Source organism: Delphinapterus leucas, chromosome 2 (genome assembly GCF_059928025.1).
Source record: "Delphinapterus leucas isolate spDelLeu-1000000601 "Yukka" chromosome 2, BTC_Dleu_Yukka2, whole genome shotgun sequence".
Lineage (NCBI taxonomy): Eukaryota > Metazoa > Chordata > Mammalia > Artiodactyla > Monodontidae > Delphinapterus > Delphinapterus leucas.
Genome location: NC_143130.1, coordinates 12,966,780 through 13,110,958, shown reverse-complemented (window position 1 = coordinate 13,110,958; position 144,179 = coordinate 12,966,780). Strand labels below are relative to the sequence as shown.

Genomic DNA, 144,179 nt, shown 5'->3' with positions numbered 1-144,179 from the left:
TTTATAAAACAAAATATGTATCTCTTTATTGACACCACTGGTCTTATAAAACAATTCTTCCTTTCAATTCACAAATATTTTAATTCAATTACCATTTTTAACAAAAACAAGTTTTCTTAACTCTCTACTACTCACCTATATACTGTAGTCGGGCCTCACTAAAAATCTTCTGTCACCTTCAGATTTTAAGAAAAGCATATGAAAATTCAGAGTTTCCTTAGGCCTCATTTGCCCATGTATTACCATCTACATTATTATTCTTTACCAAATTTCTCCTCATTTCTCAGTCTATAATTTATAGAGCACTGCAAGTCAAATAAAAGTTGCCAATTATCTGATTAATTTTGATTTAGAATACTGTTGCTCCAAATGATCCAGGACTATTTACTTTAGCACAAAATAAAAAGTTGAGTAATTACCCAGATACTAGTAACTCAAGTCCAAGTTTCTAATAACATGGACTAAATTGTCCATATTAATATAACTCTCCCTTTCACCCTGTTGCCAGTCATTATTTTCTTGGTATTTTATGACATTAAAATGATTTTATAAATCTTGCTCCCCATTCCTTTCCATAAAGTACAGATTAGAATGCTTACAAAAAGGAATGTAATTTTGAAAATTACACTTGAAAGAGTTAGAACAACTGTGGTTATTTATGTTTTAAACTTAATGAAAATAATCAAACACTTAGGGAGAAAAAAATGGAAATTTTCATCTATTTCATAGGCACCTGTTTTCACAACAGTCTATAAAATTACTTTCTGAGCATTTACCATGGTGTAAAAATCAGTTATGTATAAACCATTTATTTTCTTACCAGAGGCGAGGGGGTTGTAGGGGGATGAATGCAACAGGTGAGGGAGATTAAGAGATACAAACTGCCAGTTATAAAATAAACGAATCACCAGGATGTAAGGTACAGCATAGGAAATATAGTCAATAATATTGTAATAACTTTGTATGGGGACAGATGGTAACAAGAGTTATCATGGTGATCATTTTATAATGTATAAAAATATCGAATCACTATGCTGTACACCTGAAACTAATATAATATTGTAAGTCAATTATACTTTAATTAAAAATAAAGTATTTTCTGAATAGTTCTATATATGCAAAAAATATGTGAGAGAATTGAACACAATTATTCTAAGGATTTTTTTAAAGTATTGTTAGACTGAACTTTGCATAAAATTGTTTCAAGTCTATGTTTTATTTTGACAAGGGACATAAAAATATGTATTCTCTTGAAAACATCATTCAAAACAACCATAATTAAAATGTTAAATTCTTAACCAGTATTATTTAAAATATCATGTGTTTCAAAATATTAAAACTTTCACCTAAGCCTTTCTTTACAAAGTAATCTCTCTTAATATATTAATTTTGGTTTAAATGTTTACTTTAAATGAGTTAAAAGCACATTTTGTATAGTTTCTTTAGTGTTGGCAATGTATTTAATTCAAATCATGCATTCTTATATATATAACTTCTCTTCTGAAATAATTCATTTGATAAATGATGGTCAAATCTTTCATTTTATAAGCAAGTATAGATTATTGTTACCTGAGTTTAGTATATAAAATACTTTTATTTTTTGTTTCCTCTTTTTTTAAATTATACTCCTTTAAACAAAATAAATATGAATACTTATACATTACTTAAATTTCAAATTTTAATATATAAAAAGCATGCTCTCAAAATACAAACTTTTAAAAAATGTTGGCTTTAGACAATAATATTCCATTGACTAGGCCCATTTGTTCCTTTTTGTTGTTGTTGTTGGAATTCATGGATCTGGTCAAAACTTCAGTTTCTAAGGTATGAGAAAATACAGTGTTAGAATAGATTCCAAAACCAGGACCAAAAAGGAAGGGAATCTCTTAGATATTTTCTGTTGTTACAGTCTAAATGTAAGCCATGTTAAAACTGGTTAGGTTCTGGACATGACAGATGATCTTCTAGTCCATTTTGAGCATGACTGTGAGGCTTAGTTAAATTCAGTGGAGCTAAGAGAATCTTGGTGTAATGGACTGTGTCAGAGAAAATAAACAGTAAATAAGTTTTCTGTAACATTTCTTCTCTGGAAGGGAAAAACTTTCCTCCCTCCCTCTCTCCTTTCCTTCCTTCCTTCAAAAAATATTCAATCTCTCTCTCTCCCTCTCTCTCTAAAAATGTAAAATAACAATTTAAAGGACAGTCTGCATGCATATGGAAGAATTAATCAGATATATTCATCAAAGTAAACTTGTTTCAACATGTCCATGCTTCACTTTCATTCTCTTCTAGCTAACCCATGGGTCATTCTGGCTGATCCCAGATCAATGAAGTAGGAAGGTGATCTTTATAAGTGAAGTAGAGAATAAAACCAACCTGTTGTTGAGGGGAAAACTGTTTATTATCTAAATTCTCTATTTGACAGACTTTATTGGATGGTTGGCCAGCTCCTAATTTTCATATCACTTCACTGGTGACTTAAGGAGTAAACTTACTTTTTATAATCCATACAAAAGATAAGTACATTGTAATAATTTAAAAGTAAATCATTAGTTTTCATTTGTCCATGTAGAGAAATTCTAAGACACACAATTCAACCTGTTCTTTTCTCATTAAATATACTGTGGAGTATGATTGCCTTCCTTGTTTCTAATTTCTTTACCTTTAAATTAAAATTTGCCTTCATCTCTTGCCAAACTGCATGTTAAAAATTTTATTTCCTTTTAAGAAACCAATTCCTCATTTCTTCCTAGCTGAAGACTTCACAATTTTAGTCAGTACTACTCAGATATTCCCATGTGACATTAGTTGCTTGGCTTCAAAATAAGGGATCAAACTTCCTAAAGGAAGCCCTGAAGAGCAGACATGACTTTTCCAGTATGCAGAAAATCCTTTCAAACCCATAGACTGCTTAGATACAAAGATTTAATATTAAAAATTATCATTTGATACTTATGTACATTCTTTTAATATTACAGAATTATTTCATTCTGACTCAAGTAGCTAACAAAATCAAGGCAGGACACTCTTGATGATAGCTCCCAAATCTCACTTTAAAAATTCGAGAGTATTCTCCTTTTTAAACATCTTGGCTATAGAATTTCCTATTTGCAAAGTTTGACAAAATTATAGTTTCTTAATTTCAAAGGACATGCTTTGATATTTATCTTTTTAAGAAACTCAGTTTCTTAGTAGCATGATAATTAACCTGTTACAACTTAGATTTGAAATATTTATCATATACCACATTTTGAAGTTTTTATATTTGATATTTTCCTGATGCAACTATCTGAAAAATGAAATTTAAAAAATAGTACTAAATGATGAAACTATTACTTAAATAGAAGTTGTGCTAATTAGTCTAAATGTCTTGAATAAAAGTTTTTGGGGAAAAATTCAAAACGCTTGTGCAAAACCATAAGCATGAATTTTGTAGTATTTTAGAGAACATTGTATCATTGATTTTCATTCCTATGGTTCCAACTTCTTTAATGTGACTAGCATTTCACTTTCTCTCACATATTAAGGCACTAGCTCCATTGAAATAAATTTGAGTTTTATCAAAAAATCCTCATATACAAGATAGGCTATATGAATAAGGGAGGGAAAAGGCTGTATTTGCCTATATTAATTACTGTAGCAATGACCATTTATAAATTATTAGAGATTGGACTAAATACTTAATTTGAAAATTAAACCTTTGTTGTTCCCTCTGAATGCTTGATGTGGTCTTTTGAAAACATGTGACACAAGACTCAATTTGAAACCACTGAACTCTGTAGTCATAAATGTGCAAAAACTTGACCATTCAAATTCCAAGACCCAATCTATGCCTTGCCAAGTTAAGATATTTAATAAAAGAATGTGTATAGATTTTATAAACTTCACTGAAATAGTTTTGACCTATACTTTCAAATACCGTATGTTAACTCAGTTAAGCATTCCTCCCAACTGTCCATTTGTGGTTAAAGTAGCTTTAAAATAATAAATTCTATTTTTATTAATATTTATCTCAAGGCTTTAAGATCACTAACCACCAAAGAATCCCTGTGAGGGGGCAGAGAGAAGATGCTTAGGTAATATTTAAGCATTTTAAACTTTCTTCTTTCTGGAAAGTGAGCAGGTATTCCACGTGCAGGGGTGGAATAGAACCCTGCAAGAACATAGTATGTATGCCAGTAAAAACTTTTGGATGCATGGGCATTTAAGCATATTGGCTTTTTTTTTTTTTCCTCCCCATGGATATTCAAGGAACTCTTCAATCTAAAGTAATACTTTCCCTCAGCTTCCTCGGCACAAAAGCAAAAGTACTTATACAGTCTAAAAAATAAATACCAGAAATTGTTTTTTGCAACCAACAAATGTACCAATGAGGCCTTTGGGAAAAGCTGACCACATAGATCCTGTAAATGCCCCAGCACATTTAAATTGTACTCATGGTGCAGAGGCCAATATTAAATTGTTTTCTAAAAAAGAAAAAGTTAACTAACCAGCTCAAAGGATACAATGTATTTTAAAACATTCTAAAAACATTTAAAAATACTTTCTCATCCTTTGAATAATTTGTACATTCTCAAAAAGAAAAACAAATTTAGCAGCATTATCTATCTTAAATTTGCAGTTTAAAAGGAAAAATACATTATTAACATGAAGATCATTGAACATCTATTTTGCTGTTTTCAGCTGCACATAATTGTTATTTTAAAAGGCTCTTTCAGGGCAAATTTAGTCGATTGGCTTTAAGGCTGCAGAATTGTTTTAAGTCTAGTGAAAGTTCCAATGCTGTTTTCAGTGATCAAAGCAAAAATTTTTAATAGGTTTTCCCCCATAGTTTCAGAATGTTTTCATACCTAGTTTTTCTAATAATATAGAATATATTGATTTTATTGCTGCAACAGAGTCTACATCTGTGTAATCATGCCTTTTAATAATTATACTTCAATGTATTTCAATGGCTTACTTGTCAAAGAAATACATGTATTATCTACATTTAAACAAATACTTAATCCTGTGCCTCCTTCAAAGGGAGTTGAAATAAATGTAGCTACAGGAGAAAAATTCAGTTTTTCTACTATCAGAAAACATTATGGTGAAAATTTTTGTGTGAACTGGAAATATACCCATCACTTGGGCCTAACACGTAAACATATTTAGGTAGAAAACGACAAATGCCTTGTAAGAGAAAGGACTTACATATGTACAGGAGAGTAACATGACAGCTATTACAGAAACAATTCTTGTGAATTTCCTAACTTTTACACCCAGGAACTCACATTTAATTGAATTACTTTCCTCTTTTAAAACAGCATTTAAAAATCTATGCTCAAGCATTATTGCTTTCCTTTTTGACACTAAATTGAGTATGATTACAGTTATCAACTCAAATTCTATTAGAGTATTAACAATCAATATTATGCAAGGTCATAAAATATGTAACAAATGTAATGAGCTTGGGTGTTGTTAATATTGTTTAACTTTTACACAACTCTGCCCTGTAAAATATCCCTTATGCAAATCAGATATCTGGACATTTTTCAACTGACGTTTTACTACTGAGGAGAAACAAGGAGTTTAGAAAGAAAATGAGAGATGGGAAGAAAAGATGAACATGATTAATAGGTGTTTGTTTCATAAAGACTCTAGGGAGACTTTTAAATCCTTCACTGCTCCTATATGCTCACCGAAGTGGAGAGCTGGTTCACATGCCTTTCAAAGCCTTCAAAGGAGAACTTGAGTAGTTACTCAATCTTTACTGATGCTAAATTATTCCATTTGCGTCCTGTTGTTGTGAAATCAGGTGCTCTTTATGCATTGGTGCAAGGTTAAATGTTGACTGTATTCGTTAGAAACTTTTTTTTCAAATAAACACCTAAATTATGCCTCAAAAAGTGTTTCATGGTGAGTCTGTTTCAAATAATGCCTCCTAAGAGGCATTATTTGAAAGACTAAAACATCTTTCTGGTTCTTTATTCCTCCCCTCCACCCGGAAAGAACTGCACTTTGAGTTTCCTTTTTAAGTTCTTTTGATCAAAAAATGCATAATCTACTTTGATGCAGTTTTTTGTTTTGTTTTAAGAATCACTCTTGTTTTCCAAATTCGTATAACTATAAAGGGGAAGTTAAACTTTACACAATATTAGAACCTTTAAAATGATGGGTATTCACTTGATAAAGATTTTGCCATTCTTAACTATTTACTAAGTTTTTAGTAAATAGTTTTTAGTTTTGCCATTTTACTAAGATAACTATTTGATAAAAATATGATAGCTTAACTAATTAAAACAGGACCCATAGATGCTGTGAGCACAGTAGCACAAAATTTTTATCAGTTTGCTTTTGAAAGGTGTTTATTTGTAGCTGCATCTAAAATTTTTAATAATTCTGTCCAATATGTTCGTGAATAAGATATTAATCCCTTAATTGTCGAAGTACAGCACCTACACACGCGCACTATATGTATACATGTGTATACACACACACACACACACACACACACACACCACGCAGGAAGGAATCAGTTGCCGTATTCCAGGAATGACAATGAAAGAGGAAAAATAAGCAAGAATTATAATTAGACGTCTACAGTCTCATTCACAGAAGGGCAGTGCTTGGGGGTTAAGCTGTTGAGTTAAAAAAAAGCCCCCAACCAAAAACCAACCAGTTGCCTCCGATTGGAGCTTCCCGCAGGCTTTCGCGCTGAGCGAGGAGCGGGGAAGGCGTAGTTTTTGGGGCCGGTGGGGGCCGGGATCCCGTCACCGTCACCACCTCCCGAGGGGTCTTTCGGGAGCGCTCCCGCGGGCCCCGCAGGAGCCGGTGACAGTCCTAGGTGAGCGCCGAGAGCAGAGAAAGCGCCGAGCGCGTCCACAAAGCGCCCGGGCCGCCCCTCGCGCTAAGGCGCGGCGGCCCTAGCGGCGGGCGCAGAAGGAAGGACTGGACGGAAGCGGCGGCGGCGGCGGCGGCTGGCGGGGGGCCGGGGTCGCGGGCCGGGGCGCGGCCCGGGAGGCCGGCGGGGAGCCCACGGGTTGGGAGGCCCGCAGCCCGCAGCCCGCAGCCGCCGCCGCCGCCGCCGCCGCCGCCGCCCCAGCCGCGTGCGCGCGCGGCCGCATCAGCTGAGCGCGCGGCGCGTGTCACGTGGTGCGCGTGTCGAAGGTCACGGCGCGCTCACAATGGAGCTCTCGGAGTATGTGCAGAAAGGCTTCCAGATGCTGGCCGATCCCGGCTCCTTCGACTCCAACGCCTTCACGCTTCTCCTCCGGGCGGCTTTCCAGAGCCTGCTGGACGCCCAGGCGGACGAGGCCGTGTTAGGTAAGCCGCTGGGGTCTGAGCTGGATCGGCCTGGGTGGAGGGGCGCTCGGAGAAGAGGAACGAGATGGAGCGAGAAGGGGAAAGCCCCGGGAAGAGGAAGTCTCCGGGGTTTGCCCTTCGCTCCGGACGGAGTGTGGGGATGTGGCTCTGCCAGAACCCACATCGGACCCTGAGCATTGTTCTCTCCCCAGTTGGCACCTGCACACAGCCAGCTACACGTTCCTGGCCTGATTTCCCCTCCCAGGCTCTTTGTTCCTTTGTAAAGCCGGTGTTCAAGTCTTGTTTGTGGCCTAAACATCTAAGGTTTTCAGCCTGGTCTGGGGCAAAGGCTGTTTGACACTTGGACTTCATCAGGGCAGCTCCCTGCAATTCAAGCTTTCAGTGCTAGGTTGACGAAGGTTTTAAAGGGTCTGCTTCCAAAGTAATTACTACGTCAAATAGTGTTGACATTTTTCAGCTTAGAGAATACCTCAAGTTCCTCTGATCATTCCAACACTCTAGTTCAATATGTTTTGCACAGGTTCCACGCCTAGATCCTTAAAATACGGTGCATAATGTTTTGTTCTGCACTAGTTATCAGGAGGCGAGTCTCTTATAAGTGGTCGGGTCAGTGATTGCGGAGTGCGGTGTCAGTATGGATGGAGGCATATTTTAAGACAGATCGCTATTACATGATTTTCTTAAATATAAATATCTCAACAATTCAAATTTTTTTCCTGTAGTTTCACGAGCTAAACACGTGTACAAAAAGTATGAAAGTGGAAGTTCTTTAAACGAAAATAGTAACCGCCACCTGGTTAATCTCAAAAAAAAAAAAAAAAAAGAAAGGATGGCTGTCGAAACCTGAAAATATTTTGAAAATTGTATTTTATATTCTGAACTCGTTCCCTCTCCCCTACCTCCATGTGTTAATGTCCATGGAGCCAGTTAGCATAAAATTAATCTTTAGAAGGAAAGTTTATTCATTCTTAAATTTACACCATATGAAATATCTTCTTATTTTCCTCGGAATTTACTCCATCTTTAGAGTGACCACTGTATATTTTACTCTAGGACTATGTTTTTTAATAAATAAGAGTATTAAGGTAAAGTAAAAGAAGGTAATTTGACCAGGTAATTGCATAATTATTGATGTGTGATCTTTACTGTTTTGCCATTGACCATGTTGCACATCTCATTTACTTATAATTTCCAGTCCTTATAGTTGAATTCTTCTTGTTATCTTGTTAGAGAGGGTTCTTTACCCAAATTAAAATCCTTTTTTAGAAACAAGACTATAAAGAATTTATTGTCACAGGCATCACTGGCAATTAATTTATTTTAGATCACCCAGACTTGAAACATATCGATCCAGTGGTTTTAAAACATTGTCATGCAGCAGCTGCAACTTACATACTGGAGGCTGGAAAGCAAAGAGCTGACAAATCAACTCTAAGGTACAGGATTTATTTAAATATCCATTTGTTTTCAAATAGTACCTTTATGATTCCAATTTCAGTTTTTAAAATGCAGACTAAACTTAGGCTTTTTTTTTTCTTTAGCACTTATCTAGAAGACTGTAAATTTGATAGCGAGAGAATAGAATTGTTTTGCACGGAATATCAGGTTACTTACTTAAATTTTTTAAAATTAACAATTACTATTTTTCTTCCACTCTGTTTGCAAAGACATATTTTCTTTCTTTTTTTTCCTCCCAGAATAATAGGAATTCCCTAGAAATCCTACTGGGAAGGTAGGTCCTGTATAAGGTGTCAAGCTGAGCTACTTTTTACTTGCAGGTATGAATGGAGAGTGTTGGTGTGAAACAAAACAGGACAAAAAAACGGGATCTAGACAAAAAGAAAAGGGGCTAAAGGGCAAGTGAAACAATTGCAGTTAAGCTAATGTTTTTAAAGATAAAGTTTATGGAGATAATTTTTAAAATGCTCTTTACTCTTCAGAACTTGAAAATAAAGTTTAACAATGTTCTAAATTCAGAATAGATTAAAATAGTGTGTGTGGTGGGGAGGTGGTAGACACCATTGTTGGTGAAGATAAATACTAAAAGTTTTCCTGTAGCTATTATGTACAAAATTATCATTGTATCTTTCAGTATAGGCAGATCTTTCCCTCATATAACTGATGTTTCTTGGCATTTGGAATATCAGATAAAGGTAAAGTTTAACAAACTGTTCTCTAGGGGAACTTAGGGAACTTTTTTAAAAAAATAAGAGTTAAAGACTGAAATCAATGTGTTGTGTTGTTTTAGACCAATCAACTTGATAAGATGTACAGACCTGCATATTTGGTGACCTTAAATGTAGAGGTATTTATACATAAGCCCTGTCTAAAAATTAAATGTGTAATGAAATTTAAAATTTCCTTGATTTAAATAAACAGCATTTTTTTCTTCCCTAGAACACTGATTCCCGATCCCACCCAGAGATTAGGTTTAGTTGCAACATGGAACAATTACAGGTACAGTATTAGGATCTGTGAATATGCCTACCTTTTTACAGATTTTTAATTGAGAATTATGCCTATGTAAAGTTCAAAAGAAAATTAACCATCTGTCAGTAGATAATGAAGGTTGGTTAAGGATTTAATGGTGAGGGGGCTTCAAAAGCAATATTTTAACGTAGGCTTCGCTTTTGAAATTACGATGTTACTAACAGAGAATTGGTCTGCATTTGCTGTTCCCTCCAATTAAAATAAACTTGTGTAGTGTTGAGTGTAAATTCCTTCTATTTGTGATAAGTGTGAGCCAATAGGACAAAGCAAAAGGAAGAGCTTGGCTTTGAAAATGTCTTCTTTGCTTTCAGAAATTGAATTAAACTCTCAAAACATGATTTTTAAACAACAGTTGTAAATGACTTTTTATAAAGGAGCAAGTATACAAAAATTCTAAAACTGTTTATATTGCCAGTGTAAGACTGGGGAAATTAAAAATTACATTGATTAATGGACATGACAACGAATTTATTTCTTACCACTTAAAAAAATGAAGGTCATTGCTTGAAATTTTGATGAGATTGAATTTTTCAAAAGGGATCTCCTGCAGAGTCGTTTTAATGTAACCATTAATCAAACTTTAAACTTTCAAAAGATGTGAATACAGCATAATATTTGTTAGATAACTTGAGAAATTTTAATTTTGATATACTTTGCCTGTTCAGAGGATTCAGTTAGAAACTATATCTCACATCTGAGGGCAAGCAGCCCATTTGAAGATGAGATATTTTAGAGGAAAACCTTCTATTGACCTTCTTTTAATTTTTTACATCTTTTATATTTTAGAGGAAAACCTTCTTTTGATAGTGGTTTGTCAAAGGTTTAAAATCTTTGTGAATTTTAAACTTGTTTAGAAAGTGTCCCCCGACTCTTTTCTTGCATCTTTCTCAAAGTTGGATACTTCTTTCTTGTGTTTTTATCCTAAAAACGATCCATCATATACATCTTCAGGACTTAGTAGGGAAACTTAAAGATGCTTCGAAAAGCCTGGAAAGAGCAACTCAGTTGTAACTTGGGGAAGTTAACGATCTGCCCTGGTCTAGAGGAAGACCAGGAACGCCTTGCCGTCCGCCGAACCATCGTTTCTGCGACCTGGATGTCTTCCTTTTCAGGAGAACAAATTTTTTCTTTTGGATTTCTGTCACTCATCAATTTTGACACTTTTTTTTTTTACACTTGTGAAAGGGTTAACAGGGAAAGTCTGCCTAAGTATTTGAATCATCTTTAGTATTATCCGTACACTGATCATATTTGATCTTTTCCAAGTCTTCCAGAAGGAAGCAGACAGTATTATATTCTGAATAAATAAGTTGTTCCCACTAAAGAGTGCTGAGAGTTTGTTTGGATTTGAGTTTGTTAATTATTACTTTGAAAACGCAGACACGATTGGCGTTAACTTTTAACGATCGCCTCTTCTCAGGATTAAAGTTAAGCGTAGTGGGAAAGGATGCGATCTTCGGGGTTGCCTGAAGACCCCAGCTTCGGGACGTGGGGAAAGGGCGCGGTCGCCCCGCGCCGGGAGCTGGCCCGTCCCGTTACCTGTGCCCGAGAGCTCGCCTGCAGCCCGACCCTCGCCCGTGGGGCTCCGGAGGCCCGGCCCGGCCGGCCGGCCCCGCGCGGAGCCCCTACCCGGAGCGAGCGGCTGCCCGCGCGCGCCCCGCCTCGGCCACTGGCGGGCGGGGAAGGGGGCCGGCGCGGCCGCGGGAAGACTGGGGCGGGCGCTGTTGTTTCCGCGAGCCCAACTCGGTCGCAGGTTCCGCGCCGCGGCGCCGGAGTCTGGGCCGCAGCCCGTGGGGCCGAGCGGGGGGCGGCGGCCGGGCGATCTCCTCGGCTGGAGCCCGCGGACGTGTGCACCGCGGGCGGAGGCGGGCGGCGGCAAGAAAGAAATAACGGGGGGTGGGGTGGGCTGAACTGCTTGCGGGGCCCGAGCGATGCCCGCGCCGAGAGCAGGGTGGCGCGTGTGGCGCTGTGGAGAAATGTCTCCGCAGCCGCGCCAGCGCCGCCGCCGCGCCGAGCGAGGGGGAGGGGGCCGGGTCGCGCTGCTCCGAGGGGAGGGGGCGGCCGCGGGCCCGACTACACCGACACTAATTCCCAGGCCGCCCTTAAGGAATGAGGGGAGCACGTGACCCGGTGGGGGGGCGGCGGGGGGAGGGGGCGGGCGGACTCTGAGCCATTTTGGAGCCGGTGTCAGTTTCCACTCTGCCTTCAGCGGTGCTTTTTTTTTTTTTCCACCCTCCCCTCCCCCCTCCTCAGCCTTCCTCCCCTCCCCCCGCCTCTCCGCACGCACACACACGGCGCCCCCCACCCCCCCTCCTCCCCCCACGGCAACTATGAAATAATAATCGTAGTATTAAAGGCAGAGATCGGGGCGAGACAATGGGGATGTTGGCGAGGGAGCCCCGATCCGGATTAGAAACACCTCCCAGCCCCGCAGAATAATACTGATCGCGCCCCCTCCGCGCGCTCCCTCCCCCGAGTGCCGAGCGGGAGGAGGCGGCGGCGGTCGAGGAGGAGGAGGAGGAGGCCCAGGAGGAGGAGGCGTTGGAGGCCGAGGAGGAGGAGGAGGAGGCCGCGGAGGAGGAGGCCGAGGCGGAGGAGGAGGAGGAGGCCGGGCTCGGGAGGCAGCATGAGCCGAGCGCGGCGGCCGCGGCTCCTCTCGGCTGCGCTCGTTGCCCATTGACAGCAGCGTCTGCAGCTCGCTTCAAGATGGCCGCTTGGCTCACATTCATTTTCTGCTGAACGACTTTTAACTTTCATTGTCTTTTCCGCCCGCTGCGATCGCTTCTCACCGGCTGCTTTTTCCGGGTACGTAGGAGGCGAGGCGCCTCCGGGACGGGGCCTGGGGGCGGCGGGGGTCGCGCCGGGCTCGGACCGACCGCCGGTGGACTGGGAGCGGCCCCCCCGCGCCTCGCCCGCGCCGGCCGGGAGGGCGCTGACAGCGTGGGCGCCGAGCCCCGCGCCGCCGCCGCCCGCCGCCCGCCGGCCCCGCGCGCCGCCCGGCCCCGCGCGCCGCCCGCGCCCGCGAGCGCGCGCCCGCCGCCGCCCGCCGACTCCCGCGGCGCCGGGACCGACCCGCAGCCCGCGCCGCCGCCGCCAGCCGGCCTCGGCGCCGCTCCAGCCGACGCCCGCTCCAGCCCGGACGCGCCGCGCGCGGCCCCACGTTTTAGTTCCTTTCTCCCCCGAGCGCCCCTCTACACCCTCGCGACGCACATGGCCCCCGAGAAGAACACTTCTATTTGCAGCTTCTGCGGCTCTCCCGGCCACGGCGCCTTTTGTTGAGAGGTAGATTTTGATGAAACGGGGACGGGTGCCTGAAATCGGGAGCTGCTTGGGTCAAGTGGCTTCCCTCCTCTCCCGAAGAAAGGGTTTTGGAGGGGTTTAAACAGCCAGAGAACGCCCCCATTTTATAGGGACGGGTTGCGTGGGGGGCAGCGATCCCGCCAAGGTGGATGTTAGGCTGGTGAGAGCCCGAACAAAAATGTTATTAACTTAAGTTGGAGGGACACTTGTGAGAAATTGGATGGCTTGTAAGATGGCGGTTCCCAGTTGTTTCCAAGGTCTCCTGCGTTTGTGTTTAAAATGGTAAAGTTTTCAAGGTGTTATTTGTTGGGAGTCTTGGATAAGTTCTTCAAACATTACTTGGGACGTGCTCACTGGGAAGTGGGCATTTCAAATTTGGAGCTTTTTTTGGAGTGATGATGGTGAGTGGACGTTAGTCTTGCAAGAGGTTTCCTCTCTTTCTTTCTTTTTTCCTCTTTTTGTTTTTTTCTCTCTCAGAGACTACAGTTTTTCTCTCAACCTCTAGTATGGGATGCACTTAGAACCATGACTCAAGTCCACAACGTTTTACAGGTTTTGCTAAATGTCAGCTTAGGTCATGTGGTGAGGAGATGCTTTGGAAAACGAGCACTAAAAAGTTGATGGCATATGTTTACGCAGTCTTTTGGGTTTGACAGCCGTATAGCATGATCTTTTTCCCAAAGATTTACAGTTAATAATTGGAAGTAAACAAGTATAGAGACTTTGATCATTCCCAACTGCAATAAAAGGATTTAGTGGGCTTAGTGGTCACGGTTCAGTATTTGAAATACAAGCATGTATTAACCCCTTCCCTTAAAGTAGGCAAAATTCTGGGCATATTTATTCAAATACAAGTGTAGGTTGGTGATGCCTAGAATGTTATGAGTAGTTCAACCTATATTTTATAGGAAGCTTAACCCCCAAGTTCTGGAAACATATTATATGCCACGCTAAAGTCTTGAAACTTAAGGATGCCAATTGTTAACAGCATATGCTAACTTATGAGACTATATTAACATTTGAGTTTTATTTTAAGTAGAATCCCTTAGAGGTTGATTTTGTGGGCAAACATATTTTTTTTAAATATTTGAGTTCATTCCCATACATCTGCCCCAAAGTGCAAAGGTGTTTGAAATAACCTACTTGTGTAAATTTACACCTAGTATCTTTAAAGCCATATAAGTCACTGTGTATGCATGTGTATGTATACACACACATATACACACGCTTCTGTAAGAAAAGTGAGCATTTAGTTGTACTTGAAAAATCCATCAGTGTTCTACCATCAAGTCCTTGGATGTGCATTAAGTGCCCCCAAAGGTAAAATTCTCCCTAGAAGTCAAGTTAACCCCAACTCTACCCATACTTGTATTGGCCTGGGAGCCCCAACTGGGGTTATGGAGTTCATTTGCATTTGTTAGATTGCAATAGTCAAGCTGATTGTTAACATAAGAACTTGCTTCTGTTTTCCTTCATTTTGACATTACTGGTGTTAGGCCTCCAACTAAAGTGACAGCCCCAACTGAGTATGTTATAATGGCAAGTTTAAACTATTGAGTATTTTTTCCATTGTATGTTTGGTGCATTTTTGCTTGCTTAACTGGCAGTTCTGTGGTGGAACCTAGAAGGTTTTCCTTTCTAAGGTGCAAGAGATTGTTTCTGAAACCTTATCAAGCATGTCAGATGTTTTGGAAGTCTTCATTAGGTTCCCAGTACTTTCAAGTGGTATAAAAAGATAAAGAACTGATTCTTATACAAGTAACAAAGTGGTATTTACTAGCATTATAAATGGTTATAGGCTTGTGGTCAAATTCTTATGAATTGAAGTAGAGGAGTTGTGTGAATTAAGACTTAAAATGAATTTGAAAGGGTTTTGGTCAAGTACATGAGACTTAAACGTTCAAAGCCAACCAGTAGATAACCTTTCACTGAGGTCTGATTGTTCTGTGTGTTAATATTTTGTTTGTCTGGTGTTGATTTTATGTAAAGTAGAGGAGAAATAAAGGCAGCTGTTTTTATTGATGCCCCTTCCTGAACTTCATGATCGGAGGCATTAGTGTGATGTGCTTTTGCAAGGGGACAGAAGTATCACCTTGCTAACTATCTTTCTAGTAAAGGTCCTGCTGTTTCATAAGGAGAGTTTTCTTTGAGAACCAAGAAGGCTTGTCTTTAATCACCAAGTACAATAGAATTAAATGTTGCTACTCTTTAGGGACACTGCTCCATCCACAACTCCTCTGTGATCCCACTTAGATTTATATTAACAATATGTTGACAATATTCCTCTAAACAAGTCATCCAAAGATAACTGAGGAGTCACACATGACGTTTTCTGGTTGAAGTCACTGGTTGCCACTGTGGTCACTTTTCATAAAAGAGGCTTTGTTTTGTTTTTACCGTTTTTTTTTTTGTTGTGTGTGTGTGTTTTTTTAGTACTCTAAAACTTTTAGTTTCAGCCATTGAGCTGTGTTGATTAGTATTTCCCTCTTCTGCATTAAAATTCCCTGAGAATTAAAACCTCAGATGCATCTTCAAGTTTCACAAGTTCCTAGATTTCTGTTCAGGGCAGCTTTGAGAATGTGCTTCAGATAAGTCTGGAAGCTTAGTCTTATTTCAGATTCTGAAATGAATGAAGTGGGAGTAAGAAATGCATTTTTCAAGCATACTGCACGAAGTAATTGACTTCCCTGATTGTCCGCTATTGTATTGTTGCTGACAGTTCCCCACCGTGACTTTTCTGTAACATACGGTATCTGTTGGGAATAGCATTTCATTGTGTGGGGTTTGCATGGAGGTGAGGCTGAGAAAATGACATTTGTTTTTCTCTGCTCTCGGTGCTCTGGGTTGACAAGGTGTTGATTTAGCGTTGGGAATGGGCTGGTCACATGGTTCTTTACTTATTGTCCCTGCCATCGATTCAGGTAGTTTTTCTTGCCTCTATCCAGCATAGCTCAGGTAAAACACAAGGCTTTGCCCACTCCTTGTCTGCTGTGAAACAGATTTCAGTTTTCAGCCTTTCCAAAACTTTGTATCGCTCATCCTAATCTACAGAAGAACTTCCTATTAGAGAAGAAAGCTTTAAAGAGTTTCAGTTCAATAAACATCTCTGCAATTTGAGCCCTGACGGTTTCGGGCTAAGTGCACAGTTGGCAATTCTCAAAAGATCCCTTCATGAAATTTTTGACCTAGTGATTGCTAACAGGAGAGACCGAAAGAGTCAAGATCTGAAAGAAGCTCTTCGCGCCGAGTCGACGTGGAAAGAGGCCCCCAAGAGTGTCCGAAATGGCCGGAGTGCGGTTTGCATTTTCCTTTACCACTGCACGCTCCGGGGTCCCCCAGGCTGTCTGCCGGGTCGCCTCGGGCCAGGATCCTACTCCCCAGCGCGGCGGGCCTCGTGGGGCCGCCCCACCCCCGCGCTGCGCGCCCGCACCCCACCCCGCCCCCGCGCGGCCCCGCCCCCGCGCCGTGCCGGCCCCTCCCCCGCGCCCGCCGCTGCCGCCGCCCGGCAGCCCCGCACGCCCGCCGAAGCTACGGGCTCGGCCCGGCTCCGCGCGGAGTTGCAGCGGTGGCCGGATGCCAAGTGTAAGTGTAAGTTGCTATGGAAACCCCGACAGAGGCGAGTTCCGAATCCGGAGCGAGACGGAGCCCCGGGCGCCGCCGGATCCGCCCCTCCGCATCCCGGCCCCCCGGCCCCCGGGCGTCCGCGCGCTCAGGCCCCAGCCCGAGGCCGACTCGAGGTGCTTCTCCTGCGGCCCCAGCACCCAGCTCCGGAAATGCCAGGGATGCAGATAGAGCAGAATTTGCTTTCCCTTTGTATCGCGTCAAAACGTGCCAGGTTCTGGTTGCTGGAACCGCTTAAAACAACCAGAACCCCTGGGAAGCCAGGGCATGCTCCTGGATTTTCGATCGAAGACCCATAAGGAAGTTTTACCCTAAATTTGGAGTCCTGGAACAAGCCCTAGCGGTTGGTAAATATCTGCGGGGAGCGTGTAGCGTCTGCAGCAGCCGTGGGGCTGCTGGGCTGGAGGACAAATGGAAGAAAGAGACCCGAATGCTCTCAGCTCCCAGCCCCCACCCCAGACCTTTTCTTCTCCCTCCTGGAATGACCTGGGGAACCAGAGATTACTTTTCTTGGATCCTTTTTCACCTTTTCAGTAGAATTGATTGAGGTCTGATCAGTGAATTCTTTCTGTAGAAGCCGTTGGGACAGTCCAGCTGCACAGTGTTAAACGAGTTTTATGAACTCCTTCAGCATTTCAGAGCATATAGTTACTGGGAGTTGGAGATAATCTCGATTCTCTTTCTGTGAATTATGGCCAATATTTCTTTGTCTTGCAGGATCTTTTATCAAGCAGAAATGCATCGAACAACCAGAATCAAGATCACTGAGCTAAATCCCCACCTAATGTGTGTGCTTTGTGGAGGGTACTTCATTGATGCCACAACCATAATAGAATGTCTACATTCCTGTAAGTACACAGTTTTAGACCTTTTCTTGTGTCGTGTATATTTAACATCTTGTCCTGAAATTTGAAAACTAACAATTCCCACTGTCCTTAAGAATGTTGGTACAAAATGAAGAAGTTGTTTTCCGCTCTTGCATTTAGTGACTTTTTGTTAATGCATATTTAATAAAATATTGTATAAATATAAATTGTATAAGTGTTCTCAGGATATTAACTGAGTTTGTTCATTTAATTAGAAATGCCTTTTGGTATTTACCATTTTGTTACTACTAGTTCTGTATTTCTGACACTAATTTTATTGCTTAGCATCTACTTCCTGAACTTTAAAATATTTGTGTTTTTATTTCTAGTCTGTAAAACGTGTATTGTGCGTTACCTGGAGACCAGCAAGTATTGTCCTATCTGTGATGTCCAAGTTCACAAGACCAGACCACTACTGAATATAAGGTAGAAAAATGTTTAAAAACATTGTTTGGAATTGTTATTGGAATTGCATAATTATTGAATTTAGTGTTTATTTCTTCACACAGAATTTACCCTTCAGTCACCATCTAATGCGTGTTCTTTGTAGAGGAGGATAGCCCTTAATTTCTTGGCCATTTTAATGATGACTAACTTTAAACAGAGTTCAGTATTATTCAAGGGATTTTAAGATTTTTTTAAATCATTTTTAAAAATGGAATTAGTTCTCCATTTTTGCATTGCTTTATTGACCTTGTGACAGGCAAGAGTGCATGTGTTTAAACTGCTTCTATTCTCTCCTCTTTGTTCTCTTTCATATTAGCTACTTCAGTAATTTGGAAGGCACACTTTTCTTGACTTAGTGAAATGTGAAGAATTTATTAGTGAATATAAAATAGAGTATTCTACTAATTAAAAAACAGTGCTACTACATAAAGAAGTTTTATCACAATTATCATGTTGATGTAGTTATAGACAGTGTTACAATCAAGTAAAATACTATATCAGAAAACAAAGAATGTTTAAAAACTTAATGAACATTTTTAGTTTTTGCCATATTAGTTGATAGTTTATTTTCTAAATTATTCTTTTTCAGGTCAGATAAAACTCTTCAAGATATTGTATACAAATTAGTTCCAGGGCTTTTCAAAAGTGAGTAACTTGCTTAAAAATGAATTTTTAAAAAGTATTTATCAGTTTTACCTGCTATGTTTAAGTCTTTTTTTTCCTCCTCTTTAGATGAAATGAAGAGAAGAAGGGATTTTTATGCAGCTCATCCTTCAGCTGATGGTAACCTCTTTAGAGGGGGAAAGACATTTTATTTGGAGGGAGAACTTATCCAGTAATTTATTAAAATTAAGCTTAAAAGTACCAATTCCATTCTTCTATATGTATAATATTTAATTAAATATTTAATTCTTAAAAATTGAATTTAAAAATGTCTTTATAGCTGCCAATGGCTCTAATGAAGATAGAGGAGAAGTTGCAGATGAAGATAAGAGAATTATAACTGATGATGAAATAATAAGTTTATCCATTGAATTCTTTGACCAGAACAGGTAAATTCTTTAGGAAATGCGTTTTATGCTAATATATTTATTAGATACATTATTTGCCTAATAAATTATCTGTTTCTTAGATTGGATCGGAAAGTAAATAAAGACAAGGAGAAATCTAAGGAGGAGGTATGTTCCATCATACAAAAACACATAGAAGATGCATTGTTTGGATTCTAGATTTTATGAGGGTATATGTTGCCCTTTAGCATATCCTAGGGTCAGATGTTGCTATCAAGTAGAAGAAAATCATCATGTTTGTTGTTTAAGTGTGATCTGTATTCAATAGTTACTAGATAGAATTTATCTTATATATGATTACTATTCTTACAAAATATTTTTAGTAATTAATGTTTAATGCTTTGATGTACTGAAGGAATCTGTTCATTTAGTATTTATAATAATAGCAAACTCAAAGTATAGCTGAGAACTTAGTCAAATCTCAGCTTTGGTATTCGTACCTTTTGTCATACTCAGACATCTGTCTATTTTTTTTGACTTTAAAAAAAATCTTAAAGTTAGGAATTTTAAAAAATTATTTTTCTTAAATATGCTCTTAGGTGAATGATAAAAGGTATTTACGATGCCCAGCAGCAATGACTGTGATGCACCTAAGAAAGTTTCTCAGAAGTAAAATGGACATACCTAATACTTTCCAGGTATCTACTTTATAGTCTTCATGCATTCTATGTAAATCTTTAAAAAAAATTTTCAATGACATTTTTCTTTTTGGATTCTAAACCCAAAAAAGCAACGGTATTTTTTTTTAATTTAGTACTTTATTTGGAAATAGCTCTTAAAATATTTGGTATGGATTCTGTTTTATGTTGTGAAAACAAATCCCTTAATAATTTCAAGAAATGTTTTCCCTCATTTGAAGTTTCCAGAGGGATTCTTTCTTTGTCCAAATGTTTGGAGAAAATGTTTTTTAAAAGCGTTTTTGGATTCTATTTAGATGGCCAAAAAAATCTAGATTTACCATCATTCTTTGTGACGCTTAATAATTGAAGTGTTGTTTTTCAACAGATTGATGTCATGTATGAAGAGGAACCTTTAAAGGATTACTATACACTAATGGACATTGCCTACATTTATACCTGGAGAAGGGTGAGTAGCGTACCTGATGCTCGCAGGTTATTTTTGTAGACTGTACTTAAAGATGTAAGACTGATTTTTCTTTTCCTCTTAATTTTATAGAATGGTCCGCTTCCTTTGAAATACAGAGTTCGACCTACTTGTAAAAGAATGAAGATCAGTCATCAGAGAGATGGACTGACAAACGCTGGAGAACTGGAAAGTGACTCTGGGAGTGACAAGGCCAACAGCCCAGCAGGAGGTATTCCCTCCACCTCTTCTTGTTTGCCCAGCCCCGGCACTCCAGTCCAGTCTCCTCATCCTCAGTTTCCTCACATTTCCAGCACTATGAATGGAACCAGCAGCAGCCCCAGCGGTAACCACCAATCTTCTTTTGCCAATAGACCTCGAAAATCGTCAGTAAATGGGTCGTCAGCAACTTCATCTGGTTGATACCTGAGACTGTTGAGGAAAAAAATTTTAAACCCCTGATTTATATAGATATCTTCATGCCATTACAGCTTTATAGATGCTAATACATGTGACTATCGTCCAATTTGCTTTCTTTTGTAGTGACGTTAAATTTGGCTATAAAAGATGGACTAGATGTGATATTCATATGGACGTTAATTGAAAAGAAAGATTATTTCTCGAAAGAATTGATTTCTGAGAAAGCAGGCAAGATGTTTTTCTGTGTGTTAGGACAGATGTGAAATGGTTTCTGTAACCATTGTTTGGATTTGAAAATCTTCTGCAGTGGATATAAACATTGGGCCATAGTTTGTTAATCTCAACTAACGCCTACATTACATCCTCCCTGATTGTTCTTGTTATTATGCTGTTTTGTGAACCTGTAGAAAACAAGTGCTTTTTATCTTGAAATTCAACAAATGGAAAGAATATGCATAGAATAATGCATTCTATGTAGCCATGTCACTGTGAATAACAATTTCTTGCATATTTAGCCATTTTGATTCCTGTTTGATTTTTACTTCTCTGTTGCTGCGCGAAACCGATCAAAGGAAAGTAAACTTCAGTTTTACAATCTGTAAGCCTAAAAGCGGGCACTACCGTTTATTTTACTGACTTGTTTAAATGATTCGCTTTTGTATGAATCAGATGGCATTATGCTTATTGTACAATGCCATATTGGTATACGACATAACAGGAAACAGTATTGTATGATATATTTATAAATACTATAAAGAAAATATTGTGTTTCATGCATTCAGAGATGGTTGTTAAAGTTCTCCCAACTGGTTCGACCTTTGCAGATACCTATGTTTGAGCCTTATCACCATAGGATATTTTTAATGTGGATATTTAATTCTAAATTTTGTTCCATTGGAAGCGATTGGCATATCGTAATACTGACTTTTCTCTAGTAATACCTGTTTACTTTTAAAATTAATAGTTGCATTAAAGAAAAACTTTTCACTAAGGAAATTGGAAATGCTTTCTTCATTTCCCATTGCTTATGATGGAATTAATGTGTTTTTAAAATGCATATTGATCGCTGTAATTCTAAAACAAGTATTTTAAATAAACCAGCAAATTGCTGGAAGAAGGCATTTTATCTAAAATTATTTTAATATGTGGCATAGTGGAAATTTCAAACTTAAGAATTGCTTTTACAGTTATAAACAGTGGAATATGCCCTCTCTGTAACGTCTGGAAATAGAAGCAATTTATTGTGAGCTTCTACAGGTATTAGTTTTTAAATACAGTGAGCATGTTGAATTTAAAGTATGAATATCCCCAACAATTTTCAGTTTGTGTTTTGCTTTGGTCGAACTTGTTCATCACCCATCAGTTATTTGTGAGGGTGTTTATTCTCTATGAATATTGTTTCATGTTTGTATGGGGAAATTGTAGTTAAACATTTCATTGTCCCCCGTCTGCAAAAGAAGCACAATTCTATTGCTCTGTCTTGCTTATAGTCATTAAATCATTACTTTTACATATATTGCTGTTACTTCTGCTTTCTTTAAAGATACAGTAAATGAAGTTTTATGAAACCACAAAATACATATATTTTTATTTTGACCTAAATTTGTACAGCCCCATTGTAAGTGTTGTTTCTAATGATAGATGTAAAATTAAATTTCATTTGTAATTGGAAAAATCCAATAAAAAGGATATTCATTTAGAAAATAGCTAAGACTTTAATAAAAATTTGATATGAAAAGCACAATGTGCAGAAGTTTTGGAAACCCTATTGTGGATTACAACAGGTAAAAGCTGAAGAACATCCATTGCTGTCTTAGTGATGTTGCTGAGAGTACATGCTTTGTTGTATAATTGCTTGAAAGCCCAATTGAAAGATGTATCTGTTTATTTACTCTACAATCTTTGAAGTAAAAGTTACCCATGTTTGCCAATTTTGGTGAATTTAACTTATTTTTCTAGGCTTTTCTTCTCAAGTTGTTCATGATGTTATCTAAGACAAAAAAAGTTAATGGAAGTTTCAAGTGATGTTTTTATTTTGGATATGACTGTGTATATAAAAAATGCAAAAATATTTTTCAAAGGCTAAAAACTTAAAGTGCTAGTGGATTGTCATTTGACTTACACAAAACCAAGTCATAGGATCAACACAGAACTCAAAGATTTTACATCTCAACCTTTTTATGGACTTATTTTTGAAATTACTTAGTAAAGTATCAGATATTGCATTTATGGCTTACCTAACACGATTTCACCATATTTGAAAACATGTCCATTTATTTTGTTTGAAAGAGGAATTTCCCCCCTACTCAATTTGAAAATTGCTTAAGCTTTAAAGGCTATTTCAGCTAAAATTTGTCTTTTAATAAAACGAGAGTATAATGTTTTGTATTTTATAAGCAGCCATCACGGGTTTGACAATTAGGCTTTAAAACTTTTGCTGAACTACCACTTAAAATTTCAATGTTACAAAAACCCATATCAAAGCTGCTAACTTTGTAACTCTTAGAAGTCAAGGCAGGGTGCGTGAAAAGTCGGCTTTAAGTTTGGCTTTTGCTTCTGAACAGTATTCTGGGATTCTATACCACAAAGTTAGAGCTAAAAATATTCCACAGAAAATGCCTAAATTGATTTCACAGATTTTAGCTTAAATGCAAAAAAAGAATGAGGCTGGTTGCTGTTGTATAAATAGTGATCTATCTTGCTTTACACACGCATACCACTTTACAAATACCTTTTTGCTTTTAAAATTGCCGGCCGTTAATTGCTCTGAGTTGAAAAAAAAAGTTGCCCTTCAGTTGACTTAACCTACCAACCATATTGCTTTGTTTCCTTATCCATATGTGCAAATGTTAGGACCTTTGGAGGTACAATGCAACAGGCAGAGTAAGCTGATAGGGGCTTTCCTTCATCCTTCCTCTTATTCTTTTCCCAATATTGGAGTTGCAGTTCATTTGTGAAGTCTTTCTGTACACTCGTTGTATAGGCCTATCAAAAAGTTTTGTTATGAAACCTTAATAGCAATGTAAAAGGAATCCATGTGAAATACTACTTGCACTGGCCAAGAAGAAATGAAAATGTTTGGTTTTTGAAAAATAGCTTAATGGTAATCTTTGGAGGAGATGGGATTTTAATTTTAGAAACAATTTGCACATGGAACCTAGTCTCCTTTAGAATCCTGAGGTGAAGGAAGTGTTATTTTTGTTCATTTCTCTTTATATTTTAAAGGTTTTAAAGATATATCTTTTCCTTCTGACATTACCCTGGAATGACAGTTGGAAATTCTGATTCAGTTTGGTGCTCCATGAAATGGAGGCTCCATGTTATTTTGAAATACAATGATTGTTTCTTCCATACAGTTTTACTCGCCTTTTATCCAAAACAAAAGGTCTTGATGAAATTACATTTTAAAGGATCCTTAAAAAAAAAGTATATACCTTTAAGACTTCTAAGTTTCAAAGAGCACAGAACGCAGCTCCAACATAAGGCTCTTGGGTTAGATAAGGTCACTTCGCTTGAGGATGTTTCTTCAAGTAAAAAATGAACAGTACAACAGGTGATTATTTCTAAGGTCGCTTAAAAAAAAATCCGGATTCCTCCAAAATAAAACCTTGAATTAAACTGGGACCACAGAATTCAGATAGATGGGTTCTTTACAAGGAAGAGAAAGTATCACATATTAGAGCCTCCCAGTAGATCAGACTTGGGAAATGCCACCGCGAAGCCTGTCCATCTCCTTACAAATCTCAAGATCTCCCAGTTTTGATTATGAAAGTCTCCGAAAATGTTTACACAGTCGAGTGTTTCCTGTTTCCGCACTTAATTTTTTTTAACGTTTTTTCTTCTTTTGGTTCTTGAAACGGATTTCCTTTATTTGCACCAGTTTCTTTTTCTGAGTGTGCAATTTTTAGAGGTCTCACATGAAGACTTCACCATCAACTTTTTGTCTTCATCAAGTCGACGACATCAACAGTTATTCATCACTGGAAAGGCTACTCCAGGATCCTTATGAGTTTTCTGAAGAAGTTCAAGTGCCTGTGGAAAACTCACCCGAAGTCTCATTTAACCCCCTAAATGAATAGTAAGCACTCAATAAAACTTCCAATGGATGAGTTAAATTACCCCCATTCTTCTGTTTTCTTAAAATATCCCTTCCAGAGGCTATTAGAAGGGAATTTCCCAAAATAGCAAGTGATGTTCCCTCAGAGTCACCTACATTTCAGTTAAAAAAAAAAAAGTTACTTCTTGCTCTGATTGTTGGGTGGTCATCAACTCCAAACTTCAAAGTGAACGTGATTTCAAGTTCCGTGCGGATTCGGCGCTCTTCAACTCTGTCCTTCTAAGTTAGCTAGAACCCAACAGACCCTCGGAAGGCTGCGGACTAGGGTACTCGGGAAACGCGTCGAAAATTGGGATGGAAGGAATGAGAACGTTACAGAGACGGATAAAGAAGTTACTGGAGACAGCGAAGCCTGTCCAGGAGCTCCAGTCTTAGGTCTAAGTGCCCCCACGAGTGGAAATATTCAAAGAAAGCCGAAGACAGGAGCGCAGTGCGCGGCTTGCAAGATAAAGCGGGGGCGAGGGTAATTAGAGTGGAAAGAGCAGCGGCTTAAAAAAAAAGAGAGAAAGAAAGGCTTCCTATGTTCGGGTGCCCGGTGGAAAGGGCACAGGACGCCCGGCTGGAGAAAATGACCTTCGTTTCCCGGCAGCGCTGCCTTCCCGATTAGGGAGCCTTTACCAAAAGGACCGGTTACAGAGAAAACGGCCCTTCTCCCTGTTTTGTTTTTTAACTAGCAGCTCTCCGAGAACCGCAAAGAGCGACAGCCCAGACCTCCGCCCCCGATTGCGCCGCGAGGTTCGGCCCGGCCCAACGCTCGAGCCCAGGCCGCGGGGCACCGGGAGGCCATCTTGCGCGTGCGCGGCGCGCCACCCTCGGCTCGGCGGACTCGGATCCCGCCAATTTTGAAAGCGAGATTCCCAGGCCTCGGCAGGCTGGGGAGGCGGGAAAACGAAGTCGTGTCTCCAAGGCCGGACCCGGTGGCGAGCGGCGGCGACAGCCGGGTGCGCGTGATCTCACAAGGCGGCCCCCGTCCTGCCGAAAGCCTCACCGCCCGGCGGGACACCGAGGCGCGGCAACCGGCCCCTGGGCCGCGAGAGCTCAGCGCGGGCAGGAAAGTGTCCCACGTCCCGGGAGGCGGCGGCGTCGCCTGCAAAGCCCTCAGAAGAGATTCCTTGCGGGGCCATTCCAGATTATCGCCTCGCTTTGCCCTCCTCCCTCCGGCTGCTTCAAATCCTGTGCCCTTTCTCCTTCAATAACAAGGTGTCCTTGGAGTTTAGGGTTTTGTTGGAAAGACTGTAAGCCAAATTATTAACAAAATATAAAACTGCCATTTGAGGCTTCCCGAAGGCTGAGCTTCAGCCTACCCGAAGGGTCCTCCAGTTGGACTTGTTTAATGGGTAGAACGGGCTCTAATCCCCTGGGAAGAAAACCTGTCGAGGAAGGGGTGGCTGCGCGATAGGCATCTTAAGATCTGGGCAAAGGACCACACTTTGGGACCCAAATGCGAAGCCTGGGGCTCCGGGCAGGGCGAATCTGGAAGGTCCGGTGCTCTCGCACTCCGGCGCCATTGAGACCCCGGCGGGGCAGAGGATCGGGCGGTTGGAGGTTGGGATATCGCCTCTGAAAGCCGCCGGGACACAGCGGTTTCCAGCAGAGTCCGCGCCTGCCTGATCCCCGGGGCAGAAAAGCTTCTCTGACCCAGGAGTCCCACGTGCGCCCAAAAACGGGGAGAGGAAGGGACGGCTTGGGAAGGTGACCGGGGTAACAGCAGAGAAATGAAAGCGGCCTAAAATGGGCGACGCCCGGCGAGTCCTCTTTATCGGCGCGGCAGACTGCAGGAGCCGCCATTTGGTGGCGGATTTCGGTATTTCAGTAGCACGTTGTGCTGAACGTCACAACTGGCTTGTCTACGTGGCAAGGTCGTTTCGGAACCGCCGTTTTTAAAAATGCAAATTTCCCGCTGGCCTCCCCCCTTCCCCGGAGCACCGACCCCTCCCCCACTCGCGGTGGAGGGCGCCGCGTCTCAGCTCCCCCTCGACCCGGGGCGGGGACCTCGGGGCTGCACTGGGCTCCACCCGCGCCCAAGGGCTAGTGTGATGCGGGGTGGAGCCCAGCGCAGGACTAACGGGTGTTTTTCTCCCCGTTTTTCCCAGATTGCGAGCCCGCAGCTTTCCTCTCCCCTGCGGAGAATCTCATTTCCTTGGGGCGGTGACGGGCATTGTCTTTTGCGGGGGTCGCGTGCCAGCCCTGGCCTCCCGCCTCACACCTCTCGGAAGCAAGGAAGAGAAAGGCGGGCCAGGCCTGGCGGAAAGGGACCCACCCGACGAGACGCGGCTCCTCGGGTAGTGTCGGGTTAGCATCCCGGACTGGCGCTTTCAGCTCGCTCCGGAGCCCTTGGGAGACCCGGGGAGCTACACACCTCTGGGGAGTGCCAGGACGTCGGCGTCCCACCCGGGGTCACCCTTCTTACACGGTCTCCATTAAAAGCCCCCGAAACGCGAGGTGCCTATCGAGAGAAGAACAAAGGGCCGAGGGGCGAGTGCAAGGCGAGTCGGCGCGCGCGGCTGCCCTTAGCTAGGGCCGACTCGCGGCCGGGAAGGGAGGCGGCGAGCGCGCAGCGGAGTCCGCAGCCCCCGCCTCCCCGGCGGACTGAAAGAGTCGTCTTTGAACCAGAGCTGCCATGTTGCATTCGCGGAGGACGCCAGTAATTTGACGCTCCCGAAGCAGCGACACCCCTAACCCGAGAGCCTTTCGGGGCCCTACGTGCCGCACAGCAGTGGTCACAGCCCGAAGGGGCCGCGGGGCGCGGGCGGGAGCGCGAGCCCTGCGGGCGGCCGAGCCGAGGCGGCCGCGGCGCCGCCGCTTCCCCTCGCCACCTTCCTTCCAGGGGCTGCGGGGCTGCGCGCTCTGCACAGGCTCGGTTGCCAGTAGCAACCACACGACGGCGATTTGCAGCCAGGGCTGCAGCCGCGGGTACCGCCGCCGCTTCGTACATCTCGGTGTCTAGCGTTTAGAACTCTAGGGGTTGCCCTCGTTGACATCTCTCGCCTCCACCCCTCCGTGTCCTCATCCTCCGAGACCCTCAGCTCCACTCAAAAGCTAGTTCCCCCGGCTCGGCCCTGCCCCCATGGCAGACAATAGATAAATAGGCTCCAAGCGCACGCTGCCGCGCAGGCACCTGAGCCCCCGAGATCCCGGCGCTCGACTTCGTCCCAGCCCCAGGTGCCCTCGTCTCCAACTTGAGCCGAAATTCTTTGTCAATGGCCAGTCCATTAAAAAGCTTTTCTAGATATCAGCAATAAGGATGGTGGTAAAGAAAGAAGTCAAGATGCCCACTCCCTCTCTAGTAACATCGACACAAAGAGCTTAGGGTTGTGTCTGCCCTTGGTAAAGGTGGCTTTCCTCTGGGTTATCACAGGCAAACGCTACAGCCTTCCCTCTTCTTTGTCTACCACGAATATTTTGCACGAAATTCATAATATAACTGCTTGTGTAGCTCAAACATTACCTCCAGATACTTGTTCTTATACATAAGTGGATGGAGCACTTTTTTCTCCCTCATCTCATGTGATAAACCACACCAGACCTCAGCAGTAGGGATGCATAAAGAAAATGATTGACATTAACCCTTAGGAATCTTTCTGCCTTTTCTAATGTCTGTGGCTCTAGGACGTTGATTTAATTTTTAACAGAACTCTTGTTAATGTTTTAAACAAGTTTTTATTGAAGAAAAATCTTAAAAGTATCCAGCAAAATATTTTGATTAGCTAGTAGGATAACCCCGGGAAATACATGCATTGCCAAGTTTCATCGCTCTTAACAACTGACCCGGTTTTAAACAGCTATTAAGTTAGTGGAGTGTTCTTCCTAGATTGACATTTAATGTAAATCACAGATGTGCTGAAATTTTTAAGTTTAAAACTCCTTGAGGACAAGCACCTGTCTTATTTATCTTTGTATGCTCCGGAGTCCCTTTAACATAACTCAACAAATATTTGTTGAATTTCCAGAGGATTCCAGAAGTTCAACAGCCCTTATGAGAAATAAAACTTACTAATAACTACTATAAAGCTTGGATATCTTTAATGAACTCAATGAAAAGGTAAAGATTTTCCAAGCCAGTGGCACTAATCAGATATCCTCATTCGTGCATATTTTTACCTAATTATATTTCGAATGTGGTGACTGTACTAAAAAATATCTGACAGATGTTTCCAGAATTCTAAGAATAAGAACTTGTAACTTTGTTATTTTCCCACCAAAGGTGTCTGGAAATTGGTTAAATAGGCATAAGATGATATTTTAAAGTGACTTTCATACAGCACAGGCAGGGTGTTAACTGTCTTCACAGTTCAACAGGAACTCTTAAGGAACTACTATTGGATACTGCAAATCTAAGACAATGCAGCTTGAAATATCCTATTTAATTTAATCTTTAAAACATACTGAAAATAGTTAATATGTCTTAATCATATCTGATGGTAAACTCAAATCAACATGCCTCCTAAAATGCTTCTTAGGTATGATGTTATGAAAGGGGTTCACCTTTAAGCTTCACAAAACGTCAAGTTCATTAAATAAGACAGTTTACTTCAAAGAAGAAAGTTAGCACTACTTGGTTCCTGGGGGCAACATAATGACCTGTAGCTTGCCCCACACTCCCCACCTCCACCTGAAAAACACGAAAGCAAGGCTTTAGTGAAAAGTTCCTTTCTATGGTCTTTCAGGAAAGAAAAGCTCCAACAACTTGCTTTGGACCAAGTTAAAGAGATTATCTCCCTTTTTCATTACGACTGTGTCTTTCAATGAATTGAAGGATAAGATCAAAGTGCATTCATATTCATGTGAATTATCGCTATTGACTTGAATAATGATGGATTTCATTGTTTTATTTAAACTGAAACCAGAAATGCTGCTGCTTTTGAGTCTACACCCCTAAGGCTGTAGAATTTCTTCTGAGGACTCAAAAGCCAAGCAATTAGGTCTGACAACCACGTCATTTCCATAATGTACTTCCATACAAAGGACTTTTTACTGGAATTGGTTACATTTCTATAGAATCTTACCATGCAATTTTTGACTCCTTTCCAACCTTCTGAACAAGACTCCTAAGTTCAATAAACACTCATCCAAAATACTTAAGTATAAATGATACTGGGAAAATGGAGTGCTGTTTAGAAAGCATCTAGCTGTTCATGAATCAGAAAATTAATGTTACCAGTAGTTAACTCAGAAGAGTGTTTTTCCTTTGAACATGATATATTACAGTTTGTTTTCTAGTGTAACTGAAGAAGTCAGTAAGGGTAAGCTTGGGAAAATGTGTTTACCAGCTGTTTCTTTCTAAATATGCCTCATGACAATTATCTTAAAATATATTCATTTGGGTTCTCTTCAAACTATGCCATCATTTTCTAATGAGAAAGAGGTTATGGGATCTGAAGGACTCCACTCACTTTTACTAAATAATCATTCTGCTCAAATTATTCACCAATTAAAATTATCACTTTGGAGACCACTTCTAAGGAAATTCATTAGAATAAAGTAAGTTTACAACAGAATGATATAAGCAACCTTTAAAATAGGCTTAAGGAAATCCTTTTTCATGAACTTAATATACACAATTCGTATAGGTTCTCTAAACTTAAAGACAGACCTTAGTGCAACCAAGTCTATTATATTATCATGGTCTGCATTGGGTTCTGAGAATACACTTTCCAAGAAAGATAACTGATATCTTAATTGGTATCAGTCTTAGATGTTTGCCATACGTTTAAAGCATTATGCATAAGCATCATATTTTTAAAAATCAAGGTTTTTCTATCCAATTGTGCTACAAGAAGTCTCTATCTTAATTGTCCCCATTTGGTGTCCTTAGTATTGCAAGGCAATCTTTAAGCCAAAAGTTTTTTAGTAAGTTTGGTTCTCTGGGATTTGACCATAAATATACTGACATTACTTGTATACATCTAATTTTATCTGTAAACTTCCAAGATCTTTACCCTTGACTTATAATCAGAATGATAAGCAATTACGTATTATTTCACCGGGAAAAATAAAGCAGTCCTAGAATAAAAAGCATTTCTTTACTATTCATTTCCTGTTTTATTAATGGGAAAGGCATTAGTATCTTCTTCATATTGGTAGTCATTAATCTTATGTTGTCTTTCTTATGTTGTCCATATGAAAACCTTTATTCTTCGCTTTAAAAAATAAATATGAGGTAACACTGGAGTAGGACGTAAAGTAGTTCAGCTTTAGCAATATTCAGATGTTTCCTCAGAAATACCAAAAAAAAAAAAAAAGGCAGGAGTTGTGTTGTATAGCTTACTTGGACTAAGGAGGATGCAAATCATAGCGCAAGTTATCTCCACTTAAAAAATGGGAAGCTGTGCCACTGAGTCTTCCAAGTCTAGCCTACGTTTTAGCGGAGCTCTCTCTCGGCTCTGATAATCTGTGGGGGGAACCGACGTGCAGGGTGGATAGACAGCCTGTGCTATTTTTGTGAAAGCAGAAACCTTGAACACTCTCTGTACTTTTGCAGTATCTCCTAGGAGTCAGAGCATACAGTCAATTATTTTTCAGAGTAATCAATGAGCAAGAAGTTTTGGCTTGAGATTTGATGTAGCAAAATGACGTCAAAAATTAAAAAAAAAAAACAAACCAAAAACACGAGGCTCGCACATGCGCAGTGACATGCAGCTTTTTTTTCTTTCCTTTTTTTAAAGTAAGCTTTGGGCTCCTCACTCAGCCTTTGGGATCCGGCCTGCGCCGCCGGGGTCTAGGGAGCTGGCTGATGTAAGGTGGTGTAGGATTCCCACACCCCACTCCCGGCCAAGAGAGTCTGATCCCCCTCCCCCGCTAACGGGGCTCTCTTTTTTTAAGTCCCTGGAGGAGCAAGTCAAGGGAAGCAGGGCCGAACGGAGCGGCCGCCGCGAGCTTTTCTGGCTGCGCAACGCTGCGGGGCCTTTGCTCCCGGGGTTCCAGCTTCCGCCCGCTCCGGGCTCGCCCCTGCGAGTTGGCCACACCATTCCCGGGCCCACGGGTCAGCCGCGCCGCGGGGAGGCTCGGGCCGGGACCCGTCCGCGAGAGCTCGCGCGGCGGTGCGGTGCTTGCTGGAGGCCTGGCCGGGGGAAGCAAAGCGAAAGGACAGAGGCCTTCTTCATCTTGCAACCCGCCCCCAGCAGACGCCGGCTTGCGGCATCTGCGGCCCCTTCCCTCCTGATCCCCAGGCCGGCGGCCCGCAGGGCTACGAGCAAGCCGAAGCTGGGACCTCCCCCCTCGCTCACACCCGCAGGCCCGCGGCCGCCCCCGGAGGGCCCTCTGGAGGGGGGCCGCCCGCGCGTAGCCTGCGCCACGCTTCCGCACTCTACCCCTCGGGCCGCGCGCCCCCGCCTCTTCCTCCAGCCGGCGCTCCCGGCGCTGCCGCCCCCGCGCCCCCTTTTCGGCCCAGCCCGGCGACCCACGGCGGGGGCTTAGAGGCTTTCTGATTCGAACGATGGCCTGACCCCAACCCCAACAGATTCCCGCGCCCCCTCCCCGCTGAGAACTGCGCGGAGTGCGCGGGGGTGCCCGCTGGAGTCTGAGAAACTCTGGCCTAAAGGAAAAGCCGAGGACATCGGAGGAGCATCGTGTTCTTCCTTTTTCCTGCGGCTCCGACACCCCGTCCACATTGAACGCAGTTGCCTGCCCCGCGGCTAGCGCCGTCGAGCCGGGGACCCCGTGCCCATTGCGCGCGCGGAGACCCGCCTACGTCTAGCTTCGCAGCGTCGGCCCAGAACCTTCCGCTTGCGGCGGGCGGGGTCGCCGCGCAGCCCTGGCAGGACCCGCACATGGGGGATGCGTGAGCCGCGTCCTCCTGGGTCTTGGCCTAGATGCGCGCTTGGTGGGCTCCGGGTTTTTTTCCTATGTGGCACCTTCCATCTTTTGTCTCTTGCGTCCAGTACTAATAAAAACGCGGGAAAGGAATAGCACCGACCTTGTCTCAGAGAAGTCCAAGGCCAAGATTTTAAAGGGGTGGGGGACCTGGGGAGCGCTGAGAAGGAGTTGCTGACAGACTTCTATGGCAGGGTGCCTAGAGGGTATCTGGTGGTGCGGGGTTTGGGTACAGTCTTAAAGGAATACTCACATAAGTCTTTAAAAAGAAGATATTCACATAACACACACGCACACCAAGCAGCAATAAATTGGTCTTTATGCATGTCCCACTGCCTTCGAAAATGTTATGCTGTATTTCAGACATTAGAATCATCAATTTTTAGTTATCAATCACTTTGTGCTATATGGTGGCTTTGGAGGTGAACTTATTCGTGTGTGGAATCCCCCTAATCACGGTTTACTTTGGAAGTGGAAAGGATGAGTTCAATCTATGCATCCACTGAATTCCTGGAAAAGGAAGCCATGTACAGGCGTATCTTTAGAACTTTGGGGCCAGCAAAATCACTGTCATTTAAACATTTTATTGGCCTTAACACAAAGAAACGTAAACACTTTAAAGTCTGAAATATAAGGAGTTGAATTTAAAAGGCTTGAAAAGCAAAGAATAGGAAACAAGACACAAACACAACATCAGCATAGAAATGTTAATCTTCTCTTTCTGGATGGAAGTGTCCGAGTCTTTTCTGCTCTGCTGACAAACTTGATGACACAACCGGTTGGTCTGCTAAAACCCAAATGTAAACTCCTGAGGCTTTTACTCAAAAGAGGAGCAGAGCAACATTTAAGATGTCATATGTTTGCCTTCATCATTATAGGTAATATTTTGAGTCCACTAACTTGGTTATGCAATACCTTTATTTTTCATTCAAGTATGTAAATATTATTAATTTTAGATTTGATGTTGGCAAAATGATTATTGTATTCTTATGACTTGCATAATTACATGCAGTTGCCAAATGAATGCATATTTAAATACTACCATTATGTTTTAATTCTTTGGGGGAGGAGGGAAGGAGATTTCATATCTAGGCAAAAGTCAGCTAATTTTTCTTAAAAACAAGACACCTTTTATTAGTTAAGTGATGTTTTAGATATTCTCACTTCTTCCCCTAGGTTATCCTAAGTCCCTCTTCTTTGTTCCCAAGGCACTTAACAGTGCTGAGTGCAATAATAGCCCTTAAAACAGGGCAGGCTGCAGTATATGCTTATTTAATGAATTAAACTTTCTTTAGATGTCGGTCTCCCACTAGGTTTCATGTCCTAGAAGACAAGCACATTCTGTTAGTAGTAGTGTCTGGCACACACTGATATTTAATGTTTTTGGCTTGGGAGAGGAATATATATACACTTGATTCATTCAACAGCAGTTTTTTAAATGTGGATATTAATATCTACTTAGAACATATAAAGCTTTAACTTTTAAAATTCTTCTAGAAGCTGAAGGGAAAGAAAACATGTCTGTTAAAATTAGTAAAATTTCTTTTAGGCATGTGCAGAATATATTCCCATGATAATGGGTTTTTCTGAATTCCCAGAGCAGATTTTTAAAGAGAAACAGAACAGGATTTTTAAACTGGCTTTATAATGTTGTCTTTTTTGAGTCTCATTTTCATAAAAAGATAAATGCAGAAATGACTTTGAAATTACATGTGATTAGCTTTATACAAAAGGGGACAAAGTCTTCCACACAAATCTTTCTTGGAAACATTTTTCCAAGTTATTCAGATAATAAGTTTCATTCTCAATCAAATGTATAGTTTAATGTGTCAAGTACACTGTATATCTGTATTAAAGTCAGCTGGTACTTTAAGAAGAGTAATCTTAAATAGCACCTTTTCTTCCTTTTTTTTTTTTAATTGAAATATCCCTTTGAATAGTTTTCTTTCTCACTGCTTAACTGTTAGAGGTGTGTATGTCATCTTGGGGCATTCAACTAGCTTTGTAAAACAGAATGGTATTTTATTTTATAGTTAGTAAGTTGAAAAGTGAGTCAGAAAATATAGATTGGCTTTGTCAGTAAAAGTAATCTTTCAGTTTTGCCATATCTTATATTTGAATTACTAACAGTTCATTTATGTTTTACAATTAATCTGTTACAGTTCTCCATTTAATTTTAAGGATTTTTAAAAAGAAAGCTAGAATAAAGAGCAAAGATCTACCTTCTTTAGTATGTCCAGTTTCAGATATAAAGTAGGAATTCTATATTGTGTTTCATCAGGAACAATACAGTTTAACCCACAGGCACTGTTAATGACAAATACTCAGAATCTATAGTTAAAAATAATTTATATACCACTTGAACTTAAGTTTTCAAACTTTGTAGGGTTCCGTAAGTAGACTGTTATAGGTTTAGCCTTTTTTTCACTATTGAGCTCTTATCTCAACACGTTTCAAGTAGGAAATACATAGTAAAAAGAATTACTAAAAATGGCAGCTGTAGTCACTTCGGAGTTTGAATTGTTAAAGGACTGAAACCAAATATGGAACCTTTTAGTTTTAAGGGGATTTCTTTTTTCACAATGCAACAAGGAACTGAAAATAAAATTACAGTGAAGGTGTATCTGGCATTTTAATTATTTGTTCAACTTGTCCCTCCCCCCGCCCCCCAATCTCTAAATTAGTACACACAAAAACTTTAATTCTAAAGGACCTGTTTCCTTAGGGAAATGTGGAGATCCCTGTTAAACTTTATGCCTCAGAGTTAAGTAAAGGGATTGTGGGTATCATTGGCTTCTGAACTCCGGAGCAAAAGACATGCACCTGTTCTGGGGGTGGTAGGGACCCAGCTGAACATACTTATTTCTCTCTCTGATTGCTAGTCCATCCCACAACTATTTGGGGCTTCACAAAATACCAGGACTTTATCAGAGAGCTCAAGTCAGAGTGAGATTTGAAAGATTATTATATAGGACTCACCCCAGCTAAGTTTGCATGCTCCCTTCTATTAAAGAAGAGATATCAAGAGGTTTCCTGTCTTGGCACTACTCAGCAGCAGCTGTGACTATCCGCTCACTTGACATCTGGCGAAATTGTAGTTTCTGATGGAGGAACATTTAAAGTAGAAACCTGTCACTGAAACATTTGGTATACAGTTTTCAGACAAACTAGAAACCAGTGATAGACTACCTAACTTTTGTCAAAAGAAACTGGGTAAAGAATTAAAGTTATGTCAGCAAGGGAAGTTTGGTTAAGATAATTTCAATCAAGGCTTTCCAGGTAAAGATTCTCTCAGTTTCTTTTGGAAATGTCCTTCAGCAACAGAATGAAGCCTAAATTTAAAAGACAAAGACAACATGTTTAAAAATCACATAAAAGTGAGGAAACAGCAAAGTTGGTAGTAATTTGGAGAAAGTCAAGGAAGACAGGACGTTTATCATATTGTTTCCTCGTCTGCTTTTCTCACTGAATCTCTATGAGTGCTTATTAAATGCTTTCAATACAGTATAATTAAATGTATGAACATAGCTGTCTTGACCCTCCAGGAATCCTGAAACCTGAAATGCCGGGTATATAAAAGCTGGACTAAAGGGGAAAACATTTGACTTTAAGGTTGTACTGACAGTAATGTATTTATCAGATTACACACTGTCCTATATGAGATTTTTCTCGACCGTCGAAGCCCAGGCGACTCCATCGTAGCAGTTTGCTTGTCTCGCCGCACTTGGACCGGGTTCCTGGGCGCGTGGGGCTCCCTCCGGGTTCGGTCTGTGAAACTCCCTGACCTCCTGGCGGACTCCTGTGCCTATAGGGCGTGACCCTCGACGGCGCACGGCTCCCACGGCCGCCAGGCGAGCTCCGCACGTCGGGGAAACAGCACAGACTGAGCTGCCCAGTGGACGGCGACCGCGCACGGGGCGCCCGAGCACCGCGCCCTGACGTCACGCCCGGGACCGCCGTTGCCGCGAGAGGGCTGCGTTCCGGTTCCGGTCGGTTGCCCGGGAGACGCGGGTACACAGAGAGACCTGGCTCCCGTCGGAGTCCGAGCGGTCGCCGCGGTCGCCCCCTCCGCGGACTCGCAGGCCGGGCACGGACGAGCCGGGCGCCGCCGAGTTGGTGGCGAGGGCGCCATGAGTCAGAGGCAGGTGCTGCAAGGTAGGTCCGGGCGCCCCGACGGGGGGCGGCGGGGCCCGGGGGCCGCGGGCGGCGCGCTCCAGCGTGTCTCTCCCCGCAGTGTTCGAGCAGTACCAGAAAGCCCGGACCCAATTCGTGCAGATGGTGGCGGAGCTGGCGACCAGACCGCAGAACATCGAGACACTGCAAAACGCGGGTGAGCCCTCACCTCGCACTCGCGTCGCTCCACGCCCCTGACCTCGCCTCGCCCGTCTCCCCGCGTCCCTTGGTGCCCCGGCTTCGCCCCGCACCTCCATTCCTAGTCTCCCTGGGTCCTTGGCCCTGCCTCGCCCCTCACCCCTCACCCCGTTTCCCCGGCCCCTCGTCGCCCAGTGTCCCCGGGCTTCTCCTCGCCCTGGGTCCCCGTCGCCCCGCTCCCCAGCCGGCTGAGCTGTTGGGGAGCGGCAGGATGGGGACAGGAGGACAGCGTCCCTAAATTCCTCCAATCCACCGCGGAGGCTGTAGAAGCGTTCGGTCTCTTTAGCGGGTCAAGTTTCCAGATTGGTGTGAGAGGAACCCGACGTCCCTATTTCCATCTTTATCGCAACCAAGCAAATGTCAGGTTGTCTGAATCTACCCTAATCAGACCCATTTTATCCGGATGCCCTGCCTTTGATCACCTTCGACTTGACTTTCTCACACCAAAGGAATTCCAGAGCAGTTGACCAGTTATTTCTTGTCTTGCATTAGCGAAAGAGCAAAGATATGCTTGAATATTTTCCAAGAGATTCCAAGTAGGCAGAGACCTAGCTTTGAGAAATCCTTGTGGTGCTGTTAGTCCACGTCTCGATCCGAACTCATGTACACTCTACAGGGAGAGGAAGAGTGTGTGCCTGTGTGTGTGATTTGCTTCTTATCTTTTAACATAAACAGAGAAGAAAATGGTGGTTACCCCCCCCACGTCTCTGTCTCTGATTAAGGATGATTCCACCACCATCTGAAGGTAGAATTTTATTGCTACTGTGTCATGAGAAATCTTCAATTTATGGGATGTGATCTTTAAAACTCATTAAAGTAACACGGATTTGAAGAAAATTCAGAACATATTTCGGGGCAAGAATGTTTAGACATACTGTTTACTCTGTGTTTCTTTGAAGGGAATTACTGCACCTAGCTGGTAATTTCTTTTGTCACTGGGAGGGATTCTGGTGTTTATTATTGCGTGTTTTTATTTTGGGAGGGGGATGTATTTAGAATAGGGAAAGTGTATTTTATAATCATTTAAAAAAACTTAATTTTGAGATATTTGTAGATTTACATGCCATGGTAAGAAATAATATAGAGAGCTAGTGTACCTCAAAACTGTAGTATATCGCAACCAGAATATTGACATTGATAAAAATCCAACAGTTTTTCAGTTTTCCTTGTACTTTAAGTGTATGTGTGCTTTTAGTTCTATACAATTTTATACCGTGTGTATCCATCACCACTGTTGTCAAGATACTACTTTTATCACCACAAGGATCCCTTGTGATGCCTTTTTATAGCCACACCTGTCTCCCTCTTGTTCCTAACGCTGGGCAACCATTAATCTGTTCTCCATTTTGAAAATTTCAAAGTTGATAGTCTTTTGCTCTACTGTTGTTTCATGTGAATTCATCTTCTTTCTTCTGCACGTGTGTGTGTGTGCTTGTATGCATGCACGTATACTCCTCACAGTGCCCAGAACAGTGCTGGACACACAGAGTTTCATATATACTGACCATGTTAACTTCATTAGAGCATATTACATTTTTTGAATGCGCTTATTTTTGGATTTTTTTTTCCCTTTCAGTCCTACTCAATGGCCTTCGTGAATGGACACTTGCTTTTTACAAATATTTAATTTTCTGGACAGTATGTATACAGCTAAACTAAAACATGATTTCTTAAAAAGGGAAAATGATTGACATTCTTTTATAAATTTGATACTGAAATATGGATGTACAGATAACTCTTAAGATACAGAATATCATGTTTTAGTGTAATAGTGACAGATTATCTCTTCCCATAAGTATACAATGTAGAATATATTGTGGAATTTAATCAATCCAAACAGGCTAAGTCATCACCAAAGTATAAGTGACTTAGATATGGCATTCTTAAATAGCCACCTATTTCCACTTACGGTCTGGCTTATGAAGGAATGGAATACAAAAGGAATATAACTTAATGTTTTGAAGTTATCTGCACTTGCCTAATATCTTGATGGAATGGTAAGATTTTTCTTTCCCCTGAGGAACTTATTTTAATGTATTTCATATTATCTAAATTCAACTTAAGCCCCCCTTTAATAACTTTAAGTAGGGACAGATGAGTATTCCAATATATTTATTCTTTTAATTTAAAAAAACCCTGTAAGCTTTGTTATGAACACTTCTCTTAATAGTCAACTTAACCATTTAAATGGTTTATTTTTAAAACATCACCATGGATTTAAAAATGCTTTTGAATGAGCCACAATATGTGTACATAAAGTATATATTTTGATCAAGCTTTTTTTTTTTCAGTCAAGTGACTTCATTTTGGTATCATAAGATACCAGTGCATTTTATTCCTGACTTTGACATACTGTCTACATACCTGGGAGGGTTTTGTTTTCTCACTTGTCTTCCCTAATAAACTGTTTAAATACATATGTATCATAGATCCAAAATAATGTGAAAAAAAGTTTCCATATAGGTATCATGATAAATCAGTAGTTTACTGGTTTAGAATTTTTAAATTCATTCAGTGTGAAAGGAATCTTAAAGGTGAAAGTTATCAATGAAGTTTTATTTCATTTAAAATCTCTGATCTTTCTCATTGTGTTTTTGATGTGCTAATGAGAGAATCTGCTCTATTAAATATGTCCAAAGTAATTATAAAACAAAGTGTTGCAAGATATCTTCTTCAGAGTATTTGGACAAAAATAAGTTTGAGTTCCAATCGAAATTGTTACTAGAAAGAACTGTGTACAGTGGGTCTATAACCTAGAGTTTTTTTTTTCCTCACTGAGATTTTGTTCTTTCTAAATCAAAAGGACATACATGAAAACATTAAAAAGTTTAATGTTTGTTATAAAATCTCTTTATGCTCCCTCAAACCCTGTATGTTTGAGCCATTACATCTTGCAGCTATTTAAAAATGAATTTGGATATTCCACCTCTTTGAATAATAACACATGACTTCAATGGTAGTGATAATACATCGTTACTTGTACCAGCTGTGGAATCTCAGCAATTGGAGGTGGTTGTTTAATTATAAAAGATAAGAAAGGTGTTTTGTGGTATATTGGAGTACCAGGCCACTCTTTGGTTGTTTAGAAGGTCTTTTAAAATAAGTTTAAAATGATACTTCGTAATATTTTGCTTGTAACCTATATATAGCCAAACAGTAAACACGGCAAATCATAGTTATGCACATTTTCAGAAGAGTAGGAATAGAAAAGTTTGCCTATGGCTTTAAATATGCACCTGTATGAAGCTAATTTCCAAATTGAGGCAATTTATTTGGTTCATAATTCAAGAAAATAAGTAATATATGTTGACATAAAATGATTTTAAATTGCATGTGTCTGGGGCAGGGTGAAAATCTTCATATTAGTGATCTAGAACTTCAGTTTGCTATGAGAAAGAAAAGCCTGTAGTAAACATTTATAATGTATTTAAAACACATCCTGGGAGGTACATGTACAATACCGTGATTCTCCTACAAAAACTATTTTTCCAAAGGATATTAGAACTGAAAAGATAATTAGTAAAGCAACTTCAGAAAACTTAAGCAATTATGCCATTTAAATTTGATGTATTTGCCAATATAAAAGGAGCCTTATACTTCTGAATGTATGATAATTAATTCAAAGCACTGACTTTTTCTTTAAGGATAGGGTAGGGATAGAGGCCTTTTTTTTTTTCTTTCTTTCTTTCTTTTTTTTTTTTTTTCCATATACTTAAGTGAAAAATGTTCCAGGGAGCTATAAAAATTCTGAATTTTTATGCACCTACCAATATGTCCTAAAAACAAGATTTTTCAGAATTTTATTCTGTGTCCCAAATCGTTGTTCCTACATGGACATTTATCTGTTTTGTTATCTAAGCATTGGTACATAAGTAGAAAATAATGCAACCAGGGCTGGGATCTCACTGTTTTCTTAGGAAAAGTTTGATGACTAAAAAGAAAAAAATCCAAGCTGTAGATAAACCTGTAAGAGTGGGTTTTTGAAATGGCAGATTGTGGGGTTACATTTCAATGTCATAGATTAAATGTTTTTGAAAAGTTATTTTAGTGTTTCCTAAAAGCACTTTACATTCGTTGAGTGTTTTTTCAAGACCTTTGCTCCTCTGACTACTAGAACCTTTTCCTACACTTCTTTGCCTGATTAATTCCTACTCATTCTTTATGGCTCTGTTCAGATGTAGATTCCTCAGGGAAACCTTCCTTGAGCCCTCCCAGCGGGTTGAGTTTATTGATTTATCTTTCCCTGCTTCTAATATTTCTCTTTCATAGTCCTTATCACAACTGTAATGGTTTAGTTTCTGCTTTCTCTACCAGATGTAAACTTCATGCCTAGCATAATGCTTAGCATAGAGCAGATGTTCAACATGTTTAAATAGAATGAAGGAAGAAGTAATTATTTTTCTAAGTGTTTTCACATCTCTTAGAAGATTAGATTCTTATAACAGCTCAGGTAAGTAGAGTAGGTATCTTGTTCACTGTGGTTAAAGCCCAAAGAAGGTTGGATAATTGCCCTCATCACAAAGTGAGTTAGTAGCCAAACTGGGACTAGGACCTGTTTCTTAATTGCTGTCTGACCTTGTGCTCTTTCTGTGTTACCTCAGAGGTATCAGGAAACTATTCCTAGATGTTCTAGGAGTTCCAGATAAACCTCAGTGTTAACTGTTAAAACAAGTCATCTGTTTAGGCCTTTGGGTACCAGTGACTGTCCAGTAATTGTGCATAACTGCTTTTGAGGTCTCGTTGAGTACCATTATGGGATCTTGAGTGGAGCCCCAGATGCAGAGGACTACCTTTAATTGGTAACTACCTGGAGGTTTGAGGGAGTGGAAGTTGTATTTAGGGCTTAAACTGGCCTCAGAACTCTAGAAGACCTTTTGGTTTCCTCTGGCTTCTAAGGAAAGTCTTATCAAACCAGAAGCTCTTTAAAATCACCTGGGGAAAGTGTGAAATCCACTGGAAGTTGAGAACCAATAGAGTACTTGAGAGAGTTGTTGGACTGAGACCTGCTGTTATCAGGAAGAGTGCCCAGGAGACTTCCTCAGGGCCCAGGGAGGCCAGCTGCCTGCTCTCCTGGGTTCTTTGAGAACATGTGAGGTAGAGTACAGTGAAGAGGGAGGCCCTTGATATTTGTTGGTTCGTTGATGTGAGTGTATACTCAACACTTCCCTTTGTTCTTTATTTAATCACACTTGGTGTGAAGGGCTTTTCTTCCATGTTCATTGGGGGCAGAACTTTGGGATTTCTACTGAGTAGATTTACTGGCCCTAGGAGAAATCCAGGGCCATACCTTGAGAAAACAAATCGGCCTTGTCTTGTAGTGGGTGGAATGGCCCATTTGAACACAAGTCAGACTTCCCTAATTTTCAAAGTGAAGTATTGGTTTTGCCATACACCCCAGTTTTCTATTATAAGGGTGGCTCAATTTGAAATTTACTGTTTATTCAAGTTCTGTTAAAAAATCTAGGTGAAAACAAATAATATTTGTGCTTGTGTATGTGTGCATGTGTCTCCAAAGGAAATGATCTCTCTCCACTTTTCCGTATATTCTGAGTTGTATTTCTGTGTCAAGTTAGAGTCGCTATTATATTATGTAAGTAGACTAGATTACATTAGTTTTCTATAAAAATATCTTTGTAGAATTAGTCTAATAATTCTAAAAGTCCCTCTTTTTTTTTTTTTTGAGGGCTTATTTAAAAATAGATACTTAGACTTTCCCACAACTTTAAAAACCTATCACTGAAGATGTCCATTTTGCTGTTAAATTTTTTAATACAAAGATATACTCTTTTATTCAACCAATCTTTTATTAACTATTATGTTTCAAGTCAGGCCTAGGTATGATTTCAGGAAAAAAAAAATTTGTTCCTGCTTCCTTTTATTTCACAAAGTGGTTCTCGTTCTACTTTTGCTGCCACAAAACTCAGTGCTATGTTCAGAGTTCAGCTGTAGCAACTATCACTATATTTCTGATTTAAAAAATAACCAGCCCCCGTCTCCACTCCATGGCTCTTAATTATTAACTTTGTATTCATATCTTTTAGAGTAAACTGTCTCAAAAAAAAGTAAACTGGGTAGAGTATGATTAAAACAAAGAATTTCATCTGAAGATAGATTTTTGAACTGATTGCCTTCCAAAAGTTTCCTCTTCAAATATTACCCATGAAACCTCTTGGAGCAGACAGTCCTTTTAGAACTGTCCTCTTTATTCTCTATACTGACCCCATTCCTAAACATTCCAATCTTCTCCAGGAAGATGGGGGTAATAGGTATATATTGTAAAAGAGAAAACACATTGACAGAAGAAGACAGAACTAATTTAAAATTTGCAGCTCTCTAGAAGACTTTAAATTAAAATAGAATTATATGTATGTGGGGTGGTTTTAGGTGAGGGGATAGTTTAAATGACTCATGTGAGTTCCTTAAAGCTTTATGAATTTATAATAATGACACTTATGTACCTGACCTCGTGTACCTAACAAAAGAACTATGAACACTTTATCCATTTTGTTATTTTAACTAAAATTTACCTAAAAAGAGAAAATTGCACATTAATTTTCAGAGTTTGTTCGTTCATCATTCAACAAACATTTACTGAGTGTCCAAGTGCCAGATGCATGCTTAGATGCTGATCATGCAAAAATTGAAGGCATAGACTCTGCCCGTAAGGAGCTTATTTGCTAATGGTGAGATATATAAATACATACTTTTTGATAAGTGTCTGATATATAGACATATGGAACACATATGAAGGGTACCTAACCAAGTTTTAGGAATGAGGGGTGCTGGTCATGGGAGACTTTTAGGAGGAGGTGTTATCTGTGCTGAATTTCTTAGGAGTTAGCTAGATGAAGAAATGGGAGAGGAAAACTGCATTTGGGTAGAGGGAACATTATGTGCAAAGGCAAAAAGGCAAGAGAAAAGATGGTACTTGATAGAAAAGGCAGATGTTTAGGTATGGCTGGAACTTCTTGGGGTAATAGGACAAGAGAGAGGCAAGTCAGTGGCTGGAGAGGAAAACAGCCCTAATTATGAAGGACCTCATCTGAAGTTTGGATTTATCCTAAAACCTTTGAAAAACCTTTGAAAAGTTTTAACTAGAGGGATGGAGGGATTCATTTTGTGTTTTAGGGAGATGATTTTCACAGTAGTGTGGAGAATAGATTGGAGGGGATTGAAACAGGATCAGGAAGACCAGGTATCCATTTTTGCTATAGCAGTCATGCTGGATAAGAGGTCTGTCGGACTTGTGACTTAGTAGAAGGGGGCTGGCAGGGGCAGGTGAGGAGAGAGAGGAGTTCAAAATGACTCCAAGGAAAACTGTAATTCGAAAAGATACATGTACCCTAGTGTTCATAGCAGCATTATTCACAATAGCCAACGCATGGAAGCAACCTAAATGTCCATAGACAGATGAATGGGTAAAGAAGATGTGGTATATATATACAATGGAATATTACTCAGGCATAAAAAAAGAATGAAATAATGCCATTTGCAGCAACATGGATGGACCTGGAGATTATCATACTAAGTGAAGTAATCCAGACAGAAAGACAAATACCATATGATACCACTTATATGTGGAATCTAAAATACGATACAAATGAACTCATTTACAAAACTACAAAACAGAAACACTCACAGACATAGAAAACAAATTTATGGTTACCAAAGAAGAAAGAGGGTAGAGGAGGGATAAATTAGTTTGGGATTAACAGATACAAACTACTATATATAAAATAGATAAACAACAAGGTCCTACTGTATAGCGCAGGGATACACACACACACACACACATATCTGAATCACTTTGCTGTATACTAGAAACTAACACGACATTGTAAATTAAGTATAGTTCAATAAAATTGTTTTTAAAAATTGTTACAGCCGTCCACCTGGCAGAGGGTCCAGTACAACATAGGCACTCAATAAATGTTGAAATAGCTTTGGAATGGCAAACTTGTTGCCTGATGAAAGGCAGTCCTTCATGCTTTCACAATAAAATGACTTTTAGAAAGAAACAAAGAAACAAACAAAATGACTCCAAGGCTTCTGGTTACTTAGGCAAATTAGCACTCTTCATTAACGGAGAAGGGATATAAACAGCTCGTGGGAAATGGCGATTTCACTCTATAACAGTGCTGAGGTTGAAGTGTGTCTGGGAGATCTATGTGCCAGTGACTCTGGTAAGCAGTTTGGATAGATAGGGCTCTGGGGCTCAGGAGAGAGATCTGAAATGAAAATAAAGGCTTGGATATGTGGAACTTACATGTTCATTTGGAAACTATGTTAAAAGCCCATTTTATATTTCTTCACGTTAACTATAAACACGTAAGTTCTAATCATTTTTATCTGAAGTATCATGTAAATTGAACTTGCCATAACTTTTATGCTCTACATACTCACTCAGTATAAATCTCCCATATAGATGGTGGTGGCAGTGACCTAGTCAAGAGTCACAGTTGCACTGGACAAATCAATGGAATTTCGGTTTAATACAGTAATCATGGAAGAGACCTACAGTAACGTTAATGGCAGAATCATGTGAATTCAAGAGATGGTATGCATTCTAAACCTAGCACAGAGGCCAGTTTTCATTGGTAAATGGGGTGACTGACATTGGAGAAATAGGGCATAGACTCCTGAGCTATAAATAGCATCTACCTGGTAGGACTGTAATGAGGATTAATGGGTTAATATTTGTAGATTTTTTTAGAGGAGTGCCTGGAGATGCTCTAGAAGTATATGTTAAATAAGTGAGTACATACTGTGCTTCCTTGCCCTCTTAGAAGAGTTGCTGGCTGCCAGTGAGAGGGTCAGTGATCTCTGTCTCATCTTCCTCTCACCCCTCCCCACTCAACAGTGACATGTCAGGTGTGGTAGTCCTTCACTCACAAATGACTGAATTGACAGTGAATCACCAAACAAAATTCAGAGGATACTGAAATTAATGAGAATAAATTTAAAAGGAGAAAATATATTACCCTTGATCATAAGAGTTTCTTGAATCATTTATGATTACAATTGAATTTTATGTAAAAAAGACTATATATACATTTTGTGATTCATTCTGACCATTTAAATAAATTATAAGGATCTTTGTGTGTTGTAAGGGATATAACACCTAAAATCATAATTGACTTTGTAGTTATGGCAGTGAAAAAGTGTTTCACAGAAAGCAAGACAAATAGATATGTGATACCAAAATTTACTAATTCTTAATCAAATGAAAGAATAGTGGCCAGAGGTATATAATCATAGAGGATGAAATAAATCAAATCAAGGCCTGAAAATTCTTCTCTAAAGAAAAGCAAGGGAGGAATACAAATATTTTCAAGTGAAAAATGACCAGTGAAGGAAAATGAGAACATGCTTTAAAACTCATCAGTGTCATAAAACTTGCTTCAGTAAAAATATAGACATGTAAATGTAATAACTTGTTAAAGAAATAAAAAAAACTGAAATCAGAGTAAAGCTGATGAGTGTAATTGGAATTAGTCTGTGATAGGAGAGTAGGTAGTGCTTGTAATAATAAAATCCAAGTGGATAATGGTCTCTAGAGTCAAGACCACAAAGTGTTTCAGTAAGAGTTAGGTGTGCGTTCAGAACTGTGCTAGGTAATTTGAGAAATAGAAGAAAAGTGTAAAACATAAGCACTGCTCTAGAGATGTTCATTATTATACTGAGGAGGTAAGATTTATTCGCGTAAAATAGAGAACTACATAAATATCAAGGATGGCTACTGTGCTTTGCACACCTTCGGGAGTGCCATTTATATCATGGTCTATGTGAATGGCGTCCCCTGGATTTGTGCAGTATGCAGCCTGCCCAGCCACACATGGTGGGCCTGGGAATTATTTAAAGTCTTCATTTTCATTTATTTACTTCCCTGAGAATGAGTAGTGCAAACAATAAAGCTCCCCATAGCTTCCCATTTCTCTTAGAACAACATCACAAAAATCTTCATTTAACGTATAGCTAAACTTATCTGGCCCCAATCAACCTCTCCAGCTTTATCCCTTGCCGCGTCACCCCTCCCACTTTACATTTCAGACCAGTATAGATTTATCATGGCTTCTTCAACAGTCTGCAACAATCATGCATCCCTTGTCCAAGCCAGAAACTGGGAAGTATCAGTGATTTCTCCGTCTTCTTCACAATAATCAGTTTGTCTTTTAAATATCTCCCTAGACCTTTCACTTTTCTCTTTCCCTTTTGCCATTACTATACTCCAGGCTATCTTCACATCTGGCCTAGGTTCCTATAATAGCTTCCTAAGTGGTCTTCTCTCTTTTCATCCTTTCTCCCCAGTGTAATCTGAGATCCTTCATGACAAAGTGCAAATCTGATCTGTCACTGCAGTGACATTAATGCTCAGATTAAATTTAGAATACTTAAAACAGTTCATTGGACCCTTCAGGACTTTTGTCTCTCTGTGTTCATCTCAGCCTTCTTTCTCCAACTCCTCTCTCCTCTCTTGTACTAAAGTCAAACTGTATTCTCAGTTTTGTCATCATATCAAACTCTTTTTGGTTCTGAGCTTCATTTATACAGTTTCTTCTGGTTGGAGTTCTCTCCAATCCCTATGCCTTCCAACTTTTTTCAGCAGACAATCTGCCTGAGAGCCTTCAGATCTCAATTTAGATGTCAGTTAGCCTTTGCACCTTCCCTCTGTCCCTCAAAGCCTGGGTTAGATGCTCTACTGTGTTTTTGCAAAGCATCCTCTACTCCTTTAGTTGCACACATCATAATGTGTTGTTTATCTCTCATGACCCCTTTATGAGTTCCTTTAGGTCAGGGACAATTGTGTTTTAACACGTTGTAGATTCTTAATATTTCTTAAATGAATGGTGAATGAGCTATTCATTCCATAGTAATTCTAAAATACATCGTAGAAAAGGCTCAATTTGTGGGGCCGTGCAACCTTAAATATTTCTCCATTACAGTGTAGGGTACTGATTGATTAATGAGTCATCTATGTTAATAATAATAAAATGTTGATGAAAAATATGGTCAACATAGGGAATTGATTTCTTTAGAGCACTTTTATTTATCACGCATCCAACTGGTGTTTATTTTGTCCTAGGTAATCTTCCTAGCACTTCAGAAATTTTAGCTCATTTTAATTCTCACAACAGCTTTATAAGGTGGTCCTAGAATTTGTCACCATTTTACAAATGAGGAAACTGAGACACAGAGTGGTTAAGTAATCTCGCTGAGGCCCCACAGCCAGGAAGTGGCAGAGCCCAGATTTGAACCCAAACAATCTCCCTCCAGATACATGCTATTAACCACCTCAATCTGTTGTCTCTCAGCATAGGCAGTCATGTACCAAGTAGGGCAAGATTCCTTCTATTTCTAAAGCATGAAGTTTCTTTCATTATTTTAATTGTGCCCCAACAGAATGTCTGAGTAACGTTGACATTGACGGTTAAGGGTGAATCCTTTGCTGAGTATTGGTTAACTGTATGCAGAAATCATTTCTTCCAAAACTTGAATGAACTGTAGTAGCAGTTTCATAGTAAATGGATACATGGAAAGTAGTTTTAGATTAAAATAAAACGTATTGTTTGAGTTTAAAATTTTAAAGCTTTGTAAAATTTATAACAAATCTTTAACATATTTTATGTTTGTGATAATTTTGAATAAAATTGGAAAGTAAAAAATATTCATTTTAAGTCTAAGAAACAAGGAGGGACCTCAAAGTACACTATCAAGAGAGTGAAAAGACAGCTCACAGAATGGGAGAAAATGTTTGCAAAGCATATATTTGATAAGAGCTTAATATTTAGAATATATAAAGAACTATAACCACCACCAACAAAATTTCCACTTCAAAAATGTGCAGAAGAGGGCTTCCCTAGTGGCTCAGTGGTTGGGAGTCCGCCTGCCGATTCAGGGGACACGGGTTCGTGCCCCGGTCCGGGAAGATCCCACAGGCCGTGGAGCGGCTGGGCCCGTGAGCCATGGCCGCTGAGCCTGCGCATCCGGAGCCTGTGCTCCGCAACGGGAGAGGCCGCAACAGTGAGAGGCCCGCGTACCGCAAAAAAAAAAAAAATGTGCAGAAGATTTAAATCAATTATATTTCTTCAAAGAAGATAAACAAATAGACAATAAACACATGAAAAGTAGCTCAATATCACTGGTCATTGGAAAATGCAAATTAAACCATAGTGAGATACCCCTTCACACCCATCAGGATGGCTGTTATAAACAACAACAAAATATTGGTGAGGATGTGGGGAAATTGGAACTCTTACAATTTGCTGGTGGGAATGTAAAAGGGTGCTGTCACTGTGGAAACAGTTTGGTGGTTCCTCAAAAAGTTAAGCATAGAATTATCATTTAGTCCAGCAATTCCGCTCCCAGGTATATACTCAAAAGAATTGAAAGCAGGGACTCAAATGGATACGTGTACACCACTGTTGCCAGCAGCATTATTCACAATAACCTAAAGGTGGAAACAACCCAAATGTCCATCAACACATGAATAGACAAACAAAATGTATATACATACAATGGAATTTTATTCAGTCTTAAAAAGGAATGAAATTTTGATACATGCTGCAATACAGATGACCCTTAAAAACATTATGCTAAGTGAAAGAAGCCAGATGAAAAAGGACAAATGTTGTATGATTCCACTTATATGAAGTATCTAAAATAGGCAAAATAATAGAGACAAAACAGAATAGAAACTGTCACAGGCTGGGGGTAGGGGGAAATGGGGAGTTGTTGTTTAATTGGTATAGAGTGTCTGTTAGGAATGATGAATAAGTTCTGGAAATGACAGTGGTGATGGTTGTACAACATTATGACTGTACTTAATGCCACTGAATTGTACACTTTAAATGGTTAAAATGATCAATTTAATGCTATGTATATTTTACCACAATTAAAACAAAACAAAAAAGTAACCAGGGCAACCAGAAATCTTTACTATGACTTAAATGAACCCAAAGAATTGTTTTTAATGGAACAAAGTTGAGATGTTAAATACCTTTATAAAACACCTCAGATTGAAGTAATATCTATATAAATTATACACATGTAATATGAGAATGTTATTTTTTTTGTCTTTAGAAATGTTTGACCTTTTTTTCCTGACTTACATATGCAATTGGCATGCAAAATTAAAGTGATTAGGCCTATGTTGTATTAAAAGGAATTAAGGGAAAGAGTTGTGATTATTTTGAGGCTATTCTATAATCTCTTCCACTAGATTATTAGTTTTTTGAGAGCATGAACTGCCTTTACTCATGTATGAGGTCCTATTTCTTGCCACTTGGTAAACCTTGATCTATTTTTTGAATGAATGATTAGCGAGGGTAGGATTAGCGAGGCTGTTTTTTGCAAAACTGGATTACAATGTAAGTATTAGAAGCAGTGTCTCCAGTATGGCACTGGAACAAGAAATACAGAACAAGAAATACAGAAAAGAAACTCAAAGCTATAAAGTTGGGGGTGGGGAAGATTGTAAAGATTTAGCCTGTAGGTTAAATTTCAGAAACATTTTCACACCATTTAATCAATTTATATAGAGAAAACAGAATTGTTTTATAGATATTAGAGTATAATACAGGAATAATTTTTACTATTAGATATAATATTGGATTGGCCAAAAAGTTTGTTTGGGTTTTTCTGTTAGATGTTATGGAAAAACGCAAACGAACTTTTTGGCCAACCCAATATTAGCTAGTACGTGTTGGCTCCTTCAGTGGAGACCCTAATGAGTCATTAGCTGCTCACTAGAGACCTCGTCTATCAGATATTGTAGCGGTAATTCCGACTGTTGTAACTTATGGACTCTACATTTTCATGCATTCACTCACCAAGGATCAATCGCCATGAATTCCTAATGGACAGACAAGTAAGGAAAATTTTCTTTTTATGTTATATATGCTTCTCTTTCCCTCCTTCTCTCCCTCCCTCCTTTCCTTCCTCACTTCCTCAGTTCCTTTTGCATCATTATCTGTATATCTAGGACAAACCTGCAATTAGAGTAATAAAGTATGCTTAGCCTATGTAAGAGATAAAAACATGTCCCTGGGAATTGAGGACTATGAAGCACTAAGAGGCAATTCAAGGACTAGAAATTTGGGGCAATATTTTCTCTAATAAGAATGACCTTATTATTTTTTTTTTAAGATTTTTTTTTGATGTGGACCATTTTTATTTTGTTTATTTATTTTTAAAAATAAATTTATTTATTTATTTTTGGCTGAATTGGGTCTTTGTTGCTGGGTGCGGGCTTTCTCTAGTTGCAGCGAGCAGGGGCTCCTCTTCGTTGTGGTGTGCGGGCTTCTCATTGAGATAGCTTCTCTTGTTGCAGAGCACGGACTTTAGGTGCACGGGCTTTGGTAGTTGTGGCACGAGGGCTCAGTAGTTGTGGCGCGAGAGCTCAGTAGTTGTGGCGCATGGGCTTAGTTGCTGACGTGGACCATTTTTAAAGTCTTTATTGAATTTGTTACAATATTGCTTATGTTTTCTTTTGGTTTTTTGGCTGCGAGGCATGTGGGATCTTAGCTCCCCGACCAGAGATCAAATCCGCACCCCCTGCATTGGAAGGCAAAGTCTTAACCACTGGACCACCAGGGAGGCCCCAGAATGACCTTATTTAAACAGATATTTTAAATGGAAACTTTAGCTTTTACTTTTATATTCAGAGATTTAAAATTTTTCAAAATTCTTACTGTCTGAACAAAGGAATATGATAGAGCAGAAACATCTGCATAGAAGTCTAACTTTGATTTTGAATACTGGAGTAGAAGGAAAGGAATTGTGTGTCATTTTATTGACCTTATTTTTCCTGGGCCAGATGCAGTAGAAAAAGGGAGGAGAAAATATACAAAGCAGAAAACTCCTTTGAGTATATGGACAAGTGAAATACATCTTTGGGGGTAGAATATCTTATTGCTAAAATGGCAAACTGAAAATATCCAACATTGGGAGACTTGTGGTGTGTTAGCTAAATATAGTAACTAATAATACATAATAATATAATAAGAAATATTATAAACTTAGATAAATTCATTCTTCAAATTCGTAACATAAAAGTTCAGAGTTCTTGCAGTTTAATTCAAAATTCTAGGTTGAATAACCCAGTATGGATTGATTTTCCATTTATATTTCAAAAGACAATAAGCCACTGCCTTCACATAATTATATCAAGTGAGGAGAAAAGGAAATACTCGAATCATCAGGGGAAAATAACATGAAACATATTTGTGATTCTCTTAAAACTATTCTGAGCATCCTCATTAATGTATTTATTATGAAACTTTAAGTATATGTTAACAAATTTAGCTTTTCTTTTTTAGAGTATTGACTTGTTTTATTTAAAATGGTGCATATTCATTATAAAAAATACTAAGTTATACTCAAGAACAAAAACAAAAAAACCAACCCAATTAAAAAATGGGCAAAGGACTTAAATGGACAGTTCAACAAAGAAGATGTACAAATGACCAATAAGCACATTCACCATCACTGGTGATAGGGAAATAAAAATCAAACCACAAGGACATACCACTTCAAACCTATTAGGATGGTTATTCTAAAAAAAAAAAATAACAAGCGTTGGTGAGGATGGGGAGAAATTTAAACACTTGCACTTTGCTGGTGGGAGTGTAAAATGATGGAGCCGCTGTGGAAAGCAGTTTAATGGTTCAGTGGTGTGATGATTACACACCATTGTAAGTGTATTTAATGCCTCTGAATTGTATGTCCCCAAATGGTAAAAATGGTAATTTTTATGTTATGTATATTTTACCACTGTTAAAAAACTTAAATTGAGTAATAAAGCAACTACAAAGAAGAGATCAACAAATTGTTTTAGATTCAACTTTCTAGAAGGAACCCATGTTAACATTTGGTAGTCATTCTAATACCTTATTCTGTGCATTAAACTTTTTGTTGTGAGATATTACAGAAATTATCTCTATACAAAAGTATAGAGAATAATATAAGCAACACTTATGCACATGGACATGCTGATTTGTTTAACATGAGCTGTGGCCTAGGCCTGAGGAGGGGCCTAGGCACACTTTGTGTGCCTGCAAAGTTAACCAGCCTGAGTGGGATGCAGACTTGCAACGGTGGCCTTCTGTAAAATGATCTAACCAAACCAACTTAGACGTAAAAATGATCACTAAAGGAAATTGGGAACTGCGAAAAGCCACAGGTCTCATCATTAAATGTTTCTGTGATAAGCATCATTATTCTCTGCTTATGTTATTTGGTAGTACCATTTATCTTATTTTGGTCTAATCCTATATGTTATTATAAATGTTTTCCTTTTATTTCTATTTCACATGTTTCTGGATATAACATTATAAAAGAATATTGGTAATATGTATTTGCTTTTACAGGTCACTGGGGTATGTTTTTCAAGAAAAGATGTAATACCATCAAGTTGAATAGCCTGCTGTAAATTAAGTTTAGCAAGTCAAATTTCTAAACTTGTTCTAGTTTGAACTCTCGTCATTACCTTTTTTGTAATCTTAGACTAAAACACCGTCATTAAAGCACAAATAGCAGTTGACTATTTTGCATGTTTTATAGTAAGGCAAAGTTACTACAGAGTTGGAAGTGTCCAGTAAAATGGCCCAAATGCAATCATTTTTCCCCACCTCCTCAATTTTCCATACATATTACTTATTTAGTAAGTATCAAAAAAGAATGTCTGAATTGCTAACCTTGCTCCACCATTGTGTGAGGATTTCCCTGACCTTTCTCAGCCTCCATTTCCACATATGTAAAATAGACATGATAATAGGGCTTACTTCCTAGGTTTGTTATGAGAGTTCAGTGAATTAATATGGAAAATAAGTTCTTAAAACAATGCATGCACAAAATAACATATAATATAAGCTACTTGTATTATTGTTGTTGTTATGATGGTATTCCTACTATGTATTCAAGCCTAGAATGAATATTAATGAGAGCGAGTATTGTGATTTATTTATTTGGAGATAATGTCAGAAATCTGAATTTGCAGCCCTTCATGAATGGGAGGCCCTAGCCACATGGCCCTCCTAGCTCACCTAGCCCTGAAGGAAAGTTCAGTTGGAATCAGAGAAAAAAACATCGGAAGACTTGATTGAGAGGAAAGGACTGAACTGAGCCCTGAAAGATAGGATGTGCAAAGGCTGTGTGGGAGGGACCCAGCTCCCCAACACCTGCCTCCCTGCCATGTGCTAGGTAGGCATTCTACTCTGTGCTTTACAACCTCTCTCTGCGTTCATGACATCACGCAGCTAGTGTTTGCCATATCAGGGATTTAAACTCTGGTTCTCCAAAGCCTTTCTTATTTCCATGCTAAGCTGCTACTTTGATAATTACAGGTTGTATTATACTGTGCCTTAGCCAGTTAGATGCTGCTTGATATCCCATTAGTTTTTAGTGGATGATTTTGTTGTTGTTGTTTTACTGATATATTCTCCTGAATTTTCCTATCTGCGTATATGCTGAATGGTATGCTTGCCTTTTAACTTAAAATTTGCTGATTTCTGTTTTCTCATAACGTAGGTGTAATGTCTTTGCTGAGGCCTCTTCTTCTGGATGTGGTCCCAACAATTCAACAGACTGCTGCTTTGGCTCTGGGGAGACTGGCTAATTATAATGATGACCTAGCAGAAGCAGTAGTGAAGGGCAACATTCTTCCACAGCTTGTTTATTCATTGGCAGAACAGAATGTAAGAATTTTTAAAAACTAAGTTATATGTTTTTTTGTTTGTTTTGGATTTTTAAAAAAATTGATAGTTTGGGTACAGTTGCAAGTTTGTAGGCATAGAATTATTAGGATGTTAATACAACCTTCAATTCTTTGAACTGCATGTAATAATACTTTTAGGGTATTTTACTTTGGGGCTGATAGGCAGCTTTTCTCCATTACTGTTAATATAAGGAGAAAACATATTATAATTTTTAATGGAATTATGCATAAAGCAGTATTTCTCAGCATGGGTTTATTCAAGTTATAGGATCAGCCTTAGAAAGGTGTATGGGGCCCTGGGCAAATAAGTTATATACAATGGTGAAATCTGGTTAATGGACAATGTAAGAGACAGCTTTGAAGCAAAGGGGAGAGAAGCATCCAAAAGGAAGGAGAATACATGTAATGGAAGGTTTGACAAAGAATTTTTTTCCAAGTATGCAAGCATGTCAGCCCTTTTAAGGGCCATATAAGAGCGCCTCCATTGTTTTTTTCATCCTGTCTGGTTCCCTCTATGTTTCTAACAATAGATAAGGATCTTCCTCTACATAGGGTCTTGGACTGTTCATTCCATCCTGCTAGTTTATCATAACCTAGGGATGTATCTTTCTTGACATGTCTTTAAGATTAAATTCCTATTTGTTGTAACCAAAGGACAAACAATACAATTTAAAAAATGGGGGTGGGGCTTCCCTGGTGGTGCAGTGGTTAAGAATCCGCCTGCCAATGCAGGGAACACGGGTTTGAGCCCTGGTCCAGGAAGATCCCACATGCCGCGGAGCAACTAAACCTGTGCGCCACAACTACTGAGGCTGCACTCTAGAGCCCGCGAGCCACAACTACTGACCCTGTGCGCCTAGAGACCGTGCTCTGCAACAAGAGAAGCCACTGCAATGAGAAGCCTGTGCACCGCAATAAAGAGTAGCCCCTGCTCGCCGCAACTAGAGGAAGCCCGCGTGCAGCGATGAAGACCCAATGCAGCCAAAAATAAATAAAATCAAATCTTAAAAAAAACCACACCAAACATAATGAGATAGCACTCTACCTACTAGGATGGCCATAAAAAATAAGAGAAAGAGAAAAAGGAAAATAATAATAAAAGTGTTAGTGAAGGTGTGGAGAAGTTTTGTAAAATCGTGCAGCTGCTATGGAAAACAGTTTGGCACTTCCTCAGCAAGTTAAACATAATTACCATATGATCCAGCAGTTCTACTCCTAGTTATGTTTCTGAAGGAATTGAAAACAGGTGTTCAAACAAAACTTGTGCACAAATGTTCATAGCAGCATTATCCACGATAGCCAAAAGAATGACTAGATAAAATGTTGGGTATCCATACAATGGAATATTATCAGTTCATAACAAGGGATGAAATCATGATATATTCTACAACATGGGTGAACCTTGAAAGCTTTGTGCTAACAGAAAGAAGCCAGGCAAAGCTACATATTGTATGATTCCATTTATATGAAATAGCCAGGATACGCAGATCCATCGAGATGGAAGCAGATGAATGGTTACCAGAGGCTGGGGGCGAGGAGGGAGTGAGAAGTGGCTGCTTAGCAAGTAGGAGGTTTCTTGTCGGAGTGATGAGAATATTCTAGAACTAGATAGGTGTGGTTGCACAACATTGTGAGTGCGCTAAATGCCATTGAATTGTACGCTTTAACACGATTAAAATAGTAAATTTTATGTTATGTGTATTTACCAAAAAAATCCTAATTGTTTAAAAATGTGCCTTATTTTTTTAGATTGGAGAGTAATTTGCTAATAACTGTCTTATCCCTAGGAGGAGTTACCGAAATTTTATTTTTCTTGTAGGCATTCCTTCTATCATCAAATGCTTGGACTCACCTCCTTCTCTGAGGGCAGGGTCTGTGTTTGGTGTCTCACATAGAAGGTTCTCAACAGAAGTTTTCTAAGTGTGAATGAGTACCCATTAGCTGTAAAGAGACAAAAAGTACTAGGGCAGAGGTGAGGAGAAAGTGAGAATGTGAAGCATCATTCACAGGCTTCTGTCTCCTTCCCGTACCAGGCCTTTACCCCATTTCTCACAGGAGATTTAATATCTTCTTTATGAGGTACAAAGTCCTCTGGTTTTGCTTTTCCTTCCTTTTTTTTCTTTTTTTTTTAAAGGGTAATTCTTTTGGTGAGGAATTCTGGGAGAGAAGAGAGTTAGGGATTTGGAATGAGATCAGAGAGTGATATTCTAGGCACTGTAGTTAGTAGTGACTACTGATGCCCAGTAAAGTGTGAATTTGAAAATTCTGCAATATAAAAAGTCAAATTAGCTTAAGGTAATGACAAGAAATGTGTCACTGTTATTTTTCCACAATTATGAGAAAATAATCTATGGGAAGCTACTCTAAAACTATTCTAATTTTTATAATAAAGTAGGAGATTTTTGGTTACTGACATGTAAAATTAGACTTTATAACAAATATCTTAATGCCTGTATATGTTGACATTTAAGAAACTAAAGAAATATATCAAGTCAAAACATCATTACTAACATAGCATATTTCTTATCTTGTCAATATATACTGATTTTGGAGATATAATATTTTAAAGTATACTTGATGTATTTTCTCTCACATAATTTTTTATTGAATCTTAATATTTTAGCCTGCATAAATAGAATGCTTTCAAAACAGATGCTATAGTCATCTAGTCGCTTTTTTTTGTAGTCACTGTAAAGAAATAGAAACTTAGAATCTAAAATAGGGCATTAATTGGGCTCTATTAATGAAAGATCGAGTTAGGAGACTGTTACTGTGTCATTATGCTACCATAAAACAGGGAGTGTTGTAGCCAAATACTTCCTCTACATCTAATTTTTTTTTTAGCAATATGAAGAAAAACAGGTTAGTCTTGTGTTTCAGTTTTATTTCTTAATTTGATAAAATTTACACATAGAACATATTATAAGTGTGAAGTATTACTTGAAATTCACATAATGGTAAGTCATTTATATCTGTAAAAAAACATTTCTAAGAAGGGATAAATAACAACGCACTGTCGGGCTGGTTTATTTGCCAGGAGGAGTTTTAAAATGTATCATGAATATTTTGCCTTTATGTTTATCTGATGATTGCTAAGGGAGCCTCAGAACATAGTTGTTATTTCAGGATAACATGGGACACCAGAAAGGTTAGTTGAGGTCATGCTTAGAGACTGAGGGCAAGTAAAGGAAACGAATTTGTTAGGTGACAGTTTAGTTGCATGCGCTAACAATCTAAGAGTTCCCATAGGGCAAACAAATATCTTTCACTGTAATGCACAAACATGAAATCTCATTATTTTATGAATTTGTAGGAAATATAATGTTTATATTTTATTTTATACAATTTCCAAATGCATGTTTCAGAGTAAAACATTTGAAATGTATTTTAAGGCTTAAATCCTTTTAGTTCAGTTACTGAACAAAAGCAATGGGGGAAACATCAAAAAATCAAAATGATATTGCAGGATGTTTTTCATCTCTTATATTTAATAGCTATTGAGCTTTTTTTCTTAGTTTTATTTTTTATTTTATTTATTTTTTGAGCTTTTTTTTTTTAATATATCAATGTCATTTTAATGTTGGTTTTGGTCTATTTTAACTTTTAGCTCAATTCACTTTGAGTTTTGTCTATTTATCCTTGTAGCGTTTTTACAAGAAAGCAGCTGCCTTTGTGTTACGAGCAGTTGGTAAACATTCTCCCCAACTAGCTCAGGCGATAGTGGATTGTGGAGCACTGGATACGCTGGTGATATGCTTGGAAGATTTTGACCCTGGAGTCAAAGAGGCTGCAGCCTGGGCACTTGGCTATATTGCAAGACATAATGCAGGTAATGGGCCTTATTATAAAATAGGATTGTTAAAGTTTAGATTAATTAGGTAAATCTGGTTTTGCTTAGTAAACCATAGATATGAGAGGTCTTTTTTTTTTAATTTTTAATTTTTGGCTGCATTGGGTCTTTGGTGTGGTGCGCGGGCTTTCTCTAGTTGTGGCGAGCGGGAGCTACTCTTCATTGTGGTGCTTGGGCTTCTCATCGCGGTGGCTTCTCTTGTTGCGGAGCATGGGCTCTAGAGCACAGGCTCAGTAGTTGTGGCTCGTGGGCTCTAGGGCTCTAGAGTGCAGGCTCAGTAGTTGTGGCGCACAGGCTTAGTTGCTCCGCGCCATGTGGGATCTTCCCGGACCAGGGCTCGAACCCGTGTCCCCTGCATTGGCAGGCAGATTCCCAACCACTGTGCCACCAGGGAAGTCCCAGATATGACGTCTTAATGATATTTCTATACATTATTGGAGATAAGTTTCGAATGATGGCCAAGTTGTTTGGATCACAAATTCACCAAAAAACCTGTACATTTCAGTCTTTGTGTTAGTTAGCAAAAGAAAAATTTGAAGACAGAAAGGGAATCGGGGATGTGGGGAGAATGAGATATTGATTAGATTCAAGGACCTTGGTAAATCGGTTCCGTTACAAAATTGTTTGAGTTTGTCACCCCTCAGGGGACATTGGGTCTTCACTCTCGCTTATGGTAGGGTGTTCCAAGCCAGCCAGGAGCCATGTTGTATGAGTGAATATTGTTGAAAAGATATGGATGTGGTAACTTGCTAGAACGTATTTGTATTCAGCCTATAATCGTCAGGAAGGAGGAGAAAGAGAAGGAGCACCTTTTCTTATAAACTGAGCTCAATGAAGCCATCAAGAAGGGGCCAGGGGCTTCCCTGGTGGCGCAGTGGTTGAGAGTCCACCTGCCAATGCAGGGGACACGGGTTCGTGCCCCGGTCCGGGAAGATCCCACATGCCGCGGAGCGGCTGGGCCCGTGAGCCATGGCCGCTGAGCCTGCACGTCTGGAGCCTGTGCTCCGCAACGGGAGAGGCCACAACAGTGAGAGGCCCGCGTACCTCAAAAAAAAAAAAAAAAGAAAAAGAAGGGGCCTGGGCCTCTTGTGTGAAGGTTGTGCTGACACACCTGCTCAGTAAAAAATACATAGGGAACAAAATTGCTCCCACCACTTTACAGAAGTTGCTAAATAGTATGAACAAATAACACAACAAGAAAATAACAGTTTTAAGACAAACGTATGTAAAAGTGTAAACTTTGCTGGTAATCAAAGAACTGCATATTAAAACATCAGTGAAAGTATCTTTTCCTACCTATTATTATTTGGGGGGAAAAAGGAGTAAAGCAGAAATATAACCAAGTGGTTAAGAGCATTGTGGCCTTAGGACAGGATCTGAGTTTGAGTCCAAGTTCTACTCCTTTGTTGCTGTGTAACCTTGGACACGGCTTTTAAACTTTCTGAAACTTAACTTCTTCATCTGCAAGGGAGGAAGTACTACTTCAGAGATTTGTCGTGAGGATGATGAGATAGACCAATGCTTGGCACATGGTAAGTAATCAATAAATGCAAAGTATGAATACTGTATTAATACTGAAGGTTTGAGAGGGCACGATGATGTTTCTGTCCACTGATGGAGGCACTACAAATTGTATAAACTTGTGCAAAGGCATTTGGCAAAACTAATCTAAGCCATGAAAGAGTTCATGGTTACTCTAGAAAGCCTGATTTGGGAATTCTTCCTAAGGAACGAATCCCACAGAATGAAGAAGCTGCATTCATGCAAATGTTATTGTAGTATTATTTCTAATATCAAAACCCCTCAAATATTTGGCAGGAATTTAGTGGTTAGATTATAGTAATTTACTTAATGGAATCTCACTCAACAAATAAAAGGTAATTATGAATCCTACATGATAACATGGAAAAGTGATTATAATGTGAAAAAAAGACAAAATTGCACATTACAATTATAATATAAAAATAAATTTTTATGTGGACGTAAATTACAAGGACGTACATGTTTGTGCTACTAGGGTGATAGAATTAAGGATGTTTTTAATTTGTTTTCCAGATTTTTCAGTGTGTGTGCATGTATAAAATAATAGCTACCGTTTATCAAGTAATTACCGTGTGCCTGGCTCTGTGCAGTATGCTTTAGGATATTATCTCATTTTGGCTACAGATACACTTAGGGCAGGTATTACTCTTGCTGTTAAAAAGAGGAAGAAAGTGGAACTTAGGATACCTGAAGTCATGTTAACGGTGGAACTAAAATTTGAGTCTAAATCTGTCTTGACTCCAAAGCCATATGTCAACCCCTGTACCATACAGTTTGATTAAGTACTCCTTGAAAGAGTTTTGAAGAAGAAACTCAAAACAGAAACAGGAAGTGGCTGTCCCATGGTTATGTTTAATTTGTTTTTTTTTTTAATTTATTTATTTTTGGCTGTGTTTGTTCTTCATTGCTGCGCACGGGCTTTCTCTAGTTGTGGCGAGCGGGGGCTACTCTTGGCTGCGGTGCGCGGGCACTATTCATTGCGGTGCGCTGGCTTCTCATTGTGGTGGCTTCTATTGTTGGGGAGCGCAGGCTCTAGGTGCGTGGGCTCTAGTAGTTGTGGCACACGGGCTCAGTAGTTGCGGCCCGCGGGCTGTAGAGCACAGGCTCAGTGGTTGTGGCGCACGGGCCTAGCTGCTCTGTGGTATGTGGGATCTTCCCAGACCAGGGCTCGAACCTGTGTCTGCTGCATTGGCAGGCGGATTCTTAAGCACCATGCCACCAGGGAAGTCCTTTAATTTGGTTTTTAAGTGATGACACTATTGGAGACAAAATAATAAAATGATATAAAAGTAAATTGAGAAAGAAAACTATTGTTTTGCTTAGAATGATTCAGAATTGGTATATGAAAATTATTTCTTTAATATCTGGATTTTGGTTTTCCAAGTAGCTTCACCTTAGGACTATTGTTTAACACTTGTTGACTGAGAAAACTAAAGCAGTGTTTTAAATTAGAAGCTGGTTATCATGGGGAAACTACATGAGTATATTTAGTAATTTTTTTTTTTTTTTTTTACTGTCAGAGGACTTTACGGCAAACAGATTGTAACATGAGTATTTTAAAGAGTGGTGCAAAAGAGCTTTGAGGACAACCATGCAGATATGCTCTGAGGCAGGTGCCCATAAGTAACCTTTCCATACCTCCCTTTTGTTGAACCTGAGGCTAAATGATTATAGTTCATAAATAGGCTCTGTCTTTGGGATTCTATTCCAATTTTTGGCTATAATCTGGCTCCCACATGGAATTCCCAGTGTAATTTCAATATTTCACAGTAGTTAGGGGCTTGGGACCCAGAAGCTCCCAGAAGAGATTACTGCATAGATTTCTCAGAAGGAAAGGGAATTGTTATCTAGTAAGCAGTAAGTCATCATTCACATCCTGAATATCAGTGAAAATAGAAGATTTACCTCCAAATAACGTGATTTCTTTCTTGGTGATCTCTTAAAAATGGAATATATTGAGATTAAAGGGATTCATTCAGTGTTTTCTTCTGGATATTCGTGGTAAGTTGTTTGATTAGATAGTTTAAGAAATATAAACCTTCAAGGAGGTGCAAAAAAAAATGTACCTTTAAGCGCAATAAGAAAGGAACCTTTAAGGAAAAACGTTTGTGTATAGGAAACAAAAATAAAGTAAGCATACAATTAGTAGAAGAGGGAAATCTATGGGCATCATCTGACTTTTCCTTATTTGAAAAATGCAATTTCTAAAAGTTACTTCTATGTATAGATTTTAAAGCATTTTACAGATAACCAAGGGAAACTGGGGGCTATCCACCAGAAATGGTGGTGGTGGTGGTTTTAACTCGGGGCAAATGGTCTCCTTAAATGTCCACGCTTGACTCAGCAGGTACGGAATACAATTGATAATATGTACCTCTTACTCGGAAGATAAATAAGCTACTTCTTTCTACTCTGGGCTCCTTAATAAAGGTCGAGGTAGAATTCTTCTCAGACTGGTTGTCCCTCTTCCTCCGTCTTGCTACATTCTCCCACTCAGCAGAATTATTCTGGTTACATTTTTACCTAATCGGTGTCAAATCTCTCACTCTTTCCGAGGACTGATCTTACTTTTGGAGCTACAGGGGGCGAGGCAGGAGGAGTGGGCTCTGCGGCCTCGGTGCTCCCACCGGTAGGGCCCAGGTGGGGGCTTCCTCGCGCTCAGGGCCCTCCTTCCTCGCTCCGCCTGGCAGCCTGGCTCTGGCCTTGCGCCCGTCGGTGGCACAGCAGCTTCGTGGAGGAGCGCCGCCAGCGAACTTGTGCGCGGCATGTGGCAGTCATCAGAGTACTTGGGACAGAGGTGAGAGCAGCGGCCTGGCCGCAGCCTGAGGAAGGAGGGGCCGCGTAAGTGTTTTGTAGGAAAGATCTTCCACATTTGGGCTGAAAACTATGTTTTCAGTGTTTGTTTAGGAGCTTTAGCTAAAAATTCTGTCTCTTGTAAACTTTGCCTCCTGTAAACCTTTGCTGTCTCAGAATAAACTTTGGCTGTTCTCAGTCCTGGCAAAGAGGAATACGTTTGATTAGGTGCTCTAAGACATTTTCATTATTAACACATTATATATATATATATATATATATATATAATATTAACATATCATAGGTGAGGAAACTGAAATAGAGAGGTTAAACGATTTATGCTGGTCAGACAGCCATTTATGGCAGAACTGCTTGGCAATTACTCAGAACCCTTCAGAGAGTCTTCCTTTTTATAATGTGAGAAAGGCAAGTGTATGAAAGCTCATCGTTCTTCATTTTAAGCTCCTTGTAGTATCTGAAAGTCTTGCCAGATACCTCTGTTTTTAATCCCTGATGACTGGTTTCCACATGTGTGACTATTCTTTCTCTCAGGGATATCATTTATATCCTAAATCAAATGAGAGATTTCCCTTCCAGCTCAGTAGCAGTCAGGAGAGGAGATAGCTGCAGCCACAGATGAGCAGGGCTTGCAGGAATTGGCTCATTCTGATACTACAGAAACGTCGAGTAGATTACAACCCGTTTACCAAATAGATAATGTAAGAAAGAAATCCAGACAGAGCTGGCTGGCCTGATTCTTTTCTATGTCATATGTCAGTAGTTGCAGTACGCAGGCTCAGCAGTTGTGGCACGTAGGCTCCAGGGCCACAGGCTTCAGTAGTTACGGCTTGCGGGCTAGAGTGTAGGCTCAGTAGTTGTGGCGCACGGGCTTAATTGCTCCACAGCATGTGGGATCTTCCCGGACCAGGGCTCGAACCCGTGTCCCCTGCATTGGCAGGTGGATTCTTAACCACTGCGCCACAAGGGAATTCCCTAGAAAATTTTAAATTATGCACGTGGCTCACATCCCATCTCACAGCACTGATTTAGAGTTCCTGTGCCTGCACTCTGTGTTTTGTGTGTGTGGGGGTGGGGTTTGTTGTTGTTAAAAGGCAATGTAGTGGTGATGCTGTGGTCTCAAAAAGTCACACTTAATATTCATCTTATTAATCAGTATAACTGAGCAGTACATGTGTAGTAAGTTAAGGAATATGGAACTAAACTTACCATTTGGGGAGAAGTAAATGATGAGTCAACTTCAAGCAATCACTTACTGATGTAAGGGCTGAAATGTACTTTATAAGTGGCCAAACTACCAGGCTCGCACATTGTTGATGGGGCCACATACTGATAATCCCCTTTGGAAAACAATATTGCAGTCATATTAGGTTGACCTTATGAAATTACCTATATTTGATTGGTTTTGACTTAACAAAAACAGCAGTTTCATGTGGTTTAATCTAAAAATATCAAGAACCTCAAAAAATGTCAACATTCTTCCCCTCAGGACCTTCACCTCTGTGCCTCTATCTTAAGTACACACATACACGCACACACATATGTGTGAATGTGTGTATGTTTGTGTAACCTGTAGAGTATATTTGTATCAGTGCTTAGGACCCGTGGTAGCCAGCCTCCCAAATGCCCCTCAGAGATCCCATGTCCTGGCATTCTCACCCTTGTACAGTCCCCTCCCACATTGTACCACGATTGGTCTGTGTTACCACCAGAATGCTACAGAAGTGATGGTCTGTCACTTCTGAGAGTAGGTGACCAGCTCTGCAGGATCGAGGCTTCTGTTGTGGGGTTCTCTCATCACTCACTCTGAGGGAAGCCAGGTGCTGTGACATGAGGACACACTCAGGCAGCCTGTGGAAAGGCCCATGTCATGAGGAGCTAAGGTCTTCGACAACCAGCAAGAAACCGGAGCTTCCTACAGCTACACTAGTGAGCTTGGAAGCAGATCCTACCCCAGTTGTGCCCTCAGATGACTGCATCCCCAGCAGACAGTGTGACAGCAACTTCATGAGAAACTCCAAGCCTGAACCCCCCAGCTAGGCTGCTCGTGGATTCCTGACCCACAGAAAATATGAGATAAGGAATGATGCTTTAAGCTGCTGAGTTTGGGTCATTTTGTATGTAGCAATGGATAACTAATAAATAAACGTAATCTTAATGCACAAAGAAGTTCACTGTACTGAACTTAAGAATGGCAAAGCCCCAAAGCAAACAAAACAATTAAGTGTCCTGAGTAGCTGGGGTTGGGGGGAGAGGTTAAGTAAATTATGGAATATTTACTCAGTGGGATATCATGCAGTTATTAACAGTGTTGGGCTGGCTCATCCTCAGGAATAAAAGTGGACAGTGGCTTCCCTGGTGGCGCAGTGGTTGAGAGTCCACCTGCCAATACAGGGGACATGGGTTCGTGTCCCGGTCCGGGAGGATCCCACATGCCGCGGAGCGGCTGGGCCCGTGAGCCATGGCCGCTGAACCTGCGCGTCCGGAGCCTGTGCTCCACAATGGGAGAGGGCACAGCAGTGAGAGGCCCGCGTACCGCAAAAAAAAAAAAAAAAAGTCAATGCTTCTAAAAAAAAAAAAAAAAAAAGTGGACAGTGGAGGCCCACAGGTAGCTTCATTAACCACCCAGAGGCGGTCACCCCGAGAGCTGCTGACCGGGGACCACTTGTATAAAAACATCCTGTAAACTTTCTCACCATCCAGTGCTTCGTTTCTGTTTCCTCTGTCCTTTGTGTGTTCTTGTAGAGAATTCCACTGGGGCACTGCTAACCCTTTACTGTTTAGCCTCCTCCGTCAGCCTGAGCTCCTCGAAGGCAGGGACTTGCCTAAAACTGGGCTGGAACAAAGAACAAATGCCAGTGAAGTTCGAAAGTTTGAATAATAAAATCTGCATTTGCCATCTAAGGATTTTTTTTTCCCCCCAGCAGAATGCAGATTGTAGGTGGAATGAAACTACGATTGTTGCAATATTATATAAAGCAAGTAGAAATGAATGGAAACATGTCTAGATACAAAAAGCGTATTTTGTAAAAGCTGATTCCAAGTAATTTATTATTTTCTTCATACAAGAGCACTCCAGACCCTCTCTGTAACTTTGCCTTTTCCAATTCAGCTTAGTCTCAGCTGTTGAGTAAAGTATAAAACTAAAAGCTGCTAAAATCAGGGTTTTAAAAATGGCTTTGTATCTTATGCTACCTATGATCTTCCAAGGCCGTACCCAACTCTACCACTTCCCACCTTCTCTTTCTCTCGTCTCCACTTCTTGACTTTTCCTTTCCGTATTTTGAAGCTGTTTTTTATACTTGAGCCTTATATAAGTGCGCCAACCATCCAGCTGATTGTAATTTCTTACTAAGGCCCCGTTAACCCCAGATCAATGGCTTATTTGACTCACTTGACTTTTTAAAGAAGCTAGAATTATTTAACCTTCAAAGCATATGTATGTATGTGTGTTAACATCTCTCAGACACTCAATCCATATGTAAGGGTTAGACCGATGGCTCTGGAGATGGGGTGGAAAGAGGTGGCGTGGAGATAATGGGTAGGAAAAATGACATTTGTGGGAGCGGGGGATAAATAAAAATCATACATTAGATTTTTTCATAATAATATGCAAATTCCCGCCACCTTTTCTCACTCCAACATGCGATTGGAGATATCAGTTTCTCAGCTCAGAATTATAGCTCTAGTGAGCCATCGTTACCTAGAAGGATATTGCCTCTCTCAGATGTGTTGGTGTAGAATAAAGGTTTTTTGGTAGCTGGCTTCCATGCCTTCCTCTTCCTAGTCACATCCCTGTGCAGTCTCCACCCACGTTGCACCAATGAAATATAGCAGAAGTGATGGCATGTCACTTCTGAGGTTAGATTATAAAAGACTATGGCTTTTGTCTTGGGTTCTCTCCTCTGGATCACTCACTCTGGGGGAAGCCTCATCATGAGCTACCTATGAAAGAGCCCAGAAATGGGGAGGAACTGATGCCTTCTTCCAACTCCCGTGGGTACGCTGGGAAGAAGATCCTGTAGACCCAATGTATCCCGGTCAAGCCTCAGATAACTGCAGCCCTGGCTGATGGCTTGATTGCAGCCTAGTGAGAGGTCACAGCCTGAACCATCCAGCTGAGCTGCTCCCAGATTCCTGACCTACAGAAACTGTAAGATTATAAATGTTTCCTGTTTTAAGCAGCTAGGTTGGGTGTAGCAGTAGGTAACTAAACCAGTTGTAAACAGCTGGGTTAGACAAATTTCTAGACAAATTTCTTCCACTTTAAAAGTGACATTCCTAAAATCATACTGGCGTATGGTATATAACCAGTTTTGGCGATTACACCTCCATATTTGTTTTTACTGTAATTTCACCAAATCCTGAAAAATTTGGTTGAATGGGATGATTATATAACATAAGATTGACATCATAAGTGATAGCCAAATCTTAGATGTATTTTTTAACCCGTTTTATTTCACAAAGGTTTTGAAGTGATATAGCTGTGTTTTACAGCCAGATGCAAAACCAGCCTATCTTTTTTTTTTTTTTTTTTTTTTGCGGTACGCGGGCCTCTCACTGCCGCGGCCCCTCCCATCGCGGAGCACAGGCTCCGGACGCGCAGGCCCAGCGGCCATGGCTCACAGGCCCAGCCGCTCCGCGACACGCGGGATCCCTCCAGACCGGGGCACGAACCCGCATCCCCCGCATCGGCAGGCAGACTCGCAACCACTGCGCCACCAGGGAAGCCCCAGCCTATCTTTAAACTAAGAAATAGGGCCACCTAAATGCAAAGAAATGATGATTCATAACTTTATTTTTAATGAAAAAATAGAATAGAAATTTTTGTAGGGCTTAAAACCAGTGAGTTAAAAACAGTGTTTGGAAAACGAAATTAAAAAGCAATAAAGTTAAAAGGAATTAGAGTTTTTTTCGTTTGTGTGTTTTGTTTTTTGATTCGCGGGCCTCTCACTGTTGTGGCCTCTCCCGTTGTGGAGCTCAGGCTCAGCGGCCATGGCTCACGGGCCCAGCTGCTCCGCGGCGTGTGGGATCTTCCCGGACCGGGGCACGAACCCGTGTCCCCTGCATCGGCAGGTGGACTCTCAACCACTGCGCCACCAGGGAAGCCCCGGAATTAGAGTTTTTGAGGTGTTTGATTTGCCTAATTATTTTTGAATTAGTATGCTAAATGTATATATATATTATATATATATAATATATTATATATATATTTTATATATATAATATATTATATATATATATTTTTTCTTTTTTTCCTTTCGGAGAACCTCTTCATTTTGAGTCCTTTTTATGAGTTCTCATGATGGATCACTTAATTTTGCTCACATTCTTCCCTCTTACATCTCCATTATGAGCAGAAAAATTAGTGGAGTATCATAATATATGTTTAGATTAATCCTTTTTTTGAAGTCCAATTTTTAGGTTTTCATCAATTTCTTGGAATTCACCTCTGAATTTTCTTATGTAATCACTATAGTGGTTCTTCCTTTATGACTCTAGCGTGTGTCTTCAAGAATCAAATGTAGAAAGAATGTCACCTTTCTACATCCAGAAAGTCCCCACAGCTCGTTTTAGAAGGTGTAAGGTTTAAGCCTAGGGTTGTAAAATGATAGATGTGTTTTATTTAGCCTGCACTATGTTGTCTTACACAGTGTGTTTTTAAGTTTCCAACACTTAAAAACCAGGCAATTTCACATTAAAAATCAGATGTGTGGCTTCTCTTGAAAAATCCAAGCATCTGACAACGGTTGCCTATATTCCTATGTGGCCGCGCTGGGCTGAAGCTGAGTAATTGCTGCTCCTTGTAGCTGGTGCATATAGTTTTGCAGTTTACTGTGCTTCCCACTCAGTTATTTTTCTTACACCTGCTGGCTTCACTTATTTTAATTACTTGCCTGGGCCCTGTGTTTACCACTCCTGATCTAAACAAACCACTAGCCATAACAATTAAGAGGAGGGGTTAAGGCCATTGTGAGCACTGTTAAAATAAAGCGAAATCACTTTTGCCTGACGCACCTAGTTTTACGTGTTACAGCCGTGCCTATTATATGCTGATGGACTTTCCTTTCTGTGCTCTTCCCTTCTGGTCAACATAAAGTCATCCCTAAATATTCCATTCATCCAGCTTTAGATACTAGTAATTTTATGAATGTTGTTGATCTTAAATGTACTCCCTTTTATCTGTGTCTCCTTTTGTTTTAAAAATTAAATCTAAAGTTGTACTGAGCTTGTTATGGTCCGATAGAGGTGGCTGCCTCAATTCCTTCACTCAGCAGTGAGGTATTCAGGAGGCCAAAGAGAACTAGCTATTTCTTTACTGAAAACAGCTGACCATCAGATTTGCGGACTGTATACCAGTTGTCTACATGCATGCAATCAATGGCTTTAATTATTATTTATGAATAAGGAAGGTGCTATTGTATAGTTTTATTTCTACTGACAATTTGAAGTCGAAAAAATTGTTTAAAATGAATAAGCCTTAACATTTAAAAAAATGTAATATTTTAACTGTAATAAAGGCATGAATTAAGATGAGGGAAAGTGTGAAAAAGTAAATGGATAATATTTCTAGTATATATTAGTAATTCTTCAAAGAATAATTATGCATTCTTTCCTAGTATTTTGTTTCAAGGAGACATATTCCCACCATTTCTAAAAATAAGAAACTTTCTTCCATAGTGAGAAATAAGCTAAAGTGTTTATTTTTCTTTAGAATAGTAATGTTAGTGTAGTTAGCCACAGCAATAGCTATATGTGTGGTCAAAGGACGTGTTCATATTTCTTTTATTTTTTAAAAACAATCACATTGAAGAAAATTTGTCAAATAGAGAAGAAAATATATCACCAATAGTACCATCAACCCCATCTAAATCTTGTTAGTATGTTAGTATAACATAAAGCCTTCTTTCTCTGATTTTTTTTATTTTTTGCATAACTACTTCTAATTTTGCTGGTTACCTAACAGTATATGATTATGGCACATGTTCTTGCATAAAAGATGATGTAGTTTTAAATAATTTGTTTTTTGAAGATTCATTTAAAATTTAAAATGAGGTCAAGGAAAAAAAATGAGGTTAAGATATTTTCAGGCACTGAAGATAAATTAATTGGCTCTTTTTTTTCTTGATCAAACCTTTTATGAGCATCTGTACATATCAATCTTTGATTTCCTAAGTTTAATAATTAATTAAACAACCCAGACTCATTTCCAAATTAGAGTTAAAAAAGAATTCTTTGAGATTTCTCCTATAGGGAGTAACTTTTAAGTGTACCAGATTTTTGTATGTGTTTTGGTTACTACCACTTTTTTTAGAGTAGAAAAGTAGAGAGAAGAAGAAAAGGGGAGCAGGAAGGAGGATGGGAAGCACTGCCTGAAACGGCACCCCATGTGTGTTTCCCCAAACTCTCCATGCACCCAACTCCCAGCTCCACTCTGCTGTGGTCTGTTCACATATTTACCCTGAGCAGAGTCTGCTAGAACAGAACAACGTTTTTACTCTATTCTGCTTCCCCAAGATCTAGCCAAGTTTCTAGCACATAGTATGCACGTAATGAACACTCAGTGACCAGAAAGGAGAGGAAAATAAGTATATACACCAAGCCTGAGAGAGGACAGAATTGTATCAATATGTTTGGGGCTGTAAGTTACAGAATATCAGCTACAGGTGGCTTAAGCAATGAGGACATTTTTTTATTTCACATGACACAAAGTGAAGAGTCAGGGCAGTTCCAAGGTTTGTTATGCAGCTGAACAGTGTCTTGGAGGACCCAGATGTTTTTCATTTTTGTACTCGGCCATCCTCAGCGTATTGGCAATTTCTTCTGTTATAGTTGCAAGATGGCTGTAGGAGCTCCAGATGTCATTTGCAGGCAGATGTGCCCATGTCCAGCAAAGAAGAGGCGGTGTTTCCTCCTGTGTATTTCTGTTTATTACAGAGGAAAACCGCTCAGAGATGCTTCTAGCTGGCTTCTGCTCAGGTCCCATTCACCAGGATTGATTCACAAGCCCACGCCCTGACCGACAAAGGCTATGGGGTAGATGTCAACAGCGACTGGCACAGAAATACCAGAGGAAGCAACGGTAGGGAAGAGGAGAAGGATATACCACAGGAAAAAGAGTAGTGGCAGAGGCAGGATGAAATAGCCTGTGGAATGTGTAATATAGTATGGTGTGCATTATTTAGGTCTGTTATACTCTTACCTTTATATACACTGTCTTATACCCAGTATATGAATGAAAGTGGTAGAACAGTATCATTTATGAATTACAATGTGTGCCACCCAAGAACAGAGCTGGGTTTTGTAGGACCATATAAATTGGAGACGTCAGGTATATGAAACTGCAAGTACAAAATTGCTAGGCCCCATCCAGGTCCCTGGAAGCTTCATTACCTTCAGGCAAACCTTTCTTAGGTACCCTCCCCAGCCTTCCCCTCGTTTAGCATCACTGATCCAAAAAGAATGGAAAACAGCTTTGGATGGGAATGGGTAACAAGTCAGAAGAGCTGAGTTTGCTTTATTATTAACATTATAGAGTTCAGGAAAAGGAGGATACGGTACTCAGTTACTCAAGGAAAGAATAAAATGTATGGGAATTACAAAGATGATAAATTTTTTTAAAAAGAACTTTTTATTAATAGTTTTATTAACTGTTTATTAACTTTTAAAAAACTTATTTATTTTATACTTTTGGCTGCATTGGGTCTTTGTTGCTGTGTGCGGGCTTTCTCTAGTTGTGGAGAGCGGGGGCTACTCTTCGAAGGCTTCGCGTTGCGCGGGCTTCTCATTCTGGTGGCTTCTCTTGTTGCGGAGCACAGGCTCTAGAGCACAGGCTCAGTAGTTGTGGCGCACAGGCTTAGTTGCTCCACGGCATTTGGGATCTTCCCGGACCAGGGCTCGAACCCGTGTCCTCTGAATTGGCAGGCAGATTCTTAACCACTGTGCCACCAGGGAAGCCCATATTAACTGTTTTTTAAACAGTTGTTTACTGCAGATTCTTTACTCTTAGAAACTGTATAAAAGTGAAAATACATAAATAGGTGAACTTCCCATTGTATTTCATATTTCACACTTGGGTTTTTTAATTGAAACGTATTTGCTAATCAGTGTAGTGTTAATTTGTAGAAGTGTGTCATCTGCACCCGTGTTGAATGAGTCTGACACATAATAACCTTCCATTAATACTTGTTTAATGAAAGAATGAATGAATCGTTTATGCAAGATCGGGACTTTTAAGATAATTATAATAATTGAAGGAAAACAAGTGTTGGACACTAACCTGTATTTTCTAACATTATTTCCTTTTAGAAAATGTGATATTACCAATCTTTTGAAAAATTAAAGACTGTATTTTCTTTAAAGACTAAGAGATATGCTGAATTGATAACTTGGCTATTAAGATATAAATTGCCAAGGCGCTATAAATCTGAGAAAATGAGAGCATAATTTGAAAGGAAGAGATTATAGAAATGGGTATATGTGATTCAGCAAGAAAGGCCATGAGTACAATGAGAGTAGAATCTGTAACTATGCACTGTTTTATGCTTCTCAACAGACAGTTTTTACACGTATATTATATGGGTCTGCCTGCTTGTCTCCTGTTCTCTATAATTTTAAAATGTGTTATTTTTTATAGCTGTTATTTTTGGGCACACAAGTGAATCAACATGTATATACAAAAGATACTGTTTCTGACATGTAAAATGCTTAAGATAAATTTATTTCTTTATCTTACATTAACATTTATATATATTAAAGCCTGTTCAGTTGTAGTTCGCATTTTTGAAAGTGTTTTTATATGTACAATGAAAATACACCTTTTAATATTGTACAAAGTTTTAAAAAAAATCTTTTAAAAGTACAATAAGATGAAAGGAATTTAAAAATCGACATTATTGGCACAAGATTCATGTTAATGTTTACTCATGTAAATAGCACAAAATACTGCCTAATTAGTGTGGTTGGTAAATTTTTGGTACTTTAATTTTCTCTGTTATTGTAAACCATGCATAAAATGCTTGCCTATTGAGAAGTGCAGAATTGTCAGAGCTTAAACAGCTGACATCTGCTTACTCTCTTAAAAAAAAAAAAAGAATAGGAAGCCATTTCAGCTTAATCTACCTCAAATGTGTTCATGTAAATGGAGGTCCATCTATTGACCTGTATTCTTTTCAGCTCAGGATTGGTCCACATGGTTCATGAAACCAGGAAGCCTGATTAGAAATGCAGATGTCGAGACAGTGAAGTACACCATCCCCTTTTCCCTTTGCTGTATCTGTCAGGGTGAAAAGTGGCTTGTACAAGGGTCAGTCACCCATACTCACTTAATTACTTTTCTTGGACCCACAGAGCTGTCACAAGCTGTGGTGGACGCGGGAGCCATTCCTCTTTTAGTGCTCTGTATCCAAGAGCCAGAAATTGCTTTGAAAAGGATTGCTGCTTCGGCCCTCAGTGATATTGCAAAGCATTCTCCAGAGTTGGCACAGACAGTGGTGGACGCAGGAGCAATTGCTCACTTAGCCCAGATGATCCTGAACCCTGATGCTAAGTTGAAGGTAGTTAAAAATAAAGAAACAAACAATCCAGGATTCCGATAATCTAAGAAGATGGAAATGTGTGCAGATTAATATTATACATTTTTAAATAATTAGTAAATTATCATGGAAAACAGATATGAATATATTGTGTATTTGGTCCTTTAATATGTGAAAACTGTGCTGTAAGGATTAGACAATAAAGATGTGACTGGGAAAAAGTATGTGCAATGCTGAAAACTAGAAGTAGCATCAGAATTAATACTAATAATTAAAGTAAGAAATCACGTAATGATTAAATCTCAGGGTTAGAAGGGACCTAAAGGTTTTCTAGCCCATTGTTATATTTAAGTTTCCTGTAAAAATTGCCATATTTATATTAGTCTTTTTTATAGCTTTCTAAAATCTAATTTTCAGTTGATAGTCACCAATTATACTTTTATATTCTAATAGTTATATTCTGTAAGATTTAAAAATTGTTAATATTAATTAAGCAATGTAAAGTTTTTACAAATGATATTGGCAATATCCCAGAATGTTAGTTCTGCTTGATTGTTACTGTACTACATTACTGTGTTTATCATCAATTAACAATTTAAGTATTGTGTAATTAAGAAATAGTATTCATCCCAGGGTCATATTCTTTGACTAGCCTCAGTTGATAAGAGATTTAAATAGTCAATAGTGTGAACTAAGATGTTTAACTTGGAAATTAGGGAATTTAAGAAATTGACTATTTAGGTATAAGAAGACTAGGATGTGAATGCCTCGAGACTCCTAGATTATGTTGGACGTGTGATTGTTTTTTCCTCTTTATAAAGGAATTTGAGTGTGTACGAAGCTGTTTAAATTATGTCTGAACTCCACAGTGGAGTCCGTGTAACATTTGGGTTTGGTTTTTGCTCAACAGCGTCAGATCCTTTCAGCTCTCAGTCAGATTGCGAAACATTCTGTGGATCTAGCAGAAATGGTGGTTGAAGCAGAGATTTTTCCAGCTGTACTTACCTGTCTGAAGGACAAAGATGAATACGTGAAGAAAAATGCTTCCACTTTAATTAGAGAGATTGCAAAACATACACCTGAGGTAAAACAAGGAAAAAAAAAACCAGCTTCAAAATACAACAGTATGGGGCTTCCCTGGTGGCGCAGTGGTTGAGAGTCTGCCTGCCGATGCAAGGGACTCATGCCCCGGTCTGGGAAGATCCCACATGCCGCGGAGCGGCTGGGCCCGTGAGCCATGGCCGCTGAGCCTGTGTGTCCGGAGCCTGTGCTCCACAACAGGAGAGGCCGCAACAGTGAGAGGCCTGCGTACCGAAAAAGAAAAACAAAACAAAACAAACCAACAGTATGCAGTTAGTTTTAGTTTTTAAGTAAAACATCAATTTGTTCACAGGGCTCAGGGACAGTGTCACATGTTCTGAGGGTTTCTCATCCTCAGCACTGTTGACATTTTGCACCAGATCATTCTTTGTTGTGAGGGGCTGTCCTGTACACTGTAGGATGGATGTTTAGCAGCATCCCTGGCCTCTGCCCACTGGATGCCAGTAGCACCCCTCCCCCAAGTTGTGACGAGCAAAAATGTCCCCACATATTACTAAATGTTTCCTAGGGGACAAGAGTGCCCCCACTTGAGAACCACTGGGTTATATCAATGGAGTTTGAGTCTGAAATCTCAGGTTTTAATCATTTTCTGCTTTCCATTTCTAGATTGTAGGGACCGTGGACCTTTGTTGTCCTGTCACTCTAGGTCAGCTGGGCGTAATGAGAGATGGTGCCCTTCCAGGTTGGGAGAGACCATCAGGCCCCCTGACCTGGCGTAACTGCTCTAACAGCTGCTCTTGCACGGTGGTTCCTGCTCTGAGGTGTGAGGTGGGAAAGGAATAGAGACGAAGCGAACCTGGGTAGATTCTGAAGTTATGTCTTTTTCTGTGTATATTTTCACTAATCAATTTCATTTCACTAAACTTTTAAGTCTTTATTCTTTTTTTTAAAAAAAATACTTATTTATTTCGATACACCAGGTCTTAGTGGCAGCACACAGGATCTTCGTTGTGGCGTGGGAGATCTTTAGTTGCGGCACATGGGATCTAGTTCCCTGACCAGGGATTGAACCCGGGCCCTCTGCATTGGGAGCTCGGAGTCGTAGCCACTGGACCACCAGGGAAGTCCCAAGTCCTCATTCTTTATTTCACCCAACATCTTTATCTGGTTGAGATTGTTCAAGACTGGAGTGCAGTCAGCTAGAGATCATTGCTAGCAAAGGAAGGATAATGGGGCTAGACTATTTCAAGTCTGATCTCACCTTTCAGCATTCAGTGATTAATCCAATTCTTACTCACGCCTTGTGATGGGGGGTTTCAGCAGTTAGCTAGTTATGAACTAGCCCTAGGCTTAGTGTTTAGGTGAGGAGTTTTGACATCCATTATGATAAGGATAGAGTCGTGCAAGAAAAATTGAGCCACAGAGAGGGTCCTCACAGTGAGCATATTCTGTACATTAGAAATAGCAGGACTGTTACCCTTGTACACTTCTTTGATAAATATAATAATTTCACTAAATCATATTTCAGATTTTACCAGATGTTTTTTAGGTCCTAAATTTTAAAATTTGGCAATGCTAAAGTAATATTTAAAGATCATCTTACACTTTAGGGCCATGGTTATCTAGCTCTCCTTCTTTTCTCTTAGCTTTCTCAGCTGATAGTGAACACGGGGGGAGTTGCTGCCGTGATCGATTGCATTGGGTCCTGCAAAGGAAACATAAAGCTGCCGGGCATCATGATGCTTGGCTACGTGGCAGCTCATTCTGAGAACCTGGCAATGGCGGTCATCATTTCCAAGGTTTGTTCTTGCTTCCTTTTCCTCTGGTTATTGCAGTGAGATACTCTAAGACAGAACCACAGATTAATACTATCCCACAGAGTGTAAAATATAGCTGACCAGAGTCAAAGAACTACCAGCTTTCTTCAAGGCTTATTAGTAAGTTTCCCAAAGCAGTGCTTGAAGTAAAGTTTACTTGGCAGGAAGTTTAAAGTTTTACTCAGTGTTTAATATCAATAAAATGTCAACACCTCTGAGTGTTAGTATCACCTATATCTAAATACCATGTATTTGTACCTTGAAGGATTGGCTTTACAAGTATGTAAAGCATACTTTGATTAAAGACAGCTATGATAAATGACATGCCCAGTGGTCATTTTTATTATTCTGTACATTCTCCCCCTTCCTGCCATTTGGGCAGGATATGACAATGGATGGCTCTCTCTCCTTCAGCTTCCATGAGCTAATTTCTCTTCTTAGACATGGGCAATTCAGAGCACATGTTGGATAGCATGTTTCTGACATGCTGTTTCCTTGCTCTAGGGATTTGGCCTTATCTCAGTTTATGGCTTGGAATTAACCCACCAGATCACGTAGCCCTGGCTCATAGTAGGTGATCAAAAAATATTTGTTGAATGAATAAATATTGATCTCCCGAAGCATGCTTCAAAGGCTGCGTGCTCCCAGTGTCTCCAGCAGCCCTCTAGAATGTGGATTTCTTATCAGCATGGAAAATCTGCTGCTGTATGTTAAACAGAAGTGTGGATTTTTTTTTTAATCCTTTGCTAATCCTCAGAATAAAAATAAGCCTCAGATCTTTATTTTCTACCTATTCCTTGATAATTCTTTACTTCACTCCTTTTTATCTCTAGCTTTTCCTTTTGTTCTTCTATTACTAAAGACTCTGATAGTGACTAGAGCAGTAGTGCTGCTTTCTGAAGGGTCACCATGGGGATGCGATGAGGATTCTTGATTCTCGGTTCTTTTGTGGATAGTCAGAAAGCCTACTGTAGGAAGGATGAGGAAGGAAGCAGCAATTGCTTTTGCTTCCTGTGTTTCTTCCCCAGACTAACCAGGAGGTGCTCCCTGCCTTTGTTCTGGGGCTGCTTCTGGCCTCTCACATCTGGTTTGTCTTCCATTTAACTGAAGATCAAGGTGGGGGCAAGCAGCAGTTTGAGGCAGACCACGCAACACTGCCTCATCCTTTTCCGTTCCGTGTAGTACTCTCAGGACTGACAACACCTCCCGTCTAAATAATACTTTCTAATGTTCAAAGCACATTCAACGCTCCTTGTCTCATTTGCTGTTCAAAACAACCGAGGCCAGTAAGTCAGAGTGTTGGGCATGGGGTAAAGGGGGCTGTCTTCTTTTCCTCCTGCTTCTTCAGTCTTGGTATGTCTCAGAAGTATGGACTTTCTGGAGAGTTGCCTCATTCTGAAGATAGAAAGATTCTGACCTTTTTTTTTTTTTTGTATGGGCAGACACATTTTTAGTCGTAAGAAGGAAGTCAAAAAAAATATGGCAGATCTCTTCTTTAAGAAATTGGTCTTAAAAACCTAATTTAAAGGTGGAGGGAAAAAAAGTATATATGATCATTTGGCCTTTGCTGTGGTAGCATGACCCATGTGATAGTGGCTTTTGTGGTATTAAATTTAAAGTGATAATTCTTCTAGTCTCAAGTTAGTTAGAAAATTATGCCTATACAGAATGAATTATAATTTGATTTGGTTATTTGACTCTTCCTTGGGTATATAAACTGTGATGCATTTGAGGCCCTTTAGTTAACTCTGTTTTGATTATTTAGATAAAATTGAAGTTTGAAGTGCAAGATATAAGCATATGCCATCTGTGTAACAAAAGTACTCATCCTCCTTTGACATTCAATCATGTTAAAATGGGCAAAACTATCATTTAAATGTTGACCAAAATTAATGGAAATTTACTATTTCAGAAAAGGTTTTAGTGACTATATTTCACCTAAAATTTACTTAAATAGGATTCTTGCTCATATTATTCATTTGATTTTGGATCTATAGTAGGTATTTTGTTCTCAGATCTGTTATACTTGGTGAAAAGTCAATTTTTAAAAGGATTCTAAATTAACTTTTTTAACAAGGGAAAGCAAAAGGTTTTATTTATATTTTTATTTTTTTAACATCTTCATTGGAGTATAATTGCTTTACAGTGGTGTGTTTCTGCTTTATAACAAAGTGAATCAGCTATACATATACATGTATCCCCATATCTCCTCCCTCTTGAGTCTCCCTCCCACCCTCCCTATCCCACCCCTCTAGGTGGTCACAAAGCACTGAGCTGATCTCCCTGTGCTATGCGGCTGCTTCCCACTATCTATTTTACATTTGGTAGTATATGTAAGTCCATGCCAATCTCTCACTTCGTCCCAGCTTACCCTTCCCCCTCCCCATGTCCTCAAGTCCATTCTCTATGTCTGCGTCTTTATTCCTGTCCTGCCCTTAGGTTCATCAGAACCATTTCTTTTTTATTTTTTTAGATTCCATATATATATGTGTTAGCATACAGTATTTGTTTTTCTCTTTCTGACTTGCTTCACTCTGTATGACAAACTCTCGATCCATCCACCTCACTACAAATAAGTCAATTTTGTTTCTTTTTATGTCTGAGTAATATTCCATTGTATATATGTGCCACATCTTCTTTATCCATTCATCTGTTGATGGACACTTAGGTTGCTTCCATGTCCTGGCTGTTGTAAATAAAGCTGCAATGAACATTGTGGTACATGACTCTTTTTTTTTTTTTTTTTTTTTTTAAGCGGTACGCAGGCCTCTCACTGTTGTGGCCTCTCCCGTTGCGGAGCACAGGCTCCAGACGCGCAGGCTCAGCGGCCATGGCTCACGGGCCCAGCCGCTCCGCAGCATGTGGGATCTTCCCGGACCGGGGCATGAACCTGTGTCCCCTGCATCGGCAGGCGGACTCTCAACCACTGCGCCCCCAGGGAAGCCCCATGACTCTTTTTGAATTATGGTTTTCTCAGGGTATATGCCCAGTAGTGGGATTGCTGGGTCATATGGTAATTCTATTTTTAGTTTTTTAAGGAACTTCCACACTGTTCTCCATAGTGGCTGTATCAATTTACATTCCCACCAACAGGGCAGTAGGGTTCCCTTTTCTTCACACCCTCTCCAGCATTTATTGTTTGTACATATTTTGATGATGGCCATTCTGACTGGTGTGAGGTGATACCTCATTGTAGTTTTGATTTGCATTTCTCTAATGTTTAGTGTTCTTGAGCATTCTTTCATGTGTTTGTTGGCAATCTGTATATCATCTTTGGAGAAATGTCTATTTAGGTCTTCTGCCCATTTTTGGATTGGGTTGTTTGTTTTTTGATATTAAGCTGCATGAGCTGCTTGTAAATTTTGGAGATTAATCCTTTGTCAGTTGCTTCATTTGCAAATATTTTCTCCCATTCTGAGGGTCGTCTTTTTGTCTTGCTTATGGTTTCCTTGGCTGTGCAAAAGCTTTGAAGTTTCATTAGGTCCCATTTGTTTATTTTTGTTTTCATTTCCATTTCTCTAGGAGGTGGGTCAAAAAGGATCTTGCTGTGATTTATGTCATAGAGTGTTCCGCCTGTGTTTTCCTCTAAGAGTTTTATAGTGTCTGGCCTTACATTTAGGTCTTTAATCCATTTTGAGTTGATTTTTGTGTATGGTGTTAGGGAGTGCTCTAATTTCATTCTTTTACATGTAGCTGTCCAGTTTTCCCAGCACCACTTATTGAAGAGGCTGTCTTTTCTCCATTGTATATTCTTGCCTCCTTTATCAAAAATAAGGTGACCATATGTGCATGGGTTTATCTCTTGGCTTTCTATCCTGTTCCATTGATCTATCTTTCTGTTTTTGTGCCAGTACCATACTGTCTTGATTACTGTAGCTTTGTAGTTTAGTCAAGTCAAGGAGCCTGATTCCTCCAGCTCCATTTTTCTTTCTCAAGATTGCTTTGGTTATTCGGGATCTTTTGTGTTTCCATACAAATTGTGAAATTTTTTGTTCTAGTTCTGTGAAAAATGCCATTGATAGTTTGATAGAGATTGCATTGCATCTGTAGATTGCTTTGGGTAGTATAGTCATTTTCACAATGTTGATTCTTCCAATCCAGAAACATGGTTTATCTCTCCATCTGTTTGTATCATCTTTAATTTCTTTCATCAGTGTCTTATAGTTTTCTGCATACAGGTCTTTTGTCTTCTTAGGTAGGTTTATTCCTAGGTATTTTATTCTTTTTGTTGCAGTGGTAAATGGGAGTGTTTCCTTAATTTCTTTCAGATTTTTCATCATTAGTGTATAGGAATGAAAGAGAGTTCTGTGCATTAATATTGTATGCTGCTACTTTGCCAAGTTCGCTGATTAGCTCTAGCAGTTTTCTGGTAGAGCCTTTAGGATTCCTATGTATAGTATCATGTCATCTGTAAACAGTGGCAGTTTTACTTCTTCTTTTCCGATTTGTATTCCTTTTATTTCTTTTTCTTCTCTGCTTGCTGTGGCTAAAACTTCCAAAACTGTGTTGAATAATAGCGGTGAGAGTGGGCAACCTTGTCTTGTTCCCAATCTTAGTGGAAATGGTTTCAGTTTTTCACCATTGAGAATGATGTTGGCGGTGGGTTTGTCATATATGGCCTTTATTATGTTGAGGTAAGTTCCCTCTGTGCCTACTTTCTGAAGGGTTTTTATTATAAATGGGTGTTGAATTTTGTCAAAAGCTTTTTCTGCATCTCTTGAGATGATCATGTGGTTTTTATCCTTCAATTTGTTAATATGGCATTATCACATTGTTTGATTTGCATATATTGAACAATCCTTGTATTCCTGGGATAAACCCCACTTGATCATGGTGTATGACCCGTTTAATGTGCTGTTGGATTCTGTTTGCTAGTATTTTGTTGGATTTTTGCATCTATGTTCATCAGTGATATTGGCCTGTAGTTTTCTTTGTGACATCTTTGTCTGGTTTTGGTATCAGGGTGATAGTGGCCTTGTAGAATGAGTTTGGGAGTGTTCCTCCCTCTGCTATATTTTGGATGAGTTTGAGAAGGATAGGTGTTAGCTCTTCTCTAAGTGTTTGATAGAATTCTCCTGTGAAGCCATCTGGTCCTGGGCTTTCGTTTGTTGGAAGATTTTTAATCACAGTTTCAATTTCAGTGCTTGTGATTGGTCTGTTTTGTATTTCTTCCTGGTTCAGTCTCGGGAGGTTGTGCTTTTCTAAGAATTTGTCCATTTCTTCCAGGTTGTCCATTTTATTGGCATAGAGTTGCTTGTAATAATCTCTCATGATCCTTTGTATTTCTGCAGTGTCAGCTGTTACTTCTCCTTTTTCTTTTTTAATTCTACTGATTTGAGTCTCCTCCCTTTTTTTCTTGACGAGTCTGGTTAATGGTTTATCAATTTTGTTTATCTTCTCAAAGAACCAGATTTTAGTTTTATTGATCTTTGCTATCGTTTCCTTCATTGGTTTTTCATTTATTTCTGCTCTGATCTTTATGATTTCTTTCCTTCTGCTAACTTTGGGGTATTTTTTGTTCTTCTTTCTCTAATTGCTTTAGGTGTAAGGTTAGGTTGTTTATTTGAGACTTGTTTCTTGAGGTAGGATTGTATTGCTCTAAACTTCCCTCTTAGAACTGCTTTTGCTGCATCCCATAGGTTTTAGGTCATTGTGTTTTCATAGTCATGTGTTTCTAGGTATTTCTTCCTCTTTGATTTCTTCAGTGATCTCTTGGTTATTTAGTAGTGTGTTGTTTAACCTCCATGTGTTTGTCTTTTTTACAGACTTTTTCCTGTAATTGATATCTAGTTTCATAGCGTTGTGGTCAGAAAAGATACTTGATAGAATTTAAATTTTCTTAAATTTACCAAGGCTTGATTTGTGACCCAAGGTATGATCGATCCTGAAGAATGTTCCATGAGCCCTTGAGAAGAAAGTGTATTCTCTTTTTTTGGATGGAATGTCCTATAAATATTAAGTCCTTCTTGTTTAATGTATCATTTAAAGCTTGTGTTTCCTTATTTATTTTCATTTTGGATGATCTGTCCATTGGTGAAAGTGAGGTGTTAAAGTCCCCTACTATGATTGTGTTACTGTCGATTTCCCCGTTTATGGCTGTTAGCATTTGCCATATGTATTGAGGTGCTTCTGTGTTGGGTGCTTAAATATTTACAATTGTTATATCTTCTTCTTGGATTGGTCCTTTGAGCATTATGTAGTGTCCTTCTTTGTCTCTTGTAATAATCTTTATTTTAAAGTCTATTTTGTCTGATACGAGAATTACTACTCCAGCTTTCTTTTCATTTCCATTTGCATGGAATATCTTTTTCCATCCCCTCACTTTCAGTCTGTATGTGTCCCTAGGTCTGAAGTGGGTCTCTTGTAGACAGCATATATATGAGTCTTGTTTTTGTATCCATTCAGGCAGTCTGTGTCTTTTGGTTGGAGCATTTAAGCCATTTACATTTCAGGTAATTATTGATATGTTTGTTCCTATGACCATTTTCTTAATTGTTTTGGGTTTGTTATTGTAGGTCTTTTCCTCCTCTTGGGTTTCCTGCCTAGAGAAGTTCCTTTAGCCTTTGTTGTAAAGCTGGTTTGGTGGTGCTGAGTTCTCTTAGCTTTGCTTGTCTGTAAAGATTTTAATTTCTCTGTCGAATCTGAATGCGATCCTTGCTGGGTAGAGAAATCTTGGTTGTAGGTTTTTCCCTTTCATCACTTTAAATATGTCCTGCCACTCCCTTCTGGCTTGCAGAGTTTCTGCTGAAAGATCAGCTGTTAACCTTATGGGAATTCCCTTGTGTGTTATTTGTTGCTTTTCCCTTGCTGCTTTTAATATTTTTTCTTTGTATTTAATTTTTGATAGTTTGATTAATATGTACCTTGGCGTGTTTCTCCTTGGATTTATCCTGTATGGGAACTCTCTGTGCTTCCTGGGCTTGATTGACTATTTCCTTTCCCATATTAGGGAAGTTTTCAACTATAATCTCTTCAAATATTTTCTCAGTCCCTTTTTTTTTTTTTGAGGTACACGGGCCTCTCACTGTTGTGGCCTCTCCCGTTGCGGAGCACAGGCTCCGGACGCGCAGCCTCAGCAGCCATGGCTCACAGGCCCAGCCGCTGCGCGGCATGTGGGATCCTCCCAGACTGGGGCACAAACCCGTGTCCCCTGCATCGGCAGACACACTCTCAACCACTGTGTCACCAGGGAAGCCCTCAGTCCCTTTCTTTTTCTCTTCTTCTGGGACCCCTATAATTTAAATATTTGTGCATTTACTGTTGTCCCAGAGGTCTCTGAGACTGTCCTCAATTCTTTTCATTCTTTTTTCTTTATTCTGCTCTGCAGTAGTTATTTCCACTATTTTCTCTTCCAGGTCACTTATCCGTTCTTCTGCCTCAGTTTTTCGGCTGTTGATTCCTTCTAGAGAATTTTTAATTTCATTTATTGTGTTGTTCATCATTGTTTGTTTGCTCTTTAGTTCTTCTAGGTCCTTGTTAAACATTTCTTGTATTTTCTCCATTCTATTTCCAAGATTTTGGATCATCTTTACTATCAGTACTCTGAATCCTTTCTCAGGTAGACTGCCTATTTCCTCTTCATTTGTTTGGTCTGGTGGGTTTTTACCTTGCTCCTTCATCTGCTGTGTGTTTCTCTGTCTTCTCACTTGGCTTAACTTACTGTGTTTGGGGTCTCCTTTTCGCAGCCTGCAGGTTCGTAGTTCCCATTGTTTTTGGTGTCTGCCCCCAGTGGCTAAAGTTGGTTCAGTGGGCTGTGTAGGCTTCCTGGTGGAGGGGACTAGTGGCTGTGCTCTGGTGGATGAGGCTGGATCTTGTCTTTCTGGTGGGCAGGACCATGTCTGGTGGTGTGTTTTGGGGCGTCTGTGACCTTATTATGATTTTAGGCAGGCTCTCTGCTAATGGGTGGGGTTGTGTTCCTATCTTGCTAGTTGTTTGGCATAGGGTATCCAGCACTGTAGCTTGCTGGTCATTGAGTGGGGCTGGGTCTTATCGTTGAGATGGAGATCTCTGGGAGACCTTTCACCGTTTGATATTATGTGGAGCCGGGAGGTCTCTGGCAGACTGGTGTCCTGAACTCGGCTTTCCCACCTCAGAGGCACAGGCCTGACACCCGGCTGGAGGACCAAGACCCTGTCAGCCACACAGCTCAGAAGAAAAGGGAGAAAAAAAGAAAGAAAGGAAGGAAGGGAGGGAGGGAGGGAGAGAATAAAATAAAGTTATTACGATAAAAAATAATTATTAAAAATAAAAAAATTGGGCTTCCCTGGTGGCTCAGTGGTTGAGAGTCCGCCTACCGATGCAGGGGACACACGTTCATGCCCCGGTCCGGGAGGATCCCACATGCCACGGAGCGACTAGGCCCGTGAGCCATGGCTGCTGAGCCTGTGCATCCGGAGCCTGTGATCCACAATGGGAGAGGCCACAACAGTGAGCGGCCCGTGTACTGCAAAAAAAAAAAAAAAATACAAAAAAATAATAAAAATTTAAAAATTAAAAAGTAATTTAAAAAAAGAAAGAAGAGAGCAACCAAAGCAAAAAACAAATCCACCAATGATAACAAGCGCTAAAAACTATGCTTGAAAACAAACAAAAACGGACAGACAGAACCCTAGGACAAATGGTAAATACAAAGCTATACAAACGAAATCACACAAAGAAGCACACACATACACAGTCACAAAAAGAGAAAAAGGAAAAAAAAATATATATGATTGCTCCCAAAGTCCACCTCCTCAATTTGGGATGATTCGTTGTCTATTCAGATATTCCACAGATGCAGGGAACGTCAAGTTGACTGTGGAGATTTAATCCACTGCTCCTGAGGCTGCTGGGAGAGATTTCCTTTTCTCTTCTTTGTTCACACAGCTCCTGGGGTTCAGCTTTGGATTTGGACCCACCTCTGCGTGCAGTTTGCCTGAGGGCATCTGTTCTTCGCTCAGACAGGACGGGGTTAAAGGAGCAGCTGATTCGGGGACTCTGGCTCACTCAGGCAGGGGGGAGGGAGGGGTACAGATGCGGGGTGAGCCTGCGGCGGCAGAGGCCAGCGTGACGTTGCACCAGCCGAAGGCGTGCCGTGCGTTCTCCCAGGGAAGTTGTCCCTGGATCACGGGACCCTGGCGGTGGCAGGCTGCACAGGCTCCCGGGCGGGGAGGTGTGGACAGTGGCCTGTGTTCGCACACAGGCTTCTTGGTGGCGGCAGCAGCAGCCTTAGCATCTCATGCCTGTCTCTGTGGTCCGCGCTTTTAGCTGCGGTTCGCGCCTACCTCTGGAGCTCGTTTAGGTGTTGCTCTGAATTCCCTCTCCTTGCGCACCCCGAAACAATGGTCTCTTGCCTCTTCATCAGCTCCAGACTTTTTCCCAGACTCCCTCCCGTCTAGCTCTGGCGCACTAGCCCCCTTTAGGCTGTGTTCACGCCACCAACGCCAGTCCTCTCCCTGCACTCCGACCTCCGAAGCCCGAGCCTCAGCTCCCAGCCCCGCCCGCCCTGGCGGGTGAGCAGACAAGCCTCTCGGGCTGGTGAGTGCTGGTCGGCACCAATCCTCTGTGCGGGAATCTCTCCACTTTGCCCTCTGCACCCCTGTTGCTGTGCTCTCCTCCGTGGCTCCGAAGCTTCCCCCCTCCGCCACCCGCAGTCTCCGCCGGCGAAGGGGCTTCCTAGTGTGTGGAAAGCTTTCCTCCTTCACAGCTCCCTCCCACTGGTGCAGGTCCCGTCCCTATTCTTTTGTCTCTGTTTTTTCTTTTTTCTTTTGCCCTACCCAGGTATGTGGGGAGTTTCTTGCCTTTTGGGAAGTCTGAGATCTTCTGCCAGCGTTCAGTAGATGTTATGTAGGGGTTATTCCACATGTAGATGTATTTCTGATGTTTTTGTGGGGAGGAAGGTGATCTCCGCGTCTTACTCTTCTGCCATCTTGAAGGTCTCCTTCTTCAACCAAAATGCTGCTGCATTGACTTTTTAAAGTCACACAGGCAGATGTCTGGGGTGGTTGATGATCCGTGATGTTGATAGCAAAGAAAGGATGTGTGTTCTAAGTGGTGACACCGAGGAGTCCAGCTCCCTGATCAGATCTGGAAATCCTTTGCCCCGGGGGCGACCTCGGAGAGCGTCCTGCGCCCCCCGCCACTTCCCCAGACTCTGGGGCGCCACCTGCAGCTGAGTCACCAGCCCGGCTGCGTCTGGGATGTGTGCGCCGGCCCCAGCCGGCCTCTCCTCAAGCAAAAGGTTTTAAAAATCCTACGCATTTTTAGTTTGTCACAGTGGAATCTGGTTTTGCCTAAATACTAGTCTGTGGCATCTGTTTTTTGGTTAAATGCCTCTGTTTGGGGAGTAAACGCTAGTGGAGTTATTATTATTATTATTATTTGCAGTATGAGGGCCTCTCACTGTTGTAGCCTCTCCCGTTGCGGAGCACAGGCTCCGGACGCGCAGGCTCAGCGGCCATGGCTCACGGGCCCAGCTCCGTGGTATGTGGGATCTTCCCGGACCGGGGCACGAACCCGTGTCCCCTGCTTCGGCAGGCAGACTCCCAACCACTGCGCCACCAGGGAAGCCCCGCTAGTGGAGTTATTTAGTTTAGTTGGATTGTTACAGATAATTAAGGTAAATTAGTTCTAGTCATTTTATTGACTTAAAAAATGACAGCCCCTGTGAAGTGCTCATTTATTGAACCATTTAAGAAAAGGATCAAGACCAAAATGATTCCTTCTAATGTTTGAGAGACAGGGAAGACTCTTTAATCCTGCTCTGGATTCGTAACTCTTGCTCTGTTGATAACGCTGCAGGGCGTGCCCCAGCTGTCAGTCTGCTTGTCGGAAGAGCCAGAAGATCATATTAAGGCTGCTGCTGCCTGGGCCTTGGGACAGATTGGGAGGCACACTCCGGAGCATGCCCGGGCTGTCGCGGTCACAAACACTTTGCCCGTCCTGCTTTCTTTGTACATGTCGACCGAAAGTTCTGAGGATCTTCAAATGAAAGTAAGTGCTTAATTCTTGACTGTTTTAATGAGGGTTTGTTAGATTTTGCCTCATTCTTTAAAATGTTTTAATTTTCAACATGGACAATATCGCTTTTCTGAGTCAAGAAATAAATTTATCAGAAGAAGTGAGGTGACTCTTTGAACATGAGTTACCCTTGTCTCTAAAAATCAGTGATATGTTTTAATGGAAGTTCTCTATAGGTACAAAGTTGTTTGTAAAATGAATGTCTGGTTGTTGCCTTCTACATTTCTATTGATTTTTCTTATGAAATAGGTTATTGAATAATAGGATTTTGGAGCTGGAATTGGCCAGAGAGTACTTTAGTCCATTTTACATTAAAAAATTGAGTCTAAAGAAATTTAAGCTGCTTTCCCAAGGTATTCCTGAAGCATGAGCTACCTCTCCTAACTCCAAGTCTGCCTGATCTTTTAATTATGTCTTATATTTGTTCCTTAAAGGAAAAATGACTGTAAGATTCACTAAATTAAACATTTTTAAATCATGCATTTTAAAAAAAATCAAGATTTCTAAAAAAAATGTTACTAGCTACTGAAATGATTCATAAAACATGAATATAAAGTAGGATGGGTTTGTAAAATAATTTTAGAATTTCAGAGAAAGAAAAATGCTTCCCAGCATACTCCCTATTAGGAAAACATGTAACTTTTGGAAAGCAGCTTTCAGAATTGACTTGGGTTGAGAGAAGTACACAGAAAAGACAATCAAAATAACAGTAAATTAAATTACTTTTAAATTTTAATTAAAACACCAAAGTAACAAATAGGAAAACACATTTGCTGGAACAACTTTAGATGCTCTAACAAGGCAGGAAGTCTGCTTGAACTTACAGTTGAGAGACTCTGAAAGCGATGTCGTGAGTCATTTATTTGGTTTATAAATTTTATAAAGTGAGTTTATGTTGATTTGGTTATGTTTACATGTTTTTTTCTCTACAGATTCATTGGGGGAAGTTGATTTCTAAGATTAACGCTTTTTCCGTTTTTATAAGACTTTCTAGATCAAAGCAATGATTTAATAGATTTAGGGCTTTTCCCTTACTTGTCTCCAATGTTGACTCCATTCCTTGGCAATGCTTGGTAGAGAGTAAGATTGACAATGTGCTAAGGTCTTTTCCTGTTTAACAATTGTGTGACTCTTTGACTTTCTGGTGAGAAACCACAACTCCATTTCCAGTTTTGAGTTGTCCAAGTACATCTGATTTACATACATATACTTTTATTTTATTTTATTTTTTTAAATGTATTTTATTTTTGGCTGCGTTGGGTCTTCATTGCTGTGCGCAGGCTTTCTCTAGTTGTGGTGAGCAGGGGCTACTCTTCATTGCGGTGGGTGGGCTTCTCACTATGGTGCCTTCTCTTTGTTGTGGAGAGTGGGCTCTAGGTGCACGGGCTTCAGTAGTTGTGGCATGAGGGCTCAATAGTTGTGGCTCATGGGCTCTAGAGCACGGCTCAGTACTTGTGGCCCATGGGCTTAGTTGCTCCACAGCATGTGGGATCTTCCTGGACCAGGGCTCGAACCCGTGTCCCCTGCATTGGCAGGCAGATTCTTAACCACTGCGCCACCACGGAAGCCCTACACATAATTTTAACCTATGTATGTAGTTCTCTATTTGTGGCATATTTCTTTAACCCATTATCATAATTGTCTTTCTTCCTCCCTCTTCCCTCTCCCCTTCCCCACTTCCTCCTCTTCCCTCCTCCCTCCTCACTTCTCATCCTTCCCACCCTTACCTCTAGTAATCCAGGGAAATAAAAGAATACATCAGCTAGAGCATGAATAATTAATAGTGGAGTCAATAGTAATTATAGTTTGAGAAACCCTTGCAAATAGTCTCTGAGGGAGCACTATATACTATTTACATGCTACCAAGTTTATATAACTTGGTTTTTAATGAGTTATTATGATATTATATTGTATAAATATCACCAGAGTAAAATAAGTTTGATAACTTTACTTTTTGAAGTCAGATAATTTTTATCTTGTATTAATTTAATAAAGGTGGTTTTATTAAAACATTTAGGTTTACTAATAGAAGATTCCTTTTGCCCTTATTTAATATAATATTTACTTTCAGGAAATACAGTGGGTATTAAATTAAAAGTGATTTATCAATCATTATCCTGTCAACAATCTTTCCAAGGCTTTAAATCCATCCAGATATTTTCTTATTGTAGGGACTTAATCATTCCTTTTCTTTTCTTCCCCAAGGTCTCTTGGATTCTATCAGTTGTTGTTTTAAAGGCTTTAGAGTGAAAGTCCAAATCTGTTTGATATGACACTATCTCAGTAGGGAAAATGTATCCAAGAGCTTTAGGAACTGTCTAATGGTGTTTCTCATTTGTTACTCTGTAGCAGCTTTCAAATTATAAGTCCATGTTGAAGTTCATTTTGTCCCAAAGGCATGTCAGCTTCTGTAAGCATTCTCTAATTGGTTCTGATCCATGAGAGAGAGCCAAGGAGCAGCCCCTTGGAATTTCTGGCACATTTTCACATAGCCTTACTGTCTATACATCTATGTAATTTCAAATACCTTATAAAAACTGAAAAGAATATATATCTTTTATATAATCAGCTTACCTACATATATTTTGATAATATTCAGGCAACTACATTTTCATTTGTTTTGATTCAGAGGTATCATATTGAAATGTATCATCTTAGTTTGGCATTTGGGTGGTTATAAAACTATTCAAATAGTTATAAAACTATTTCTAAGATAATTATTTGATTTAATTATTGTATTCTTCTTGTCTTGGTTGTTCCCCTTTATTTTTAGCAGCTTTATTGAAATATAACTCATATACCATATAATTTACCCATTTAAACTATACAATTCAATGGTTTTAGTATCTTCACAGGTGCAAACATCACCACAGTCTAATTTTAGAACATTTTCATTCTCCCATTAGCAGTCACTCCATATCCTTCCTGTTTAGCCCCAGGCAACCATTAATTTACTATCTGTCTTTGGGGATTTGCCTCTTCTGGACAGTTCATTTAAATGGAACCATACAATATATGTGGCCTTTGGTGCCTGGCTTCTCTCACTTAAAAGTTTAAAGGTTCATCCATGTCGTAGCATATATCAATATTTTGTTCCTTTTAATTGCCAAATAATATTCCATTGTATGGATACATACCACATTTTATTTTTCTGTTCACTGCTTAGACATTGGACTGTTTCTACTCTTTGACTATTATAAATAATGCTGCTATGAACATTATTGTGCAAGTTTTGTGTGGACGTATGTTTCCATTTCTCTTGGGTATGTACCTAGGAATGGAACTTGCTAGGTCATATGATAACTCTTTTTGACGTTTTGAGGAACTGCCAAACTGGTTTCCAATGTGACTGTACCAGTTTACATTCCCACCAGCAATGTATGAGGGTTCTAATTTTTCCACATCTTTGCCATCACTTGTTATCGTCTTTGTTTTTTATTATAGCCATCCTAGTGGGTGTGAATTGGTATCACATTCTGGTTTCGATTTGCATTTCCTTGATGGCTAATGATGCTGAAAATCTTTTCATGTGCTTATTGGCCATTTGTATATCGTCTTTGGAGAAATGTCTAATCAGACCCTTTGCCCATTTTTAAATTGGGCTATTTATCTTTTTATTATTGAGTTGTAAGTGTTCTTTATATATTTCTGGATACAAATCCTTATCAGACGTATGATTTACAAATATTTTCTCCCATTCTGTGGATTGTCTTATCACTTTATTGATGGTATTGTTTAGAGCACATTTTAAAAAAAAGTTTTAACGAAGTTCAGTCTATTTTTCTTCTTTTGCTGCTTGTGCTTTTGGAGCTATATCTGAGAAGACTTTGCCTAACACACGGTCATGAAGATTTACTCCTATGTGCCCCCCTCATTTAAATAACTATAGCTCTTTGGGTCAGAATGCTTTCAGAATAAAATTAACTTTTGAATAAGAAACATTTTTCATTTTAAGCAGTTTTCATTAGAGATCATTCATTAAGGAAAGCAACAGTGAATAATTTTTTGTTACTCCTTTCATTTTCTGTGAAAAACAAGTGAAGTGGCATCAAGTGTTTGCCTAGAATTGACAGTTGTATTTTGTTAATTACTACGCTTATGTGTGTTGTTGAGATAAAAAAAATAGTATTGCTAGTCACTTACTGTGGTTTTTACAATAGCTTTGATCAGTGTGGCTGAAGTCAGTTTTTAGAAATATCAGAAAAATTAGTGAATGTAGAACTGTAGATGCTATGCTAGTTCATAGGAAAACCAGGCTCAAACTCAAGTTGCCCTAAGTAGATAGCCCATGACTCCTTCCCTCACATCATCATGTATTATATATGTCTAAGGATAAGCACTAGCTACTAAATGCTCTGACATTTAGCAAAATTCATAATCTCTTATTCATTATTTCAAAGTAACACATTACTTGATTTCCTGAATTAGGTAAATAAAAGGGTTTGTTGACCCCATGTAATTTCTGTACAATTCACAGAATGAAGTTGTAGGAACAATTTTATTTCGTTCACAGCCATAAATAACCAAATATAAGGCACATTTTCTAAAGGCTTATACATTTTAAATCCAAAATATGACGTGATCTTATATGTAGAAAATCCTAAGGAATACACACAGACACACACATACACAAATACTAGAACTAATAAGAGTTCAACAAAATCACTAGGTATAAGATCAATATAAAAATCAATTGTATTTCCATATCTTAGTAATGAGTAATTCAAATATGAAGTTAAGAAAATAGTTTCATTCACAATAGCATCAAAAAGAATAAAATACTTAGGAATAAATTTAACAAAAGAAGTGTAAGGGCTTCCCTGGTGGTGCAGTGGTTGGGAGTCCACCTGCTGATGCAGGGGACATGGGTTCGTGCCCTGGTCCGGGAAGATCCCACATGCCGCGGAGCGGCTGGGCCCATGAGCTGTGGCCGCTGAGCCTGCGTGTCCGGAGCCTGTGCTCTGCAACGGGAAAGGCCACGACAGTGAGAGGCCCACGTACTGCAAAAAAAAAAAAAAAAAGTATAAGACTTGTACACTGAAAACTATAAAACATTGCTGAAAAAAATTAAAGAAGATCTGAATAAATGAAGAGACATTCCATGTTCACAGATTGGAAGATTCAATATTGTTAAAATGGCAATTCAATATTGTGAAAACCATCTACATATTCAATACAATTCCTGTCAAAATCCCAGCTGGCTTTTTTCCCCCCAGAAGTTGAGAAGCTGATCCTAAAATTCATATGGAAATGCAAAGGACTCAGACTGGCCAAAACAATCTTGAAAAAGAAAGACTTACACTGCCCAACTTCAAAATTTATTATAAAGCTACAGGAATCAAGATAGTGTGGTACTTGCTTACAGAAGGACATATGTATCAATGTAGTAATTGAATTGAAAATCTGAAATAGACCCTTTTATGGTCAGTTGATTTTTCACAAAGGTGCCAAGGCAATTTAATGTTAAAAGGATAGTCTTTTCAGCAAACTGTACTAGGATAATTATTATATCCTCAGACAAAAATATTAATTTGGACCCGTGTCTCATACCATATACCAGAATTAACTAAAAATGGATTTTATTTTTCTGTTCAAATATAAGAATTTAGACTATAAAACTCTTAGAAGAAAACATAGAAGTAAATCTTTTTTTTTTTTTTTTTTGCGGTATGTGGGCCTCTCACTGTTGTGGCCTCTCCCGTTGCGGAGCACAGGCTCCGGACGCGCAGACTCAGCGGCCATGGCTCACGGGCCCAGCCACTCCTCGGCATGTGGGATCTTCCCGGACTGGGGCACGAACCTGCGTCCCCTGCATTGGCAGGCGGACTCTCAACCACTGCGCCACCAGGGAAGCCCCAGAAGTAAATCTTTTTAACCTTGGGTTAGGCATTGATTTCTTAGAAGTGACGCTTAAAGCACATGTAATAAAAGAAAACATTGATAAATTAGGTTTCATCAAAATGAAAAACTTGTATGCTTCAGAAGACATCACTGAGAAAATGAAAAGATAAGCTGCAGACTTGGAAAAATTATTTGCAAATCATATATTCAAGCAAGGACTTGTATTCAAAATATATAAAGAGCTCTTACAACTCAATAATAAGAGGACAACCCAACTAAAAAATGAGTAAAAGATCTGAATAGACATTTCACCAACAAAAGATCAATCAGCACATGAAAAGATGTTCAACATCATTAGTGACGATAGAAATGCAAATCAAAGCCGTAATGAGATATTACTTTACACCCACAAGAATGTAACTATAAACGGGCACAAGGTTTCTTTGGGGATGATGAAAATGTTCTAAAATTAGATTGTGGTGATGGTTGCACAGCTCTGTAAATTTACTAAAAATACATGGATTTTAAAATGAGTGAATTTATGGTATGTAAATTATATCTCAATAATGTTGTTAAAAAAATCTTAAACCCAGAACTTGACAAATAAACAAAATCTTAATTAACTAATATACTAATATTTCTTTCATGCTGGATAATACAACTGATTATTAATCATGATATACATCCTGATCTAGAAGTTTATAGTCAAAAATCAAGTATATTTCTTGATGAAGGATAGTGAAGCTCAGTGGATTCTAGTGTCATTAGAGTTCTTGATTAATAAGTTGGCAGTCTATCACCAACTTGGAACTGTTAGAATTGGAGTAAGGCTGTCTGCATGGTACAGTGGATGTGATCTCCGCTATCCCGCTGGTAGACCTGGTCACCAACAGCAGTTAAGTTCATCACAAGCTCTTCACTTCATTTTCAAATTCCAGGAACACAAGACATGAATTCTTGTCAAGCTTTCATTGATTACTTACTTTCGTATGTATTTTGCTTTGTATTTCAATAGAGTAAAAAAGCCATAAAGAACATCCTACAAAAATGCACCTATTTACCAGCTCTCGAGCCATTTCTGTATGATGCTCCTCCCAATATTCTGAAGTATGTGGTTGGACAGTTCAGTAAGGTAAGACATGCTCTCTTAGCCTAGAAGTGGGGGAAGAAAATTGAAATGGTGTATTAACTTGTTGCTTCTGCTGGGTCAATGTTTTCTTCTGTAAGATGGGGGCAGGGTTTTACTACTTAACTTTCACCTATCATATTGACACGGAAGGTAAAATAGGTTAATAAAATTAACATAAGCTAATAAAATTCACACATAAATAATTCACACTTTCTTCTTCCTCACAGCCTCTGTACTGTCTTTTTTATGTTCTTGGAGAGTAAAGAGTCAACATATAAAAACCTCATAGCGCAGATAATTTATACTGAGAAGTGACTTTTGGTAATTTTCCCAGTGTCTGTTAGTTTCACTCATCTGGGAACACTGCGAAGATCTTATAAAGAAAAGGAAAAAGGTCTCTGAGTCACTGAAGTATTTTTTGCAACATGCATGCACTTTACCAGAGATGCTTTGAGACAGTCACTTGGAGTGTGTTGACTTATTCTGTGAACAGTTTTAACAAACGTGGCTGTCGTATTTCTTAGACCACTGCAGATTCAAGGTAGTGAGGTAGAAAGGTCAAGCTGCTGGAAGGGGCTCAGCCAGTGGGACTGACTGCTGAAAGCAGAGACTGAGAGAGAGTGAGTGCGTTCTCACAGCTGTGGATGGCCAGGAGGGGGACCCTAAACTATCAACTGTGTTCAGGAGGTTGGGTTTAAGAAAACAGGGTCTTTGGAATTAGTATCCCACTGTGGCCGTGAGCCCAGGCTCTGGAGCTGGGGTGCCTGGATTCCCCATTTACCAGCAGCAATACCTTTAGCAAGTCTTGACTTCGCTAAACCTTAGTGTGATTACCCATAAATGGGATTAATAAAAGAACCTATTTATAGGGTCACTGTAAAGGTTAATGAGATGTTATATATAAAGAGTTTAGCTTAGGGCTTCCCTGGTGGCGCAGTGGTTGAGAGTCCGCCTGCCGATGCAGGGGACACGGGTTCGTGCCCTGGTCCGGGAAGATCCCACATGCCGCGGAGCGGCTGGGCCCGTGAGCCATGGCCGCTGAGGCTGCGCGTCCGGAGCCTGTGCTCCGCAATGGGAGAGGCCACAACAGTGAGAGGCCCGCGTACCACAAAAAAAAAAAAAAAAAAAAAATTATGTGGCAAGTGCACAGATAGGGGTTTAACAGAATTCCATGAGAGAAGAAAAGTACCCAACTCATCCTGGGAAAAGAGAATAGGGCTGTCCCAGAGAAAGTTTCTTAAAGGAGGTGACATCTGAGCTGAGTCTTAAAACATAAGCAGGAGTGGGAATTTCCTGATGGTCCAGTTTCCACTGCAGGGGGGACTGGTTCGACCCCTGGTTGGGGAACTAAGATACTGCATGCCACGTGGCGTGGCCAAAAAAAAAAAAAAAAAAAGATAAGCAAGAGTGAGCCAAATAATGGGGGAGGTGTGTGGAGGGTGGAAGGGTATTCTAGGAAGAGGAAACAGCATAGGCAAAGGCAAGAAATGGTTTGGACACACCCTTTGAGATTATTGAAATAAAATTTAGCATAGAGGTTGGTAGGGAAGAACGCTGGAGAGGTGTTTAGGACCTGAGTCACAGAAGGCCCTCTGTGCCTTGTTAAGGAGCTTGGAGAGACCTTCAGTTTGTATAAGAGAAGAACAGATACGGCTTTACCTTGTATGTATATGAGTGGCTCTCCATTATCTTTGCTCCTGTTCATTGCCTTTATTCCATCTCCACAACATAAAAAGTTAAGAAATTTCTAAAAAGGCTGCATTTTACTTCCAATGATCAGCAAATTTAGGCTCATTATGTTGCAGGTATATTGGACATAAATTCTCTTATGCATTTCCTCAGATATGTTATTGCTTTTCAGTAGTAAAAATCCAACTTGGAAAAGAAAAGCTGACATTTTTATGTGCTTCACTTTTCAAGGTGCTGCCGCATGATAGCAAAGCTCGACGACTTTTTGTAACAAGTGGTGGACTTAAAAAGATTCAAGAGATAAAAGCAGAACCTGGATCTCTCCTTCAAGAATACATCAACAGTATTAACAACTGTTACCCAGAAGAAATAGTAAGGTGGGAAAAATGGACTTTGAGAAGGTCAAAGTTACAATGTAGTTTTTCAGTTCTCAAACCTAGATTTTATATCTACTGTGTCAAAATGTGGACTTTGAAATAGCACATAAGACCAGTGTATACTTCTGCTTCTCTCTTGATCTCTTTTATCCCTCAAATTAAATGATGTTCTGATTGACACATACATTTCCACATCAAACTGGAATGCCACTTGAGATATTTCTGTACTAATTTAATACATGCTTTACTAAAGAGTACCCAAATACGGAGTTCAAAGTAAATTAACTATCTTTAATATTAGCCTGATTTAGAAAGAGTCTGATTTTCATAGTTCCCTGCATATTATTTCTCTGCCTTAAGCTCCATTCATATCGGTGAGAGTATTACAAATAAGAAAGAGATGTTGCATGGCAAAAAGAAAGTTACTATCTATATTTGAAAAAATTAAATAATGTTTTTTATGAAATGCAGATGCTTCATAGTAATGTAGCAGGAAGCTTTTCTCAAGATTAATTTTTTAATGAGGTTGGTTTCAGAGCATTAAACCTAAGCCTCAGTCCCTGTAAGCCTAAAAGAGAACTTTACCACTAAACCCCAAATAAATAAAAACAAAGTTACCAAGTACAGATAGAATTATTAAGCAACTGAATCTTGAAAAATGTCCACAAAACATGCAGAATTAAAGGCTATATTTATCTATATTTTTCTAATACTACACTCATTTCTTATTTTCTCTTAATATTAGAGATTACAAATTCCAATTTTTAAAATTTGTTATAATTTATATGTTATGTAAACTATTCTTCCTATTTATTTTTCTTCAATTTATTTATTTTTTATTGGCATATAGTTGATTAACAGTGTTGTGATAGTTTCAGGTGTACAGCAAAGTGATTCAGTTATACATATACATGTATCTATTCTTCTTCAAATTCTTTTCCCATTTAGGTTGTTACATAATATTAAGCAGAGTTCCCTGTGCTATACAGTAGGTCCTTGTTGGTTATCCATTTTAAATACAGCAGTGTTTACATGTCAGTCACAAACTCCCTAACTATCCCTTCCCCTCACCCTTCCCCCCTGGTAACCATAAGTTCACTCTCTAAGTCTGTGAGTCTGTTTCTGTTTTGTAAATAAGTTCATTTGTGTCATTTCTTCTTAGATTCCACCTATAAGTGATATCATACGATATTTCTCTTTCTCTGTCTGACTTAACTTCACTCAGTATGACAATCTCTAGCTTGGTCCATGTTGCTGCAAATGGCATTATTTCATTCTTTTTAATGGCTGAGTAATATTCCATTGTATATATGTACCACATCTTCTTTATCCTTTCCTCTGTTGATGGACACTTAGGTTGCTTCCATGTCTTGGCTGTTGTAAACAGTGCTGCAGTGAACACTGGGGTGCATGTATCCTTTTGGAGCATGTTTTTCTCTGGATATATGGTCAGGAGTGGGATTGCTGGGTCATATGGTAGTTCTATTTTTAGTTTTTTAAGGAACTTCCAGACTGTTCTCCATAGTGGCTGTACCAATTTACATTCCCACCAATGGTGTAAGAGGGTTCCCTTTTCTCCACACCCTCTCCAGCATTTATTGTTTGTGGATTTTTTGATGGTAGCCACTCTGACTGGTGTGAGGTGATGTCTCATTGTAGTTTTGATTCGCATTTCTCTCATAATTAGTGATGTTGAACATCTTTTCATGTGCTTCTTGGCTATCTGTATGTCATCTCTGGAGAAATGTCTATTTAGGTCTTCCACCCATTTTTTGACTGGGGTTGTTTGTTTTGATGATATTAAGCCACATGAGCTGTTTATAAGTTTTAGAGACTAATCCTTTGTTGGTCACATCATTTGCAAATATTTTCTCCCAATCTGTGGGTTGTCTTTTCATTTTGTTTATGGTTTCCTTTGATGTGCAAAAGCTTTTGAGTTTAATTAGGTCCCACTTGTTTATTTTTGTTTTTATTTCCATTACTCTGGGAGTATTCTTCCTATTTAATATCAGTGGTTTTTAATACATATGGTAACATTGATTTTAAAAGCACGAAAATAATTTTAAGATTGAAATTTGTTTTATATTCACATATACTCTGCCAGTAAATTCTTTCTAGAGGTGTACAAGTTCATTCACTTTGGGGAGGTTTATGAGAACTTCTTGACCAAAAGAGTTCCAATAAATTAGCTTTGAAAATATTAATATATATAAAATACATCAAAGGAGTATATCATAACATGTATATATACTATGTATAATATATAAATAAAATAACATACCAAAAAGGTTGTATAACATATAAATATGTGTGAACCCACTAAATGAAGGAAATATGAAAACCTTTTATGAAGAAAATAAAGTTAATTTTTGTACGTGGAATATATGTCCCTTCAGGAAGAATGCTATTTTACGTAAGTTTAAAATAACTTTCTATGCAATTTTCTAACATAAACAGAATTATAGAAAAATGGAAGAAGTGAACTAACTGGTCCCCCAAATGGAGTGACCTGTTAGAATTGACCAATGGTAAGGTGCTTTCTTGAATAGGAGTCTTCTTTCCACTAATTTCTAGGATTAGTTTACAGGGCACCAGGGGAAATAAAAAACTCTGTCGTGTTAGAATTTGACCTGGTTCTTTGTCAAAATACCATTGTAAAATTTCCACTTTTCATATTCTGGAATCTGGCTGATTATCATGAAGAATTTTGGTTAGCTGGCTAACTTTTTCAAGTTTCTGACGTATTTTTTTTTAAAGCATTGGGCTCTATAGAACTTAGAGGAGTTTTATAGAAATCTCTGAAAATTTGCCTTCCTATGAAAGCAGACAAATATAATCTCAAAATTGTTTAATTTTTGCTGTCATAATTCTCAAAAATGACTTGGTGACTATTTTAGAATTATTCTTTGTAAGACAGATTATCAGTGGATACATTCTCTCAGCTGTTTTTAGCCTAAACATTTATTTCAATTGCCTTCTAATTTTAGTAATCTTTAAAAATGTTTAATAAAGGTGGTTGGTATGATGAGAGGGAAGGCGCCCAGGACGAGATGTTAGAAGACTTAAGTTCTAATCCTGGGCCACTCCACAGCTGTTGTCTTCTGGATCTCTGCCTAAACCGGGGGGCAAGGCATGCATACAGTCTTCCGTTCAGCACATTTCTGGTGTGATAACAGGTATTACAGTAACCTAAATTCTACATGGGTCTAGGATGAGTTAACTCCCCTATATTCTTAAAGGCCAGGAAGAAGTAGGGTGATAGCCAGAGGAAAGGCATTTCCAGTTCTTTTTTGGAGGTTCATTTTGGTTCTTTCATGAGGAGTATGGCTAAAAGCTCGGACTTAGGTATCAAACAGATCTAAGTTCCTATCTCAGTCCAAACGACTTGCTAACTGTGACTTTGAAGATATTACTTAACCCTCTTAACCAGTTTTCTCATGTGTAAAATGTGAATAATTACCTACTTCACAGAGTTGCTATTAGGATTAAGTGAGAGGCTATTAGGATTAGCCACAGGGTTTACAGATAGGAAGAATTCAATTCAGTAAATATCTGTTATTGTCCTCAGTGGGCACCCCTCTTCTTGTTCTTTTTTTCTTTTTTTTAAAGTTGAAATACAGTTGATTTACAATGTTGTGTTAGTTTCTGGTGTACAGCAAAGTGATTCATATATATATATATATATATATATATATTCAGATATATTCATATATTCTTTTTCATATTCTTTTCCATTATGGTTTATTACAGGATATTGAATATAGTTCCCTGTGCTATACAGTAGGACCTTGTTGTTTATCTATTTCATATATAGTAGTTTGTGTCTGCTAATCTCAAACTCTGAATTTATCCCTTCCCCATCCCCTGCCCCCACTGGTAACCATAAGTTTGTTTTCTATGTCTGTGAGTCTGTTTCTGTTTTGTAAATAAGTTCATTTGTATCATATTTTAGATTCCACATGTAAGTGATATCATATGGTATTTGTCTTTCCCTTTCTGGCTTACTTCACTTAGTATGATAATCTCTAGGTCCATCCATGTTGCTGCAAATGGCATCATTTCATTCTTTTGTATGGTTGAGTTGTATTCCATTGTGTGTGTGTGTGTGTGTGTGTATACTAAATATTTATCTGTTCATCTGTCAATGGACATTTAGGTTGCTTCCATGTCTTGGCTACTGTAAATAGTGCTTCTATGAATATTGGGGTGTATGTATCTTTTCAGATTATAGTTTTGTCTGGATATATGCCCAGGAGTGTTATTGCTGGATCGTATGGCACTCTATTTTTAGGTTTTAAGGAACCTCCATGCTGTTTTCCACAGTGGCTGCACCAATTTACATTCCCATCAACAATGTAGGAGGATTTTTTCTCCACACTCTCTCCAGCATTTGTTATTTGTAGACTTTTTAATGATGGCCATTCTGACCAGTATGAGGTGATATCTCACTGTAGTTTTTATTTGCATTTCTCTAATAATTAGCAATGTTGAACATCTCTTCATGTGCCTGTCGGACATCTGTGTGTCATCTTTGGAGAAATGTCTACTGAGGTGTTCTGCCCATTTTCTGATTGGTTTTTTGGTTTTTTTGTTATTGAGTTATATGAGCTATTTGTATATTTTGGAAATTAAGCCCTTGTTGGTCTCATCGTTTGCAAATGTTTTCCCCCAGTCCATAGACTTTTCATTTTGTGTACGGTTTCCTTTGCTTACAGAACCTTATAAGTTTGATTAGGTCCCATTTGTTTATTGTTGCTTTTATTTCTGTTGCCTTGAGAGACTGACCTTAGAAAACATTGCTACAATTTATGTCAGAAAATGTTTTGCCTATGTTCTCTTCTAGGAGTTTTATGGTGCCATGTCTTATATTTAAGTCTTTGAGCCATTTCCAGTTTATTTTTATGTATGATATGAGGGAGTGTTCTAACTTTATTGATTTACATGTGGCTGTCCAGCTTTCCCAACATCAAGGAAACAGATATTCAGGTACAGGAGGGTCCCAAACAAGATAAACCCAAACACACCTACACCAAGGCATATTATTCTTGTTCTTTTTTCTATCCATGTTAAGTCACATTATTAGCTAGATCAAATTTAACATTATAATAATAATGGAGAAACTTATGTAGCAGCACATGGCCACTTATTTTTTCACTGTTTGTTTTGATGATAAATGCATAGCAAGCAAATATTTGTTTCATTTTTGCAAGTATAAAAGACATAAATGAAGATTGTTCTGATTAGATTTAAATTGCTTTTAATTGCTAAGGTAGGGATTCCAAACTTTTTCCTGATGAGAAGCTACTTTTGAATTCCTTAGCGACCAAAGGGCAGACAGCAAAAGCAAGAAGAACTACAATCCTGCAGCCTGTGGAACAAAAATCACATTCACAGAAGGATAGACAAGATGAAAAATCAGAGGGCTATGTACCAGATGAAGGAACAAGATAAAACCCCAGAAAAACAACTAAATGAAGTGGAGATAGGCAATCTTCCAGAAAAAGAATTCAGAATAATGATAGTGAAGATGATCCAGGACCTCGGAAAAAGAACGGAAGCAAAGATCAAGAAGATGCAATAAATGTTTAACAAAGACCTAGAAGAATTAAAGAACAAACAAACAGAGATAAACAATACAATAACTGAAATTAAAACTACACTGGAAGGAATCAATAGCAGAATAACTGAGGCAGAAGAACGGATAAGTGACCTGGAAGACAGAATGGTGGAATTCACTGCTGTGGAACAGAATAAAGAGAAAAGAATGAAAAGAAATGAAGATAGCCTAAGAAACCTCTGGGACAACATTAAACGCAACAACATTCGCATTATAGGGGTCTCAGAAGGAGAAGAGAGAGAGAAAGGACCAGAGAAAATATTTGAAGAGACTATAGTCGAAAACTTCCCTAATATGGGAAAGGGAATAGCCACCCAAGTCCAGGAAGCACAGAGAGTCCCATACAGGATACACCCAAGGAGAAACACGCCAAGACACATAGTAATCAAATTGGCAAAAATTAAAGACAAAGAAAAATTATTGAAAGCAGCAAAGGAAAAATGACAAATAACATACAAGGGAACTCCCATAAGGTTAACGGCTGATTTCTAGCAGAAACTCTACAAGCCAGAAGGGAGTGGCATGATATACTTAAAGTGATGAAAGGGAAGAACCTACAACCAAGATTACTCTACCCGGCAAGGATCTCATTCAGATTCAATGGAGAAATCAAAAGCTTTACAAACAAGCAAAAGCTAAGAGAATTCAGCACCACCAAACCAGCTCTACAACAAATGCTAAAGGAATTTCTCTAAGTGGAAAACACAAGGGAAGAAAAGGACCTACAAAACCAAACCCAGAACAATTAAGAAAATGGTCATAGGAACATACATATTGATAATTACCCTAAATGTGAATGGATTAAATGCTCCAACCAAAAGACACAGGCTCACTGAATGGATACAAAAACAAGACCCATATATATGCTGCCTACAAGAGACCCACTTCAGACCTAGGGACACATTCAGACTGAAAGTGAGGGGATGGAAAAAGATATTCCACGCAAACGGAAATCAAAAGAAAGCTGGAGTAGCAATACTCATATCAGATAAAATAGACTTTAAAATAAAGAATGTTATAAGAGACAAAGAAGGACACTACATAGTGATCAAGGGATCAATCCAAGAAGAAGATATAACAATTATAAATATATATGCACCCAACGTAGGAGCACCTCAGTCCATAAGGCAACTGCTAACAGCTCTAAAAGAGGAAGTCAACAGTAACACAATAATAGTGGGGGACTTTAACACCTCACTTTCACCAATGGGCAGATCATCCAAAATGAAAATAAATAAGGAAACAGAAGCTTTAAATGACACAATAGACCAGATAGATTTAATTGATACTTATAGGACATTCCATCCAAAAACAGCAGATTACCCTTTCTTCTCAAGTGCGCACGGAACATTCTCCACGATAGATCACATCTTGGGTCACAAATCAAGCCTCAGTAAATTTAAGAACATTGAAATCATATCAAGCATCTTTTCTGACCACAACTCTATGAGATTAGAAATGCATTACAGGGAAAAAAACGTAAAAAACACAAACACATGGAGGCTAAACAATATATTACTAAATAACCAAGAGATCACTGAAGAAATCAAACAGGAAATCAAAAAATACCTAGAGACAAATGACTATGAAAACACGATGATCCCAAACCCATGGGATGCAGCAAAAGCAGTTCTAAGAAGGAAGTTTATAGCTATACAAGCCTACCTCAAGAAACAAGAAAACTCTCAAATAAACAATCTAACCGTACACCTAAAGGAACTAGAGAAAGAAGAACAAACAAAACCCAAAGTTAGCAGAAGGAAAGAAATCATAAAGATCAGAGCAGAAATAAATGAAATAGGAACAAAGAAAATGATAGCAAAGATCAATAAAACTAAAAGCTGGTTCTTTGAGAAGATAAACAAAATTGATAAACCATTAGCCAGACTCACCAAGGAAAAGAGGGAGAGGACTCAAATCAATAAAATTGGAAGTGAAAAAGGAGAAGTTACAACAGACACTGCGGAAATATAAAGCATCCTAAGAGACTATGACAAGCAACTCTATGCCAATAAAATGGACAACCTGGAAGAAATGGACAAATTCTTAGAAAGGTATAACCTTCCAAGACTGAACCAGGAAGAAATAGAAAATATGAACAGACCAATCACAAGTAATGAAATTGAAACTGTGATTAAAAATCTTCCAACAGTGCTTCCCTGGTGGCGCAGTGGTTGAGAGTCCGCCTGCCAATGCAGGGGACACAGGTACATGCCCCTGTCCGGGAGAATCCCACATGCCGCCAAGCGGCTGGGCCCGTGAGCCATGGCCACTGAGCCTGCGCGTCCGGAGCCTGTGCTCTGCAACGGGAGAGGCTGCGACAGAGAGAGGCCCGTGTACCACAAATAAATAAATAAATAAATAATCTTCCCACAAACAAAGTCCAGGACCAGATGGTTTCACAGGTGAATTCTATCAAACATTCAGAGAAGAGCTAACACCCATCCTTCTCAAACTCTTCCAAAAAATTGCAGAGGAAGGAACACTCCCAAACTCATTCTATATGAGGCCACCATGACCCTGATACCAAAACCAGACAAAGATACTACAAAAAAAAGAAAATTACAGACCAATATCACTGATGAATATAGATGCAGAAATCCTCAACAAAATACTAGCAAACAGAATCCAACAGCACATTAAAAGTATCATACACCATGATCAAGTGGGATTTATCCCAGGGATGCAAGCATTCTTCAATGTATGCAAATCAATCAATGCGGTACACCATATTGACAAATTGAAGAATAAAAACCATGTGATCGGGGCTTCCCTGGTGGCGCAGTGGTTGAGAGTCCGCCTGCTGATGCAGGGGACACGGGTTTGTGCCCCGGTCTAGGAAGATCCCACATGCCGCGGAGCGGCTGGATCCATTAGCCATGGCCGCTGAGCCTGCGCGTCCAGAGCCTGCGCTTCGCAACGGGAGAGGCCGCAACAGTGAGAGGCCCGCGTACTGCAAAAAAACAAAACAAAACAGAAAACCATATGATCATCTCAATAGATGCAGGAAAAGCTTTTGATAAAATTCAACACCCATTTATGATAAAAAAACTCTCCAGAAACTGGGCATAGAGGGAACCTACCTTAACATAATAAAGGCCATATATGACAAACCCACCGCAAACATCATTCTCAGTGGTGAAAAAATGAAAGCATTCGCTCTAAGATCAGGAGCAAGACAAGGATGTCAACTCTCACCACTGTTATTCAACATAGTTTTGTAAGTCCTAGCCACGGAAATCAGAGAAGAAAAAGAAATAAGAGGAATACAAATTGGAAAAGAAGAAGTAAAACTGTCACTGTTTGCAGATGACATGATATTATACATAGAGAATCCTAAAGATGCCACCAGAAAGCTACTACAGCTAATCAATGAATTTGGTAAAGTTTCAGGATACAGAATTAATGCACAGAAATCTCTTGCATTCCTATACACTAATGATGAAAAATCTGAAAGAGAAATTAAGAAAACACTCCCATTTACCATTGCAACAAAAAGAATAAAATACCTAGGAATAAACCTACCTAGGGAGACAAAAGACCTGTATGCAGAAAACTATAAGACACTGATGAAAGAAATTAAAGATGATACCAACAATGGAGAGATATACCATGTTCTTGGATTGGAAGAATCAATATTGTGAAAATGACTATACTACCCACAGCAATCTACAGATTCCGTGCAATCCCTATCAAATTACCAATGGCATTTTTTACGGAACTAGAAGAAAAAAATCTTAAAATTTGTATGGAGACACAAAAGACCCCAAATAACCAAAGCAGTCTTGAGGGAAAACAACAGAGCTGGAGGAATCAGACTCCCTGACTTCAGACTATACTATAAAGCTACAGTAATCAAGACAATATGGCACTGGCACAAAAACAGAAACAGATCAATGGAACAAGATAGAAAGCCCAGAGATAAACCCACGCACCTATGGTCAACTAATCTATGACGAAGGAGGCAAGGATATACAATGGAGAAAAGACAGTCTCTTCAATAAGTGGTGCTGGGAAAACTGGACAGCTACATGTAAAAGAATGAAATTAGAACACTCCCTAACACCATAAACAAAAATAAACTGAAAATGGATTTGAGACCTAAATGTAATACCGGACACTATAAAACTCTTAGAGGAAAACATAGGAAGAACACTCTTTGACATAAATCACAGCAAGATCTTTTTTGATCCACCTCCTAGAGTCATGGAAATAAAAACAAAAATAAGCAAATGGGACCTAATGAAACTTCAAAGCTTTTGCACAGCAAAGGATACCATAAACAAGATGAAAAGACAACCCTCAGAATGGGAGAAAATATTTGCAAATGAATCAATGGACAAAGGATTAATCTCCAAAATATATAAACAGCTCATGTAACTCAATATTAAAAAACCAAACAACCCAATCCAAAAATGGGCAGAAGACCTAAATAGACGTTTCTCCAAAGAAGACATACAGATGGCCAAGAACCACATGAAAAACTGCTCAGCATCACCAGTTATTAGAGAAATGCAAATCAAAACTACAATGAGGTATCACCTCACACCAGTTAGAATGGGCATCATCAGATAATCTACAAACAAGAAATGCTGGAGAGGGTGTGGAGAAAAGGGAACCCTCTTGAAGAATTGGTGGGAATGTAAATTGCTACAGCCACTATGGAGAACAGTATGGAGGTTCCTTAAGAAACTAAAAATAGAATTACCATATGATTCAGCAATCCCACTACTGGGCATATACCCAGAGAAAACCGTAATTCAAAAAGACACATGCACCCCAGTGTTCATTGCAGCACTATTTACAATAGCCAGGACATGGAAGCAACCTAAATGCCCACTGACAGATGAATGGATGAAGAAGAAGTGGTACATATACACAATGAAATATTACTCAGCCATAAAAAGGAACGAAATTGCGTCATTTGTTGAGACGTGGATGGATCTAGAGACTGTCATACAGAGTGAAGTTAAGTTAGAAAGAGAAAAACAACTATTGTATATTAATGCATATATGTGGAACCTAGAATAATGGTACAGGTAAACCGGTTTGCAGGGCAGAAATTGAGACATAGATGTAGGGAACAAACGTATGGACACCAAGGGGGGAAAGTGGCGGGGGGGTGGTGGTGGTGGTGTGATGAATTGGGCGATTGGGATTGACATGTATACACTGATGTGTATTAAATTGATGACTAATAAGAGCCTGCTGTATAAAAAAATAAAATTAAGCCTTCCCTGGTGGCACAGTGGTTGAGAGTCCGCCTGCCGATGCCTGCCGATGCAGGGGACACAGGTTCGTGCCCCGGCCCAGGAAGATCCGACATGCCACAGAGCAGCTAGGCCCATGAGCCATGGCTGCTGAGCTTGCACGTCCGGAGCCTGTGCTCCGCAACGGGAGAGGCCACAACAGTGAGAGGTCTGCGTACCGCAAAAATAAATAAAATTAAATTTTAAAAATTTTAAAAATATTAAAAATAAAACTAAATCAAATAGAAAAAAATTCCAGCAATTCCTAAGAATTTAGAAACAGAAGCCAATTTTACTATTTTCTTATTGTTTGTAAAAGTAATTATCTTAAGTGACTTAAGAACACAATATTTTAAATATAACTCCATTTTTGGAGTACATTCTGAAGACAAACAAATGTACAAAGAATCAAAAAAAAGAAGTCTACAGATAATATATGCTAGAGCGGGTGTAGAGAAAAGGGAACCCTCGTGTACTGTTGGTGGGTATGTAAATTGGTGGATCCACTATGGAAAACAGTATGAAGTTTCCTTAAATAAAAATAGACCAAAAAAAAAAACCAAAAGAATTCCTTAGCATCAGACAGATTCTAGCTGGAATGAGATTTCTGACAGTTAATGGGTAACTTGATGTACTTATTTATGGGTCCATACACTGAGATACATACGTGGTCTGTATGCATTTATGAGAAGTTAGGTAGTGATAAATGTACACCCTGCTGAGAGGGTGAGAAGTATAAGTCCTGAGCACATTTCCTTCCCCGTGGGGAATCCTGGAGATGTGGCATCGCTGAGGTCCCTGGAGAGACAGGTATACAGTGGCAATTAGCTTGGCAATTAGCCAGGTAAAACCTCAAGAATTATAGGTAGGTCCTAATTTATTTATTGGGGACCTTTATTTTAAAGCAATACTGTCCAACAGAAATATAATATTAGCCACATATGTCATTTAAAATTTTCTAGTAGCCACATTTTAAAAAGTAAAATGAAACAGGGTAAATAAATATTAATGATATATTTTTGTTAGCCCAATATATCTAAGCTTTATAATTTCAATTTGTAATCAGTATAAAAGTTATCAATCAGCTATTTTACATTTTTTGTACTAAGTTTTTGAAATCTGGTGGGTATTTTATCACTTCTAGTGCATCTCAATTCAGATATTAAATTTCATTGGAAATACATGATCTGTGTTTAGATTATATAAAGTTTACAGTTGAAAAAGTAGATTCACAAGTTGTTCCAAGCACACCTAAAATTTTTCTAATAACTAATTGGATATCAGTTATTAATATTTTTAATTAAACTTAAATATACAAATTCAGTTCCTCAGTCATATTTCTAGGACTCGAGAACTACATGTAGCTAGTGGCTACCATATGAAACAGCACAATTTTTAAAGTTTTGGTTTTTCTAAATCCACTTTCTACCATTTCTATAAGAAGTACCTGTCTCATGTCTAACACATTTATAAGACCCAGGGAGGTGAGGCCTGCTTAAAATTTGTGACTAACTCAGAGAGAAACAGTTGTAACTTCCTTGGTTTAGGAATACTTTGAAGAGACTCACTGTTGAGGGACAATTTTTTTCAAGGGTAGGAGGCCTTTGGTGGAGATACATTCTTTAAGGTAGCTCTTTATGTATGCATGTATCTGTTTATCTATGACTGCCTATAAGCACACTGTTGAGAAAACACAGTTTTATCCATGTTAACTTGACAAATTGTGGAAGAAATTAATGTAATATAAATTATGAGCTTTTAAGTCAAGCATCTGAGGATAGGTAAAGCTTATTAACAAAGGATAAAGCAAGTCTTGAATATTAGGTTTTATTTGGAGAAAACACCTTAGGAGGTTTAATTATTTTGAATGTTTTAGAAATTTTTAAATTATACTTACTAGATTTTTTATCCATTTAGCATATTCTAGAATGTCTGACAAATTTTATTTGACATACTTTTATATGCATATAAATTCTTTTCATGGTATATGAAGCATCTCACAATGCATTAATCAATATATATAATACTTTTATACTATATATTTTATAAAATGATAAATTTATAAATGTAAATTTATAGTACTATAGATGCCCAAAACCAACGAAAAGGATTTATTTCCTAGGTTAGTATGATGAAGTATTTGTAAACTATTTATTAAATAGCTGTTTAATGTGAATTATACTCCCAGAAATTTTTGTTTTTATGGGTAGCCAGATCTGATTAAAACATATGTTGAGGGCTTCCCTGGTGGCACAGTGGTTGAGAATCCGCCTGCCAATGCAGGGGACATGGGTTTGAGCTCTGGTCCAGGAAGATCCCACATGCCGCAGAGCAACTAAGCCCATGTGCCACAACTACTGAGGCCGCAAGCCACAACTACTGAGCCCTTGTGCCACAACTGCTGAAGCCCGTGCACCTAGAGCCCGTGCTCCGCAACAAGAGAAGCCTCCACAATGAGAAACCCGTGAACCGAAATGAAGAGTAGCCTCCGCTCGCCGCAACTAGAGAAAGTTTGCGTGCAGCAACGAAGACCCAACGCAGCCAAAAATAAATAAATAAATTTAAAAAAAAACATACATTGAGAATAATCTGTAGGGTAGTAAGAATGCGGAAGTTGATTAGTAATGATAGACTGTGTTGTCTAACTTACAAAAAAAAACCTGTTAGCTACGATCATGAAAGCAACATCAGTCACTTGACATAATGAAAACAGAGTCTCTGTAATAAAATACTGTTACTGGATCCAAGTTCCTGGCTTTGAAAATACACCTTTGCCATTGCATTGATATCCCTTAAATGTTTGCTGTTTATCTGGCAGTCTTGTGAGCTGTCGTTCTCTTCCTTGATCATCTCTACCCTCATGCACAAAGCATTCCTGGAGCATAACTGGTCAGTGTATTAGAGGTTTCACTCAGAGAATTATTTCAGATAAATACCTTATATTAAATCTTTTTTGCCTACTGTGCCGAATCTTTTCACAAAGATCTAATAGCAAATTTTCTTTTTCAGGTATTATTCCCCTGGATATTCAGATACACTTCTGCAGAGAGTGGACAGCTATCAACCATTTACTAACTGAGAAAAGTTACATTTTTATACTTGAGTTCACAGCAGAGTATTTATGAATGATAGTTGTTAAAGCTCTTTCTAAATATTTGAACTAAATACATTCTAGATTTAATCACTGTGAAAAACCTTTGGATATTTTCTAAATTTATGGAATACTTTAAAAATTAGTGGCTTGAACGTATGAGGAACTATTCATGGTCATTTGCATAGGATATGCTCTAAAGGTAAATTTTTAAGACATTAAAGGATCTAAGGTATTAGTTATTGTTCCATTAAAGATCACACACACACACACACCCACACACCCACACACACCCTTCCAACTAGATACAGATGAAACATGGTGTTCAAGAACTCTTAATTATGGGCTTCCCTGGTGGTGCAGTGGTTGAGAGTCTGCCTGCCGATGCAGGGGACACGGGTTCGTGCCCCGGTCTGGGAAGATCCCACATGCCGCGGAGTGGCTGGGCCCGTGAGCCATGGCCGCTGAGCCTGCGCATCCGGAGCCTGTGCTCCACAACGGGAGAGGCCACAACAGTGAGAGGCCTGCGTACCGCAAAGAAAAAACACCTTTTAATTATTTTGCCAATTCCTCACAGGCACAGGCAAGGAAGGCTGGCCTTGCAAATTCCGCAGTAGGATATCCAAGGGAAGTACTAGCTGAAAGAAGACACTGATGACGAAGTACAGGGCATTTGAAAGACATACTGATGCTGGTTACACAAATGTGTTAGCCGAACACATGGAATCTATCGATAACCTGCCAGGTTTTCCTAAAATTTAGGAAGTCTCCTCTTCATCCTAAGCTCCCTAAACCTCTTCTTACCCTATATCTAAACTGTTCCTTACCTTTCCTGGGGCTGGACGGGGTAGAAGTCAATATTAAGCACTATACTATTGCAGGCATGCTTTCCATTTTCATTGAAAGGTTTCTTCTTAGTCTAGCCCTGCTCATGAATAAACAAGGAAGCAAACAAATAAAATGGGCCCTCAGTGTTCCCTTGTCCTAGCTTCACATTCCCAGGTTTCAAAAGTCAGATTTTCAGGGATTTAAGGAAAAATTTGAAAAGAATACTGTCCGACTCAGAATTTACATTTTCACAAACGGAGCTGAAAGGAGGGTAAGAGGGAGTTGTGATAAAATTTTAAATAAAAACAGCACTAGAACTGTCCTTTTCATTTTTCCTATGTAGTGTTTCTGACCTTGGGGAATATGTGATTAGACTCAGGAGTCTTGGTTAGTTGGCAACTGTGTCTTTTTTTTAATCTAAAGGACATTCTTTACAGTGATCTCCCCTGGAGGCCTGGAGAGGAAGTAAATGGTAACCAGAGAGCCCCTTGGACACCCTGTTTCCAGTCTGGTTGGCCTTCAGGTTTCCTTCTCAGACTCTTTTTTTTTCCCCTCTCAAAAGAAACCTACCCATTTATTTTTGGTATTTTCTGGATTCATCTCTGTCATCATTTCCTAACAGTACATAGCTTTGTTGTATATTTTAAAATTTCATCATACCCAAGATTACCCCATTTCTTTTTGCCTTGTATCAGTCTAGAATTGCCTGCAGTTTTTTTTTGAAAAGGGCCTATTTTGTTTCCTTGCAGTAATCTCTTAGATCCATTGCATAAGAAAATGTAATCTTTATCCTCAGTTTTGTAGCTTCCCTTTCTCTCCTGCCTGCCTGCCCAGCTTCTCTTATGAACCTTTGAACAAACTGAGAAAATAAAGGTGGTTTCCATCTTTCTTCATTAATAATGACAGAAATTAGTCCATCTGCTATAAGACCTCCTCAAATGTTATGGGAATGGTGAATTTCCTGTTATGTATTTCTTGCTATTGTATGTTGTATTTGAAAATTTTCACTTCTTAAATCATTTCATACTTATCAAATAGTTTTAAGCTAAGAAAAATAAAAATATTTAGTGGAATTTGAATGGGTGCTTTAAGTTCATATGCAATTTGGAAAATATATGATATGAAATGTTTCTTGACATAAAACACTTAAAGCAAAATGAAGCTTTCTTTATTCTTTGCGAAGTCTATTATGAGACTTTTTAAAAAATATTTTCTATTTGTGCTAGAGGAAAAATAGTGTCTCTCACTGATGGTATTCTTTGTTATTTTCACTCCTGGTTTGGATTTTGTCAATTCCAATCCTCTGTTTCCCCTCCCCACCCCCTGCAGTTTATTTAAAATTCAACTATCATTAGGATATCTCATTTAGCTTACATGAACAACAGTTTATTTTTATCATTTCAGAAACAGAATGGTTGAATCTTATTACTGGTTGAACCTTATTATATTATTCATTCAGTTCACCTGTTGTGTATCAGTGGTACCTGAAAGGAGATGGTGAAAGTTTGGGTTCTGATCATGCCTGTTAAATAGTAAAGGTGATAATGCTTGCTCAGCAGACTCATAAGATGCCTATGAAGATAACTTGCAATGATGCATGTAACAATTTTGTAAACTCTTCTGTGCAAACCAATACGTGATTTATGGGCAATCTGACAGCCAGTGACAGATTACACATTTTGGCCGGCAGTTGGGCACACCAGGCCCCATACTCTTAGATCAGTAGAGTTTATTCCAGATGATTTATTATAAAGAAAAGCTAAATTTCCTGCCCTCATGGAGTTTTCTAATATAAACACATTTGCCCAGACACAGGGAATAAAATAGGCACAAGACACTGAACACCAAACAGGCATATTTCATTCAGCATGTAAAAACAAATGACAACCTCATAGTTACAGGAGGTTGACCTGTTTTTCTAACCTTTTCTCTCAAACTATCCCCTTAAAGACAGGATTAAAGATTTGCTAGTTTCTAAACTTGATTTGAGGTCCTGCTTAACATAAACCCTGACCTTAAATTCCTGGGTGAGGCCATCTCCAATCCAAGATGTCAAGTTTAGAAACTAACCTTGAAAGAATGAAGGATCTGTCTGTTGTGTTTTTAGATCTCCAGCCCTTTCCTTAAATTCATAAACCCTGACCTTAAATTCCTGGGTAAGGCCATCTCCAATCTAAGATGTCAAATTTAGAAACTGACCTTGAAAGCATGAAGGATTTGTCTGTTTTCAAATCATCTAACTTTAAGTAAGGTGCTAGCAAATGTTGAGGCTTGTGTATACTGTGGCTTATTTTGCCACAAAATTCACTGTATAGAAAATACCGGTTTGTAGCTCTTCTGTTTCAGAGATTAAAAGGATCAAATGACAGTCTTAATTGTAACTATTACATTTACCCATTGGTTAAGGCACTTTGGACTTTTTTTAGGTTTAAACTGGCTTTTATTTTAATTATTTTTTTAATTGTATAGTTGATTTACAGTGTTATATTAGTTTCAGGTGTACAACATAGCGATTCAATAATTTTATAGATTATACTCCATTTAAAGTTATTATAAAATATTGGCTATCTTCCCTGACTGTACAATATATCCTTGTAGCTTATTTGTTTTATACATGGTAATTTGTGCTTCTAAATTCCCTACGCCTAACTTGCCCCTCCTCCCTTCCCTCTTCCCACTGGTAACCACTACATCTGTGAGTCTGTTTCTGTTTTGTTGTATTTATTTCTTTATTTTTTTTAATATTCCACATATAAGTGATATCATACAGTATTTGTCTTTCTCTGTCTGACTTATTTCACATAGCATAATGCCCTCCAATTCCATCCATGTTGTTACATCAACTATTAGCTTCTTTTACCTTGTTTGTCACTGACAGCTGTAAGGAGGGAAGGAGAAGAGGAGGAATTTGGACCATTGATTTGCAGCATGTCTTACTGACAGTTAAATACAGTGGTTTGTTCTGTTTTCTGCCACTCGAGGGTTATTTAATTAAATTCATGACCTAGGATGCTAACCAGCCCCACATCTAAAATAATTGCTTCTCTGTTGGTGAGATGTAAAGCCGGGATTGATTTTCCCCTGACTGATAGCTCTCCTTTCTGAGTCATGAATGTCATCTCCACTCTCTTCCCCACATAATTTGATCTCTGTATTTGATCCCTATTTACTATACACTTCGCTAAACAGATGTCTGAGTAATTAAAATCCCACATGGGCACTCTCATCAGTGAGTTACATCTATTTAACAGCTTAGAAACTTCTCACCCTTGGCTCTTCTCCCATCCTGGTGTCATCTGTCACTGGCCTTTAGCAGGCTTTAAATATTAAGAGTTCAAACCTGCTATGTTTGTTTGCCTGCGTTCATAGAACCTCTCTTTTTGTTTTCTGATTGCATTTTCCTCACAAGTCCCTGATCTCTTTCTCCTTCAACTCACCTGGATTTTCTGTACAGTTTTCTACCAGCATTCAAAAATTCTCATTGGATGAATCATTCTATATTTCATTCATGCCAGTACCGGCAATTTAAAAAAAAAATCAGAACAGTGCTGTCAGAACCATGGATTAAGAGTGCCTTTTATTTTTTTCCCCTGAGGCATAGCCAAATATTTCAGTTTGAACAATCCCCCCATTTTTAAAAACTATTTGAGATCAAATCCTGGAAACCTGTTTGGTGGCTACAGCTCACTGAAGGATTTTGATGGCCAAGAGTTATAGAACGAAAGAATGTGGGTTTGGAGCAGGAAAAGGAAGTTAGGAAGGACTTATTACATGAAATTTACTCACTTTTGAGAGAGGATTTAGATAGAAATTTATTTATGAAAACGTTTGTACTTAGACAATGTTCTTACGATAAATCTTATACTGATATTACGTGCAACTTGAGGTTAATGCTGTAATTTACAATAGGTTAAAGAATTCCCTTTGCAGTTGATGACACGTATCAATTTTAGGAACATTTTGAAATGAGTATAGAGTATATATTTTCTGATACCTATCATTTGAGATGAACAAAAACAGATAAATGAGTGGGCAACAGTCTTATAGTAAAAGGATTCTTTATTTTCCTACTTTTAAATAGAGTTAGTTCCGGTGCATTTAATTAACATGGATCACTTTATAGATGTAAGTTTATCAGAACATGAGAGTTTCTTGCAAAGTTCCTTTGTATTCACAACACTGGGAAATAAATAAGGTGATCAAAAAACAAGCAACAAGTTCAGAGGTTAACTAATACTGTTTTCTATGAGAGCAAATTCTAAAAGTATTTGCATAAACTTTATTACCATGATTGTATTTTAAAACTACATGAAAATCCTATTGTGTAATGGACCTTCATTTTGGCTGTTTAGACATAACTTCTAGTCTTGTTAACTGACGAAGGCCAGGTAAGTAAACAGGGACACGAATTAACAACAGTATTCTTAGACAAATAGTGACATAGAGTAGAGCTAGTATTTCAGGAAGGTAAACGAGTTCGACATGATGAGAATGCTGTGGGTGTGATTTCTTTCACTGTTTATCATCCAGCATCATGACAGACCTGATGGCTGGTGAGCTAGAGTGATTTTCATTCTCCCCATGCTAGGATAACCTCCCCTTGCCTGTTCCCCAGCTCCCTTCCCCTCCGTTGTGTTTAATCTACTTAAAGTTTAGGGCACTTCTTTCTCTGATCCAAGCCTTGCTAAGTCTTTGTTTTCCCTCCAGTCATTCCTTATCACATGTCCATCCATGCTCTTTCTTCAGAGTATATATATATAAAAAAAAAGATGACTAATTCCAGTAACCCATTTCTGGCTTCCCACTGCCTTGGTGTAAATCAGGGAGAATATTTCCTGACCTCCTTAGAAAAAGAAAATGGAAAAAAAAAGCATTTGTAATCCAAATAATATCACTTTGTACACATGAAATGAGGTGGAAACAAACAAAACAAAACATACCAAAAGCAAAAACCTTGCATTCTAAAACTGGGACAAATGATTCTTCCGAATGAACTCTCTTCTTCAGAGTGGTTCCCTCTGAACTCATAAGACATAACCCATAATACAGTGATGCTGTTTTGACCCAAAAGGTGTTGGGATTTCTTCTTTGAAAAGGCTTTTAAGGACCTTGTTGCAAATACTAACTCTTACGGCAAATATCTTTCTACTTCTTGACTTTTAATTTAATATTGTTTGTAATTTTTGACATACAGATGGTCTAAATGCTTATGCAGATACATCTATATATCTTGTATTTCGTAGCTTTTTTCCCACTCAAAATCCCTTATTTAAGGGACTCATATTTTCTTTTAGTTCTTTCACAGTTTCGTTTTTACATTTGTCCCTTTGATCCATCTGGGATGTATTTCAGTAAATTGTATGAAGTGAGCATCTAATCGACTAAATTACTGGCCAGTTTTGAATAATCTATGTCCTCCTCGCTGGTGATACTTCATTTATTGGCATATTAAATTTTCTTTCAGGGCTTTTTCTGAACTATTAATCTATTTGTCAAGCTTTTCTCAGTAGTTCAAAATCATTGTAATTATTGTGGCTTTATAACATGTATTAACATCTGGTACAGTGACTCTCCTATTATCATTCTTCCTTTTCAAAAGTATTCTGGCTACTCTCCTGCTTTTTCTTCCAAACGGAAATTAATTTTTTTCAACTTAAAAAAATCTTATTAGAATTTGGGTTAAAATCACAAACAAAGGACTAGATACATTTATCTAGAAGCATAACAGATTTCTCAATCTATTTAAATCTTTTTGCTTTCATGCTTTTTCTCTTCTCTCTTTTTTTGTATCAATCCCTTCCAGGTGTTGCCAATATTATTTATATTTTAATAGAATCTTTAAAAAATACATATTTCCCTACAGGTTATTACTGGATCTGGAAAAGTTACTGGTTTTTAATAGTTATTTTATAATAGCTTTTTAATCGTGTCTTGAGTTTTCTAGGCAAAAGTATCTGCAAATAAAGGTAACTTTTCTTCTGCCTTCAATATTTTACCTATTTCTGTTTCTTGTCAGAATTATTTCAGCATAATTTTAAAGGATAGTACTGATAGCGGGCATCTTTATACCTGATTTTAATGAGAATGTCTCTCCTGTCATATCATTGAGTATGGAAATTTAAAAATACACATGAAAGTAGATTGAATAGTAAAATGAACTCTCACGTGCTCATCACCTACCCTCAACGATTATCGATATTTTTGCAAACATTTTTAGAGGGATTATAAATTAACCCAGACTAATTTTTAGATGCTAATTTGGAAATATCTATTCAGAAATGGATCCAGCAATTCCATTGCTAGGCATTAATCCTATACTCAAGGATACTCAGTGTAACTGTATAGAATTGCAGAAAACTAGAAAATGTTCCCCAATAGGGGAGTGAAAAATTATGGTGCATTCATATAATATGTGAACTGCTACATAATTCACATATTCATATAATAAGTTATGAAAATTTTTGGTAGATCTATGTGCTGATATGGGAAGGTGTCCAAGTTATTGTATACAATGAAAAAAATCAAGTGCAGAACAGTACGTATAGTAAGATTCTATTTGTTTTTTTCAAAGGGATGGTCATGCTTTTATGTTCATGGAAGATTTCTGGAAGGACATGTAAGAAACTGTTAATGAAGGTTATGTCTGGGAAGGAGAATAAGGAGTGATGATGGGAGGGTGAGGAATTACTATACACTTTCTCTTCTTCCTTACAGTTTGGCTGTCTTACCATTAGCATTATTATTTTTATAGAACCTTATTAAAATATATGATGCTGGCTATTGGTTTAATATTTACTAAGAGGTCTTTTAAAAAATTTAGTTGTTGTAACCAGGAGTAGGTGTTAGATTTTTATCATCTATTGAGATAACAAAGTTTTTTCTTATATGGCCTAAATGTATGATTTGTTATTTCAATTATTTTCCCATTATTAAAATATCTTGGCATTTCTAGGATAAAAGCTACTTGATCATGTTAAAAATTACTTATTTCATTGAATGTAATTTGCTGATAGTTCTGGGGGGAATTCTGGCATTTGATTTCTTATGTGACTTCATATTTTTTGGCTATTCTTTTTGTACCACAGTTGATAGGTTTTATAATAATTATATTTGCTTCATAAAATGGATTAAATTTTAATATATTTATGCATGCAGAAAGGGAATTACATGTCCTTCAAAATTTCCAAGAATTTGCCTATAAAATCTCTAGGGTGAGCCTTTTTTGACTTCTTCTCTAGTTTTGATCTACTTAGTTTTTCTAACTTCTTCTTGATTAAATTTGGGTGATTTATGTTTTTCCTGGAAAAAACATATATTGGCATATAGCTAACTATACATTGTATTCTCATATAATCCCCTCAGACTTCTCCATATCTGTTGTCTCCTTTCTCCTTTATAATTTTATTTATATTTTCTTTTTTTAATTAAATAGATTTGCCAGATATTTCTCTACTTTCTTATTTTTTTCCAAAGAATTACTTTTGGAATTGATCAATAATTGTGTTTTTTGTTTTCTCATTCATTAATTTCTGCTTCAATCTTTTCCTTAATTCTCCTTTTCTAAGAGTTTAATTTTTTAAAAAGTATCACTCCATTCACTTATTATTTTTTCGTGTTCAGTTTTCTCCTGCTAAACAATGTTCCTCAGCTTGGTCTGGTTTCAAATGACTGTAGAGTTATTTCTAAAAATTAAATCCACTCTCAAAAGAGAAAGATTTGCTATCACTGATGATGTTATTTAAAAGAAAGTGACTCAGTCTCTTTCAGAACTCTAAAGAATTCTAAAAATGTTTGAGTAACGACAACTGCAGCAAAGCTTATGACCTATACTGAAAAGGCCAAGACCTATTTGTATATATAAAACCTAGAACGTTATCTGCCCTCATATATTCGGAAAGAATCAAGTGCTAGAATTTAAAGAAAAGCTCTCACATTTGCTTAATGGGATGTCCTCTGATACCGCATGTCTATAACCTAAGATATTAAAAAATTTTTTTTCTTTCTGTGAAAATTTATTTAAATGCATTATGTGTACAGCCTGGCTTTGTGTTTGTCTGTGATTGAAATTAACCCCAGATAAAACATTTTTCAAATGTAAAGATTAAAAATTGTTCACATGATAGGATGACAAAGTTTTCTCTGCAAAAATCAATTCATTATGATGATGTAGATAAGGCAGAACATGTTTTTAAAAATAACTTTTAAATGCTCTGGTACACCATATTATAAACAATAAAAATGTCTCTAGTAAAAAAAGTATATTGTGCCAACAGAAAGGTAGATTTGCAGGTGTGACCTCTGCCAGCACATGTAGCAGATCATCATCAGAGCCACATGTTTGTAGATTATGTAACAGTGTTTAAGTGGCCAGGAAAGGGAGGATTTTGTGGTCAAGAAAGTGGAAATGTCCTATTTAACATATGACCCTGGCCAGTCTCATCTCAAATTACTGTTGATCAAGTTACAGATGGTTGGCAAGCCAAGTGGGAGGGAAGAAAAAGGTCTGACAACCCTGCAATAAACAGGAGGCCACAAAGCCAGTGGCTGTTATCATTAAAAATACAAACTTACTCGTCTTCAATATTTAAAGTAATGCAAAGAAAAATTGTTTTGCAAAGCATTCAGGAACAGATGTTTCTGTAAGTGGCTTTAACATATCCTTCCCTAATAATAAGATTTTAGCAAAGATAGAACATGGCTTTATGAATGAACCAAAAAACATAAGCAGACCCCCCGACAAAATGACAGCTTTATGATCATGACTGAAAAGGATTTTCTTGGGTTTGCACTCACATGCATCTCAAGTTTTTTAAGCTTCCAAATGTTCAAAACATACAAGTGCCTGTGCTCTAGGAACTTACTCTTGAGAGGAAACACCACTAGGAACTTATAAATGGAAAAACAAATTTTTTCATCTCTACTAACTCACACAGAGGTATGTGTATATAAATGTATGTACTTAGTATTGGTTTCAGCTGGTTGCTTTTTCAAGTAGCAGTTCAGGGCTAATAGGACAGTACGCCAGAGCCAAAAAGAACCTTAATTTTGTTTGCTATTGTGGCTGTGAAATTTTCAGTAAAGCACAGAGTGAAAGACCAAAGGCTGCTAAAGGATTACCTAGAAAGCAGAGCCTGAGGCCAAGTTTAAGCGCTAAGATTTTATTAGGAGGTGCAATTCCAGGGCAGCAAGGGTGAGGGGAAAGGCAAAGGAAAGCAAATGGAAAGCGGTGCTTCACGAGAGAAGTACAGCTGATTGCTCAGTCCCCAGGGACACCTTCCCGACAAGCCATGCAGAACCATCACGCCTTGGGACCAGCTGCCTATGGAGAAAAGGGGAGAGGAGTTTATGTTTCCTACTTCTTGCTCTCTGCCCTCTTAGGTTGTCCTCTGTGGTGTAAGTTTGCCTCGTGGGGCTCCAATGCCCCACTCTTCTGGGCGTGTCTTCTGACCCTCCCAGCAATTGCCAAGGAGACAAGAAGAAGCTGAACCTCAGGGTTTTTCACCTGAGTCTGGGACTGGTGGGAGGAGCCAGTGCCTCCGACCGACCGACCGTCAGGATCGGACTGCGGGGGAGACGGCGCTGAAGCCTGACCCTCACCCACGGGGAGGCTGTTCTGAGAGGAAACCACAGCAGTGGAGTCCAGGCCTCCGCACCGAGCTAGAGGTTAAGATGAGGGTGGAGGTGGGACTGAGCAAAGCGGCGAGGCGCACAAGCTGGGTCTGGTACCGTGCCTCCTTCGAGAGCCAGAGCTGGTCCTGTGCTGATGTTCACTCACTCCTAGGGGAGGAGGAGCCACTCAGTCCAGAGATTGCACGCGTTCAGCTCTCAGATTTTGTAAATGTAATTATTTTCCACCAAACGGTCCCATGTTCCTCGACTACCCTTACCCACTACTTTAACTCTCCCCCCGCCCAAGATCGTTTGAGGTGTAATTTGAGTGTAATAAAATCCACCCATGTGAAGGTGCAGAGCGTTGAATTTTGCACACGTCTTCAACATCCACTCCCATCAAGGCGTGGAATTGCGCCATCACGCCCACAGTTCCCTCCTGCTCCTCTGCCTCCCATCCTCTCGCCTCTTTCATCTCCACAGTTTTGCTTCTTCTACAATTTCAGATAAACGCAGTCGGACACGCTAAGGTCTTCCGCGTTTACCTCTCCTCCCGCCCCCAGCATAATGTGTTTTTAGATCCATCCGCGTTGCCGTATGTATTAATACTGGGTCCCTTTTCACTGCTCGCTGTTGGAGAACTTCACTGTGGGTGCTGAATGCCGGGCGTTTTACCTGCATTCGCTCACTGGGAGCCCTCACAACCACCCTACTTCCCAGCACAGGGACACGAGGCTGGCGGCGCCCGGCGGGGGAGCTTGGGAGGGGGCTCCGGGCCGACCCCGGCCAGTCAGGCTGCCACGCTCGCCGCGGTCCGGGGCCCGACTTGCGGCACCTGCTGTCCGGCTGGAGAGGGGGACAGCGGGCCCGGCCGTGTACAGCCGCGGGCCAGACAAACCCCCACTCCCGGGACGGAGACCCTGCCAGGGCGCCCGTAAGGCCGGAGAGGCCGTACCCCTCCAGCCGCCGGCCTCCAGGGCCGCCTGCTCTCGAGGGACGGCCCGGGGGCTCCGGCCACCAGCACAGGCTGGGCCGCGGGCGGTCGACGCGCACGAGCGCGAGGAAGCCGCGTTTCCGCGGACGCGTCACGACGGCCGGACGTCTCACCGCGCGCCGTTTCCCTCCGCGCGGACGGCACTACTTCCCGCGGGGCCGGAGGAGTAGTGTCGTGGACGAGGGGAGCGCGGGCTCGGCTGGTGCCCGCTGCGGCCCGGGAGAAGCCGCCCCGTCCCTGCTGCTGCAAAGCAACGAGCGGGAAGAGTGGTCCCGAGTCGTTTTCTCCTTCTCCGCGCCCTCCTCGCTACGACAGCCCGCGGAGACCGGGTTTGAAGGACAGGGTGGAAACAAAGATGCCGGTCCTCTGCCCTTTGGCAAGGCGCGGCCTGGCCGCCGCTATTGTCTGGCTGCCTGACGGAGAGCAGCGGCTCTCTTTTTCTTCTGCCGAACGTGGTGCCCCTTCGGCGTCAGCGGAGGGACTGACGAGGAGGCTTTGTCTGCGGGAAAAGAGCTGTGGCGAAGCGGCGCCCCCGTAATGGCCGCCGGGCCGCTCTCCGCGGGCTCTGCTGGCGATGTTTTCCGTGTCAGTTAAACCCGGGAAAGTCTGCTTTTTCCTTCCTGACATTTTCATTCTGATTAGAGTCTTGGAGTTTGAGGACTGCCCTCCGCCTAAACTGACTCCATCTCCTTTAGCGATTCTGAAACCTGATGAGACCTCCTCTGTGGACTCTTAGCGCACATCTTTTCTTTTGCTCCCTCAGAAAGAATTGAATTGGGAAACCGTGGAGGTGGGCGAGGCTCACCCGGGCTTACAGTCCTGAGATGTGTTTGCTGAGTCCACCCTGGTGCCTCAGACGCAGGCCTCAGGAGACGGCTGTGCGGGTTAAAGTTATCTGGGGATCCCGTTAGTCTGTGTTTTTTTAATGAAAATCCAGGGAAACTGCCTGACCAGAGAAGGTGGAGGCAGCTGAGCCTCAGAAAGGGGCTTCCAGTCCGCTGCGAAGGCGTCTATTGTTTGGTTACGCGACAGCCCTCAGTGACGGAAGAGAGGGCAGGAGGGTATTTTTTGAGAGCACCGAAGTCCAGCTTGGGCTCGCAGCTTGTGACTGCTGATCTCCCCTTTTGTTTCCCTTCGTAGCCTTTCTTGCCACCTGCTAGACGTTGCATATTTTACATACTTATTGTTTGGCTTCTCTCCGCCACTTGATCTAAACCTGGGAGAGCCCGGAGGTGTTTTGTTCACTGGGGTTCCCTGGAGCCTAGCACAGTGCCTGGCAAAGTACTGGCGGGGCGGGGGGGGGGTGGACTTCGTAAATAGTTACTGACTCAGTGAATGAAAAACACACATGGCACATTATTTAAAGGCACCGTGAGAGAAGCACGAAAACGAAAGCGACGTGACACAAGAAAAATTGATCTCTTCAGACCTGCTCTTTTCGTTTCGGAGCAATCATGGGTGAGGAATAGCCAAGAGATAGTGATACCCCACTATTACGTTTTCCAAAGGAGAATAATGAAAGAAGTGAGCTTTTATGTCTAGGGTGCTTTCCACTTCATTCTAGAGATTAATTCTCTGAGGTGAGCCCAACAAAAATCTATGAGGAAAATGGAAGTCCTTTTTTTCTTTTTTACTAGTCGTAGGTGACCCTCGGACACATGCTCAACCCCATCTGGGAGTTTAGGTGGCCCGTCATGAGCAAGACATGGGGCTTTGGGACATTCAGAACACAAGACGGACATCGGTGAGCCCCACGTAACTATTTTTCTGTGCTGGACCCACAATGTCATGTCTAGTACATGAAGACACACCTGGGGAGTGTGTTTCACATGAAAATTAGCTGGCTAAGTCCTGCTCTCTGAACACTCTTTCATCCCCACAGGATGCTGATGCATAAATGATGGATTAGTTTTGAAGGAAGTGAAAATGGGGTGTTTTGAAAGTGAAGAGGATCAGAACAGCCAGCTGCTCTAAGGAATTACCCCTGTCTCAACCTCCGTTTCTTTGGAACTTTTGGTTGGGAAAGAGCCACACCTTGGCCAGGAAAGTTTATAATATATGTCAAAGTATACCTGACAGATTGGAAAGTCCTTCACACAAAAAAATAAGTTTAAGATCGCATATATTAATGCCTCAACCAACCAGTAATCATATCACCCTGGTATGCAAAACTGGAGGTATCCTGTAAGATCATTCATTCATTCAACAAGTATACTATATTTATTATTATGTGTCATGCCTTGTTCTAGATGCTGCAGTGGAAAAAAAAAAAAGACAAAAATCCCTTTCCTGTTTTATATTGTTCTACTCCCAGACCCCTTCCATCTTTTCACTACATCTTTTTTCTTTACTTGTTTTCACCTTTCATTTGCCATCTACTTTACCACTTTTTTCAAAACATTTCTATTTTCTGCCCCTCACTTCATCCAAAATACGAACATATCAAATAAAAATACATGATGAAATACATTTTAAAAATCAAGTCTTTTTAAAAACCTAACTTTTTACCGAAAAGAATTCATTTCTAAAATTTTCCTTTTATGGCTATAATTTTTAAAAGTTTAAAAATGATTTTCCTGGTTTCCTTCAGTTGGCTATTGTATAAGTGAAGATAATTACTATTCAGTCAGCTTTCACCCTTCCATGAGAATGTTTCCTTCACCCAGCCTTTGCCTGACCATACTAATCTTACAATAAATCATACAATAAAACATTATGTGGAGAATAGCAATATTAAACTTAAAAATAGAGGTGTTTCTTTTCCAGATTTTTTTAAAAGGAGTAAACTGAATGTTGGCTTAGAGATTTGGAATATAAACGTGCAACAAGTTTCTAGTGCACAACACAGTACCAGAAGGAATTTCCTTAGTTGTACTAACTCTACCCTTTTTCAGCAGTTTTCTCTAAATTTTCTCCCTTTGATTCAATCCAAAATGCTCACTGACCCAAACGTTTCCTGAAGACCGTGGCTTAACTGCAATACTTCCCTTTCCCCGTTTCACATTTAAATCTGTTAACGTTTCAAACTTGCTTAAACATTCTTTTGAACAATCCCTATATTCCTGCTCATTCCCTTCAGCCTGAACTGAGGAAGCAGACCTCTCTGTCCTCCCTCACCTCCCCCAATCCCCACTGCCAACCCCCAACTGCTCAAGCCTGGGGGTTAGAGCTGCATTACCCAACACGCTAGTGATTCTCAATCCTGGTTGGCATATTAGAATCAGACTTTTAAAAAGTACTGACTTCTTGGGCCTACCCCTGACCAATGAGATTAGAATCTGTGGAGTTAGAGTCCCAGCATTAGTATTTTTATAAAGCTCTCAAGGAGATTCTAATGAAAGCTAGTTTGAGAAACAGCGCAGTGGGCAGCTCAAGCATCTGTCCAAGGCAGCCACTCTCAAACTTCAGTGCTTCAGACACCTGAAAGGGCTTGTTAAAACGCAGATTGCGAGGTCCTGCACCCTGAGTTTCTGATTCAGTAAATTAGGGGTTGGGGCAGAGAATTAGCATTTCTAACAAGTTCCCCGGTGATGCCGCTCTACTGCTGGTTCAGGGATTACTTTCAGAACCACTGTCCTAGGACACCGAGGAAAACAGGGGCACCAAGAAAAAATAAGGGGAAAAAAAACCCAGATGGATTGTATCTGATAGTTCAAACGAAGCTTCTAAGTAACTATCATGGTGCAAATCAGAAACTTTCTGAGTTTCTTTACCTTTATTTTATGGCTAGTATGATTTTTGATTTAGAGTTGTACTTGGGGAGATAGGACTCCCATAATTCTTTCTTTGCTAGAAGTGACTTCTAAAAGTCTTAAGTCCTACAGTTAAGTACCCCACAAGCCAATGCATCTCTTCATGTAAACCGCAGCTTTCACCCTTCCATGAGAATGTTTCCTTCACCAGGTTTTCTCTTACCATAATGAGTCATAGCCCGCCATAAAGCATTTACGGAGAGTAGCAAAGTAAAATGCGCGCGCGCGCACACACACACACCCCCCTCACTTTTCCCGACAAAAAGCTGTAAGGCTGAAATAGTATTTATCTTGTCTTCCAGGTGATAGTATCTTGCATGTTCAACCCTGTGACAGAGAACTTGACCCATGGAGGGCATGCAAATGTCATTGCAAGAGGACCTGTCAGAGTTATGGAAATGAAAGGTACTTTTACCTTTGAATAACTCTTCCATCTGTTTTTGCACTTTATCTTCTGTCTACCAGCACATGAGATATTTCTACTTTATATGGAGAATATCAGGTGCAGGAAGCTTTTAAACTTGCCCAGAACCATACAGCTCATTTGGTCTGAAGTGAGAGCTCTTTGCTCCCAAACTCTGCATTCTTTTCTCTAGAATATGCTGTAATTCAAATGCCAGAACACTGGATCTGAAGGAAAGAGGGAAAGAATCTGAGATTTTTTTTATCACGTAGAAGTGTAATCTAAGAAAAACACCCTACATTTTTCAAGTCCATGTAAGTAACAGGGTTAATATGTAGTTAGAAAGAATTTAGATGCAATTTATGATACCTTAGGGAAGAACAATCTGAAACGGGAGTAAGATGATAATGTGGATGAACCTTGAGGGCAATATGTTAAGTGAAATAAGTTAGAAAGAGAAAGACAAATACTATATGATTTCATTTATATGCGGAATCTTTAAAAAGCAAAGAAACAAACAAAAACCAACCTCATGGAGACAGAGAACAAATTGGTTGCCATTGGTGGAGGATGGGGGAGTGTGAGAAATGGGTTAAGGAGATCAAAAGGTATAAACTTCCAGTTATAAAGTAATTGTCAGGGGTTGTAATGTACAGCATGGTGACCATAGTTAATTGTACTGTATTACATATTTAACGGTTGCTAAATAGTAAATCTTTAAAGTTTTCATCAAAAGAAAAGAATTCTATACTGTGTGGTAACGGATGTTAACTAGATTTATTGTGGTGATCATTTCACAATATATACAAATATGGAATTATTATATTGTACATCTGAAACTAATATAATGTTGTTTGCCAAATATGCCTCAATTAGGAAGAGAGAAGGAAAGAAAGAAAAAAGAAAGAAAGAAAGGGGGGAGGGATGGAGGAAGGAAGGAAGAAAGGGGAGTAAGAGAAGTAGAAAAGATTTAAGGTAAAACACTGGTATGGTTAGCTAATAGTCCTAGAGCCTGAAAGAGGGGCTTACCTGGTGGCGCAGTGGTTGAGAGTCCGCCTGCCAATGCAGGGGACACGGGTTTGTGCTTCGGTCCGGGAAGATCCCACATGCCGCGGAGCGGCTGGGCCCGTGAGCCATGGGAGCTGAGCCTGCACGACCGGAGCCTGTGCTCCGCAACAGGAGAGGCCACAACAGTGAGAGGCCCGCCTACTGCAAAAAAAAAAAAAAAAAACAGGGCAGAAGACTCATTTTTTCAGTTAACTACTGTTGTGTTACAAGCCGCCTCCAAATTTAGTGACTTAAACAAAGACCGTTTTACTTGCTCATGATTCTTTGGGTTAGGAATTCAGGCAGGGCTCAGTGAGGATGGCTCTTCTCTGTTCCATTTCCTCTTGACTGGAGTACCTCAGCTGGAGGATCCAGGGTGATCTCATCCACTTGTCTGGGCCTTGGCGCTGATACCTGGGTGGGGCACCTTGGTTCTCTTCCACATGCTTCCTCTCTCTCTCTCTCTCTCTCTCCCTGCCATGTGGTCACACATCATTCAGTAGTCTAGCCCAAGCATTTTTACATGGTGGATGTCTTCCAAGGAGTGAAAGGGATTACACAGCATCAATTTCACTGTGTTCTGTTGGTCAAAGCAAGTCCAAGGGCCAGCATAGAGTCAAAAGATTGGGATTCCGCTCTTGATGGGAGAATGATACAGGCACATTGCAAAGGGAATGTGGTTCTGCTGATTGAAAGAAGCCAGACACAAAAGAGTACATTATGTATGATTCTATTTATGTGAATTTCTGGAAAAGGTAAACTGATCTAGAGGAAAAGGAAGTAAATCACTGGTTGCCTGTGGCTGAAGGGTGGTGACAGCAAAAAAGCATGAGGGAACTTTTGGGGATGATAGAAATGTTCTGTACCTTGATTGTGGTGGTGTATACGCAGGGAACATTTGTCAAAATGTGTGCATTTTATTACAACTATTTGGTAAAGTATAGCAAAAAAGTCGGAGGTAGGAGGGGCTGTGGGACCATCTTCAGAAATAATCTGCTGTATATAAAAGCTGATATCTGAAAGAACCTTTGAAGATCATCTGATCCAGTGTCTTCACTTTACAGATAAGGAAAATGAGGCCTAGAAAGAGGAACTTACCAAAGGATACTCTGTTAGTGAGAACATCAGGATTGCAACCCAGTCTTCTGACCACAGTCTTCCTCTAATCAAATTGGGGAAAAGGATTCCCCAGGCCTGTGTCCCACTGAGGCTCACTTAGACGTAAGCATGTCTGAAAGTGAAGGCTGGACCGTTAGAGCTGTCAATATCCCTTTGTACTCCAGAAGTTTCCAGGAGTCTCCAGTGCTCAGATTTCTGCACTCTGTTCCTAGTTCTGAGAGACTATGGACAAGTTCCTGTAAGTCAGCGCCTATAATAAATATGAATGGAGCAATATTTATACATAGACGCGAACACTGTGTGGAAGAAATAAGAGAAGAGCAGCTTTGCCACAGCTAACTTTGTCTACTGCGCTGCCTCTGGGTTTTCTGCGGGGGTGCTGCCTGGGAAAGGGCAAGGAGGTCTGTGGAGCTAGAGAAACATTATTATTCACTTAGGTCTTACTAAAGTAATAAACCCACCTTTTAGGCTCGTAAGGTAAGAATTATTGCTAGCTTTCATAAAGTGCTCCACAGAGTAAGATAAGGTTGAAATAATAAAAAATAGTGCTGCCACTCATAGTAATATGCAAATGTTAGAACATATTTAGGGAATGTGAAAAAATGAATACAGTTCATGCTCTACCTTTACTATACTGTCTTTACTCGGAAAAAATTATATCAAACCTTGTCCAAAGTGTCTCAGACATTTATCAGATGTATCCAACTCCTTTGGATGCCAAAGAACCTTTTAAAAATTATCTGTGAGAGATGGCAGAATGCTGTGGCCTGAAATGATTTGTGGCTGGTACAGAAGAGAGTAATACCCCGCTGATCTTGAGCAATTACCCAGAGAACTACGGACTTGAACTGTGGAGGGACTCTGAACTTTTTGCTAACACGAAGTCACTTTTGAAATTAGTTACCATAACACTAAAAATGAATGATTCAGCAAGGGAAGTTTTTTCAAGAGAACATCACTCTGATAGATTTCTGAAGTTTGGAGTTTTCTTCATTTTACTTTTAGGTTGTTGTCATTTCCCCATTTTTCTGTTACCTGTATCTTAAAAATTATTATATAGTAAGCATCTTATTAAGTGAAGGGACACTAATTTGCATCTTGAACTTGTGGTTTCTGTCTCAAAGCTGCTGTCTGAGTGGAGCCTGTTCTTTCACAAACTTGAAGGGCAGTTGCAGAATAACCTCACTGGCCTAACACTAATGCCAGGTGGAAAGTGATGCATTTATGGAAATAATTCAAGCCAAAGAAATCTACTCTTGTTTGGATTACCCCAGCTGGGCAGTACTTTGCTCCTGAATGGATTCCCCTTGGGTTAAGTTGGGTTAAAGAGGGCAAAACAATATGAGATATAAGGGAATCAGCCCAGGGCTCTCTTAGAGTTTAACCTCAGCAATCCTATAAAACTTAGCTTGGTCTAGGCCAGGCATTCTCAACTAAAGACCTTTTTAAAAGTTACACTTTCACTCCATGGTTGCCATGTTTTGAAATATCTGGATTACCCAAAATGTAGTAACCTTTGTAGCTTTTACTGAGGTCCATGCACATTTTGGTAAGGTTTTTTTGATAGCACGGGGAACCATGCACAGATCACCAGTACTATCGTAAGAGCTCAGGAACCCAGCATGATAGGAAACTCATGAGGGAGATCAACCAAGACTGCTAGGTCTTCTACATCCCTGCCAACCTAGCTCCCACTTCCCACCATCACCACTGTTCCTCTGGAACCCATGGTGGTTTTAATCACCTCCTATTCACGCCATTGGTGAGGGAGGTGTTCACACCCTAAAGTTATGGAGACGGCCAGACACACAGCCCCTGACACTGGACAGAAGAGATTGACAGTAGTTTTTTGGTCACCTACACTCACAGCTGGGAGGAGGAGGACACTGCACACAGGGCCACGTGCAGGTTGCACTCGAGGATGGAATGAACAACCATGACTTGTGTGGGTAGGGCAGACTTCTTTGTAGCGTCAAGAGGGTGAAGTGCCCCCTGATTCCCATGGGAGGATGTGAGTGGCTTATTTGAATTCTGAGGGCTGGCAGGGAACTGAAACCCACCACTCAGGGATTAGCACCTGGTCCATTTAATAAGGAGGGTTGTTTGGCTGAGGGACCTTATCCTCTGGAGCAGAGTGGGGAGGGGAACTTGTGGTTAGGCCATTTGATGTCTCCCATTTTTCCCCAGATGTCAAGACATACGTAATATTGGGCCTTAATTTTAGGCCTTATGCCACAATAGCCAAGTCAGGACATTATATCTAGACCACCATGTACAATGTCCTCTTGTAACTGGGAGGGAAAATAAAGGTGGAGTGAGGCAAAGGGTGCAAGCCAAATCTTTCTAGTTAATGCTTCCAGTTAGTCACCTAGCAAATGCTCACTGAATATCTTCACATGCCAGCACTAGACCAGGCCTTGAGACTTACAGGTGAATGGAGCCCAGTCCTACTTTGAAAAAGTCAAATGGAGGAGAAACGGAGGACATGAGCAGATGGTCATACTGAGCGACAGATGCAGGAGCCAAGATTTGTGCCTGTGCTATGAGAGCACAGTGATGGGGGCAGGTCATCCAGGGACGAAGGCCCGTGACCCCTGAGCTGGCCTTGAAGGATGAGTAGGGGTTTGCCAGTCAGAGAAGGGAGAGATGGGGGCATCATATCAGAAGGACCAGCATGACCAAAGGTGGAAATGATCACGACATGATAAAAATAAGTGACAGATAGTCCCGCAAGCAGGGGGAGGGGTGGGTGTTGTTAGCCTAGTGATTGGGGCAGGATTGACACAGCCTCAGAGAGGCAGCCTGGGATAGGCAGGAACATTGTACTGCGAGGGCCGCCCTGGAAGCTTCTGCTTCTGTCACCCTTCTTCCCCACATTTCCCTCCAGCCCTCTGTCTCCTGCAGGCATCTTGTCATATTGCAGAATCAGATTCTGCCCTTATCTTACTGGGGGCGGGGGTGATGGGAGCAAGATGAGAGGCGAAGAGAGGAGTGTGCTAAGGGGACCAGAATAAACTTCACGCTCCTGACCATCTCGCCAAAGGCTGCCTCTGAATACATGTGCAACGTATTGTGCCAAAGGTCCCGGGCACAGGCCAGGCTAGCTGGGCACTGCCCGAGCTCTGTCACGAGCGCTCAGGTCACCCGACCTCTCTCTCCTGCTGCTGCTCTTGGCATCTTCTCCACGCTCTGCTTCTGCTCTCCTTGGCCATGACGGTCAACTCTGTAAAAGCCACAGACTCCTCTAGAGACTGAGGAGGCGGGAATCAAGCAGCTAATTTTCCCGGAGCAGAAATAAGGTAGAGGGAATTAAAGGTATTTTTATCCAGTTCAGGAACTCTGCCATCAGCGGTCCTACTTTAGACGGATAGATGTTCAAGCTGTATTTATTTTCTTATACAATGTTCTGCTTTCACATGTGCTGATATCTTGGATTAGAAATTGCCTTCCCTTCATCTCTCCCTAGATTCTCATCTGGAAAACTACTGTTCTTTCAAAACCTAGTTCAAAAGTCACCTCCTTAAGAAGCCTCCCTCTGGCAAGCTTGTTTCTTCCTTCTGGCACTCCCTTAGCAGCTATTTTACACTTTTTTAAAAACACTGAACACATTGATTATAATTCTGTTTGCATGCATTTTCTTCACTCTTATCTAAATTCCTGAGGCATCTTTGTTTCCATAACAACCAGCCATAACAGAAATGTACATAGTAGGTATTCGGTAAAACTTAAATGAATAAAAAGCCAAAGAAAACATTAAAATAAAAATCATACATATGGATCAAGCTTCCAACTACCAATTTATAGAAAGTAGAGTACAGAAAAAGATGTTTTTCTTTTCCTGCCACCCCAGGATATAATCAGCAAAATCCTGAGAGAAGAACCCCTTTAGGACAAACACCCCAGTTTCCTGGAAAATAAATTACAAAGGGGGAAAGAGAGTGGGAGGAGGACCAATAATTTAAAAGAGACTTAGGGGACCCATCAAACAACTGCAAAACATGGACTTTACTCAGATTTTGATTTTTAAAAAATATTAGATTATGACACGTATGAGACCTTGGAAATTTGAACGCGGGACATTTGATGACTTTAAGGACTGATTGTTAATTGTTTCAGATGTGATAATGGTGATATGTTGATATGTTTACTTTGAAAAGAAAGTAGTCATTATATTTTAGAGATAAGTTCTGAAATGTTTATGAGTGAAATTATATGTCTGGAATTTGCTTCAAAATAATATGGGAGGGAAGAAGTGGATGAGAGTGTGAATGGGGCAAGTTTGGCCATGGGGTTGATGGTTGTTGAGGCTGAGCGATGGGTGGACACAGAAGGAATCACCCTATACATATTTTTATGTATGCCTGAAATTGTTATTGCATTATTTAAAAACCATAAAAAGTCTTTAAAATTCTTGAATGTTTTGCATTTATACTTTGCTGTACAGTAAGTATTTGCTGTACACTTTGCTGCACAGTAACTATTTTAAATAACAAAATTGAAATGATTACTCCTCACCTCAGTGTGAAAAAGAATTTGTTTAAGGGATGAGTATCTGTGGTTTTATTGTGTATTTGTGCTAGAATATTTTCCAAAGGAACATCTTTATTTTACTCTTTTTTTTTTTTTTTTTGTGGTACGCGGGCCTCTCACTGTTGCAGCCTCTCCCGTTGCACAGGCTCCGGACGCGCAAGCTCAGCGGCCATGGCTCACGGGCCCAGCCGCTCCGCGGCATGTGGGATCTTCCCAGACCGGAGCACGAACCCGTGTCCCCTGCATCGGCAGGCGGCCTCTCAACCACTGCGCCACCAGGGAAGCCCCCATTTTAAAAAAATAAGTAAAGCCAGTTAGAAAGTAGAGGGCTTATATTGAGAACTTCACTTTCTTTCTTCTTTTTTTACAAATTTATTTTATTCAAGTATAGTTGATTTACAATGTTGTATTAATTTCTGCTGTATAGCAAAGTGATTCAGTTACACATATATATTCATTCTTTTTCATATTCTTTTCCATTATGGTTTATCACAAGATATTGAATATAGTTCCTGGTGTTATACAGTAGGACCTTGTTGTTTATCCATTCTATATATAATAGTTTGCATCTACTCATCCCAAACTCCCAATCCATCCCTCTCCTACTCCCCCTCCTGCTTGGCAACCAAATCTGTTCTCTATGTCTCTGAGTCTGTTTCTGTTTTGTAGATAAGTTCATTTGTGTCATATTTTAGATTCCACATATAAGTGATATCGTATAGTATTTGTCTTTCTCTTTCTGACTTACTTCACTTAGATAATCTCTAGGTCCATCCATGTTGCTGCAAATGGCATTATTTCCTTCTTTTTTATGGCTGAGTAGTATTCCATTGTCTATATGTACCACATCTTCTTTATCTATTCATCTGTCGATGGACATTTAGTTGTTTCCTCGTCTTGGCTATTGTGAATAGTGCTGCTCTGAATGTAGGGGTGCATGTATCTTTTTGAATTATGGTTTTCTCTGGATATATGCCCAGGAGTGGGATTGCTGGATCATATGGCAACTCTATTTTTAGTTTTTTGAGGAACGTTCATACTGTTTTCCATAGTGGCTGTACCAATTTACGTTCCCAACAATGTAGGAGGGTTCCCTTTAGAAATTCACTTTCTTAGCCAATTTTTGGGAGCACATCTGTTTTTCAACATATATAGTTGAATCAACTACTAAACTATATTAATATTTATTGCCAGTTGCAGACAGTTCTCAGGTGCAAAGCAAATTTGGAAAAATAGTTTCTAAGCACAATCTCCAACAACTTTAGCAATAAGTAGATTTTAAAGTTTGTTCACTTCCATAAAGTCCAAAGTTCTATAAGTTAAACAGTGAGTTTCCAAGGGTGCTTATCGGTGTGAATAAACAAGGTGTGGTGATACTCAGACAGGCAGTTTTTGAAAAAAAAAAACAAAGAAGAAAACCTTCATTGAGTCAGTTTGCACAATATTGGTTACTTAGAGAGAACATTTTATTATCTGTATCTTCAACATAATATTGCCTTCAATTTTTTTGAGAAATATCTTCTGAAACTTAAATATTATAAATAAAAATTTGGATTTTTTTTTGTCAGATTTGCCTAAGTAATCTGTGGATGAGGGGTCATTTTCCTACTCCTTCTGCAACTCTCGCCCTGTGAATTACGGACACTCAGTCAGTTGGTCCTTGGAACCAATGGTCACCATTAAGTGTGTGTTTAGTTAACATAGCACTGTTATATGTAAAAGTTTAGTTTTTAAGTTAATTAAAAACATTCCTCAGTTTTTAATGTATCTTGAGATTTTTTTAAGGTGTGTGTGAGTGTTGCTGTATGACCAGGAAGTTTATTGAATGTCTACTGTGCCCCCTAATATGCTCAGTTGCTTTGAAAAGTCACAACTCATTCATTTAAACCTCCCCATATGCCTCAGGAAGAGTTTTATTATTTCCACTTTGCAAATGGGAAAAGTAAGACTCAGAGAGGCTAAGAGACTTGTCTAAGGTCACAGCTTGTAAGCAGTGCAGGGCGTCAAGTGTTGGCTACCCTGGTTTATACTCTTCTGCCCTGTGCCCTGTTTAATTGTCTTCTCCTCAAGGTTGTGAGCCCCTTGAGAGCAGTCTTTCATTAGTCTAAACATGGAAGTGGATGTTTAATAAATATTTGTTGGATAATCTCAGCAAGTCATCCAAGTGTCAACACCATACAGCTGTAACCTCCTTAGGCCAGGAGCTGGGGTTCTTGGCCCATATGTTCCAAGCTGGCCTTTGGGACTGTGTATGATTATACAATAACCACCTAAGAAAAATGTTTGAGAATATACCTGGAAGCTTAAACCTACATAAAGAAAAAGTGTGAAAAGGAATGATTCCAAAGAATAGGGTCCAGGTTGAAAAACATTGAGGTTTAAATTTGGAAAATGACAAATCGACCAGAAAGGTTGATACAGTTTGGTCTTCACTCTATAGTTTTACTTCAGAACAAGTAGAGAAATTAACAACCTACGGAAGAAAATTCCTAGAACACTGGGATCAAGTCAATACACCTGATGGTTCTGGAAGATAGGATTTTCAGAGGTAAAAATACAATAGATCACTCCCTGAACTCCCTTCCTCAGCCCGTGGGTGTCTACCTGACTTCCCTTGGCCAAGAAGGAATATTTCCCTAATGTGGCCTTATCTGTGGTATCAGTGCAGCCTCATCAGAGATGAGGCACTTAACTCAAACTGCCATATGCTTTGACGAATGTGATGGTTAATTTTGTGTGTCAACTTCATTGGCCATGGGTTGCCCAGATACTTGGTTCAACATTATTCTGGGTGTGTCTGTGAGGGTGTTTCTAGATGGGATTCGCATTTGAATTGGTACACCGAGTAAAGCAGATGGCCCTTCCGGTATGAGAGAGCCTCATCCTCCACTGAAGGCCTGAATAGAACACAGAGGCAGAGGGTGTAGAGAGAACTTTCTCTCTTTCTGTCTGTCTTTGAGTTGGGACATTGGTCTTCTGTCTTTGGACTTGGACACAGAGTAGAATTATACCATGGGCTCTCCTGAGTGTCCAGCTTGCAGACTGCATACCTTGGGACTTTTTAGCCTCCATAATTGCGTGAGCCAGTTAGTTATAATAAATCTCTGTCTCTGTCTCTTTTTCTCTCTCTGTCTCACTCTGTATATATCACATTGGTTCTGTTTATCCTGGAAAACCCAGGACCAATACAACAGGTGAGATGTTAAATAATAGCTAATAATACTACCTACCATTTATTGCATGCCAGTATCTACCAGGGGCAGTACTAAACATTTTACACAAGTTATCTCATGTAATCTTTAAAGAACCAAATGAAGAAACTAAGGTTCAGGGAGTTGTGACTTTTCAGCTAGAAGTTTCAAAACTGCATCTGTCGAACTCTAGAGCCCAGGCCTTTTCTTGCAGTTGTGATGCTGGGTGAGGATGGCCAGCAGTGCCATGAAACAGGATTTGTGTTTAACGAGCTCTTGTGGCAAAAGTTTGTAAGCATTCAAAGTTACTGAGGAGCTGTGCCCTAGAAAGATGTAGAGAAAACCGTGAAGGTGACAGGCCTAGGAACGAAGGCCTGGTGCAAGGCCCCCAAGGAGCTCTTGAGCAGCAACTCAGTATTTAACATTCAGAATACAAAGCCAAAAAGTAAACTAACTTTAAGGTGGAGTCTGCATTTTCAAAGAAAGGAGACTCACTTTCAAGAAAGGGGCAAACTGAGTAGATGAAGCTATTGGAAAATTTGCCCTGCTGTTTCTAGCACCTAGACTTCCTGCCTCAGTTCCTCCCTGTGCTGTGATAGCTCAGCACAGCTAGCAGAGCCGCTCTTCCAAAGAATCGAGGTTATTGTAGGCTCTTTGAGGGCAGGTCCTGGGGTCTTGATGAGACTCCGATCTGGGAGATTCTAAGCAAATATTTGCTGACTGTTCCAGGGATCAGAGCATGCTGAGTGAGAACTAGGGCCACCTTCATTACCCTCTTTTTCCCATTGCCATGGAATGTGTGGGACAAGGGCTGCTGTCCTGCTGTGCCAGTTCCTTTCTCGCTCCTGCTGCAGATAGACTGACTTGGCCTGTTGTGAGGACACGGTTAGCTTTCCCCAGCATCGTAATTCATAAGGTCCTTTAATTTTTTCTTTTCTTAAAACGTCCAATGGGAGAATGGCTAAGATGAAAAGGGTATATAACAGCAAGGGTTTGTGAGGACGTAGAGCAACTGGAATGATCATATACTCTGCTGGTGGGAGTATAAACTACTGCAGCCACTTTGGAAAACTGAGAGTACCTAGTAAAGCTAAACACACACATGCCCTCTACCCTAAGGCCCAGCAATTCCACTCCTAGGTGTATAGACCAACAGAAGGATCTATACTAGGATCCTCACAGCAGCGTGTATTAGCCTCAAACTAGAAACAAAGTGCCCATCTACAGTAGAATAGATAAGTAAATTGTGGCATTTTTATGCAAGGGAGTACTACACGGCAATGACAGGAAGACACCACAACTATGTGCAACTGTATATGTGAATCTCACATGTTGGACAAAGGAAGCCGGATGCAAGAGAATCCATACTCTGTGATTCCATTTCTGTAACAGTAAGATGTTTACATTAAAATATGAAAACATTTCCTAAAGATAAACCAGCCTGTGGCCTTACGACTGCGGGTCATAGTTACGTGGTGTGTGGGGGGAGGCCCTGGGCGCGGCGGGGCTCTCGGGTGCTGTGAATGCTCTGCTGCTTGATAAAGTTGCTCGTTGCATGGCTTTATACACTTTGTGAAAATTCGTCAAGCTGTGCACTTATGATTGGCCCACTTTTCTCTATGTGTGTTATAGGTCAATGCAATTTACCAAAAAAAAAAAAAATGTGCAGTGAATTATTTGAAACTTCTCTACTAAACAAAGTCTTTTAAATTGTGGGTTAACCCTGACATTGTTTCTTCACATGAAGTGGACTCAATTGACATTGTTTCTTCACAAGAAGTGAACTCAATTCTGAACTCTTGTGTCATTTATAATATACAAATATCATGATGCTTTGTGTTACTAGCAATGATTAGTCTCAAAAATGTTCTGTAAAATAGTAGTTTTCTATTTAGAAAGAAGCCCATTTGCCAACACTTACGTAGGAATCATTTAATGAGAAGCATATGAGTTTCATCTAGTCTGAAACTGCTTTTACATCTTCTGTTTCCATAGAACAAAACTGATTGCCACTTTTTTAAAACATAAATTTATTTATTTATTTTTGGCTGCGTTGTGTCTTCGTTGCCGCGTGCGAGTTTTTCTCTAGTTGCAGTGAGCGGGGGGCTGCTCTTCGTTACGGTGCATCGGCCTCTCGTTGCGGTGGCTTCTCTTGTTGTGGAGCAGGGGCTCTAGGTGCGCAGGCTTCAGTAGTTGTGGCGCACGGGCTTAGCTGCTCTGTGGCATTTGGGATCTTCTCGGACCAGGGCTGGAACCCTGGACACAATGCAGGCTGTGTGTCCCCTGCATTGGCAGGCGGATTCTTAACCACCGCACCACCAGGGAAGCCCCTGATTGCCAGTTTTTTAAGGAACAGTAAGTAGGTCAATTTCTGAAGGCCAGTAGCTGATAATTTCTAACCCATTAGTTTGCTAATAAAATCAAACACAGGAAATCCAAAAATTCTTGGCATCGGAGTGAACTTACAGTATAAAACTTCTTAAAACCACCAGTACACAGATATCAAAAGTGTTCCCTGACACTGTGAGTCTAGGGAAGCAAATACACGTTTCAATATTCATCCCAATGTAAGGTGCCTCACAGGGGCTCAAAGGGAGCTGTGACTACATGTAATATAGATTCTGTCATGCTTTAAATTCAGACTCTGACAATATACTGTTGCATGGTTAAAATCAATATGGTAAGTGTTAAGTGAAAAATGGCCAAATGGCATTTAAAATTTAAAAAACAGAGATAGCACTCAAATCCAACCCATTAAAATGTTCTTCCTTTCCTGCAAGTTGAATGGTGAATCTGTTTTCAGAAGCTGATTTATTTCTTCCCAGGCCTTACTTACGTCCCTCTCCTTGGATATTTTGTTGAGTAGAGAAGTCACCTTAAAACTCAAAGTCCCAGGCCAACTTTTCAAAAGGGGTCTCTTTTAAAGCCCAGTGTTTCCAGAAGCACCCTCAGCATGTTCCTTCTATCGTAACAGTAGTAGTAGTAGTGGTAGTAATGACAACAGCAACAATAACAGCTAACGTTTATATAATGATTTCTGTGTACTGGGAACTCGTTTTAGTCAGTTAGGGCTGCTGCAACAGAATACCATGGAGTGGGTGGTTTAAACAACAAGGATTTATTTCTCACAGTTCTGGAGTCTGGGAAGTCCAATATCAAGGTCTAGTGAGATGCCACTGCCTGGTGTGCAGACAGCTGACTTCTCCTTGTATCCTCATGCGTCAGGGAGCAGAGAGAGAGAAAGCAAACTCTCTTGTGTCTCTTCTTATATGGGCACTAATTCCATTCATGAGGGCTCTACCCTCAAAACCTAATCATCTCCCAAAGGCCCCCTTGTAATACCATCACACTGGAGGTTAGGACCTCAACATATGGCTTTTGGGGGGCTACAAACAGTCCGTAACAGAACTGTTTAGGTATTTTCTATATATTAAACCATTTAATCTTGCCAACAACACAGTAAGGCAACTATTAAACCATCATCCTCATCGTTCCATTTTGTAGGGGAGAAAACTGAGGCACAGAAAGGGGAGGGGACTTGTCCAAGACTGTGTAGCTAGTAGGGGAAGGAGTCAGGATTCTGGCTCTGGACGGTGATTCTCAACGTTGATTGCACGATGGATTCGCCTGGAGACCTTTTAAAACTCTGATGCCTGGGTCTCGGCTGCAGTGTCCCCACCCCATGCCCCGCCCCAATTCCAGATCCTAATTTAATTTTTCAGGGATTTTAAAAATATTCCTTGGGCAGTTCTAGTGAGTGGCCAGGGTTGGGCCTCTGGTCTGGGGCCCGGCATCTTAGCATCCTCCTATGAGTCATGAGAAACTCTTGAGGAGACACTGTACCTTGGTTCCTGTGATTTTTCCCCTTTGGGCACAAATTGGTTAAAAGTCAATGGAAGGACAAATCTTGTGAATGAGATAATGACAACCCATGGGCATCAGCCAGCCAAAAGGTTTTAGGCAAGTGCCTCAGGACTTAGTTTTTTCATCTGCAAAGCAAAGGGTTTGACTTGAATAATTTCCTGCTTCCTTCCAGTCCTATGAGTCTATGAATGAAATCAATATATTAAACCCTTGATTATCCATGAGGGGATGATCCACAGAAAGTGTTTAATCTGAGGACTGGCTTCCTTCAGTCAACCTTCTTATCAACTGGTGTGCGCCCAGGAATGCATATCAATTTGATTTGGGGCCTAAGCGGAACATAATGAGGAAGGAAAGAATCATGTGTGTTTGCGTGTGTGTACATGTGAAAACCATGCAAAAGATAAATTAAATGATTTGGAGGGATTATCTGCTGCTTTGGATTATCCACATCATTGCCCCCTCCAAGAGCGTTGATAATTGAAAGTTGCCTGTAGACTGATTGCTGACAGCTGAAGGATCCATGTTGCCAAGGAAGCTATGGCTGTAAGCCAAATAGCAACCTGATTAATTATCCTTTTATTTGTGCTGTCCCAGCGCTCCATCCTCTTCCCTCACTAGAGTGGTGTCCAGTTTCAGGAGCTTGGAAGAGAATAGTAAGCCCCCCCACAAATGAACAGCCCCTCTTTCCTGAGGCAGAAAGTACCATAGAGACGTTTCTCATCCCTCCTCAGGTCTTTTGCTCACTGCCCCACTTGCTGACTCTACCTAAGATAATAATTAAATCAAGGACCAATAATTAAATCATTGGTCCAGTCACACTGGCTTTCCACATGGAGGATTTCAGCAAAATGCTCTCTGTTTTTCAATATGATGCATATGGAGGTTGCCCCAAATAGTACAACAGAGGCTCCAAGATAAGAACAAGCTGCCATGGCTAAGAGACTAAACCTTGTCCCCAGTAGCTCTGTGCTGACTGGACTTAAGTAATTATCCTCAGGGTTTTAGCTTGGAGTGACACACAGAATTCTGACTGCCTTTTCTAAAACCAGTTTTAAACTGCTGGCTTTCACAAGGGTATTAAATAGGCATTGAACTTACGACTGCAGGGCAGAGCATTGGTGGCAGGAGGGTATGGTCTCTGGTCTACACCACCTGCGGGAAGAGCCCGGCAACAGAGACGAGCCCATGTGTGTTTCTCCACAGCCTGGGCTAATATCAGGGCTGAGGGGTACTTCTTACCACGGCAATTTGTGGATTCCAAAGGCTTTCCCTGCCCATGACTCAGTCAGTGCCCTCAGCACAGAGTCCTCCAGTCCCTGAGAAGCCACTTTCTGATTTGTACTGGGCGCGCCCACCAGGGGCCAGCTCTATACTGGTCTGCTAGGGCTTTCCCTCCAGGGCTGGCCTCTGGGATGTGTCAGCTTAACTCTGGGAAACAAGACCCAGGAAGAGGGTGGTTCTACCCAGCACCAGAGCCTTTCCTGGCGGACAGCTTTCCTTGTGATGAAGTCAGGTAGACCTCAATGGTGGTGATTATTTCACTGAGGACCAGTCTGATTTTGCATAGATTTTAAACAAATCTTTTAAGAGTAGGGTCCTATCCTGGGGGCAGCTGGAGAGGGACAGATTTCCTCTTAGAACGTGAGCTTTGAAGTGCACTCTGCCGGCTCTCTTGCTCTGGGCTTTTCAGGAACACAGTTGTACATTGATTTGGGAGTTTCTCCTAATGGGCTGGAAAACACAGCTTTCCTGTGGGGGGTGGCTCAGTGAAGCAGCTATTTTAAAAACCAGTGGAGGCCCACACAGAGACCCCCTCTAGTGAGGTCGTTCCAGACACTTCCTGAGGTCAATAAAAAGAAGCTGAGCCTGTGTTTCTTTTAGTGGAATAGACAAGCTCTCAGATACTTGGACGCTGATTCAGGCATAGATTTGTGCTTAAACCACATGAACAGATTACTCTGGTATCTGAGCCATATAGATAAGTTGATTTCACTATCTATACTTGTCTGTATATGTAACTTATTAGCTTGTCTTAATGCCTTTCTTCCAAAGAACAATTTATTTAGCCTTTAGAAAACACATTGATTTTTAAATAATATCGTTTTATAAAATAACTTTAGCTTAGTCTAAAATTGTTTTGCTTCTCTGCACATTCCATAGATTTACTGGGGTAAACTGATCTTCTCTTTATCTGTTCACTAAATTACTTTATGACTTTACCTATTGCCCTAAGAATATTTGTTGATAAATATGGAGACCGTTTACATTTTCCTAGTCATCAAAGGAATGTAAACTAAAAGTCGAAGATAATGATTTTCCCCCATCAAAGAGTCATCATAGCAAAGAAACTAATATTGCCACTTATTGCTGGTGTGACATCTAGGAATGTATCCCAACACAGAATTACTTTTAAATAGGAGGGCAAGTTTTATGTACAAGTTACTCAGCACTACTCTATAATAATAAAAAAAAAGTTGAAAACAATCTAAATATCTGATTAAAGGGGACTCATGGAATGACTGGCCATATTGCAATGAAAAATGGCTCTAATGAAGAACAGTGGAAATGTTTATGATATACAGCTACATGAAAAAGCAGGCTATAACACAGAGTGTAGACAGCGGCAACTATGTTAAAAAAAAAACAAACTATGTATAAAATGTGTTTCTCTTTCACCTCCTTCCTTCACTGGCTGCTCAGGGCCTTCAGGAAAAGCCCTGAAATTTGCGGCAATTTTCAGCTGGGCCCAGCCTCACCTCTACTCCCACACTGCTCTGCTTCCCTCAGCCCAGCCTGCTCTCCAGTGCATCCTGCCTCCAGGCCTTTGCATGTGCTGTTGTTCTCTTGCCCAGAAAGTGCTTCTCTCTTCCCCATCTCAGTGCATTCCCCAGTCCTCCTTGACAAGTGTTTTCTGTGCTATACGTTGATTTTTTAAGGTCTTGCCTTCTGCTCTAATTTCTCCTGTGCTTTCATCTTCTGCATATTTATCCAGGTACTTAAGAAGAGGAAAGCTTCTAGGAGGCATGTGATTTTTGTATCATATTTACTAAACATACCCTGAAGTACATTTCATGAGCAAACCTAAGAGTTACAGATGCCCAGATCTCTCTCTCTCTCTCTCTTTTTTTTTTTTATTGGAGTATAGTTGATTTACAATGTTGTGTTAGTTTCAGGTATACAGCAAAGTGATTCAGTTATACATATACATATATCCATTCTTTTTCAGATTCTTTCCCATATAGGTTATTACAGATTAGTGAGTAGAGTTCCCTGTGCTATACAGTAGGTCCTTTTTGGTTATCTACTTTGTATATAGTAGTGGGTGTATGTTGATCCCAAACTCCTAATTTATCCCTCTCCCCCACCTTTCCCCTTTGGTAACCGTAAGTTTGTTTTCTATGTCTGTGAGTCTGTTTCTGTTTTGTAAATAAGTTCATTTGTATCATTTTTTGGATCCCACATATAAGTGATATCATATGATATTTGTCTTTCTGTCTGACTTACTTCACTTAGTATGATCATCTCTAGGTCCATCCATGTTGCTGCAAATGGCATTATTTCATTCTTTTTATGGCTGAGTAGTATTCCATTGTAGATATGTACCACATCTTCTTTATTCATTCATCTGTCAATGGACATTTAGGTTATTTCCATGTCTTCGCTATTGTGAATAGTGCTGCTGTGAACATAGGGATGCACATATCTTTTTGAATTATGGTTTTCTCCAGATATATTCCCAGGAGTGGGATTGCAGGATCATATGGTAGCTCTGTTTTCAGATACCCAGATCTGTTGCTGCAGGTCCCAGGGGAACTTGCAATCAGTGCTCAGTGATCCAGCCAAAAGTGGAATAAAGTTGTGTCTGAAAAGTCTTAACTCATGTTGCATGACAAACTCATATTTGCGGCTTAGATGCGCTGGTAGTAGCAGAAACAGCGATCATGTGAGGAAAGGGACTTGGAAGCCATGCATCCCCTGATAAGCGTGCACGTGGGACATTGCCCCAGTCTCCCAAGCTCTGCCTTGGGCCTGGTGCTCAGTGTTTATCCCCACTGGGACCCTGGCTCATATTGAGCAGACAAGTCCAAGGTTGGTGGGAAGGAAAGTATAGCAAGTATCTATCCGTCACTCAAGATAACACGTAATAAAAATCAAATGCTATATAAATCTTTCATGATTAGACACATACAGGTCAGGAGCCAGGGCAGGATGCATAATGGCAACTACAGAACATCCCTCAGTATTCTTTCTGATGATACAAAATCAGTTCACATCAAATACACTTAAAATAACCAATTCACCCAATATTATTTGATATGGCTAACAAGAGCTGAAACTGAATCTTAATGTGGTTCATGAGTATATTCAGCAGTTTCTTAAAACTCTTTGTATAATCACAGTGCTTTATTGTTGAAATTATCAGGTTTTGTGATACAAATATATCAGATTCATAATTAAAATGCTGTTGTCTATTAATGCCGCCACAGCATTTCCCCAAGTAGACACTTAAAATAAAATCCTACACACTTTCAAAGATGAATGAACTCCTCTTCTAGGAGAGATCCCTCCCTACACATGCTTTATTTATTAATATTTATTAATATGACCAATCTAGAGAAGAATAAAGTATTAAGAGA

The 144,179-nt window shown here is 39.8% G+C and overlaps 4 protein-coding genes across 10 annotated transcripts; all 4 read left to right on the top strand.

Moving 5' to 3' along the window:
• The first annotated feature begins 7,111 nt into the window (after nt 1–7,111).
• On the top strand, nt 7,112–11,119 carry COMMD3 (COMM domain containing 3). Of its 2 annotated transcripts, XM_022580482.2 has the most exons (8): nt 7,115–7,305; nt 8,630–8,741; nt 8,847–8,910; nt 9,003–9,037; nt 9,398–9,458; nt 9,554–9,610; nt 9,703–9,762; nt 10,747–11,119. In XM_022580482.2, exons 1-8 carry the CDS (start codon nt 7,167–7,169, stop codon nt 10,804–10,806), a joined length of 588 nt encoding a protein of 195 aa, XP_022436190.1. In that variant the 5' UTR covers nt 7,115–7,166; the 3' UTR covers nt 10,807–11,119. The 2 variants fall into 2 exon arrangements, with proteins under 2 accessions (XP_089762555.1, XP_022436190.1); XM_089906429.1 differs by lacking the exons at nt 8,847–8,910; nt 9,003–9,037 and having other exon boundaries at nt 7,112–7,305.
• Nucleotides 11,120–12,402: 1,283 nt separating this feature from the next.
• Nucleotides 12,403–22,533, top strand: BMI1 (BMI1 proto-oncogene, polycomb ring finger). 6 transcript variants are annotated; one of them, XM_022580479.3, is made up of 10 exons: nt 12,403–12,600; nt 17,434–17,564; nt 17,912–18,008; nt 18,619–18,674; nt 18,762–18,812; nt 18,973–19,081; nt 19,162–19,207; nt 19,639–19,737; nt 20,105–20,185; nt 20,276–22,533. In XM_022580479.3, the coding sequence occupies exons 2-10, from the start codon at nt 17,453–17,455 to the stop codon at nt 20,603–20,605; spliced, it is 981 nt and encodes a 326-aa protein (XP_022436187.1). In that variant the 5' UTR covers nt 12,403–12,600; nt 17,434–17,452; the 3' UTR covers nt 20,606–22,533. The 6 variants fall into 6 exon arrangements, with proteins under 6 accessions (XP_022436187.1, XP_022436188.1, XP_089762553.1 ...); XM_022580480.3 differs by lacking the exon at nt 12,403–12,600 and adding an exon at nt 12,869–13,077; XM_089906427.1 differs by lacking the exon at nt 12,403–12,600 and adding an exon at nt 16,598–16,677.
• Nucleotides 22,534–36,728: 14,195 nt separating this feature from the next.
• SPAG6 (sperm associated antigen 6) lies at nt 36,729–96,707 on the top strand. Its single transcript, XM_022580204.3, has 9 exons — nt 36,729–36,861; nt 54,429–54,595; nt 58,261–58,444; nt 73,169–73,374; nt 74,264–74,437; nt 76,041–76,193; nt 86,991–87,182; nt 94,066–94,182; nt 96,100–96,707. Exons 1-9 carry the CDS (start codon nt 36,807–36,809, stop codon nt 96,346–96,348), a joined length of 1,497 nt encoding a protein of 498 aa, XP_022435912.2. The 5' UTR covers nt 36,729–36,806; the 3' UTR covers nt 96,349–96,707.
• An 18,805-nt stretch (nt 96,708–115,512) lies between these two features.
• LOC149749945 (uncharacterized) lies at nt 115,513–142,647 on the top strand. The gene is made up of 4 exons (XM_089906219.1): nt 115,513–115,530; nt 120,487–120,956; nt 121,219–123,091; nt 125,688–142,647. Exons 1-3 carry the CDS (start codon nt 115,513–115,515, stop codon nt 122,048–122,050), a joined length of 1,320 nt encoding a protein of 439 aa, XP_089762345.1. The 3' UTR covers nt 122,051–123,091; nt 125,688–142,647.
• Nucleotides 142,648–144,179: the final 1,532 nt, after the last annotated feature.

What these genes read in the sequence shown, in the direction of transcription:
- COMMD3 (XM_022580482.2), top strand. Translation starts at nt 7,167, where the DNA reads ATGGAGCTCTCGGAGTATGTGCAGAAAGGCTTCCAGATGCTGGCCGAT. An exon ending in ATTTGGAATATCAGATAAAG is followed by an intron (nt 9,459 to 9,553) that starts GTAAAGTTTAAC and finishes GTGTTGTTTTAG; the next exon opens with ACCAATCAACTTGATAAGAT. An exon ending in GCAACATGGAACAATTACAG is followed by an intron (nt 9,763 to 10,746) that starts GTACAGTATTAG and finishes ATACATCTTCAG; the next exon opens with GACTTAGTAGGGAAACTTAA.
- BMI1 (XM_089906425.1), top strand. Translation starts at nt 17,408, where the DNA reads ATGGCCAATATTTCTTTGTCTTGCAGGATCTTTTATCAAGCAGAAATG. An exon ending in AATAGAATGTCTACATTCCT is followed by an intron (nt 17,565 to 17,911) that starts GTAAGTACACAG and finishes TTTTATTTCTAG; the next exon opens with TCTGTAAAACGTGTATTGTG. An exon ending in ACATTTATACCTGGAGAAGG is followed by an intron (nt 20,186 to 20,275) that starts GTGAGTAGCGTA and finishes TTAATTTTATAG; the next exon opens with AATGGTCCGCTTCCTTTGAA.
- SPAG6 (XM_022580204.3), top strand. Translation starts at nt 36,807, where the DNA reads ATGGTGGCGGAGCTGGCGACCAGACCGCAGAACATCGAGACACTGCAA. An exon ending in ATTCATTGGCAGAACAGAAT is followed by an intron (nt 54,596 to 58,260) that starts GTAAGAATTTTT and finishes TTATCCTTGTAG; the next exon opens with CGTTTTTACAAGAAAGCAGC. An exon ending in TATTGCAAGACATAATGCAG is followed by an intron (nt 58,445 to 73,168) that starts GTAATGGGCCTT and finishes TTGGACCCACAG; the next exon opens with AGCTGTCACAAGCTGTGGTG.
- LOC149749945 (XM_089906219.1), top strand. An exon ending in CCCGCCCAAGATCGTTTGAG is followed by an intron (nt 120,957 to 121,218) that starts GTGTAATTTGAG and finishes ATGTGTTTTTAG; the next exon opens with ATCCATCCGCGTTGCCGTAT.